Source organism: Lagenorhynchus albirostris, chromosome 5, assembly GCF_949774975.1.
Source record: "Lagenorhynchus albirostris chromosome 5, mLagAlb1.1, whole genome shotgun sequence".
Taxonomy (NCBI): domain Eukaryota; kingdom Metazoa; phylum Chordata; class Mammalia; order Artiodactyla; family Delphinidae; genus Lagenorhynchus; species Lagenorhynchus albirostris.
The window spans coordinates 114,245,728-114,389,906 of record NC_083099.1 but is presented as its reverse complement, the minus strand read 5'-3'; the positions used below and the strand labels follow the sequence as shown (position 1 = coordinate 114,389,906).

The 144,179-nt window shown below is 36.1% G+C and overlaps 1 pseudogene; it reads right to left on the bottom strand.

The window, feature by feature from the left end:
- Positions 1-45,528: 45,528 nt before the first annotated feature.
- LOC132520291 (uncharacterized) lies at positions 45,529-84,710 on the bottom strand (annotated as a pseudogene).
- Positions 84,711-144,179: the final 59,469 nt, after the last annotated feature.

Sequence of the window (144,179 nt, the reverse complement as noted above, 5' to 3'; positions counted from 1 at the left end):
AAACAAAGAAAAAAAACAGCTAATTCGATCCTGAATTATCTAACATGAATATTCTCATGTTGATGGGATTATCCTGCCTCCCATTCTCATAGCCTAAAAGAAAAAAAAAAAAACTGATGATAAATTATAAGTGAAAAATGCTATTTTCTAAAGCATAACTATTAGAGACATAATACAATTCCTGCATCATTTTTAAAGTTGTAAGCCTAAATTTGATAATTCCATCAACATACACTTAAATTACCAGTAGAATATCTAGATCCCATTGGGGAAAAAAACACTTTTTCATATGGTAATTATTAGTGTATGCTTGATAATTATTTTTCAAAAGCTTGTTTAAAGGAACTGGGATCTCCACTGCTTAAAACAAGGGCTCTTCTAAAGTGAATACCTGTTTCCAGATTATCCTTCCTGGCCATTCAGCAACTTGTGCTTTCTAGTAACATCCTCTGACTTCTCTGAGTTATTAAAGAAGATTTTCCTTGTCTTGGTATTTGAAGAAAGGAGTCTTCCCTCTTCCTAATGCCTTCAATATGTGTGTTGGCATCAACAATTTGGACTCCTAAGAGAAGTGTTTAATATCCTGTAAGGGCAGCATTTAAGGGGAAGCAGCAAAAATGGAGATTACTCTAGGAGAAAATCACATTTTTTATTAGTCTTAATTAACAAGGTTCATAACAACAACAAAAATATACATGTAATTGCTTTCTTCTCTGGATTAGTAAGGGTTTCCTTCTTGGGACACTTAAATTATACTTTAATCTTAAAAATAATTTTGTTCATTGATTTTGATTTAATCACCTTTCCCTGTGAGCACTGACTGTTGAGCACTTTGTGTTATGAAAGTTCAAAATGACTATTACTGTTGCATGATTACATCAACCTGAAAATATTTACAATTTAGTAAATTGTTGCCCAGAACAGCTGTCCTGAACCACCAAAATATCTACAGGACAAAGTATATTTTTCTTATCAACAATAGTTCAGTTCATCCCTTTTTAGTATTTACTATATTTTATTATTATTATTAGCAAGCCATTTTTATAATCAATTGCTGACAGAAGGATTTTTTTCAAGTTGACAGTTATTACTTTTTGAAACCGATTTCTTTGTTGCCAGTGTTTTGAAAAATATGCTAAATAAATGTGAGAGCAATTTCAGCATAAATATATGAAGCTAACTGACAGAAGCTGTAGCTGCAAATAAATTGCTGAATCATATTTTTTACCTACTTACTGGGATCCTAAACACTGCTGACTAATATTTTCAGTCTTCTCTTAGTATAAGTGTTTTTCTACAATTAGTAAAAGACATTTATTCTGCATTTCACATTTAGTAACACCTCAAATATTTATTTGTGCATCAGAAGGAGTTTTTCTAAAATAAAATGAACATAATCCCCACTGAGCTTACAAATCACATGTATTACATGTGTATTGTTAAAACATATAAAAGGATTCCAACTGCTGAGAAGATCTTGTACATTCTGTGATTATCTATATAAAATGCATTTGACTTTAATGTTAAAAATAATTTTAAAGAACTCTTACTTTTGTCCACTGTTTATTTAATTAACTGAACAGTTACACTCATTCTAGTCTATAATTTCTAACAATATAGTGAAAAGTTACTACATCTCAAAGCTATTCGGATCTGAAATTAATTTTGTTTCTCTGCTAGATCATTTAATACTAATTCTTTTATATCTCCCCACCCTGTTTCAGATTATTTGTTTCATTTACCGTTAATAAACTTATTAGCCTAAAAAAGTTATTGTTTAAATTGTGTTTTCATGTGATGATAAAAATCTGCAAAATCGTTTGTTCATTGCCATGCCCCAAATTCAGTCATCAGCATTGAGGTAATCACTCTACCTTTAATTATGCTGCCTACAAAGGCTTACAATAGCTTCGATACTGAACAGAACATTCCTTAAAGCAATTCACCTCAAACTGTTAAACTAAGAAATTAATGGCTCTACTGTGGCTCTTTCTGGCAGATTACTTGAATAAGCTAAAGTTTTGTGTAAAGCACATTCTTTTTCCTTGGTCCTTGGTTGGCAACCTATCATGAAGTTTGATGACTTTCCTCCAATTCGTCATTCTAATCAAACTTTCTGACTGGTACCAGCCACTTCCTGTGGTGCACATTTTAGTTGTTGAGTGTGAGCGTGTGTGTGTGTGTCTATATGTTTAGGGCAGAGAGGTTGTTACATGAAGAACAGTGCCTTAAGGAGTCATATGACAAAACTAAAGAGTATAAATATTAGTGGAAGAAAAATAAGATGGCTTTTATCCCATGGCTTTTAACTTTGTCTTTCTGACCAAGAACTTACCTAGCTCTCCTTGCCTGATACAACCCATAAGAACTTCCTTTTAGAAAGGAATTTTATGAATTCATTCATACTGAGATGTAAATGATGAAGGGTCGAAATATTTCTAAGGGACAGGGCTTTTATGTTTACAAAGAAATAGCACTATAATTATAAAAATTCATGCTTAGTTAAATAGTAGATTAGTACTATTCTTCAAAAATAATAACAATGATGATCACAATATATAGTTTATATTAAGAAATACATGGGCAAGACACATTCTGTGAGTTTTACAAACATTATCTCTTTTATTTAACAACAATTCTTTGAGGTGGGTAATATTATCCCTGTTTTGCATACATGCATCCTTAGAAAAGTCTCCCTGAAATCACATTGCTGAGGCAATTAGTAACATTTTAAATCACCTAATCATTGGAAGGGGTGGTGGTGGGGAGTCTTTGCCTTCATAGTTCAAACTAAGTTAAAAATAAAAAAAATATTACATATTCTGCCCCTGGAGAAAGGCATAGGGCAGGTCTAGCAGATCTGTAATTGACCTCCCAAAAGGAGAGAAGATAAATAATGGGGGAAAAAGGGAAAATTAAGAATAATGGCAAAAATCTCCCCAAAGCTGGTGAAAATCAAATTGCTGAAAACTAAATATGAGAGAAAAGTTTGAAATTAGCTAGAGAAAAAAAATGACACATTAAGAATAGGGGACTCAAAACACATATTACTGGAGACTCTTCATGAGAAATAATGAAGTCCCTAAGACAGTGGAAAGACACTTAAAAGTGCTGAGACAAAAAGTTGTCAACTCTATACCTGTTGAAAATAGTGTTGAAGAAGGAAAATGAGATACAGACTTTTACAGATAAAGCATAAAGAAAATAATTCATCATCAGAACAACTACACTACAGAAATGCTATAGGAAATTCTTTAGTTTACAGGGAAATGATACTATATTGAAACCCAGGTCTTCAGGAGCAAATGAAATTACTGGAAAAAATAAATATGAGAATAAATATTATGTATACATTTTTCTTTTAATTAAAAAATATATAATTTTGTTATAAAGTATAAACTTGTATTATGTGTTGTATGTAATACACAGGACAACTGTAACAGAAAGGAGGGAGGAGATGAGGTAAGTGGGCCTACATGGTTGTGAGTTTCTTAAATTTTACATGTAGTACAATTTTAACACTGAGTAAACTGTGAAATGTTAAAGATATATTTTGATATTCCTAGATAAACCACTAAACATATTGCAAAGAGAGTTAGCCAAAATCAAATAGTTAAATAAAAATGGAATTCTAATAAATGCAAATAACACAAATTATGGAAGAAAATTTTAGATGAAATGAACAAATTCTGTGAAGAACATACCAAACTTTTATACATCATTAGTAGAAAACTTTACTATTCCTACATACATTAAAGAAACTAAGTTTATTATCAAAAACTTATTCACAAAGAAAGCTGCTGGTAGATTCACTGGTGAATTCTAGCAAATATTTGAGGGAAACATAATACAAACCTCACAGAGACTGTTTCAGAAAATTAAGTATGAAACACTTCCAATTTAATATTAATTTCCCTGATAATGAAATTAGACAAAGTCATTTAAAGGAAAAAAAAAACTACAGACAAATATCTTTCATGAAAATAGAAAGATATTCTCTACAAAATATCAGCTAATAAAATTCAGCAATACATGTCAAATTGACATAATGATCAAGAGGATAATAATACCGGAATGCTAAGTTGTTTTAACATTTTAAAAATTCAATGGAGAACTAAAACCCATTCCTCTCTTACCACCTCCAACTTTCATTTCATGGGTTACCCGTGGGAGAAGATGGTATCTTTAACCCGGGGTTGCACATGCACTTGGCCTGGAATTCAGAATAGCTGAAGAAGGAGATCCTCTGAGAAGTGGAGAAGCTACAGGCCCCATTGTTTGCCCCACACTTACAAAGTAAACTAGTAGATTAATAAAAGTCAAGGCAACACCCTATTAACTGAATAAGAGAAAAATCATATAATCATTTCAATAAGTTAAGAAAAAGCCTTTGAGATTATTCAATGTCCGTTCATTATAAAAGCTCTCAGCAAATAAGAATAGAACACCTTCAATTTGATGAAAAGAATATACAAATTCCTTCAACTAACATGACAAAGGTCAAAGACTAACCACTTTTCCCATAAGATCAGGAATGAGATAAGCCTGTCTGCCTGCACCACTTATATTCAATATTGTGTTGGAAATCCTTCCCAATGCAATAAGGCAAGACAATGAACTATAAGACAAATAGATCATAAAGGAGGTAGTAAAACATTCTTTATTCACAAACGACATAATATTTCTTTTTTAAATGTAGACTATGTTAAGGTATCTATAAAACATACTACAACAAATAAGCGAATTTAGCAGTCACTGGATACAAGGTCAGTATAAATAATAATAGTATTTGTATATAATAGCAATAAACAATCAGAAAATAAAGCTGACAATTAAAAATTGCATTTAGAATTAGAAAAGCAAAAACAGAATCGAAAAACAAAATATTAAGGATAAAATAACAAAGGAAGTACAATGTTTCTACACTGAATACTATAAAATATTGCTGACAAAAATTAAAGGACATCTAAATAAAAGAAGAGATATACAATGTTCATGGATCAGAAGGCTCAATATTTTTAAGGTGTCACTTCTCCCCAAGTTATAGATTCAATGCAATCCCAATCCTGATTATATCAGGCTTTTTTTTTTTTTTTGGTAGAAATTTGCAAGCTGATTCCAAAACTTAGGTAGAAATAAAAAGACCTAGAATATTCTAAATATTCTTTTAAAAGAAGAGCTAAGTTGGATGACTTACACTAGCTGACTTTAAGATTTTCTATAAACCTACAGTAGTCAATAAAGTGTGGTACTGGTCTAAAGATAAACAAGATCAACTTGGACAGAATAAAGAACTCAGAAATAGACCTATTTAATTAATTTTTATTTAATTCCATCAATTTTTGACAGAGGGGCTAAAACAATCTAATGGGGAAAGAATATCCATAAAGAAAAAAAAACAAACAAAAACAATTCAAATTTAAACTCATACCATAGAAATTTAGGATGAATCACAGACTTGATTGTAAAAGTGAAAACTATAAAACTAAATCCATACAATATAGGGAGAAAATTTTTGTGACTTAAGTGTAGAGTAAGGTGTATTATAGAAGGCACAGAAAGTAATAATCATAAAAGAAAAATGATAAACTTCATCAAGAAGTTCACCAGTTTCACCAAATGTAAAAACGTTGGTCCATTAAAAGATTCTTTTAAGGAAAGGCATAAGACTGTCATACAGAGTGAAGTAAGTCAGAAAGAGAAAAACAAATATTGTATAATATCACTTATATGTGGAATCTAGAAAAATGGTGCAGATGAACTTATTTGCAAAGCAGAAATAGACACACAGATGTAGAGAACAAACTTATGGATACCAAGGGGGAAAGAGGGGGTGGGATGAATTGGGAGATTGGGATTGACATATATACACTACTATGTATAAAATAGATAACTAACGAGAACCTACTGTATAGCACAGGGTACTCTACTCAGTGCTCTGTGGTGACCTAAATGGGAAGGAAATCTAGAAAAGAGGGGATATATGTATATGTATAACTGATTCACTTTGCTGTACAGTAGAAACTAACACAACATTGGAAAGCAACTATACTCCAATAAAAGTTAAAATAAAAAAAAGAAAAAGGATAAACTACAGACTGGGAACAAATATTCACAAACATATTATCTGTCAAAGGATTGGTATTGTAGGGGTCCAAAATGAGCCTCCCCAAAATGTCACTTTTGCATGATGATCATTCTGAGCCAAGGATAATCGAGACCCTGTGGATTCAAGAGAAACTATTACCCCTCCATTAACTACCTAGAAGAGTTTAAATTGGGGATTTTTCCCAGAAGAGAGTTATTATTGGAGATAAATCGTACCCAAATGGCCCCATCCATGTAACAGGGCAAACATCTGATTATCAAACATCTGCTTTTCTTATCATCCTGTGAATGACCCTCCTGTTCTGTCCCCAGGACTCTATCCCATTCCTTACCTCAGGATGGCATATATACCTTATTTTACCTTTCTCTTTTGGAACCATTCACATATGTGAGGTTCCAGTATGCATAAATTTGATTTTCTCCTGTTAATCTGTCTCATGTCAATTTAATTCTTAGGCCAGCCAGAAGAATCTAGAAGGGCAGAGGAACGTTCTCCTCCTTCCTGACAGTATCTAGAATTCATAATGAAATATTACAATTCAATAATGAAATATCAAACAACTCAATATAATTGGGCAAAATATTTGAACAGACATTACATAAAGGTACATAAATGACCATAAGCACATGAAAAAGTGCTCAAGATCAAGTCATCAGGGAAATGCAAATTAAAACCACAATGGCATATCATTATACAGCCACTGAAATAATTAAAATTCAAAAGAATAAAATCACCAAATTTTGACAGGGCTGATGAGCAACTAGAATTTTAGTACATTGTTTGTGGTATTACAAAACGGTACAACTACCCTTGGTATTATAAAACGATACAACTACCTTTGGCAATTTCTTATAAAACTAAACGCACAGTAAAACTCTTATTTTTCATTGCTGCTTTGGACTACTCTTTCATTACTGCTGTTGCTTCCTCTTCTGAAGTCCATTATATTCTCCATATTCCTTCATTTCTAAATCCTGTGGCTAATGTTTACTGTTGTCCAGATGTATCTTGATGATTTTACTGACAAGTTTTCTTCCTTAGATTGTTTTATGCCTTTCTACTTAGTGCTTTTATTGACTGCTTTGATAACCTATATGGCACAACAGTTCTTTGACCTCAACTGCACTGACTTACAATTAAAGAGTTGCCATCTGGCAAATCCCCATCTCAGACTTTTCCTGCAGTTGGAACTTGAATGATTTTTCTTTGACTTATAGCTTTTAATTCTCTCCATTTTCCAGTTTTACATCTGCTCTAAGGCCTTTTGACTCTTGGCTCCCATTGTGACCTCTGATCCTTCATCGCCTGCTCATTTTCCTTGTTTTGTTCTTTCTTCACTATTGGGACCTAGCATTGGCCTTGAAACTGGAGACCTTCCATAAATGCTAAACTGAATTGAATCCACTCACCTCTCTGCTTTGGCTGCACACTGTGATCTGTCATCTCAATATCCCCTTTAAGGCACCCTAGAATCACTCATCCCCTTGGCCTGTACTGCATTCCTGAACCCTTAATCACTCTTACCTGTGGTTTCCTCTGTTCTCTCTTCCACCTTGTTGAAAGTTGATGTAAGAAGTCTATACAAATGTCTGATTACATATAATAATTACTATCGCTATCTCAGAGAGACCTAGCTGTACCTCAACAGGCCTTATATTCATCTCGTGTTCTATTCCTATTCTACCCTCTACAGTAGCTAGTCTAATATTTTTAAATTTCTTCAAATATTTTGTTCCCAATCTTTTTCCTTTTCTGAGGAAAATAATGACTCTCCGGTTTTCCAGAAATAATAATTCAATGTTTGATTCCTTTTCATCCTGGTTTCTACAAAAGAGCAAGTTTTATCAATAATTGCCACCCTCCCCTACCCATTGCATTTTTGATATTGTTTGCATTACCCTCCTTTCCCTCTTTCTGTAAAGTTACTCAGATCTCCTCTCTCAAAAAATAAATACATATTTGCCACTCAAAAATTTTTTCCATGGTACCCCTCCCCCACAACACTATGAACTCAAATAAGTTAAAGACAAGCTTCCACTCATTATTTCTATTTCTTCAATTGTAAATTCTTAGCCCCCGGCCCCTTAACCACTTAAACCCTCCATTTGTGGAAGCTGCTTTCAGAAAGGCCACCTCTGACTTTTTCACCAAAAATCAATGTTTTTTTCTGTTTTCTTCATCTTTGAACTGTCAAGTCATGTGACATTCTTACTCTGTGTTTCAAAATTTTATCCTTGACTTGGATTCTGTAGTTGAATTCCACTGAATCTTGTATTTTGTTCTTGAATATCTTCTTCACTGATTCATTTCCTTCTCCACTTCCTTCTCAAAGTTCTGTTCCACCTTGCCCTTCTTTTTGAAAGGGTTAATGGCTAACAATAGCAATTGGGCTCACCTAGTTCAAATACCTCTTCCTAAAAATAAATGAAGTTCTTCTTTTAATGAAGCTATTTAAAAATGCTAGGAGAGGGCTTCCCTGGTGGCACAGTGGTTAAGAATCCACCTGCCAATGCAGGGGACACGGGTGCAAGCCCTAGTCCGGGAAGATCCCACATGCCGCTGAGCAACTAAACCCATGCGCCACAACCACTGAGCCTGCTCTCTAGAGCCCATGTACCACAACTACTGAGTCCGTGTGCTGCAACTACTGAAGCCCATGCGCCTAGAGCCCATGCTCCGCAACAAGAGAAGCCACCGCAATGAGAAGGCTGTGCACCGCAACAGAGTAGCCCCCTCTCGCCGCAACTAGAGAAAGCCTGCGTGCGGCAACGAAGACCTAACACAGCCAAAAATAAATAAAATAAATAAATTTTAAAAAAATTCTAGGAGAAATTCATGATTTAAAATAAATTATATTCTGGTTGCTGATGGTTTATACCTCTTTTTCTTTCTCTCTCTCTCCCTCTCCACACACACACACACACACACACACACACAGACACATACACACACACACTCATGTGACAATAGGAACTGAGTAAATTATACATTATGCTTGGCCATGACAACCAAGTAGTTCAATTGTTAACAATATATTTGTCCCACATTGGTACTGGTAAGGTCCTTCGTAACTAGTATCTGGGTCCCAGTTCTTCTGTATCTCCATCTTCATTTACCCTGTTTCCTATGACAGTTCCACTTTGTCCTCTTCTGGGACACATATGGTCTAACTCATTTGGAGCACACTCTCTGAAATTTCTAGAAATTCATTCCAAAAAATAAAAAGTCTTTTCTCTGTTGCCTCATAAAACCCAGCAACTATACTTCTGGTAGTACAACCATTTCTGTTTGTAATTGCTATTGCACAAGTCCAAGGAGTGTCTTCACTACGGTTCTCCATCTCTCACTTCCAAATCCTCCCTGGCAGCAGAAGCTAACATTAAAGCTGTCTACTCTAAGTAAATGCTGGCTCACTTTCTATTTGCCAACAATATAGGGATTAAATTCTAATCAAGTTACTTTCTGCTCAGTGAATCAAATTTTCTCCCATCAATATACCACACCAACTCTAAATTCTTCATTAAAGCTTTCAAAATCCTTCATAAACTTGACCAAACTTATGTGTCAATTTTATTTGTATTCCAACACATGGTTCTCCTTTCATCACACAGATTGCATAGTGCCTGACACAGCATGATGATGCGTGTCAGCACAGCTTCTTAAATCGGGTTTGCTTCACTTCACCTCGATGTCTCTTCCCTCTTGCTTGTACCATTATTAATTCTACATATTATTCATGGCCGAACTCAAGTCCCATTTCATCAAGGAATCATTCCCCAATTATTATACCTTTCTTGTCTTCCCTTTCTCTGGTAACATTTACACTGTACCATCACTGAGTATTTGGTCACAAGTATTATTATTTATTTTTAAACTACATTGTGAAAGTCCTGCTGTCAGGTGCTTTATTAAATAAAAATATTTATTGCCAGAAGGAAAGTACACTTATATTTCAATTGCACATTTACAGTGCCTGAATATTATATATTCAGAGAGTTTGCTGGGTGCCAGATGCTACCCTAAATTCATTTAATTCTCACCACCACACTCGGCAGTTGTCATTATCAAAGCCATTAAATAAATGAGAACTGAGGTTCAGAGAGGTTACATCTCCAAGGTCAGAGAGCTAATCAAAACCAGTTATGTTTGATTGCAAAACCCATAATCCTTCCATTATACCTGGAAGATTCCAAATACTTGTGAAATGATTGTTTTAAATGAAAAGACTGTATTGGTTTAATATGATATCCAGTATTTGTTTATAAATATTCTGCCTAACTTTGAGTCTACACTCTGAAAAGAATTCTCCTTCTGCTATTTTGTTGCTGTTCCCCTTGGCAGTGAATGTCCTTCTGGCCTGCCCCAAAATGCCATTTCAACCTGTGAAGTTCCATATAATAGAAGTCCAGGTTTGTATTATCCAGTAAAAAACCCCTAAAGATCAAATGATTGAGATAAGAAACCGTCAAGAAGTACAGGAAGAAATTTTATCTCATAATGACAAGCAACAGAGTAATAAAACTAGAACATCTTGAAAATCTGATAATATTGTTTAGATGACCTGAATAAATTATGGGTGATTTTTAAAGGGATTTTTAAAGGTCTTTTTAAAGGGAACGTTACAATATTTATCTCATAGAAAATGAAAAAGATAGAAAATGGAAAAAAGATTAAAATAAGTCATATAAAAGCTTCCAATTTTACTTTGTGCAAATAAAATATATTTTCACCCTTAGGGTGGAGGAAAAAAAATTGAGCAAACCTCACAATACAAAAAAGTATCATGTAAGTAGAAAAACTGGGTCAGCAAGGTAGTATTTATTTTACTGCATCAGCTATAACTATTTCTGAGAAATATATATGAAAAAAAACCCATGTAGAATAGAAATAGTTTGACCATGGAGTTATTAGGTTGAAAATCTTCAAAGTTAATCAGATTATGTCAGTATATCTGAATGACATTTTAACTCCAGAATGTTAAAGGAAAGTGCAATGGATAAGCAAAGGAATTTAGAACTTTTTGGAGTCTGTGTTCAGCTGAGAAACCCCAGGAATCTGTCATTTTCTAAGAAAGGTTGATGTCATTATGCAAGACCATCAGAACTGTTAGAGAGAATAAATTCTCTTTCCCTTAACTGCTTATCACTTGTGTTATTAGTGAGTCAACTTGAATTTTCTTTTCCTAGCCCCGAATAAGGATCTTAAAATTGTTCGTTTGATTTGGAAACATCCCAGATATGAGGGCCTATGAGGTCTTCCAACACCTGGAACATCTGCCTCGAGCTCGTGGCACCAGGGCACATCACCAGATCCCCTACCATGTTTTGTTTCCAATGACTTTCATGGCAATCCATACAGGAGAAGCTGTTTATATCCATCATCCTTTATTATCTACATCATTTTGTTGGCTACAGAGGACATTTAAAAAAAAAAAAGAAAGAAAGGAGAGCGTCTCAATTTAGAAAAGTAAAAGAAAAGTAACTTAGCTGCTATCAAGGGACTTTGAGGAAAATAAAAACTTTTATATGAGAATAAGGAAAGAAATCTGACAGAGATGACAAAAAGACATCTCTTTCTGTGAACAGTATTAGTTTAGTTCCGCTGAGATCCATTAGCAGCTGTGAAGTGTGAAAATTAGGAGCTAAAGCACAGATGATATTTTAAGGCTGAGAACGCACTACGCTTTCACATTTCCTTATCACGTCCCCCTTTATTCTATCCAACATATTATTCGTGCTATTTTTTAACGATTTCTCAACAGACTCAAATATTGCCTCAGAACTCTGATGAGGGAACAAGCTGGTCTGGAGTGATAGCATCGGGGACCTATTTCCCAAGAGAAACTTTCAAGGGCATGGGGAAGAAAGCAGATGTTTTCCATCAACAACTGATGCTGGAGAGCTACCACATGCTCTAGGCCGTAATCATGTACTCCTCTCTTCTGCTTTCATAGACACAGCAGCATGTCATAATTCAAACCCTGTCTTGTTGACACAGCTTCCTTCAGCTGTTCACATAGCAAATTGTTTGTTCACTGAAACTGAAGACATGGCAGCTCTTTGTGGAATGACGAAAAGGAGCTGCAGATTTCTGGATGATGTTTGCAGTCAAGTTTGCTGCTGTGTGAGGGTCCAGAAACATTACACAAATATGTTTACACTCTTTCATTCCCAGCTACATAGGGGGCATTTCCATCACTGCTATTCACATAACACACATTAGCTAAAACAGTGCCTGGACATCGTTTGGTGAGCCTCACACTACTACCAAAGCGACTTGATCAAATTTCTCTCTCTACCAAAACTGTAATCTTTATAAATGAGGGAACAAATGTGAAGGGGCAAAGGCGATAGGGATTATTATATGGGAGATAAAATCAATCTCTTATTAGGGCACTGTCAATCATACTATACCACTGGCCTCATCTTTCTATATCATATATGTTTCCTTATTATTAGGGCCAACCTACTGGTAATTTACCGCAATGGATTATTTTATTTAGGGTATTTGTCTCATCAAATGTGGTTGGCATTAGCTCGTGGCAGCAAGCCTTAGTGGACAGAGAACTGATGTAGAAGTTCATACGGCTGGGCTTTTCCCAGCTGTACACAAATTATGTAACCAGAACAAATTCACTTTAAGACTCAGTTTCCTTATCTACAAAGTGAGAACTAAGATAACCCAAAAACTCATTTAAGTTTTTAAATGCCATTTTCTCCAAATTAATGCTTAGTTATCAAAGCCGCAAATCAGCACAATTGCAATCTAATCATCTTTCCAAATAATTACAAATACTTCTCAAAGTCAAAGTTCATATGACTAATTTTCTCTGCTCTTCTAAAGGTTATATGTTCACAGAGAAAATTTTCCTGTGAAAAATGAGCAATTTTGCATAATCAGAGCACTTCTGTTTTTCATTCCACTTTGATTGTTCAAGTCCAGGGCTCTATACACTTTTTTTTTTTTTTTTCTGGTACGCGGGCCTCTCACTGTTGTGGTCTCTCCCGTTGCGGAGCACAGGCTCTGGACGCGCAGGCTCAGCGGCCATGGCTCATGGGCCCAGCTGCTCCGCAGCATGTGGGATCTTCCCGGACCGGGGCACGAACCCGTGTCCCCTGCATCAGCAGGCAGACTCTCAACCACTGCGCCACCAGGGAAACCCCTCTATACATTTTCTGGTTGGTATTTTTGGTCTTTAAGTCTACTTGCCCTTGCCCCCTGCCCTCCCTCATCCAACTCCTTTACATCACAGCAAGAATCATCTTTAAAAAACTATTTCATTATTTCCTTCCCCTTTTCCAGGGTGTGAAATACTTCTCTGTTACCTGTGAAATCAAGTCCAAATTATTTGGTCTAGCTTTCAAGATCCTCATTTTTTATGATTAAATTTTATAAATGCCCCAGAATTATCCACCCTTGCCAGGTCAGTTTCCTTACTGACTGAGATACATCACCTTTATTTCTCAGTGATCCCTTCTCCTGTCATTTACATGCCTGGAATCTCTTTTCTCCTATACTTGATTTAACTGGGTTCTGCTCATCCTTCAAACCTAGTATAAACTCCTTTAGGCTGCTTCTTCCCAGGATCTCATAGGGCTCCCCAGTTTCTCTTTTCTTTGCATTAGGTTAAAGTGACATTTTGGGGAGATACATATTAGTGCTTCTCCTTCCTGAGTTCGAAACCAAATGAGAAAAATGGAGCTTGAAATGTGATCTCTGTGATAAGGAAAGGCTGAATTGGAAGTTGTGACTTACCTAGAGCTAAGGCTGCAGGGAGTTTGACATCCATTATTTCAGCCCAAATTTGAACAACCCCACCCTAGGGTCTGGCAGATCACTGCCTGGAGCCCGTGCTGCCTGCCAGCAGGCAAATTGGACAAGACAAGACAAGACAAGTAAGAGGAGGCTAAGCTCCTTCTCCTAAATTCCCCAACCAGATGAGCCTCTCCCCTTCCTCGTGGGTCAGAGAGAAGCCAGAAGCTATAAATATAATCTACATGAAGTTACTCCATGTGGAAACTTGATGCCTCTATTTCTTGATCAAAACAAGAGATCAAACACATATTGACCTTGTTAGTGCTTTACACACATTAAACGTGTGTTTCCAGTTATATTCTAAGCCTTAAGAGGACATGAAACATTACCTGTATTTCTTTCATTCTTCACAGTGCTAATCACACAATATTGGTCAAAAATTAATCATTGCTTGATTGCTTAAGACATTCAGCTCTTCTTTGTTTTTACAATTAAAACGTACCTTTTGAATTTGTGTGCATGTTGAATATGAACAAAAATAAATATTTGCAGATGACAATAATCTTGAGAACAGTTATCATGTGACCTTCTAAGAGAAGTGCATTTAACAGTCATATAGAGAGAATACTTTTTGTTGAAGTAGATGGTTTTATGAAGAGATATAACTACTGAATCTTGTTTTATTTCTGATGGAGTATAAACAAACAGAGCTATTAAGTGCAACAGAAACAAACAGACAAAACCTGCCATCTTTTGTTAGCTCTTCTTGTTAGGGAGGGAAGTCAAAGTGTTTATTATTTTGCCTTAATGGGATGCTGTTAGTCATACATTTTACTGATATTATTGAGGGAAAGGGTCATTTTTGTAACCATAACATGGGAGACCTTCTTGGTGTCACAAACTTGGAATGAACTTGGGGGGAGAATAGAAATGTTTAAAGTATTACACTGAAATTTTAAGAAATAGTAAAATGGGTAAAACCACTGTGACAATAATCACAGTTAATTCATCTTAAAATAGTAAACTAGATGTCTTTGAAGGACTAATTGCTCTTGGCTATCTTTATAACATTATAGATATTTTTTCTAAAATTTCTATTATAAAATTTTAGTCCCTTTCCACTTGTATTTTGCTGTATTTTTCTGATATTTGTGGAATACCTAGTAAGGGAGAGACAGAGAAGCTATTAAAAATTTATACGTGATATGATTTATATAATATATATTATACATTTAAAATTTACATATTATGATATACATTTTGTATGAATGTTGTATATGTTTATTACATAGTATAATAAAATATAATATTACATATTACATATAATTTTTCCTTGGTGACATTCTTTTATCTTGGGAAGAGGTAACATTGTGTTTTGCCTTGAATGTTGTTTTTGTCTATTTCCTCAGGGACATTATAACCAATTAAGTCTGAGCTGCCTGTTGGTAAGACATACAGGAAGTGGCTGGATATTGCATTCCAACAGGCAATTCTCCAGATGAAACTTGGGGGTCTTATGCCCTTAGGCTTTTCTCATACATAATAAAGGGGTCTCTAGTGTGTTGATCTTCTGGCAAGAGTAACTTAGTTTTAGGCTGTCTTAGTGAAGAAGACAATATGAAATTCATGATTTATTAGTAATTGGGCATAAATTGAGTTATATATTATACAGGTTGATGGGGCAATGTGTGCCAGGGGGGTAGAATGCTGGCTATGATAGTCTGATAACTCTCTCTCTTCTTTCCACCCTCACCCAATGATATTCATATCCTAATCCCAGGAACCAGTCAATATGTTACCTTACATGGCAAAAGGGACTTTGCAGATATAATTAAATTAAGGACATTGAGGTAAGAGATTATCCTGGACTAACTGGGTGGACCCAATGTAATCACAAGGGTCAGTATAAGAGGGAGACAGAATGGTCAGACTTGGAAGGAGATGTGACAATGGAAGTAGAGGGTCAGAGTCAGAGAGTGATTCGAAGTTGCTATGCTGACTTTGAAGATGAAGGAAGAGACCACCAGCCAAAGAATGCACCGAAGAATGCAGGTGGATTCGAGAAGCTAGAAAATGCAAGGGCATACATTCTCTCATAGAGCCTCTGGAGGGAGCACAGCCCTGCTAATACATTGATCTCAGCCCAACAGAACCCACTTCAGACTTCTGATCTCCAACAGTATAAGATAATAAATGTGGATTGTGTTAAGTCACTAAGTTTGTGGTAATCTGTAACAGCAGCAATAAGAAAACAATACACTAACACCTGTTAAGAAACGGGGGAAGACTCAAGTATAAGCTAACTTTACATTTATTAGAACATTTTGCTATGTTAAAGAAATTTATCAATCTTCACAAAGGTCTTAAGGCCTTGTTGAAACAAAGGATTGTAAAACTTTCCTAGAACTTCTGTTTTTACCTTTTAGAAGGTCCATAAAAACTTTCAAAGCCAACTTGAATATACGATATCCCTGATTTGGATGATCCCTAAAGATTTAGGTCTATGTCAAAAGAAGCCTTGTAACCCTGGGTTGGAATACTTCCTGATACTGATCAATAGAACTTGGAATCACTTGTGATCTCATCGGCACTCAGTTAAATTTAATACTTCACCAATATTTGGTCAAGTATGTTCCGAAGCATTGTAGACTTTGAAAAGTTTTACTTTTTAATTTACCTGAAACAAAAGCTACTCTTCAATTTTGAGAATTGCATATATCTGTGTGTTCACCACCAGAATCAAGATATAGACTGTTGGGCTTCCCTGGTGGCGCAGTGGTTGAGAGTCCGCCTACCAATGCAGGGGACGCGGGTTCGTGCCCGGTCCGGGAGGATCCCACATGCAGCGGAGCGGCTGGGCCCGTGAGCCATGGCCGCTGAGCCTGCGCGTCCGGAGCCGGAGCCTGCGCGTCCGGAGCCTGTGCTCCGCAATGGGAGAGGCCCGCGTACCGCAAAAAAAAAAAAAAAAAAAAGATATAGAATGTTTCCAAAAGCCCCCAGATTCCCTCATGCTCTCCTTTTGTAGTCAAGCATCCACCCCAGCCCCATTCTTTGGCAACCACCTTTCTGTCTTTTATTCCTACAGTTTTATGTTTTCCATAATGCCATATAAGTGGAATCATACAATAATTTGTATAATCACCTTTCGGATATGAGTTCTTTTACTTAGTAAAATGCAGCTGAGGTTTAAACACACAGTGAAGTATATCAATAGTTCATTCATTTTTATTGAGTAGTTTTCCATGGCATGGATGTACCACAGTTCATTTATCCATTCACAGTTAAGAGAGGTTAGGGTAGGTTCTAAATTTTTATCACAAATAAAGCTACTATAAATATTTATGTGCAAGTTTTTGATGATCCTGTTTTCATTTCTTTCTACGAGTGGGAATGATAGGTCATACATTGAATTTTAAAATAAATGGCCAAACTGTCTTTTCTAAAGTGGCTGCATCATTTCTGCTTTACTGCGAGCTATGTGTGTCAGTTCCATCTTCTCTATGACTTGCCAGCACTTGCTATTGTATTTTTTTATTTGTCTTTTAAAAAAAGTCATTCAAATAGGTATGACAATGTTGACTTAATTTCAATTTCTCTAAATATTATGTTGAGCATCTTTGCACATTATATACAACCTATTTATCTTCCATGGTAAAATATCATTTCAAATCTTTCGCCCATTTTAAAAATTGTTTCCCTACTTTTGTGTTATGTGCTCTGGATGTAATTCCTTTCAGATATATCATCTGCAAAAATTTCTCACAGTCTGTGGTTGTGTTCTCATTCTTTTAATAGTGTCTTTCACAGAGCAAACTTTTTAATTTTGATAAAGTCCACTTTTTAATCAATGGCTTCTTTTATCAATTATGCCTTTTGGGGGTCATATTTAAGAACTCTTTGCCTAACCAAATGCTACAATGATATTTTTATATGTGTTCAGGAAGTTTTCTAGTTTTAGGTTTTATATTTAAGGCTATGATGCATCTTGAATTAATTTTTGCATAAGGTGTGAGATATGGGTTAATTTTTTGTTCTGTTTTGTTTGCATATAAATGTCCACTTGTTCCAGCATCACTGATAAAAAGACTATCCTTTCTCCATTCAATTACCTTTGCAACTTTATCAAAAATCAGTTTACTATATTTGTGTGGGTCTATTCTTGACTCTCTATTCTACTCAACTGATATGTTTCTTTTTGGTCAATACCACACTTTTTTGTTGTTGTTGTTATAGATTTAAAGCAAAGCTTGAAATCAAGTAATGTGAATTATCCAACTTTGTTTTTCTTTTATAAAATTGTTTCAGCTATCCTAATTCCTTTGCCTTTCTATATGAATTTTAGAATACACTTATTAATTTCATGAATGTCATGGTGGGATTTTTATTGAGATGAAAAATCCAAATTTAAGAATAATTAACATCTTAACACTATTGAGTCTTCTAATCCATAATCACTGTATAAATTTCTATTAATTTTGGTTTTCTTTGATTTTTTTATAGTGTTCATTATAATGACTGCAAATATCTTGTAATATTTATATCTAAGTATTTCTTTTTCTTTGGTGCTATTGTAAATTGTAGCTTTTCTTTTACATTTTGAATTTCAATTGTTCACTGCTACTATAGAGAAATATAATTGATGTTTTAAAATATATTGATCTTGTATACTGCAACTTTGAATGGGGTTAAATTCACTTAACTTTAGAACTTTTTGTAGAATTTTCATGAATATATATGTGTGTGTATATATATATATATATATATATATATACAGTTACATTGTCTGTGAATAGAGAATGTTTTGATCATTCTTTTCCAATCTGGATGCCTTTATTTTCTTTTGTTGTTTTATTGCATTGTCTGTGACTTTCAGCATGTTGTTGACTAGGAATTGTGAGAGGAAACGTCCCTGCCTTGTTCCCCATGTTGAGAGGGAGAAATAAGTCATAAGTATGACATTGGCTGCAGGTCTTTTGTAGAAGCCCTTTATCAGGTGAGGAGGTTCTTTCTATTCCTATTTGTCTGAGAGTTTTATCATCAATGGAATGTGGAATTTTGTCAATGCTTTTTCTGCATTTTTTGAAATAATCATGGTTTTTCTTATTTAGTCTACTAACATGATAATGTACATGGATTGATACTCAGTTATTATACCAGTCTTGCATTCATATAATAAATCTTGCTTGTTTGTGATGTGTTATGCTTTACTTATATGTTTGTGGAATTGGTTTCATTATAATATTGAAGATTTTGCTATCCATACTTATGAAAGCCATTGGTCTGTAATTTTTGTTTCTTCTAATGTTTCTAGTTTTGATATAAATGTAACTATGGCTTCATAAAATAACTTGAGATGTTTCCCTCTTCTTCTATTTTATAAAAAGAATTTGAATTATTTCTTCCTTGAATGTTTGATAGATGTCACCAGTGAAATTATCTGTATCTGGAATTTTCTGTCATTAGAAAATTTATAACTGTTAGTCCAAATTTTTAATCATTGTAGGTACCTTCAGATTGTTTCTTCTTGGGAAAGGTTTGGTAGTTCGTGTGTTTCAAAAAATTGGTCCATGCCAGTGTTTTTCATGCTGTTCCTATGTTAACAGTTTATTGTCCATGAATTCTGTATGATAACTCATATTTCATTCCTAATATTGGTATATTATGATTTTTCTCTTTTTTTGGTTAATTAGTCTAGAAGTTTATTAATGTTATTAATTTTTTTAAAGAAGAAGACTTTGGATCAGTTGACTTTTTCTATTTTGACTCTGCTCTTATTTTTATTGGGATCTTCCCGGACCGGGGCACGAACCCGCGTCCCCTGCATCGGCAGGCAGACTCCCAATCACTGTGCCACCAGGGAAGCCCGATTCCATTCATTTTGATATGCTGTACTTTTTATTTTCACTTAATTCATAATACTTTTAAAATTCATTTAAATTTATTTAAATTTTTGAGACATCCTCTTTGACCCACAGAAGTGTGATTTGTTTTGTTTTGTTTTGTTTTGCGGTACGCGGGCCTCTCACTGTTGTGGCCTCTCCCGTTGCGGAGCACAGGCTCCGGATGCGCAGGCTCAGCGGCCATGGCTCACGGGCCCAGCCACTCCGCGGCATGTGGGATCTTCCCAGACCGGGGCACGAACCCGTGTCTCCTGCATCGGCAGGCGGACTCTCAACCACTGCGCCACCAGGGAAGCCCAGAAGTGTGATTTTTTAAAAATTCCAAAATTTTGAAAATTTCCAGACAGTTTTCTATCATTGATTACTAGTTTAACATTTCGTGATCAGTTTAGTTCTATTATGGCCTAAAAACATACTTTGTATGATATTTATATTTTTAATATTTATTAGAGTATGCTTTATGGCACATATTTACATAGATTTTGGTAAATATTCCAAGTGCATTAAAAATGTGTATTTTACCATTGTTGGGTAAAGTATTCTAAAAATGTTAAGGTGATGGATATTGTTGTTTGGGTCTCCTATATGCTTGTTGATTTTATGTCTGCTTATTCTATCAATTATTGAAAGAGGAGTATTGAAGTCTTCAACTATATTTGTAGATTTGATAAATTTCTCTTTCAGTTCTATCGGTTTTGTTTTCTGTACTTTGAAATTATGTTACCAGGTGAATACACATTTAGGACTGTTATATTTTTAAGAAGATTGGCCACTTTATCATTATGTAATGTCACTCTTCGTACCTTCTTAATTTTCTTATTTCTAAAGTCACCTTGCCTGATATTAATATAGTCACTTTGGCTTGATTTTGAATTGCGTTTGCATGGTATATCTTTTTCCATACTTTTACTTTCTTTTTTCTTTTTTTGTGGTACGCAGGCCTCTCACTGTTGTGGCCTCTCCCCTTGCGGAGCACAGGCTCCGGACGCGCAGGCTCAGCGGTCATGGCTCACGGGCCTAGCTGCTCTGCAGCATGTGGGATCTTCCTGGACCGGGGCACGAACCCATGTCCCCTGCATTGGCAGGCAGACTCTCAACCACTGCGCCACCAGGGAAGCCCCATAATTTTACTTTTAAGCTATCTATATGTTTATATTTAAAGTGTATTTCCTGTAGATAGCATATGTGTGTGTCTATCTTGTTAATCTAATCTGACAACCTCTTTCCTTTAATTGATGTGTTTCAACCACTTACACTTAATGTAATTATAGCTATAGTTAGAATAAAATCTACCAGTTGCTAGCTATTTTCTGTTTTTTGATCTGTTCTTTGTTTCACTTTTTCTCTTTTCTGCCTTCCTTGGGGGTAATTTAGCAGTTTTTATGATTCTGTCTCATCTCCATCACTGGCCTATTAGACCTATTATTTATGTCTCTTTTTCTAAAAATGGAATTTTCCTAGTGTATACAGTACACATAGAGTACACTTTCAAATAATTTTACAATATATTTCTAATTCCTCTCTCTTATTTTTGTGCTACTGCTTTAATACATTTTAATTTTGTATATGATATAAGCAGAATGTATTGCTAAGTATTCCTACTTTTGGACAGCTATCTTTCAGAGCCAATAATGTAAGAAAAATAGATTTTAATTTTGCCTTCATTTATTTTAGTTCCAGTCCCATTTGTTTCTTGTGTAGATTCAAGTTACTGTCTGGTATTATGTTTCTTCTGCTGAAAAATTACCTTTAACATTTTGTTGTAGTGCAGAATGATTGGCAATGACTTTTCTCAGTTTTGGTTTGCCTCAGAAAGTCTTTATTTCTCCTTCATTTGTGAGAAATATTCTCACTGAGTATAGTTTGTTTTTGCTTCTCAGTTTTTTCTTTTAGCACTTAAAAGACAAGAGGTCGTCTTTGATTCTCATATTAAATATATGATTTGATATTATTAACTTTGGAGAATTCTTAGCCATTGTTTCTTTACCTGTTTCTCTGTTCTGTTCTTTCTCTTTGGCCTCTGCAAGTCCAAATACATGTAGGTTAGATCACATGCAATTGCCTCACAACTCTTGGTTGTTCTATTCTGTGGGGTTTTTCCCCCCTTTTCAATTTGGTAATTTCTACAAACCTATTTCACTGACCTATTCCTTAGCTGTTTTGAGTCTACTAATGAGCATGTTGAAGGCATTCCTCATCTTTTACTGTATTTTTCATTTCTATTATTTCCACTTGTTTCCCATAGTTTCATCACTCTACTGAAAATATCTACCTGACTTTCCATGTTTTCCATCTTTTCCACTGCAATGTTTAACTATGATAGTAATCACAGTTGTTCTCAACTCACTGTCTAATATTTCCAACCTCCGTGTCATTTCTGAATTTGGTCCATAGATTTCTGTTTTCCTTAACAGTGGTACATTGTCTTTTTTTGCTATTTCATGTTGGTTAATCACTCTGCAAACTCAGCTTTCTGATGGGCTTAGGAAAAGTTGTGAATTTGAAGTTTGTCAGTTTTGTTGTTATTTTAATAGTGGAAGTTTTACTCTTTCCTGCTTTATATATCCCAAGTGGAAATCAAAACCAGTACTGTATACTTTTAATAAATAAGTAAAATCATCTCTGTTTTGAGGCAGCATACAGATCTAGGTGGATATATGTAGCAGGAGTGAGGTAGGGGGATCAGAAAGGAACTGATACTCAAAAGCTATAAAATGATTCATTAATTTTATTTAAGACATATTTATCATGTATCTACATTGCCAGATCTAACAAAAGTTTAAGCAAATTAATCAATGTGAAATCAGAGGCTTTTTATAATTATTAGTAGTTTTACATGTTATAATAGCTTATAATACAGGTGTTATTATTTGTGTCAGTATTGAAGATACAATGGAATAAATAATTTCCCCAATGTCATATATATGGTACTTATTGAAGCCAGGATTCAGACCTCTGTCTTACATGCCAAAACTCATGTACCCATCAAATTTTACATTCAGTTGGAGGCTGGTGGCAAAATGAGAAAAAGTCTTATTAAGGATACATTATTTGTGGTAGATTGAGAAATATTAAGAACAGATAAGGTCTACTGAAATAATTCAGATTAAAGATTAATTAGGGATGTGGCTATGGAATTAAAAGAGACAAATGAATGTTAGAGTTGTTCGGAGATCAAGTCTAGAAAACTTGGATGTGGAGTTAAATAGAACTCGATCAGTGACTAGAAATGGTGATGTCAAAAGATAGATGTTTCAAACAAGGGGAGGATTAATAAAGGGGCAGATGAGGGAGGTGATGAGGTAGGTTTAAATATAGTATCTTGAATTGCCAAAAGCACATATATGGCCTCATGTCTAGTAGAGAGTTAGGAAGTACTAATTTGTGAGAGGATTGAAATAGAGAAATAGGCTTGGTATGCATCTATAAAGGAAAAGCATTAAACTTGTGGAAGCAAATGATATTCTAGAATTATTAGGGTGCTTATAGGGAAGAAAATAAAATCAAAAACAAGTCTTAATGGATACCTATATTTAGAAAATGGGAAGAGAAATGAAGTCCAAAGGAGATAGTCAAAGACTCAGTGTGTAATGAGTCAAAAAGGACAAACATTTGTCATAAAAGCCAAGGGAAGAGAGAGAGCTTAAAGGAAAAAAAAAAGAAAACAAAAGCAAGTTTAACCATGTCAAATGTTCATCTTGAACTGAGTAGGGGAAAGTAATATGTGAAAAGGTTACTGAACTTCTAGATGAAGACATTGTTAGTGAACAATCGTTCAAGAGGTCTTGTGGGGCAGAAGCCATAAAGCAGGAAATTGTATTCTCATATCGATTTTTATTAAATTTGCATGTTCAATTTATGAGAATTTACCCAAGCATCCTTTAATTCAACAACACATGCATTACTTTGGAAAAGGTTTACATTATATGCAAATGGAGAATAATTTGAAAATTGATATGCAAAGTTAAAACACATGTATTATATAGACCCACAGACATAGAAAACAAACTTATGGTTACCAAAGGGGAAAGAGTGGGAGGGATAAATTAGGAGTTTAGGATTAACATATATGCACCACTATATATAAAATAGATAACCAACAAATACCCACTATATAGCACAGAGAACTATACTCAATATTTTGTAATAACCTATAAGGGAAAAGAATCTGAAAAATAATATACATATATATGTGTGTGTGTGTGTACATATATATATATATATATGTAAAATTAATCACTTTGCTGTACACCTAAAATTAACACAACATTGTAAACCAACTACACAGCAATAAAAAAATAAAATGAACTAGATCTTAAACAATAAAAAACAAAGAAAAAATACATTTTATTTTTGCCTTTTGCCCCCAAAATTTTAGTTAAATTTATGCAAAAATGAATTTCATGATGTTTTTTGGATTATCTTTTTTTCTTCCCTATTAATATTTTCCTAGGATTCATCAAAATATGGGCATGATTTTACTATCCATTTTTAAATTTCTTCTGAGCATGAGGTAAATACCTGTTTTAAAATTCTTAGTTTAGATTGACTAGCTTGGTGTTTTAATTACACAGGCTCATTTCACTTTCTTTGGTTAGCCATGCACATCTCTAATTTCAGTTGGAATATTGGCCACTCAGGATCACATTACTTTTCAGTGTCATTTGTATCAATTCTTTTTTGTTACAGAATTGTTTATACTAAATTCACTAGAAGCAGTGAAATCTTCAGCAAAGTGGCACCGGAAAGAGTTAATTTTCAAGGCTGAACTGTTCCCATAGTTCCTACTATAATTGCTGCTAATTATTTTTATGTTGTAATGAAGCAATAATGATCAAAGCACAGGGTATTTCTTAGGGATTCATGACTGGATGGCTTTGCTTCAGGCCATTAGCCCCAGTCATTAATTCCCCTGGAAATACTTTGTGCTGAGGTCATTATTGTTAATAACAGAGCTGTATGAAAACATTTGCACACTCTCTATAGTAAAACTGTTGATTATTTTCTGCCTGTAAAGTTTTGTGATTGAGAAAACTAAGACTGATGAAGTTTGACCAAGAGAGAAAAATATTGTTCAGTGGAGAGGAATATGACATATATTTGACATATATGTAATATGATACCGTGTGTATGTATATATTTATTTAAACACTTAATGTGGACAGATGAGCAAGCACTGCATCTTATTTTTTGTCCTTGGACCGTATAAACATACTTAATTTGTGAATATATTTAAAAAATTTTATTTTATAATTTGTGAATATATTACATATCAGTTGAAGATTTTAAGGACTGCCATTCCTAATTATAGTTACATTCTCCATTATGAGAAACAAATATTGAGCAAATTTGCTTTCTCCTACTATACATCTGTTCCTCCTTTATACCACTTGGAGAATGAACATGAATAAAAATTTCTTTGAAAATTAATTCTCTATTCAGTAATAAACCAAAAATACACTTTTGTTTTCCCCATTATAATTTCCTTAAAATAATGACAGGTGGTGGGACTATAATTATCACACTGGAAATGTTTTATTTTATTGTTTTTAATATCCTGTATGCACATCAATGTAGTTCTCACCAAAAGAGTAGCTACAATGTGAGATTTAAGACCGGGGAAAATTAAATGGCCAAACAACTTAAACTCTGTCTTAAAGTTCACAGACCATTCCTAATCAAAGGACTATAATTGAATCTTCTCTTTAAGCTTCAAGTTAAGCTTCCTTAAGGGCAAGTGGTTGCCCTCAGAAAAAGGTTAGAGAAAAGGAGACACCAAATCGTTAAACTGGAATTGAGCAAAACTCAATATATTCTGTCCTCCCTTTACTCCCTTGTAAATGAAGTTGTTTCTGTGATAGACCTCAGTCAGTCACTATTGAAGTTTAACTTCTGAAGAAAGATAGTTTCTAATATTTATTAAAGTTTTTAATTTGTACTTTTAAGACCATTACAGATAATTGCTATTTAGTTATCTTTCATATTCTCCTATATTTAAAACTTATATAGTGAGGAAAATAAACAAAAGGGAGAGGGATATAGCTAGGGAGGATTTCAGATATTTTCCCTATATAATTAACTCTACCCAATATAACTGAAAACATTAGGTACCATACAAATGTAAATTTTTAAAAATTAACAAGCAAAAAAAAACCCAACTTGGATAAAATTTTTTTAGACTTAAATATGGCAGAAAGAAATATGGCAGAAAGCTGGTGATTCAATCTGTATTTCTCAAATAGGTGCAAATCAATGAAATGTGAATTAGTGGAAAGATCTATCCTCATTTTACAGATGAAAAAGCATGGTTCAAGTAACTAATTTAATTGAGGTAAATCACCTACAGAACAGCAGAACTAGGGCTTAAATTACTCACAAGGCATATTTTTCTCCCTTGTTCCCCTTGGTTTTATCACAGAGAAACATTCACTAGTCTGTCGTTTTTAAACACTTTCTATAGATACACAGATGTCAATAGTGAGACAACTTTTTTCAGTAGTTGGTGTGATGGTTAATCTTATGTGTCAACTTAGTTGGATCATGGTGCCCAGAGATTTAGTAAAACATAATTCTGGATATTTCTGTGAAGGTGTGTTTTGGATGGAGTTAAACTTTATGTCAGTGGATGTTGAGTAAAGCAGGTTATTCAGCATAAAATGGGTAAGCCTCATTCAATCAGGTGAAGGCATCACTAGTCTCTACAATCTCATGAACCAATTCCTTAAAAAAAAATTTTCTCTCTCTAGCCCTATGTGTATCTACGTAGATACACAACCTGAAGAATCTTGACTAATACAGATAGGAAAAAAAAAAGAAATAGGAAATATTGTGATGAACCAAATGTATATGGACAGATATGGAGGACATAGTATGAATTTGAAAATATCTTTGAGTGGCGTTTCAAAGGGATCTCTACCCTTTCCCTACCCCCAGAAACAAACAAACAAATAAAACACCATTGCAAAAACTTCTGGGTAGAGTGTGGGTTGATATGATGATCTAGTGATTCTTTTTTTTTGTGTGTGGTACGCGGGCCTACTCACTGTTGTGGCCTCTCCCGTTGCGGAGCACAGGCTCCGGACACGCAGGCTCAGCAGCCATGGCTCACGGGCCCAGTCGCTCCGCGGCATGTGGGATCTTCCCGGACCGGGGCACGAACCCGTGTCCCCTGCATCGGCAGGTGGACTCTCAACCACTGCGCCACCAGGGAAGCCCTAGTGATATTTTATTTATGCTTTCTTGCACTGTGAAATGCTGAAACCATTTATATTTGATATACCTAAACTCTGATTTCCCTTAGAAAATCTAGGTTCATATGTAGTTTAAAACTAAAAAATACTTAGGAAACTCTCTTTCCAAACTAATTTCTTTTTAAATTTTTATTGGAGTATAGTTGATTTATAATGTTGTGTTAGTTTCAGGTGTACAGCAAAGTGAATCCATTATACATATACATATATCCAGTCTTTTTCAGATTCTTTTCCCTTATAGGTTATTACAAATTATTGAGTATAGTTCTCTGTTCTATATAGTAGGTGTTTGTTGATTATCTATTTTGTATATAGTGGTGTGTATATGTTAATCCTAAACTCCTAATTTATCCCTCCCCTGCTTCCCCCTTTGGTAACCATAAGTTTGTTTTATACATCTGTAACTCTATTTCTCTTTTGTAGATAAGTCAGTCAGAGAAAGACAAATATCATACGATATTGCTTATGTGTGGAATCTAAAAAAGGTACAAATGAACTTATCTGCAAAACAGAAATAGAGTTACAGATGCAGTATAATTTTTGAGCAGGATATATATAAATGAATTTATGTGTATGTGTATATATGGAAATAATAATTAGCTAAACAGATAAATGTGGAGGTTGGGAAAAATATATCCTTTGTGATATGTATTTCACAAAGACTCCTATTTTCTATAAAATTAATTTGCTGTAGAAAGAAAAAATCCCTGAAAACATCTCAATAACATATCATCTCTCCCAGAGGCTTCGTATTATTTCAATTACATGTAATTATATACACAGGTATATGTGTATATATACATTTTTTATATATATATATATATATAATTTCACGTTTATATGCAGGGTGGCCTATTTGCAATGAGATTCATTTCATACCTTACCGTTTTAACAGACCACCCACACATGCTTTAGAAGTACTCATGCCTACATAGCCGCTTAAGGTTCTTTCTCCTGTAACAGTCTCAATGGCGGGAGGTGGTTTCCTCAAAAACAGAGCATCATGGGCAAGGGGGTTTGTCTAGAATGGCAGCATGTAGAAGAGAGTCAGTGTCCCCTATCCCTGGACTCAGCAAGGAGTAAAGATGATTCCTTCTTTTGGAGAGAAATGATACTTGTTATTCCTTGTATTTAATCTGTTATATTGCTAAACTGTATCTCTATAATATCATTTCCAGCAGTGGCAAGGAGGGAGATAAATGGAAAAGAAGGCAAGAACTCAGGAGGAATGATAGCGTATTCTTTTTGCCATAGCTGTTTACCGCTAATTTTGCCGGCACAGAACGTTTCATGTATTTAAGGGGAGATACCTTCACACCCACATCTGTGGGACAGAGATAGGGAAACGGTGCCCATTTTTAGACAGTTACTTTGGATGCTGCCTCCTGGCCTTCCTTCTCTGAAATCTCTCCTGCATTATAGCATTTTCAGGATGAAAGGTAGGAAAGAACCTTCTCCTTAGGAATAAATACAAATGAACACTAAAAGTCTGCAGATAGATTCCTCCTCTACAATTATTTCACAGAATAGAAACGTGGCAGGGCTCATCTTCATTATTTTATTTTGTGTAGTGCCTTTCACAAGAAGAGCTCAAGTTGATAATTTGATGATGAGTTATGATGATGATCAATTAAAAGTGAAGTATTATTCATGATAATTGAGGGCTTAAAATGAAAAGTTTTCATTTCAGAGTGGTGCCAAAAGCAAAATTTTACATAAATAGTATTATCCATCATTAGCTTAACATGCAGGCATTCTTTCCTGTGAGAACAATTTTTAAGTAATATTTGTTGATTGCTATTCCATTTCCAAATGTAACAAAACCATCCATAATTCTACCACCCCAAAATAAAATGCTTTTTTCTTTTTTCCAAATTTACATATTTGTACATAATAAAAATGGTACTGTGAAATCATACAACTCTTTTAGACTTTATTTAGTGGAATAATACTATTCAATACAGAATATGAAAACCCTTCTACTAACGTATTTGCAAAGATGCTACAGTGAGGGAAATTCTGTTATCCTATTAATGCCTAAATTATCATTATAGAATATAGTCTAACAGATATATACTTACTTCTTTAGAGAGATCTCTGCCTCCCTTCATCCAACTTTCCCTAGTACTACATTCCTGCAAAATTCTTGCTGAAATTCTAAGAATATCTTACATTTATGTTTTATAATGTTTGTAGTACTTTCACACTTATTATCTCATTTTTCTATGTTTCTGTGTGCCATTAAGGTAACAACAGACAATTATCTCCTATTTTACAGATGTATAAATTAAGCCTCATACAGATTTGCTGAAATTTTCACAAGTAAAATGGTAGTAGTTGAGCCAGGACTAAAACCTAAATTTCTGGTTTGCAAAAAGGTCGTATGTTGTATCACAGAGTCCTAAAAATATTCATATTAACAATCATCATCAGTGGCTTAAAAATTGGAGCAGAATTTTAAAATGGCCCATTATTTTGGGCCACTGTTACCTCCCTCTGGTTCATCTGTTTCATTGCCCACTATGGGACTTTCTTTAGTTCCAGGACACTTGATCAATGCCCACCATGTATGTGTCACCATTTTAGTGCCCCAAATGAGTATTACAGTATGAGTAACTTCTCTCTTGCAAGTTAAATACAGTCATTTATTTTCTTACACATCCATTTATTCAGTGCAGCAAAGGTTCCAGCAGTAGGTCCTAAGCTGAATAACCATTGGAAATGCAAACAAGTCAGAGAATGAATGGGCTAAGTTTATAGGAAGTAGGTGGACACCAAGGGTCAGAAGGAGAGAAAAAAGAGTATATGTTGGGAAGGGCAATTTGATTGTCACATTAATCCAAAACCATATGCTTCTTAACTCCTTTGGACAAGGTCTAGATATAAATTCCCAATTCAAGGAACCAAATCCTGCTCACTGTAATACCTGGTTATCCTCAGATTGTCCTTTGGCCCGTTTCTTTTAGAACAATGCAAGAGCCTTGGTGGTGGAGACCATAATAAAAGTGAATCAAATAAAATGCTTCATCAGTAGGGTTCCCGTTTAAAATTAAGATTACAAGTTTTGTGTCTAGGCAACAGGGTGTAATCCCAGAAGAGAAAGTTATTTCTCATCATCAACTTCAACATCTGGATTCCAGAAAGTAAAGACAAGTGGGGATAGATAAGGCACAAAAGTCAATAAAATGTCCTGCTAGCAGTTCTCGACAAAGAAATTTCGAGTAGTTGATCTACCCTCTGGGTGCTGGTTATAGGACTAAAAGTGAACCCATCTTGAGAGTGAATGAGGAAAAACACTGTAGCCTAATCAGAGAGGGAACTTTTATTTATTTATTTTTTAATTTTTTTAAAAATTTTTCTTATTGGAGTATAATTGCTTTACAATGGTGTGTTAGTTTCTGCTTTATAACAAAGTCAATCAGTTATACATATACATATGTTCCCATATCTCTCCCCTATTGTGACTCCCTCCCTCCCACCCTCCCTATCCCACCCCTCCAGGTGATCACAAAGCACCAAGCTGATCTCCCTGTGCTATACGGCTGCTTCCCACTAGCTATCTATTTTACGTTTGGTAGTGTATATATGTCCATGCCTCTCTCTCGCTTTGTCACAGCTTACCCTTCCCCCTCCCCACATCCTCAAGTCCACTCTCTAGTAGGTCTGTGTCTTTATTCCTGTCTTACCCCTAGGTTCTTCATGACATTTTTTTTTTCTTAAATTCCATATATATGTGTTAGCATACGGTATTTGTCTTTTTCTTTCTGACTTACTTCACTCTGTATGACAGACTCCAGGTCCATCCACCTCATTACAAATAGCTCAATTTCGTTTCTTTTTATGGCTGAGTAATATTCCATTGTATATATGTGCCACATCTTCTTTATCCATTCATCTGATGATGGACACTTAGGTTGTTTCCATCTCTGGGCTATTGTAAATAGAGCTGCAATGAACATTTTGGTACATGACTCTTTTTGAAGAGAGGGAAGTTTTAAAAGACTATTGAAGTACAGTTGACTTATTATATTACTTTCAGGTGTACAACATAGTGGTTCAAAATTTTTATAGATTATACATAAAATAATGTATAGATTATACATACAAAGTGGTTATAAATATTGATTATATTCCCTGTGCTGTATATTATATACAGTAACTTATTTTATAGTTGGTAGTTTGTAGCTCTTAATCCCCTTCATCTATTTTGCCCCTACCCCTGTCCCTCTCCCTGTGGTAATCACTAGTTGTTCTCTGTTATCTGTGAGTCTGTTTTATTTGTTCAGTTGTTTTGTTTTTTAGACTCCACATATATGTGAAAACATACAGTATTTGACTTTCTCTGACTTATTTCACTAAGCATAATACCCTCCAGGTCCACCCATGTTGCTGCAAATAGCAAGATTTCATTCTTTTTATGGCTCAGTAATATTCCATTATATATATATATATATATATATATATATATAATATATATATATATATATATATATATACACACCACATCTTCTTTATCCATTCATCTGCTGATGGGCACTTAGGTTGCTTCCATATCTTGCCTACTGTTAATAATGCTTCTGTGAACACTGGGGTGCGTGTATCTTTTTGAACTAGTGTTTTTGTTTTCTTCAAATAAATACCCAGGAGGGTAATTTTTGGATCATATGGTAGTTCTATTTTTAATTTTTTGAGGAACCTCCATACAGTTTTCCAGAATGGCTGTGTCAATTTACATTCCCACCAACTGGGTGCTAAGGTTGCTTTTTCTCCACATCCTTGCCAAGACTTGTTATTTCTTGTCTTTTTGATGATAGCCAATCTGACATGTGTGAGGTGATATTTCATTGTGGCTTTGATTTGCATTTCCCTGATGATTAGTAATGTTGAGCATCTTTTCATGTACCTGTTGGCCATCTGTATGTCTTCTTTGGAAAAATGCCTATTCAGTCCTGAGAAGGAGAATTTTATGTTTTAGAGCAAAGGTAAGTTATGGGAGTAAGTGATTTTACTCACTGTCTCTATTCTAGTGTGGTCTGAGAATTTTCTGTTCAATGGGAGTTAGGTGTTTAACTCTGGGCAAGATACTGTGCCAAGTTTCTGGGGAATATAAATAGGAATAAGGCAAATTCCTTGAATTTAAATATACGTGCTTAGACCCTATTAAATGCCAAAAAATGTTTAAATAGAGAATCAAAACAGGAAAATACATATGGAGAATTGAGGGGACAACAAACATGAAAATGGTAAACTTTAAGCTGGCCACTCAAGGGAGGATCAACTTTATCAGCTAGATTTCTGGGTTGCGGCACACTGACCCCCCGCATTAATTATTTTTACTATACTGAGATTTGATTAAAACTCTCAAATTATATGAAAGGCAACTATAAATATAACTCTATGAAATATGACATTGAGTCTATTGTAGAGAGTGGCCAATGATTTTGTTCTTTATAACATAGGATCCTGAGAGAAACTGTTGTCTAGACTTAGTTCCAGAAATATTTCTGCTTAATAATTGGTTTTGTTGTATGGACTCTCTAAATTGTGCAACTGACCAGATTTTAATTTTAATACAGTTTGTTAAAAAGGAAATGTGTGGCCCAGGCATAGTTCTGCTTCATTTGATAGTCCTGTTCTTGTTCTTCTTTATTCTTTTGCCTGTGCTTCAGTCTGCTTATTACATTTCATGTATCTTGCCTTTAATCTTTTCTAGATGAAGTAGGGTCAACATGGCTTCAGGAAAAATGAAAATGAAAATGGTGAAAATATAGTTTCAAAGTATAGTTTTAGCAGAGAGATAACCAGGATTCTGAACACAGATGTTGTTTGTAAGAGTCTGTAATACCCTTTGAAACACAACATGTTTGAAGAAGCACTGTTCTTACGGTAGTGGATCTGGAAAAGAGTAGATTCAGATTTGGGGTTTGGAGGATACTACTGAACCAAAGAAATGTTGAATCCCTTGAGGATTTTCAACCCAGTGTCTTCATGCAGATTAAAAGAAAGATATTTCTTAGTGTCTCAGGTTGCAGTAAGAGAGCCAAGGTGATACCAGTATGTACTAGTTTCCTAGAGCTTCCATAACAAAGTGTCACAAGTTGGGTAGCTTAAGACAGCAGAAGTACATCAGTTCCAAGTTCTGGAGGCTAGATGTCTGAAATCAAGATGTCTCTGGCGAACCATGCTCCAATTGAAGGCTCTAAGAAGGATCCTTCCCTGACTCTTCCCAGCCTCTGGTGGTTGGCATTCCTTGGTTTGTAAACACATCACTCAAATACCTGTCTCCATCTTCATGTCGCATTCTTCCCTATGAATGTGTCCAAATTTTCCTCTGATTTCCAGATCCACTACTGTGAGGATAGTACTTCTCCAGAAGCAAGCAAAAATTTTATGCTTTAAAGGTTGTTTACAGAATTTTACAAACAACATCTGAATTCAGAATTTTGGTTATCTCTATGTTAAGATCTTCCCTACTTTTTTTTTTTAAGGCCCACTGTAATTCCCTATGATCTCATCTTAACTTGAGTCTACAAAGACTCTATCTCCAAATAAGGTCACATTTAATTCAACCCACAATAAGTAGTAACAGCAGTAATGATACAGCAAAAATTATACTACAAACCAGGTTTTGGCCTCCTTCTCCAATAAGTCTTGTTACAGTTCCCTACTACTCAGCTCAAGTAGTTGTACAAGTTTATTTTTCCACTTTCAGTGATACCTGCTCTGTCGCTGTACTTGTACCTGAATTCTCCCTCACTGTATAGCTCCTTCAGATGAATGATTCATTGGCTGAGACAATCAGATGATTATTTCAGCTGCTAAAAATCTTGCTCCTTTCAGATGACCCACCCTGGACTCCAGTGAAGAAGTGATACTACATTTCCTCATAGACTCAAGCTCCTGTAGACAGAGGATCCCATACAAGCCACCTGGCTTAAGGAAAGTAAGGAGTCTTCGTTGACCCCTGTTCGAGTATGAAACATTTATCAACTTAACATGCATGGAATTCGGAGATGAGTTCAAACTCTGATTTTGCAAATACTGGGGCAGACTATTCTATCTGGGCTTGGAAGAGGCACAACCATGTGTAAAACTGAGTCCCAGTTTTCCTGACACTCCAAAACTTGAAGTAAAAAACAGTGAGCTCTATGACTCTCCTAGGAAACACCAGTTCATCAAAAGAAATAAATCTTATTTACATACAACTCTAGAGTAATTCAACAAAATATACATCCTGGTTTTGCCACTCTTGAGATGTGTGAACTCACACATTAATTCAACGCCTAAAATAAAATTCCTTTATGTATAATATGAAGGAGAAAACAGCAGTTGTTAAGAATCCGCCTGCCAATGCAGGGGACATGGGTTTGAGCCCTGGACCGGGAAGATGCCACATGCCACGGAGAAACTAAACCTGTGCGCCACAGCTACTGAGCCTGCACTCTAGAGCCCGTGAGCCACAACTGCTGAGCCCACATGCCACAACTACTGAAGCCCGAGAGCCACAACTATTGAGCCCACGTGCCATAACTACTGAAGCCCGTGCGCCTATAGTCTGTGCTCTGCAACAAGAGAGGCCACCGCAGTGAGAAGGCCATGCACCACAGCGAAGAGTAGCCCCCGCTCGCCTCAACTAGAGAAAGCCCGCATGCAGTAACAAAGACCCAATGCAGCCAAAAATAAATAAATTTATGAAAAAACAAACAAACAAAAACAACATATTCAAGTGATGATCAATATGCCTTGTTTGTAATTTATAAATAATGATAACATACTTGCAATGGTTTGGTTTTTTGTTTGTTTGTTTTTAATTTTAATTTAAATAAGACTTTAAATAAGACTAAATATCTATTCATTCACACTTGAAAGTAGATGATCTACCAGAACTCATTTTGGGACTGGGGGAGGAAGGTGGGAAGAAGAAAGCAAACCTTTCAGAATAGGGACCATTTAAACATCACTGCACTGTTTGGATAAAATATGACAATAAAAGGAAAATGACATACTAGTGAATGTTTATCTCCTTATAATTTCCCCTTTCTAATGGATATCAATCTTCAACTACCATAAGCTGAATTTAGTACCCAATAAGAATGCTACAACCCTTTTCATATTATCACCAACACAAGTGGACTGCAGAGTTTATATATCTTGAAGTTTAGAATGTTTCCTGCTTTGTGAAATCAGGATAAATTCTGCTTTCATTGGTAAATTTAGGGGATTAGGGTCAAGGCAAGTGGAGACTCAGAATGACAGCTTCTGAAGAGTTAAACATATATTTCTTTAAAATAACTAATCTAGGCATGTGTGCTTGGGAAACATTGGAAAATGTCATGGTAATATTGATGTACACTTCCCTAACGTGGAATTCTTACATTTTTAGTAAACTCCTCAAAAATATTTTCCTTCTGTAATTGGCATTATTTCTATTTTCTGTCCTGTGCTTTATCCAAATAAATATCAGCCTAGTTTCATCTTTTATGAAAGTGTGCTACATTTTGAGCACATGAGATCTGTCTATCTGCACATTTTTTTTTTACCCTTTTACTCTTAAATGCTTCAGGGTATATTTCCTAAGAATAATAATATTCTTTCATAACCACTGTACAGTTTAAATTTTTAGGGGATTTAATATTGACTCACTCTCCATGTTTTCTTGTCTACATATTCCAATTTTGTCAATGACATTCTTTATGGCAGCTTTTTCCCCTCCAATCTAAGATCCAGTCCAAAATCACAGGTTGCATGTAGTTTCCTTTAATCTGGAACATTCCTCAGCTGTTGTCTTTCATGACAGTAACATTTTGGAAGACTTCAGACCCTCTCTTTTCTTTTTTTTTTTTTAATTTTAACATCTTGATTGGAGTATAATTGCTTTACAATGGTGTGTTAGTTTCTGCTCTATAACAAAGTGAATCAGTTATGTATATACATATGTTCCCATATCTCTTGCCTCTTGTGTCTCCCTCCCTCCCACCCTCACTATCCCACCCCTCTAGGTGGTCACAAAGCACCAAGCTGATCTCCCTGTGCTATACGGCTGCTTCCCACTAGCTATCTATTTTACGTTTTGTAGTGTATATATGTCCATGCCACTCTCTCACTTTGTCATAGCTTACCCTTCCCCCTCCCCATATCCTCAAGTCCATTCTCTAGTAGGTCTGTGTCTTTATTCCCATCTTGCCCCTAGGTTCTTCATGACCCTTTTTTTTTTCTTAGATTCCATATATATGTGTTAGCATACAGTATTTGTTTTTCTCTTTCTGACTTACTTCACTCTGTATGACAGACTCTAGGTCCATCCACCTCACTACAAATAACTCAACTTCGTTTCTTTTTATGGCTGAGTAATATTCCATTGTATATATGTGCCACATCTTCTTTATCCATTCATCTGTTGATGGACACTTAGGTTGCTTCCATGTCCTGGCTATTGTAAATAGAGCTGCAATGAACATTTTGGTACATGACTCTTTTTGAATTATGGTTTTCTCAGGGTATATGCCCAGTAGTGGGATTGCTGGGTCATATGGTAGTTCTATTTTTAGTTTTTTAAGGAACCTCCATACTGTTCTCCACAGTGACTGTATCAATTTACATTCCCACCAACAGTGCAACAGGGTTCCCTTTCTTTTCATTTTAATAATGTGTCTTAATGGGTTTGTCAGAACTTTCTTCACATTTAGTTTCACATTTAGATGTGTATCCTGGCTTTAAATTCTATGTAAAAGTTTGTGCACTATTCAAGGTGTCATATTAGGAAGTGCACCTATGTCTCTCTATCTCTCAATGGTGATGGCAATTTGGATCAACATAGCAAATACTGTCTTGTTTCTCCACTGTAAAGTTACCATATTTCCCTTTGCATCTTAAAAGCAATCTGTAGGGAGACCCTCTAAGACCATGGAAATTCTGCTCTTCATCAAAAAATCCCCCTCCCTACTTAACTGAAAAAAATACTTTTTATGATGAGTGCAAAATGATGATTTTCTAACTCCTGTACTTTCTCTACATTTATTGATCAGCATTCTATTTTAAAGAAGAGCCCTCCCTTCTTTTTCCTTATCTACTTACTTATTGATTATCAGTATGGATACATTTGTTTCTATTTATAATTCATTACTCTCCCTGCTTAATTACCTTGTTCCAGGCTTGGTTAGTGGGATCACCTTCAAGCTGGTGATGGTGTCCTTTTAATAGGTCATCATTTCTTTTTGCACATTTTTACTTTCTTGCATAGTAAATTATTCCAGACTCAACCTACCCTGTTCTAGACCATAAATTGGTAAGTTATCTGAAGATTCCTGTTTAATTTTTCATGGGGAGTGGTATAGAGGTGTGTGGGTTCTACATGTGCTTGTTGCCACTGGAGTTTCTCTGTTGGCTTTGCAACAGACAGAAGTAGTATTTATACCATAAATTCATACTGATACTTCTAACTGCAATCCACCTCAACATTATTCTTCCTTCCCTCCTTGCCCCCTTGCCATATTTATGTTTTCCTTCATCTACAGTAGGGATCCTGGCTCTCAGCAATAACAATACACTTATTCATTTGCTCAAACCTACAAATCCTGTGTAATAATCTGAGAATCATTTCATTCATACTAGTACAAAAGGAATTCTACTAAAAAAGTTCAATATTTCTTTGCATTTCCACCCAAATCCCAATATCCCACCCCTGGGCTGAGGGTACATAGTCACATACTGTGTTCTAAAGTTACTTTGATTAAATTTTTTGCTTGGTTTATCTTTATCTCTCTGATGTGATATTGAAATACAGTTGAGTTCATCTGTTTTAATTTTAGTTTTTTAAATTCTCATTGACTTATTTTAAATTTTTGAATATGTAAAACATTAACATGCTCCCAAGAGTCAAATCCATATAAAAAGGTACACTCAGAAAAGTGTAGCTCCCTCTTTTTTTCTTCTTTCCACTCACACCTCGCCTGTAATAATTTCATAGTTTTCTGGTTTCATAGTTTCATAGTTTATCTTTCTTATATTTTTTCTTCGAAGAGCAGATATATGCATGCTTATTTACATATATATTTTTTCTCTTGCCTTTTGCTTTTTAAAAAATTTAACAATATATTTTTAGGGGGGGAAGTTATCATTTTTTAAAGACGACAATATCAGCTACATGGAATATGTATGTAATAGTATAGAATAATATACAAAAAGGAGAATGAGTCCACAGAGGAGAAGCATTGCATTCTCATGTTGAGGACAGTAAGGTAACTCCTGTCATTCCATCAGGTACAGACTGTGCCAGGCCACATTAAACTACATGCTTCCCTCAACTTCCCACTGCAAGACTAAAAATTCATCTTTTCACTTTTGCCTCCTATTCTCTGTGGAAAGATTGTCCCTTCTCTTAAAACTAGTCTTTAAGAATTTGTTTCTTCCATTTCATTCTGGCTTTCCTTCTTGTCAATATGTTTTTTTTCCATTAGATTATTTTCCTCATAATAGAAGTGTTTCTCACCATATTCCATGTCTTAATTACCTCCACTATCCTCTATCTCCTTCTGGACATCTCAGCATTTCACTCTCACACTTTATTGTAAAACTTCTCAGACAAAAGGTTTAAGGTTCATAGACTCTTCCCTATCTTTCATTCACTCTGTAATTCATTTCAGTATTAATTCTTCCCCACCACTCAAATCATTTTTCAATTTTCCTTTCTAAGTCATTGATGATGACACTGATGACCATTACCTCTTTCCTACTCAAAGTATGGTCAAAGCACCAGAATAAACAGCATTACTTAGGAGTTTATTAGAAATGTAGCATGGATACAAGGGAAGGATAAATAGAGCTTGGTGGAAGAACTGTCAATGTATTTGGCAGTCTTTAACCAGCCAATGTCCAATTTAGAAGGAGAGAAATAAAGGAATCAGAAGAGCACATTCCTTCTATTTAAGATAGTTCCCAGGGGCTTCTCTGGTGGCGCAGTGGTTGGGGGTCCGCCTGCCAATGCAGGGGACGCGGGTTCGTGCCCTGGTCCGGGAGGATCCCACATGCCGCGGAGCGGCTGGGCCCGTGAGCCATGGCTGCTGAGCCTGCGCGTCTGGAGCCTGTGCTCCGCAGCTGGAGAGGCCACAACAGTGAGAGGCCCGCGTACTGCAAAAAAAAAAAAAAACAAAGTTCCCAAAGTTGAGCACTCCAGCTTATGCCTACATTCCAAGTCACCTATATTGGAGAGTTTGGGAAATGTAGTTTTTCTTCCAGGTGGCCACATGCATAGCTAAAAATTGAGATTCTATTAATTTTAAAAAAGAAAAAAAGGGGTGAGAGAATCAAAATTCAGGACAACTAACAATATCAATGTTAAACTGTCCAAAATGGAAAGCTTTAATTTCCTTCTTCACACATTTCAAAACAAAATTTTTCCTATCCCAATCTTTCCCATCTCAGAAATTTGCATTGTTACTCAAGCCTGTTATTCATCCTTGATTATTTCCCTTCTCTCACCTCTCCCAATTTATCATGAAGTCCTACTCATATTTTATATATTTCTATGTTTATGTCATTGCGTCTCCACAGCTGCCTTCTCACTCCAAGCCAGTGTCATCTCTCTTTGGTTCTCTGTAATTCTCTTCTACTTGGTCTCACTGTCTACACATTTGTTTACCTACCATTCATTCTCCATAGAAATGTCAGAGTGATCTTTTAAACATGGGAATCATATCATTCCTTCATTTAAAAATCCCATTTCAGGCAGGATAAAATCCAAAAACCTCCGATTTGAGTTTTCTGATTTGTTTCCTTTCCCACCTCATCTTGTGTATTATTGTCCTTCTTATTGGCCAGACTTCAGCCCTGTAGGCTTTTTGTTGTTGTTGTTCTGTTTCTCAGAGATACAGGACACTTTTATTTGAGTTTATTATTCTCTGTGCTTAATAAAGTGATTTTTATTTGTTTCTTTTTCTTTTTCTCTTTTTAGCACTCTGCATGATGAGATCCTTCTCATCTTATTGGTGCTTCATCTTAAAGGACCTCAAATGAACTTCTCAGAAATGCCTTTCTGGACCAACATCTCTAAAACAGTTTACTCTAGAATTAGTCTATATCATAGCAGCCTTTGGCTATCTTTTGGACATTTATCTGATCTATAATTATTTCATGTATTGATTTATTATTTTACTGTTCATCTCATCCTATCTATAAGGCAGAGTCCTTATCTGTCTTGTTTCCACTTTATCTACAACACTTAGCACAGTGCTTAGCATATAGAGAGGCTCAATAAATATTTTCTGAGTGAATAAATAAATGATTGAAGGCATGTTCTTCTAAAAGAACTCCCAGTTAAGACAACTATTGTGTGGCTTTAGTCAAAACTTATTCTGGAGTAGCTGGACATTTGCAAGCTGACGAAGATAGGCTTCAGTCACTCATAATCCTTTTCTTTAATTAATTAATTTATTAATTAAAGATTGCACAGAGGGCCCTAATATTAATATTACTATTAGGTCCCTCTTTGCAATATTAATATTAATAAATATTAACATGAAGTCTATAGGCATTTCTGAAAATTGTTTCCAGCTGATAGCATCTCTTCTCATTTTTCTATCACACCTGTAATACTTTCCTTCTTCTACAATCCTACCCCCTTCTCCTCCTTCTCTTTATAATCATCATCACCCACACCCTCACATATCTTCTCTGTTATTCCCTGGATTTCTATCACTAAAAGCAAAATTTAATATTTTGTTTCAAACTTTAGTTGAACAGCTTTGAGAAAAAAATTTTAAGAGAGAATGGAAGATCTTTGGGGGTTCAAATCCTGAAACATACATTCAGAACTCAATGTCTTCATTGCTTTGGTTACAGAAATGACCAACTTTGCCCTTTTATGCATGGAAACTTTCTAAAGTCTGGTTTTGACAATTTGTGGAAACATAAACTAAGGAATACATTTTGTTGCCACTTCTAATCCAACTTGGGTTCTCTAGTGGACCCTGATTTTCAGAATGTAAAATTTTTATATGAGCAAACAATGCAGTAAATTACTGCTCTTAAATATTTGTTTCAAGGCCCATATATCTAGGAATAATTCCTCAATCTTGGCAGATGAATTATTCCTATGGTTGCAATATGAATTATATTCCTAGTAGAACAACAAGCCACTCAGGAAGCACATTTTTACTCAACACTACTGCTTCTGGATGAACTGTAAAAATGTCATTGCAACATTTTCCAGATTATCTCAACTTTACAAAAAGAGAAAAAAAATGGTTTTTAAATAAATATTAAAAATTATATTTTTTTCTTGAGGTTTCTTGACACTTATTTCCTAAATGTCCTGTCAAAAATTTAAAACTGAAAATGCCATCTAGTGAGGGTTATATTACATTAAATAATAAAAACCTTTACCATAGTTCTTACCTTATAAAACAATGATTTTTATAATTAAAGACATGTGTTGTTTCCTTCTTTAAAGATAGATTGTTAGATGATAGTTGATTTAGGATATCTGCCAAGGTTATTTGAAACTGTATAGTTTAAGCTAAAGAAATTTGCCAAGCAGAATATGGTTTATCAGAAGTTAAATTAGGGAAAAAATTCACAAATCAAGTTTTCTTTCACTTAAGCTTTCAGACCTAGCTAAGAAACATCCAAGTCTTGACAGTTCAGGATGAGGGTTTTCATACCAACAGTACTGCTTTTCTGTGCCTTGTAATAAATTTTTTTAAAAGGAGGTAAAGACAGTGCTCTATCATCAAACTCTCCTATTCTATATAAAAACTTAGTCAAATATATTTTCTTCTCTCTTTTGAGAAAAATAATACATTTTTGCTGAGTCATTTCAAACTAAGCATTAGTTTTGTTTATAGACATACTTTTAATTACAACATATTAATGACAATCTCAGCTCTACAAAACTATGTAAAGGTGTATGATCAAGACCTGACACTGCTTTGTTAATTAATTTTCTGTGATAAGCTTACAAATGGATATATTTCTCCATGGCATGTTGATTCTACATAGTAGGCCATCCTTCCATCATACCTGTACAACTTTTAACCAAGCTTTTTCATGCTCCCTAAGTTTCTACTATTAAATTTTTTAATTTAACCATTTATTGACAACACATTCTAATTCTGAGCTGGATCAAATTATGATACTATTCCTAAATAAGCAGCAGACTGGTTATGAAATCATATCTATTTCAGTCATTATGTAAGAATTAAATGGTAGAGATTATGATTCTGCTATTAAAAATATACTTTAATTACTTTTTTTTCCATTATGGACTAGAATACTGTTATATATTTGAATGAGAAACAGGTAAACCAAAATCAAAGACCAATAATTTTTTCTCTTATGATGAAAGTGAACTTGAGTAAGGAGTTTTGTTCTGAGCATTTTCTTACTTTTCAATCATATATACATATATATACAGCATACTTAAATGGACATACATCAAATTAAGTCTCTCATTTCTTTAAGAAATAGCCTAAAGCATATATCAGGTTAAATTACAGCATAGACCTCTAAAGAAATGTGAGCATTAACATTACGGTTTGTCATGGAGCTACCTGATAGGAAATATAAAATATATTGGATTGGCCAATAAGTGCCTTCGGTTTTTAAGTAAAAATAAAAGACACATTTTTCATTTTCACCAAGAACTTTATTGAACAACGTATTCACCCTTTTGTTCCAGGACCTTCTGCCATTTTTCAGACAATTTCATAACTCCATCTTCTGAAAACTTTATTTTTTTGAGCAAAGAACTCTTCCTGGTGCCTTTTACAGTTTTCCAGGGAATTGAAATTTTTTCCATTAAGAGAATTTTTTTAAAGACATAAGTAAATAGAAATTTGAAGGTACAACGTCTGGTGAATATGGATGAATCAGAACTTCCCAGCCAAGCTGTAACAGTTTTTGCCTGGTCATCAAAAAAACACTTGGTCTTATGGTACCCTAATGGAAGATTATGAGTTTTCTGTTGGCTAATTCTGGATGCTTTTCATCGAGTGCTGCTTTCATTTGGTCTAACTGGGAGCAGTACTTGTTGGAATTAATCGTTTGCTATCCCAGAAAGAGCTCATAATAGAGGACTCCCTTATCCCACCATATACACAACATCACTTTCTTTGGATGAAGACTGGCCTTTGGTGTGGTTGGTGGTGGTTCCTTTCACTTGCCCCATGATCTCGTCTGTTCCACGTTATTGTACAGTATCCACTTTTCATAACCCATCACAATGTGTTTTAAAAATGGAATGTTTTCATTACTTTTAAGTAGAGAATCGCATGCGGAAATACGGTCAAGGTTTTTTTCGCTTAACTTATGTGGAACCTGAACATCAAAGCAATTAACATAACCAAGCTGGTGCAAATGATTTTCAACCCTTGATTTGGATATTTTGAGTATATTGGCTATCTCCCACATGGTATAACATTGATTGTTCTGAATTAATGTCTCGATTTTATCGCTATCAACTTCAACTGGTCTACCAGACCATGGAGCATCGTCCAGTGAGAAATCTCCAGCACGAAACTTCGCAAACCAGTTTTTACATGTTTGATCAGTCACAGCACCTTCTCCGTACACTGCAGAAATCTTTTCTTGCATTTCAGTTGCATTTTTACCTTTCTAGAAATAATAAAGCATAATGTGCCAAAAATGTTGCTTCTTTTCTTCCATCTTCAACATTAAAATGGCTACACAAAAATTCACCAATTTTGATGTCTTTTTTTAAATGCACACTGATATGACAGCTGTCACATACAATCTAACAAAATTGTTTCAAATGAAATTAAAGACAACTAAGTGCTACTAGAACCATCTTACAGGAAAAAAATGAATGAACGTTTTGGCTGAACCAATAGCATTTTTAATTGTAACGACATTTTAAAAAATGGAGTTGGTACTCTTATGGAGGTTGAGAAGTCCCAGTGAGCAAGTTCAGAATCAGGAGAGCTGATGGTACAGTCTGAGTTCAAGTCCAAGGCAGAAGAAGAGCAATGTCCTAGACTGACAACACTAAGGCAGAGAGAAAGCAACTTCTCCCTTAGTCTGCCTTTTTGTTCTATTTATGCCTTGAATGGTTGTATGAGGCCCAACCATACAACCTATATTGGGCAGGGCAATCTGCTTTACTTGGTCTACCAATTCGAATGTTAAACTCTTCTAGAAATACCCTCATAGACATACCCCGAATAATGTTTAATGAAATTTCAGGGTATCTTGTGACCCAGTCAAGTTACACATAAAATTAACCATTACAAGCCCACCTTGTAAATTTGGCACCCATATGCATCTCTTTAAACCATATTTAATCTCCAAATAAAGATAATAGCAGGATCATAATTCCACCTAACATGATACAACTATCATACATAGAACTGAAAACACAGTAACTCCTTCCCCAGAAGAGAAGGTAAAGTCCTTGAGTGATGTTTACCCTTCTCCATGATATCCCATAATTAAAATGCAATGGCGTTATACCCTGAGAAAACCATAATTCACAAAGAGTCATGTACCACAATGTTCATTGCAACTCTATTTACAATAACCAGGACATGGAAGCAACCTAAGTGTCCATCGACAGATGAATGGATAAAGGAGATGTGGCACATATATACAATGGAATATTACTCAGCCATAAAAAGAAACAAAATTGAGTTATTTGTAGTGAGGTGGATGGATCTAGAGTCTGTCATACAGAGTGAAGTCAGAAAGAGAAAAAAAAAAAAAACGCATGCTAACACATATATATGGAATCCAAAAAAAAAAAAAAAGAGGTTCTGAAGAACTAGGGGCAGGACCGGAATAAAGATGCAGGTGTAGAGAATGGACTTGAGGACACGGGGAGGTGGAAGGGTAAGCTGTGACAAAGTGAGAGAGTGGCATGGACATATATACACTACCAAATGTAAAATAGACAGCTAGTGGGAAGCAGCTGCATAGCACAGGGAGATCAGCTCGGTGCTTTGTGACCACCTAGAGGGGTGGGAAAGGGAGGGTGGGAGGGAGTCGCAAGAGGGAGGAGATATGGGGATATATGTATATGTATATATGTATATGTATATATACATATTTGTTATAAAGCAGAAACTAACACACCATTGTAATGCAATTATACCCCAATAAATATGTTAAAAAAAAGAGTTATACAATGGTATAAAAAAAATGCAATGATATAAAATTAACAATACTTAAATACTATGATATAAGTTCAATGTAACTTATGTTACATGATAAGGGAATAAGAGAGAGAAGAAAATAAAGATATTTTCTTAGTGTATATATATTTATGTGTATATACATATTTAGGTATATACACATATGTATATATACACATTCATAACAAAATAAGGAGAAAATATTCATTAACATTACAGTCCTTATTTCTGTAACCAGTTACATGGTTGTATTGAATAGCTGCTATTTTTAACTATCTTCTTCCACTACTCAGTGTATTCTGTTTGCACTCAGCAAGCAACTCAGCTGGTATTAGTTCTTTACCTGGTGGAGCAGTCTAAACCTGGAATGAAGTCTAATCCTTCATTCTTGAAGGATCTTGACCACTAATATTCCTGCCTGGATAGGGTTGTTGTAATTTTCCATTGACCGTAATCACAGAGCATGGTAATACTAGGACAAGCCCTAAGGGATCTCCTGTATTCCAGACATACTCTTCCCTACCTTCACTGGAGAGTAGCAGTCCAGTTTCCACTTAGTAGTCAGTATCAGTCACCATGGCCAGCACAGTAACTCCCTTCTTTTCCTACTGATTCAGTGGTTTCAGAGTCCAAAGTGGCCAGCTGGAAGTCAACTTCCAGTTCAATGGAATCATTGTTGTGTCTCCTTATGGTGGTACTTCTCCCTTGGAACTAAGACCTCCAGGCCAACAGGGTATAAGACTGCAGAATCGGAAAGTAAAAATTTTGCTAATGGGTCACTAGGGGTAATAATGAGTGATGTGACTCCTATTTCCACTCCTTGATTCCTGCACCAGTGAATCCTGGCTATAGGAGAAACATGACCATATATTGGATGCTGATTCAGAACATATACAGCCTTCTGGAGAACCTTGCCCACGACTCGCAAGGTATTACCACCTAATTGGTGCTGTAACTTCGTTTTCACAAGGCCATTCCACCATTTTATCAAGCCAGCTTCTTCAGGATGGTGAGGAACATAGTAAGACCAGTCAATTTCATATGTATCTGCCCATTGCCACACTTCTTTTGCTATAAAGTGAGTTTCTTGTTCAGAAGCAATGCTGTCTGTAATATTATGACAGTGGATAAGGCATTCTATAAGTCCACAGATGGTAGTTTTAGCACAAAAACTGAGTACAGGGAAGACAAATCCATATCCAAAGTGTCTATTCCATTAAGAACAAAAATCTACTCCTTCTACGATGGAAGGGATCCAGTGTAATCAGTCTACCACTAGGTAGCTAGTTGATCACCTTGGGAAAGGTTCCATACTGGGGACTCAGTGTTGGTCTCTGCTGCTGCCGACAGTGGCTATAGCTGCTCAACAGTGGCTATAGCCAGATCATCCTTGGTTAGTGAAAGTCTGTGTTGCTGAGCCCATGCATAAATTTTATCCCTGCCACCATGGCCACTTTTCATGAGCCCATAGGGTAATGACTGGAAAGAGAGGTTGACTTATACCCACAGAATGGGTCATTCTATCTACTTGATTATTCCTTTGCTGAGGTTACCCTTTGTGAAGTTCATATAGATGCAACTAGCTTCATTTTTTCCCCCCTACAGAGATATCTATTGACATACCTCATTCCCAAATTTAATTGTCACCAGTTTTCTATTTGTGTTCCTTCCAAGTCCCTGACCATCTAGCCAAACACAGCCCATCAACTGGTATATAATTGCACATCTGACCAATTCTCTTTGCAAGCAAGGTGAGCAAACCAGTGCACTGCTTGAAGTTCTGTCCACTGGGCAGATTTCCCTTCACCACTGCCCTTCAGGGATATCCCCAAAAGGGGCTATAATGGTACAGCTGTCCTCTTTCAGGTGGTACCTGCATTTGGTGCAGAATCATCTGTAAATCAGGCCTGAGTCTTCCCTTTCTTTGTCGTTTGATTATAGGGAACTCCCCATGAGGCCAAATGTGTAGGCTGGGAGAGAGAAGGCAGTGTAGCAGGAGTTGGAACCATGGGCATTAGGGCCACTTCTTCCTGTAGCTAACTTGTGCCTTCAGGGCCTATTCAGCCCAATCATGTATATACCACTTCCATATCTTGATGGAGTGTAGCTGTGCACACATGACTTTATCTAGCTTGGTGGGTCAGATAACACCCAGTTCTGCTAGGCATCTCAGGTCACATGGTAACTTAACGGCCCACGGTTAAGCGTTCGTTCTCTCCTAAGGCCCAGTAGCAGGCCAAGAGCTATTTCTCAAAAGGGAGTAGTTATCCACAGAGATGGCAGGTTCTGCTCTAAAATCCTTAGGGCCTGCACTGTGGTTCATATACAGGGGCTTACCAAAGGCTCCAATCAGCATCCTTATCGGACACTACAAGCACCATTGAATCTGTTGGATCCTATGGCCCAAATGGCAGAATCACCCACATGGCAGCCTGAACCTTTTGCAGAGCCTTCTTTTATTCTGGGCCCCACTCAAAATGAGCAGCTTTTTGTGTCACTTGGTAAATGAGTTCCAACTCCATAACACACCCAAAGGAGGAGTATGTTGCCTCCAAAATCCAAAGAGGCCCAATAGGCATTGTGATTCTTTTTTCAGTTGTAGGAAGGACGAAATGCAACAACTTATCCTTCATCTTAGAAGGGATGAAGTGACATGTCTCGCACCACTGGACCCCTAGAAATTTTACTGAGATAGAAGATCCCTGAGATTACATGGGATTTATTTCCCACAGTCTGATAGGCAAATTTCTTACCAGTAAGCCTAGAGTAGTTGCTATTTCTTCTCACAAGGAGTAATAAGCATAATGTCATCAATGTCAAAAGCCACTGTGATATCTTGTAGACGGAAAAGGCAATCAAGACCTCTATGAGCTAAATTATGACATAGGGCTGGAGAGCTGATATATCACTGAGACAGGATAACAAAGGTAAATTGCTGGCCTCGGCAGCTGAGGGCAAACTGCTTCTGGTGAGCTTTATTGACAGGGATGGAGAAAAATGCATTTGCTGGGGCATAGTACCTGGGAGCACACCACTGGATATGATTATGTGTATAAAAACACTTAGAACTTCATCCTGAAGGGAAAGAAAGGGAGTATAGCAGGAAAGTTCTTATCTTTTGAGAAAATAAGTGTGAATCTACCAAAGAAAAAATAGATTTGTCCCCTTCCTACACCTTCCCTCCCCTCTCCACCCAAATTTGTAGAGAACATCATTCAAGAACATCAATTTCAATTAAACAATTAATGAGCAGCTACTACATCTTAGATCACTCTTGAAGCCATGTGGAGAGTAAATCTGTGAGGGGGACGGCCAGCAATAAAGGCTGATCAGTAGGCAATAACCTAGGCGAGATGTGCTGAGAGTATGATATAAGAAAGGGGCAAAGGGAACAGGAAGAGAAGAACTTAGGGTGGTTATTTTTGATCAAGCAATGGAGGCAGAAACCAGATTGCTATGAGAATTGAGAACTTAATATGTTTAAAATGACTAAACCACAAGAGAGACTGTAAGCAGCTCAAGTTTGAAAGACATTCCTTTGCAGTTCATCAGTGCTCATACAGCTGAAGTTGGCAGAGATCTCACTATTCCAGTCCAGAGGTCTTTCTGTTACATTACCTGCCTTGGCTTCTGCCTATATAAGGAAAATGTTCTCTTTGAAGGAGAAAAAAAAGTGAATTATGTAATGGTTTCTTTTACAACCGGATACTTCTGTGATTAGAGGCTATACGTAAGAATGCTATTTGAGATGGTGTTTTCATTCTCAGCAAGAGATTTTCAGTTAATCATATGTTGGTCTACTTGACTGCTGATACACATCTGCTTTTGAATTCACATTTCTGTTTTGACCAGGTCATCGACAGGTTATCATTTATTACCACCCAAGTAAATAATTTCCTTCTTGTCTTGTGGCTCTGGGTTAACCAAACCCTTAGGTTCCCTGCCATTGCCTCTTTTTGCTGGAAAAAAAAAAAAAGAGTATCTGTGTTTTGTTTTGTTATTCTTAGTTATTTCCTTGCAACATCTTCTCATTCTTTTAATTGACAAATATTTTTAATGGCCTATGTGATACTTGTTACGACTCTTCAAAAATATTCTGATATTCTTCTCCTACTAGGTGTGACAGAATTGCACTCCACTGACCATTTTGAAGTTAGGTGAGGCCATGTGATTTGCTTTGGCTAACTAAATGTGAGCAAAAGTGATTCATCTCATTTCCAGGAAGACACTCTAGGAATCAAGCAGCAAGCCCCTCTATCCCCATTCTCCTTCCTGCCATACCGATCACAGAAGCCCATGCAAAGATAGAGACTAATTCTGCCTAGATTAAGTGAGACTTGTGTTGGATTTGTGGTCTAAATAAACAATATACCTGAGACTCTGGAGCTATTTATTATTAAAACTTGGGGCTTCCCTGGTGGTGCAGTGGTTGAGAATCTGCCTGCTAATGCAGGGGACATGGGTTCGAGCCCTGGTCTGGGAAGATCCCACATGCCGCGGAGCAACTAGGTCCGTGAGCCACAACTACTAAGCCTGCGCGTCTGGAGCCTGTGCTCCGCAACAAGAGAGGCCGCGATAGTGAGAGGCCCACGCACCGCGATGAAGAGTGGCCCCCGCTTGCCACAACTAGAGAAAGCCCTCGCACTGAAACGAAGACCCAACACAGCCAAAAATAAATTAATTAATAAATTAAATTTTTTAAAAAACTACTGAAATTTGTACTTTGAGATGCAGTGCTAATGTAACAAAAATCTAAACTATGTGGCATTGGTCATAATGGTCAATTGGTGAGAAAAAAATATATATATATATAGCTTGGAAGGTGGAAAACAGAAGTTCAATGTTTTGAAATAAAAGATTTGGTAAAGCTGTCTTGTCTTGTAACTTAGAAAGAAGATCAGTGGACGAAAGCAGTTCAGGAGCTTGTAGTTCTAGAAGAAGTCTGAAAACAGAATACCTGCATTTCACAATATGTTCAAAGAAAGAGAGGCTGAGAAAAAATCGGATCAGCTTGAGAAGAAATTAAAGAAATTGGGAGAGTACATAAAATCAGGACTTTCAGAGTTGAAGGAGGCTATTACTTCTCACCCCAACAAAAATGAGAAGAATATTGACCAATGGAAGACTGTTAAAATTCACCTTGCACTGGAATTAAATCAAGGAAAATGCCAATATACTTACATACTGGTAAATCTTCTGTTTTGGTTATGGTATCCCAGAGAAAGAATGCAGGCTGTGATCTGCAGCAAATACTTTCCATTAGAAAAGAAAAAAATGCCCTACGAACATTAACGAAGTATTTGCTTTCTTTCCTCTGAAAAACACGAGGCTCAAAGTACACATTACTAAGTCTAGAGAGAAAGGATAGGCTTAAGAAAGCAAAGAAAAATCACCAATTAAGAATACTATCTAGAAAAGAATGCTGTTCTTAAAAGGACTGTAAGCATGGATTTTGACACATGGAGGTCACTGGAATCAACTAGGTAAAACCATTAGAAAGTTTTTGAGAGAGTTGTCTTGCTAAGAGAACCAGCAGCTGGACAAAAAGAAACTGTGATTGTTTACAAGTTAAAGTGACCTGTGGGGCTCCATCCAACTACCGGCTAATAGTTGGAAACTAATCTGAGAAAGAGCTCAGGGCCAGGATGAACACATTCTTCAATGTCGCCTAGTTCAGTTAGAGCAAGGAAGATAATGGAAAAGACAGTGTCCCATAGGCAGAGCAAAGTGCTGTGTTGGGCCCTGGACAAAGCAAGCATGACCAGGATGGACTCGGGGTTGACTCAAGACATTCTCCATCCAGAGGATGGGGTCCCTCACTACGTCTAACTCCTCAGGACATCAAAATTGCTACTGCCACTGTCTGCAGTGCATCTGCCTTTCTTCCCCTTTCTGAGTGAGAATGTTTACTTTGGTTATTTCTTCTATCATATGTTTCTATCAAGTACAATCTTGATTAGGCTATTAAAATCTATCTGTCTACTCCATGTCTCTACCTAAACACTTAATATCAGTGAGAAAAAAAAAAAACAGATTTGCTGACTGATCTAACTTTAAAATTCAAAACTAGAAATTTCAATAGGATTAAAATCATCAGTGCCTGAAAAATATACCATTCATCCTTTATATGCTCAATTTTGCACTCTATATAAAACCATCACAAGAATTGTTTCCGTCATTTCAAACTTGTGAGAAAAATAAGATCTGATTCCCAGTCATTTTCAAGTGTTACCTTTATTTTCACTTATGCAGTTAATGAGAGAGAAAAGCAAGAAGGAAAAGGAAGGAATGACTTTAGGAAAAAAGCAAAATAAAAAAAAAGTTCAGAAAAAACAATTTAAAAATTTGAAAAAATTATTAAAATGAGTTTGTTTTAAATCATATATTGTGTTTTATATATAGTTCTTTTCTGTCAATGTTTCTGAACTCTAGATTATTATTCTTTTATCTCCATGAAGTCAAGAATTTAAAAAATATATTTTTAATTCTGTTTTCATGATTAAAATATGTAAGTATATGAAAATGTATAAGCATAAAAGCATATGAAGAAATTCCTTAAACATGACTGTTTAAAAACAATACATCCACAAGATAATTGCATGAACATCATATACCTTTAATTTCCAAACATACAGATATTTAGCCAGGCCTGTGTTTACATCAGGAAAATATTTGTAATAGTGTGGTTAATCTTATTGTTTTAGTCATGTTTTTTTCCCATCCACCCAGTCAACAAGGTGCTATAGTGGGACTAGATGTAGTTACACTGTAAATATATCTTCATCTAAAAGTACCTTTAGGATACATGTTATGCATGTTTTGAATTAAACTGGTATCATTGTTTTTATGTCTGAAGCAAACTGCTTCTATACTAGCCTTGTAAGCAATATAAAGACTCCAGTACGACGGTTAAGTTAGCCTCAGGACTGCTTATTTGAAAAAAATATTTTCATTAAATGCTCTATTTTTGACAACAAATGGGCACCAGCTTATTTCCTTACGGAGCATCTATCCTTTTCACATCTCTTTTGGTTCCTTGACCAAATCAAGGACATCTTGGCCCGGAGCAGCAGCACACAGCTGTGTTTATAGGTGTTGTTGACAAGAGAACATGCATCCCATGCACCAGGAACATGAGACAGAGTTGTTATATAGAGAGAATAGGACATGTGATGAGTTCCACTACTAAGAAATTCCATTTAACTTTTCCCTACTTCAGTTTTTTTTCTAAGATATTAGAAAAGTAGTCTTACTATATTAAAGGTAATTATTTAGAAAGTACTTTTCAAATGTAATTTGGATAATGTTACTGAAAAAAATAGTCAATATTGTCTGAAATATTGTCTGAAAAGCATGGAAGGCACCAAGAATTTAATTCCAAAAGTAAGTATAAGGAATAAAATAAAATCAGGGTGTGATATTAAAGAAACTATTGGTCTATTGAAAATAATTATGCCAATATTTTGTAAAAAAAAATAGATTATATATATATATATATATGTATATATAGTAAATGTTTCAGGTAATTAATTATACCAGGTAGATATAAGGAAATGAAGGTACAAATGAGATATCATATATTTTTTCCAAAGGATTAGTTATAATTTTCACAGATTTAAGAAAGAACAATTTATTAAACATCAAAAAAATTGAAAAAAGGAACATCAAGCTTATAGCTGAAATAAAAATGGTGACAGAAATCATATAATGTTGAACATAGTAGTTCATCTTGAAATTGAGGTAGAGGAGTGAGGGAGAGCAAGCTGAGATTAACAAAAATGAAAGTGGATTTTTAAATGCTGTTTAAAGAAAGTTATGTGTTATTTTGATACACAGTTAATGGAAAACGTACACTGGTACATTTTTGGAGGATAACTGGGCAACAGTTATCTAGAGATGTAAAACTGAACATTTCTTAATTTGCAAAAAAGAAAACCATCAAAAATATTTTCACAAAGTAATTTTCTCCTCAATACAATACTTTCATCTTTGAGATGACAAGTATGACAGCAGTCATGATTCATCTAGAGTATTAAAGATATCACCAAGTTTCCTAGCTGCCCAAGAGGGATGCAGAGAAAAACAAGCATTCCTTTAAAATTTCCCTCTTTCACTACAATGCATCTTTCCTTTTAAAAACTACAGAAAACCATTACCACACAGAATGTATTTTGTCTTTCACGAACAAAAGAGAGAGTTAAGAGAAGGACTAGTTTGCCACAGGCTATTGGGAAGAGTGAATAAAGAGACATGCCTCCCTTCTGTCTTCTTTCTGAACTCTATTTTCTTTTTAAGTATATTGTCCCCTGGCCTCCGCTGAACTGGCTGGCCCAAATCTAAATTGGACTGAATTTCTGTGGTAGAAATATATGCTTAGTCAATGGTCCTGATAAATGATATATCCCATGCTTTCTCTGCTCTGTCCACAGAAAAGCACTAAACCAGTGCATTTGCCACTATCTTCTTGGATAAAAAACAGGACAAGATAAGACCTGAAAAGGAATAAATTCTTAACGTCAACGCCACATTTCCTGATTTTGGAACTCACTTTGTATTTATTCCTTCTCTCTCCTCTATCAAAACCATGGTATCATATAGAAACTAGCAAGCATTCTCAATTTTTATCCTTCCAAAATATATTCCTCATCATAAAGGAGGAATTTTATGGAATAAAAGTGGTTGATAAGGAAGTTTTAGAACAGGTAATATTTAAATTAAGAGAAAAAAAAGTAAGGAAACATACTGAAGAAACAAGTTTTCTAGAGTGGAAAGCCCATATTGTTTATTTTTTAAATTAATTATTGATTGTTTTAGAAACAAATACTTATTGAGTAACTACTAAGTGCTACAACTAGGTGCTAGGAGCTATAACGGGAAAATATGCTTTTTTGTGGTTGAATAGGTTTGGAAGGTCAAGAAACCAGTAGTAGAAATAAGGACTTAAATAAATAGGCAAAATGAAGCCTTTAAAATTTTTTGAGAGAAAATAACAAAAGTATTAGATTTGACATTATAAGTGAGTTCCTCAAACTACTGTTTATGGGCCTAAACTGGCCCTCTCAAGTAAGAAATTTCTATACATTTTTAAATAGTTATTAAAAAGAAAAAGAATATTTAGTGATATAAAAATTATATGAAATTCAAATTTCAGTGTTCATAAAGGTTTTTTTGAAACACAGCCACGATTATTTTATTGCATTGTCTATGGCTGTGCCTGTGCTACAATGGTGGACTTGAGTAGGTAAGTAGTTGTGTTTTGAGGTGTTTACCAATAAGTAGGACCAACTTTTTTCCTCAAGTTCTAGGTAAGTTAAAAAATGAAAGAGTATATTAAATGACACAAAAATATAGCTCTACTAACTAATAAAGCTCATTTTTTAAAAAGTTTTATATCAGTGGGCTAGGGGACCTCCTAATAGTGATTCTCATTTTGGAGAGATTCACCTATTAATTTAAAAGAAGTTCTGGGCTCCTATATGGGGGGGAAGGCTTCTTCTACCATATGATATAGGACAGGACAGGAGACAGAGGAGAAGTCATCAGAGAGATAGAGAAAAGCCACTTGTGTTTTCTTATCATGGAAATTAAAGGACTGGGAGATATATATTCCATCCCAGCATTTTGTTTTCTTCACCCTCTGGCCTTAAGCAACAAGTCAATCAGAGCTATGATGATCCTCTTCAGGGAAGCCATCAGCACATGGACAATCTTGCTCCACCTTCCTTGAACACAAGCCACTGGTCTGTTGTGGTTCCTCCTGGGATCACTGGTATGGCCCATAGATTTTTCACCTACAAGGCCCTAAAATATCTCAGAACAGTATACAAACAAAACATACTCCAAATCCACTGTGTCACCAAAGCTATACATTCAGTACAAAGTTGTCTGTTATAGTCTATCTGAGCTTCTATAAACAATGAAATTATAGGACACCATTATAGTATTGCCATAATAAAATGAATACCAGAACTTCAAAAATAAATTGCCAGTAATACAAAGGTATGCCAAACTTGTGTGCAAATCTTCTCCTCCCACTATCAAATTCCCAGTAATAAAAAGGTATGCCAAACTTGTGTGCAAATCTTCTCCTCCCACTATCAAATTCCCAGAATCTTAGGGAGAACCTGAATTCTGAACTTACCATGCCTCACAAGTTAAAGTCTAAAGAAATCGAAGTGCCTGTTTTTCAAATTCCCCAAATCAATATCCCTACCTTCTGCTGCCTTTTCTTCCTGGGTTCCATATTTCAGTTACTACTGCCACTTACACTCTGGTCTCTCACACTAGAAACCTGAAAGTGATCTCCGTCAACTATTACACATCCTAAAAACATGTGATTGTCAAGTCCAGGTGATTCTCTCTCCTAAATCACCCTTACATGTGTCCAGTTCTTCTATTTCAGTTTACATTTGCCAAGAACAAACTTTTATCACCTTTCAAGTGGATTACTGTAAAAGCATCTTACAGGTCTCCTGCCACCAGGCACCCTCTCCTCCACCCATCATCCCATCCACACCAGGCAGGAACTAACCTAGATTCAATCATAACTGCCAACATAGAATATAAAGCATTTATATGCAAAGAAAAATATATCAGCCCATTCACATAAATAATAAAAAAGGGAATGATCTATATGTAGGCGTGCATGCATACAAATGGATAAAAGAACCTTACAAGTATTTGGAAATACCAAATGTTTAACAGTGGTTACCTCTGGGAAAAAAAGACAGGAAGACTAATTTGGGTAAGTGAATGTGAAGGTAGAATGTTACCTTTTATGCCACATAATTCTATATTATTTATTCTAATAAATAGAATATCACTGCTTATTATGTGTGCTATTAGAAAAAAGTAAAACCATGTCTGGAAATATATACAGCAACAACAGTATAATAAAAAATATGGCATCTACCTGACACAATATAAGAGCCTGGTCACAGATACTAGTCAGTGGGCTTTCTACTGGCCTGTGTCTGAGGTGATAAACTTCTGGATAGGGAGGCATCAATGGATAAGGGAGCAGGATAGCAGAGAAAAGGGGGCAAAACAAAAACACATTTGGAATGGAGAAAATCCAAATAAGTCACCCAGCCTAGCAGATAAAAGAGAATGAAATATCAAAGGTAGAAACTTCCCTGGTGGTGCAGTGGTTATGAATCCGCTTGCCAATGCAGGGGACACGGGTCCAAGCCCTGGTCTGGGAAGATCCCAAATGCCGCAGAGCAACTAAGCCCGTCTGCCACAACTACTGAGCCCACAAGCCACAACTACTGAGCTTGTGTGCCACAGCTACTGAAGCCCACGCCTACAGACCGTGCTCTGTAACAAGAGAAGCCACCACAACGAAAAGCCCGCGCACTGCAACATAAGAGTAGCCCCCGCTCACCGCAACTAGAGAAAGCCACACGCAGCAATGAAGACCCAATGCAACCCAAAATAAATAAATACATTTATAAAAAAAGGTAACTTCAAGGTTTCCATCTTGACAGCTGTGGTGATTTACAACTGAAATAATAGCTTATACGTGAGGTGACATATTTTTCAGGTGATATTTTTACTGCCATCTTAACGGGTTAAGTTTGGGGTCATGATAAGACAATCAGGTGGAGATGTACATATAATCAGAGTTGCAGGCTTAAATGCAAAACTTAAGGTGGAAGATTTGATTGTTTCATTATTATGAGTATATAGGTAATAGTTGGATCCATGAGTTCTTGTGGGGAAGGAATGGAATGAGAAGGGACCAAAAGGCTGAACACAAACCTTTAAACAGAGTCATGAAAAGAACAGAAAGGTAACAATGAGAATAGAATATATAAATAATATTGATCTCAAAGGGAGAAAACATTCCAAGCAACACTGGGGGATCAGCAATCCCAGATTTTACAGTGCTATCAAGGATGAATGTGTATGAGAAAAGTCCTTTACATTTGACAAGAAATAATTATTAGTGACCTTGCAAAGAAAATTTTCTGCAAATATACCTTTCCCCTTTCAGGAAAAAAGGATACATATTAAAATAAGCTATCTGTATTGTATGAGTAAATATACTATACCATATTAAACATACATTCTGTGAGTAGAAGCTAATATGGGCAAATGATATGAACAGATGATAAACAGACAGTTAAACACAAATAGCTATCAAGTATATGAAGAGATCCTCGAGCTCATTTGTAATCAGAGAAATGCAAATTAAAGTCAAATAATTTACCACTTTACAACCATCTGATTGGCAGAAACTAGGAAGTTGAATGGTGGTAATTATTAGTGGGGATGTGGAGAAAGCAGATGAGCTTAATCTCATCAAGAGCACTCCAGCAATACTTACTCAGATTTAAAGTGCATATACCCTATGTCCCAATATTCCTATTTCTGGTTACATGGCCCCAAGATATTCTCACACAGGTCTAGAAAGGGGTTTATATGATGATTATATCAGTCAGGGGATATGAGATTATGCTGTGGTAACCTCCAAACCCCAAACCCCTTACTTGGAATACCGTAGGTTTCTTTTTCGTTCACACTGCAGGTCCATCACAAGATTGGCAGGTTAAATCTGCTCAGTGTACTCACTCAGACTGAGGATGTAGCCACGCATCTCAAACACTTTCAGCCACCATGAAGGGGGAAAGATGAACTCTGGAGATTTCAAGCCAGCAATGAAATGTTCTAGGCCGGAAGTGATACATGTCACATCTGTCCACACTCATTGGCCAGAATTATATATAAAAGTGATCAGACAATACAAAATGCCTCCCATGTATTCATACACTGCAAGAACCAGAAATACCTGTGAACAATGCCAATGACTTTCAAAACACAGTCAATGGTTTCGTGGGGTAGCAGATAGTCAATTTAGGTGTCCATTTCAAGAGGATTTTTGGAGATGTAAAATATTCTATAGGTTTTGTGTGGAATACTATGCAGCACTTAGAAGCAAGGATCTAGAATATGCACAGAAAGGTGGATGGATAATTAGATTCTGAGTGGAAAAAGAAATAAGATAACAAGGTTTTCGGCACAATAACATTTACATTAATTAAACATATATGCCTACACTAGAAAACAATGCAAGGATACACACAAACTTGAGTATATATATCAGACACATTTAATTTAGTTGACTATGGGGGAGAGGAAGGTGGCCGACAGTAGGAAAAGAGTGAAGAAAGTCGTAAATTAAATAAATAAAGCAAAAGGGCATTCCATACTGACCACTGATGATAGGTTCCATGAATGGAGTAATATGATTAATTTGTTGCTTCATATGAGGGTGTACACAGGCGTAAGCAACTTACATATGATAGAAGTCATGATAAGACTAGAGAGTGTCTCTGAAAGAGACTGGGGAAATTCAAAACCCAGTGGAGAAGTTGAAACCCATTCTATAAAGTACCACTTGACTACTGAAGTGAGGCAACATTTTGAGAATTAAAGGGAACATGTGGAATGTTGTGGAAATAGATATAGGCGACCAAGGTGTGGTAAAGTGGACCCATCAAGTATTGTTAGTTCATTAAAGAAAGAAAAACGTAGAGTTGAAAAAGGGACAAATCAACTTATGTTTGAGGAAACATGTGCCTTTTTGTCACCTTTTATGGAGGCTGCTTAGAATTACAATGACAGGAAAAAATGCTAAGAATGATAGCTCAGGATAAAGCAAATTATTAGCAGCTGCTTATTAGAAATTTTAAATCAATAAAGAATACTGAATTACTGTCCTCATTTTTAAGAGAAACTATACTTGGGGACAGATGTGAAAGCTTCCCATACATCATGCATGTTCTCTATCATGTGACAATAACTTCTACTTTCGGACCCCATCTTTGCTTACTGTTGAGCTTCTTTGCCTTCTTAGATTTCTGCTATTTCTCCTCCAAACAAGTCAACTTTGTCTCTGATTTGATTCATGTCAGAATTGGCCCATCTACTTAGCTTTCCCACTAGAAGTGAACATCATATGGTGTTTGATGAGTTTTAGCCTGACCTTAGGCTGGAAATTCCCGCCTTGGAAGGATTTCATAACTATCACTGCCCCTTAACCATCTAATGCTTCAACACACACAAACAGCATACATTTAAAAAAAAAAAAAAAAGTGCCCAGAGATCTTGTTTCTCCTCTTCCTCTTGTTACATGTCCAGGCCAGAAGCTGAGGGGAATGTGGATATTAGGCTGGTGGACTGCCAGAAATCCATAACCACATCTTTAGAGAACCTACTGGTAAAGATCATGCCTCTATCACTTTACTTTTATATAATACTGAGTCATTTTCCAAGTAGTACTCTTGCATTTGCATGTGTGATCTTCCTGAATTTCCTGATCATATGAAAGAAAGCTAAAATTAGAGAGTTGACAAAAATTGTAGTGTTGAAAAGGCTAGAAGTGATTTTTTGTGGTTAGTCAAATTTCACAGTTCTCTTTTGGGAAAAACATGACCTCTATTTTATAGATCCAGAAATTGATCCCACATTAGAAATATATTCAGACAGAGGGGAGAAATAGTAATGAAAGGAAGAAAGGCAAAAGGACAGAATTAAAATTATGGGCTTCTTGTAAAACAGTTTATTATTTCCTTGAATTTGCAATAATTCCACATTGTACTAAGTGTTTGAAATAAAACTTAGCTGCATTAATTCTAATATGCATGTAACCTTAAATGATAATTTGTTAACGATTCTATTCAGAACTCAAAATAATATTGGCATCAAAAACTACGTTATTAGCTGGAGATGCATACGGCTTACAGAGATTATAGTAAACAAACATTGATTTTTGCTGAGGTGAAGATCAATGTAAAAATCAATCAATGTTTTTCCATTTCAACAAAATCTTAGAATTACCAGCATCAAAACCTCTCACTCTTTCCACTGGAAAGCTTATATGAAATTGCAGCACCCCCTAAAGAAGTAAGAAAATTTTTTTCTCCAGAACCTTCTTGTATCCCTTCTGGGCCATCTTCCTGCCTCCAGATGTATATAGACTTGTCCAATCCCTCAGTCAGGAATTAAATGACTAGGTGACAACAGAGGGATGCCTCTTCTTTAAATGCTCCCTGCTCCAAATTAGGATTAACTACCCTCTTCTTCAATAATTTTTTTAAGAAAAGAGAAAAAAGAAAACAAAATGGAAACAAAGAACTATTGAATGAGTAATAGTCAGTCATATTTTCATATACTTCATTCAAATCCTACAGAATTTTTAACAAACCCTTCATGTACGTTCTTGTCTAAAAATACTTAAGAATAAACTATACAAAAATTGATAAATTTTATTTCCACTATCAGTATGGCAACAATATTTACTTTTTAAAACTTTAAATTTTTATTGATTTTTTTTATATATCTTTGAGTTATAGATTGAGGATTGCTTCCACATCCCCATTAGATAACCACCTTAAAAATCAAAACAAATTTTTCCTGTTGTTTAATTTTTTGTCCTTAATATTCACATCCATAAAATCACTCAAATTTCCCAGAAAAAATATGAAATTGAAAATGCACACACACACACACACACACACACACACACACACACACACACACACACATGAATACACCCACAGCCTAAACAAAAGACATTGCAGGGAAAAGACTAAGATGCCCTACCATGTGAAGTCTGTTTTTCCTTCCTCACCCTTCCCTTCTCACCTCATTTTGAAAAAAAAAGACAGATCAAACAATTGATTGTGAACGCATATGCTGTGACCAGGTGTTTCCTGCTTTACTAACATAAGAGATGAATCAAATCACAATATGCCAGAGCTGGATTTTTCCTTATATACCAGTCCCACCTGCTCATTTTATAGATAAGGAAATCATTCAGAAAGGTTGCTACAACCACAGAGAAGACGGCAGAGCTGAGAAAAGAAAGCAGGTCTCTGGTATGTAGCTTATACAAATAAAGTCTCCAGGTTTTATTCTCTATACTTTTCCAAACATGAGATTGAACACTGAGAAAGATCTATGTTTCTATTAAAGGGAGGTTTGAAAATGTGGAGAAACTTTAAGAAAGGAGGAAGAAGAAAGAAGGAAAAGAGTTGCTAAATCTTGATTAGAATTGAACTTTCTAAAATAGAAAAACCTTGTTTGTAGTTTAATGTACACTGGTCCTATTGCTCAGTCCCCTTCTCCATCTTTTCTCCAGATTCTTACCAAACACCCCTTGTTCTTAAAATTTACCTTTCCTCTATGCTGCTTCTGTCTCTCTCTCTCTCTCTCTCTCTCTCTCTCTCTCTCTCTCTCTCTTTTTAATTTTGGCAAAATTTTTATTTTTAAAATGTATTTATTTTACTTATTTTTTTGGTTGTGTCGGCCCTTAGTTGCGGCACATGAGACCTTCATTGAGGCATGCGGGATCTTTCGCTGTGGCGCACCATGCGGCCTCTTCGTTGTGGCCCGCGGGCTTCTCTCTAGTTGTGGTGTGCGGGTTTTCTCTCTCTAGCTGTGGCACATGGGCTCCAGGGCACGCGGGCTCTGTAGCTGTGGTGCGCGGGCTTCAGAGCTCGTGGGCTCTGTAGTTTTCAGCACGCAGGCTCTCTCGTCGAGATACGTGAGCTTAATAGTTGTGGCACACAGGCTCAATACTTGTGGTGGGCGGGCTTGTTTGACCTGCGGCATGTGAGATCTTAGTTCCCAGACCAGGGATCCAGCCCACAGCTGCCTACATTGGAAGGCAGATTCTTTATCACTGGACCACCAGGGAAGTCCCTAAATTTTGACAAAGGATTTGAAGTGGCTGATACATCTGGGATGCCATTAACCTCAGGCAGCCTTTGTTAATAAGTAGAAAACTGGAAATTCCCTCCTCAGTATTTACTTTGGCTCCAGGAAGCTATTATAACATGAAACTGCTGTGAAAAAAACAAGTTCAAACCACACACTCTCCCGAACTGCCTTTCAAGCTCAGTCTAGTTCAATTAGGAAACAAGGCCCCAAATCAAACTAGCGTTTGATTCACATTGAAATGAACATACACAGGTCTTTCCTGGCAGAAGTGGTAGCAACACCAGTTGCTGATTCATATGACTTACTCTTAAAGTTCCCATTTATATAATTCTGCATTTTGGGATACGGCACTTTTCTCTCCTTTAGATGGCTAATTTTGTTATGCTCTCTTCCCACTTATACCTATTAGAATTCTAAAGAAGCCATTAAACACAAGACACCATCATTCATATTAAGGCACCGTTTACTGGATGTATTTTTCTATATGCTATTTTCCAGACATTTAATTATTAATAGCAACTATTATTCCCACTTTATAAAAGATGGAATGAAGATAGAGAACATTATTAAGATACTTGTCTAAAGTTACATCACTGGTAAGTGTATTTGTTGGAATCTGAAACCAAGTTTGGCCAACAGTATCTCCACACTGATGCCTTTCTCACTGTGTCTCTCCAACCCAGGATCTGCCCTGATTTCCACACTCATGTATTCACTGCCTACTTGGCATCTTTGTTTGGATGTCTGCTGGGAATCTCAAAATTAATCTATCTACAAGAATGAGTCTTTTAATACCATACTCTTTCTCTGACCCCTATTTCTACTTTATTAGTAAATGGTACCACTACCTACTTAGCTGCTTAACCTAGAACCTTACAGATCCCTCTATGAATCTTCCCTTTCCTTTAGTCTCACTAAGCATAACCAACTAATGAGGAAATCTAATCAGTTTTACCTCCAAAATACATATCTCATATATAATTCTTTCCATTTTCACATTTCTCCCTAGATACCAAGACACCATGATATCTGTCCAGAACTATTTCATTCTAACTGTGTCTCTCTGCTTTTACTCTTTTCTTACAATAAGCAATTTTTTGCAAAATGGTTAAAAATATAAATCAATTGATATCATTTCTTTGTCCACAGTGATTTTTGCCATTCCTCTTAAAAATCCAAATTCTTTAATTAAGCCTGAAGTCTGCATGATCTAGCTCCCACATTCATCACAAACTCTGTTCTCTTTTACTGTGCTGTATTTACATGAACATCCTTTCGATTTTTTTAACACCTAAAATTCTTTTTCAACTCTGGGTCTTTATGCATACCTCTTTCAGATATCTCCCCTTATTATTCTCATTTCCCAAGACTGGGTACCAAAATCATCTTCTCAAGGAGGTCTTCCCTAATTATCCTACATAAAGTAACACAGCTTATTATACTTTACCAAAATTACCCTGTTCTATTTCCTTCCTTGCATCACAATCTATCAATTTATCTGTTACATATTTGCTGTTTCCCTCCTCTGGAACATAAGTTTCATATAGTCAAAACTTCTTCAGTCTTGTTGGTTGATGTATTAATAATGCTTAGTTTAGTATCTAGAACTTAATTGTCATTCACTAAGCAGTTACTAATTGAATGACTAGAAAACTCACAATCATTCCCTAGCTCTGCTCCTGCATCATTAGGAGTAGAGGAAGCAGAAAACTGGATGGCTGCCATCCCAGGAAGCAAGTACACTTTAAGGGCAAGAGTATATAAGCTACTGGACTAAACCTTACTTCTGCTCCTTTTTGGATGTATCAGTCTAATTTCTGAACTACTCATAAAGGTAGTGAATGGAGATGTAATTATTTAGTGTCATGGTTTGCCTATAATCTATGAAAAAGTTTTGTCACCTGCAATTCTAAAGCAGATAACTTTCACTAATGAGCTTCATTTTTCTTGATGAAGATGGGCAATTAGATGGATAGACACAGACAGAAAAAAATAAAGCATGGAAAAGATAAGGAAGATCAGGGAACAAAACTTGGGAGTACATCAACAAAGGATATGAAATGCTAAACGAGGCTCTGAAAACATGACCCTAATGATCACCCGATCCTTTTCTAATTTGTTTTCTAAGGTGACTGTTACGATTGTCTTCCTTTTTCTTTTTTTAAAAACTTCCTCCTTCATCATTCCATTCACTAAATAAACAATGGCACTGTACTAACTTCAATTTCCATTGTGCAGTAAGATTGAGTTTAAAAACATCCACCGCTACAGCAATACTGAAGTTTTCAGTTGCTGACTTTTTAGTGGACTACATTAAATTTTTCAACAAGGAGTGCTTCACTGAACAACCATCTGTTGCATACCTATCATATATCAGGACCTGCTAGATCCTGAAATTATAGCAACATATGGGACATACAATACTCAGAAGTTTTTGGTCTGGAGTGTGTGGCGTAGATGTAAAAGTACTAGCAGATACGTTACAGTACAATATTAACATTACTGAAAGTAAATAAATCCTGTGACTACTTTGGGGAGAAAAAAATAAACACTGCTTAGAGATATTGTAACATATACAAAGGGGAAGACATTTTGCAGATATATTTAAAGTCCCAAATCAGTAGGGTTTGAATTATTCAAAAGGGAGAATATCCTGGGTGGGCCTGATTTTATCAGGTAGAAGACTTTTAAGGAGGGCCAGAGAGTCCCTTGGTAGTTTTGAAGAAGCTAGCTGCCATGTGTAGAGAGGGCCTATATAGTGAAGCAAGGAACTGTGGGCAGCACCTAGGAGCTAAGAACAAACCCCAGCTGATAGGCAAAAAGGAAACGGGGACTTCCATAGTACATTGGGACTTCCATAGTACATTGACTTACGCCAAAGCCTGAAGGAGTGTGGGGTATTGATAGAGTGTTTCATGGACAAACCTCTGATGAGACCACAGCCTCGGCCAGCATCTGATTGCAGCTTTGTGAGGCTGAGCGTAGAACCCAGCTGAGTTGTGATGAGACTTATCTGTGGAAATTGCGAGATGATAAATGTGTGCTCTGCGAAGATGTGAGATTTGTGGTAATTTGTACACAGTAGAAGAAAACTGACGCAGAAGGATTTACCTTGAGCTCCACTTGGAAGGATAAGTTGCAGTTGCTCACACAAAGAAAAGAGATAAGTAGATATCATGTGAAGGCACAATATGAGTACATTGAGAAAGGACATGGCATAGTTGAAGAAGGGTGAAAATTTCATTCTGGTAAGAATTTAGGATGTTGACTTACTTTTCAAAGAAATATTATTTTTTAATATTTTTCTACACCCTCTTGTCGTATTTCTTAGATTTATTAGACAGACATAACGTCCAACTGTTTATTTACAATTTGGAAACTTGAGACCTACAAAAAAGATTACTAACTTGTCCAAAGGTAGAGTAAGGTCTTGTGGTATCTGAGGCTTAAACAAGGGGAAATTTCTTTAATAAGAAGAATATACAATTATGAATACAAAATTAAATACATATTAAGAACGAGGAAAACTATGAGAAATTGGAAATTTTAAATAGCGCAAATATTGGAAAAATCAAAAAAGTAAAATAATGTTATTTAGTTAACTGGCTGACACACTGTGCTATCATCTTGGATATGTCAACACATGGTAGGAAGGGTATTTCCAAAACTCATCCCACACTGGGCTATCTACCTAACTATTCACAAAAATGAATGCAAACCACATAAATATATCCCATATAACCTAAATTCAATCTGCCCTCAACTCAACCTCCTCATGCCGGATGCAAAAACCATCTAAGGTGACCAGAATGCCACCTAATAAGAGGGAAAGTCTCACAGAAGGAAATTTAGAGTGGAAAGAAGCTGTAATCTTAATCATTTATAATTAAAATATCTACTTCTCCAAATTTTTACAAAGGCATACAGTCACGTGACCACATTTATAAGGTCTCTTACAGTAGCATGAAAGAAGCCTATACAAGTGATGGGTGTGAACTAATGAACTAACATTCATTAGTTCCATAGTACTCTGCCCTGGATTTGTCCACAGTCATACAATGAGTGGCAGGACCTTGACTAAAACCGCATCTTCTTAATACTCAGTCTCACGTGCACACGAAAATCATAGAGTGAAAAAGCTAGTGGTACAGGTGTATACGTTTGTGTGTGTCTTTCCAGATATGTAATGAAGAGTCGATTGACAGAGCCTGCCTAATGTGTTTTAATCCTAAAAAAAATTGTGGCACTTAGCTAAAGTGTGCAAAGGCAGTTTATATTCATTAGAAAAAGTACTCAATGGATTTTGAATAAATAAAGCTGTAATCGGAGATTATATTAGGATTATATTAAGAAAGTAGGTTGGAACTTGTTTTTTGTAAATTAATTTGGCAGGGATATGCTCCTTGGGAAATCAGACATGTTTTGAAACAGTGCTGAGGCTATGAATCATAGTCTGTTGACAAAATATCCAAAATGTGGAATCAGCTTGTTAATAAAGTCATGTACAGACAAGTATAGATGTTCTTTTGTCTCTCTAACTCCCCTCTCCTTACACTCCTGCTGCCCTAAATAAAAGAATATCTCATTACGGACAATTGGTTATATGGCAATGATAAGAGTCTATGAAAAGAGGCTAGGAGAAACCATGGGGAGTAGGTTGGATCTTGAAATAGGGGTAAGAACAGGAGACCAGGGAGGAGAATAAACCCTTTAGCCATACGTAATGGCCTGGAAAGGCTAAAGCAGCATCTTTAGTGTTCTGAAGAATAGGAATGGAAAGAAAAAGAGTAATCTGGATAATCCTCTAACACAAAAACTTCCACCTAAAATCATACGAGTGGCCAATCAAAGGCTCTCTTCCTGGACTAGATGGTGAACATTACAGAAATGGAAACTGATGAACTTATTTGCTCCAAATATGTTATAGTATTGTGAAAGAATATAGACTCTCCAAGTGAATCACTAGTTTTAGAAATTTTATTGTAATTAAAGATATAATGTTATATCTTTTCTGGGAATTTGAATACTGTTACAATCAGTCTCATTCTGAATTTTTATAATGTTAAATTGATATCTGAAAAACACTTTAATGGAAACGCAGGAGGGTGACTTGGACGTCTGAGTTTTATTAAGTATGAAAATTCTATATTTTCAAGGATAATCAGAGCCTGTTGATTGTTATAATTTTCTATTTATTCCTTCTTGACAATATTCAGAGTATTTTTTTGTTATACCACTACAAATACACAGTCAATTCTGGGTGTATCCAAAAAGGTCTGATTAAGTGTTTGGTGTATTTCCCATGTCTTATGGCGGTTCTTTTTCTTCCTGTTACCTGCATATAGATAGGTTTTCAGTCAAAAAGTAGAAAGTATTCTAATATAAATAAATTATATTAGTGATTGTTAAAGACTCTCATACTTTAAAAGAGATTAGCCTGTAGATTTTATCTTTTAAAATTTCTGTCACCCAACAAAGTAGATCACGTAGATTCATTTCCATAGGAATTTTAATGTTATTTCTATTACTAATTTCTAGAGTGCTTATTTTAAAATGATCTACAACGGAATCGCTTCATTTAATCAATTATATAATTTATAGTTAAGTAAATTAACTATAATAAAGACATTTTTTCTTCTAGTATTTCATATCAGTAAGTTAAATCATAATTGGATTTTTGTTACTTGTTTTCTGGTAGTTTTAAAACAAAAAGAAAAGAGAAGTAAAATTAAATTCAACCCACAGACAAGAGGGAATTTGTTGTAGGGGAAAGACTACTGGTTTGTGTGTCAGTCAGATCTGCATGCTGTATTGACAGCAAAGAAGGTTTGGAAGTGGCTTCTGCATTTTCTTATTTGCTTTTAGTGTATTTTGACTTATTGGTATTTAAATGACCATATTCTTTATTTTCAAGGCTGCTAAGTATGTAAAAGAGAGGTGATGAGGGCATGAATCCATAAGAGTATTAGAAATAGGCGAGTGCTTAAAAGTCTCAGCCCTGAGTGTTGGATTCACAAACAGTGGTAAAAGTACACAAGTGTTTAATAGTTGCCTGCAGAGCAACCAGGTCAGGTGATATGCGAGCAAACACAAGTGAGTGAGAAAATAACAAAGTTGCCATATTTGTATTCCTGGTATGGACTCCTAGTCAGCCATGTTCTGGACTAAGAAATAAAGAAGATCTAGTCATATCTGAAACAAATCTGGCCAAAATAATAAAAATGAACAGCAATTCGCACAAATGGAAACACCTCCTTCTCCCTAACCAGCTGTGCTCTCCAAAGCCTGTGGAACTACATGAAAACCAGAGCTTAAAGTCTGTCCCTAATTCTCCTTAATGAGAATGGCTCTCATTTCAGGAACATAACTGCTGGGGGCAAAAAAGCAGGAATGAGGAGAAAATAGTTCTGTTATTATGCTTCCAGTGCAGTTTGAGTTTATGATCATGACAAAGTGGCTAACGCTACATGAGATATTGATGGTGATGTATGCAAAAATAGGAGCAGACATGAAATGAGAGCTAAAGTTGTGGATTACTGGTTAATAGACTATTAAGAGTCAGGAAAAATGATCTATATAAAGATCATCTTTGGCATCTATGCATAACTCCTTCAGTTTACAAGACATTTTGATGGTTGATAAGGAGTTAGGGAAATGAGGTCCTAGGAAACTATCCAAGGACAGTTTGAGACCTAGAAGGATGAAATAGTTTAGAAATCTCAGTGACGAAACTATAAAAAAGTACAGATCAGTGATCTGGGAAGGCAGGTGTCAATTAAGATTCCAGTTTTGGAACAGTCAGATCTCTGGATTATATACAGACACTAGAGGGTACATTGGAGGGATGTATGGGTAGACATCGGGGCTCATGTATGGGTAGCTTCTTATTCACTGATTTTTATCAGTAAAGAGCTCTGGTCTATTTGGGGGTTAAATTATATGTTCATAATCTACCTTCTTACCTCTAAATTAAATAAGTAGAAAGAATTTTATCCCATCCCATGTTTTTTCCCAACCCCAATAAAGTGATGTGTCTGATTTTATTTGACTACCATGGAGAAATCCCAGCTAGTATTTAAAACTGTATTAGTCTCCAGGCTTCCTGTGAGTTTCCATTATTTGAACAAATACATAATTTCTCTCTTGTGTTATCAATCCCACACAATTCTTTTAAAATGCTGAGATTTTAAGTAAATCTACATGATTATTGTTTTGAGATTTGAATTAAAGCTATAATTTTTTGGCAATTATGTTTCTGTTTTCATTATGTAAAAACGTGTCAGCTTTGTTAAATAGAAGTGGTTTGTAAAGCCTGCATTCTCTAGACTTCTATTTTTATTCATACTTCCTGCCACTAATTTCTCTGATTAATAAAAAGCAATGCTTATAAAACCCAGAAGAGAATAATTCTGTTAAGTCTTAAAAAACTGTCCACTTTCTCCCAAATGTCCTAGTAAGTCTGAACCATTTTGCACCTTACTTTACATTGATATGTTTCCCTGATTCTCAAATCACTTGGGACATTTTGTTTAAAATAAAGATTTCGAGCCCACCATAGATCACTTCCCCATGTAATTCTCAGGATGAGCCAACTTTGGGAAACACTACTTCATATATCATTGTCTTACCATGTACACGGAGACAAAATAAATTAGGAGTATACCTTTTACATATGCAGACGGTCTTTGCAGAATCAATTTCATCAACAGTGGCATTTGGGGACTTGATTTATCTAGAAAATTCACTGCAGTGATAGACCTTATTGAGAATGAGTTTCAATGGAATCCATGATATTACTCTACTATCCACTGGGAACATTTTAATTCAAAATCTTTAGCAACTAGAAGTCTCCAGGATGGTGAGTGATTACAACTGTGAATTATAGTTGCAGCAGCTCAATATTGAGACAAGAACTGCATGACAATATGCAGGAAAACTTTTGACAACTGTCATTCAAAGAGATTAATTAGAGGGACTTCTCTGGTGGTTCAGTGGTTAAGAATCCACCTGCCAATGCAGGGGACATGGGTTCCAGCCCTAGTCTGGGAAGATCCCAGATGCCATGGAGCAACTAAGCCCGTGAGCCACAACTACTGAGCCCATGTGCTGCAACAACTTTAGTCCGCGTGCCTAGAGCCTGTGCTCTGCAACAAGAGAAGGCACCGCGATGAGCAGCCCACGTACCACAATGAAGAGTAGCCTCCACTCACTGCAACTAGAGAAAGCTCGCACACAGCAATGAAGACCCAACGCAGCCAAAAATGAAGAAATTAATTAATTATTTTTTTTTAAAAAAAAGAGAGATTAATTAGACAGTTTTGCTGAAAAATGAACTGGTGTCTTTTGGGTCAAATTAGATTAAGAGATTTAGAAGTGATATATGCATATTTTAACTCAAGAGGTGTAAGATGAAAGAATAAGACATGGTATCCCTGTTTATTTGTATATCTTGATGTTTAGGAGGAAAGTGTTTCTTCTGAATTTAAAGAATATATTAAAGGCTGTCTCTTGAATTGGAGTCAGATTATATCACCACCCTTGTACACCCACACTCCCAAGATAATCTTAAGGCAATACATGTTTGAAATGTCCAAGATTTCCTCAGCTGAATCAGAATTCAGGCAAATTGATAAGCTCCCCAAAGCCCATATTCCTACCATTAGTGTCTTTTCTTTCTCTAGCACTTTCCTACTCCTTACTGCAAACACATCCCAGACCCCAACAACTTGAACTAAAATATTTCCCAATGCACAAAGTTTTGAGTGATGTCTCTCAAACATGTCTTGCTCTTGTCAATTGCTCTAGTGGCCGGGACCACACAGGTGAGACCTGAGGCCTCTTTCCTCACATCTAAACCAAATCAGCAAGCAGTAGAGCCATTAAAATACTTAATGGAGGGCAGTGGTATAAGGCAATCAAATCAATAGAAAATATGACTCCCAACAATTTTTTTTAATTTCAGTATATTCCCACAGTAGAACATTAATGCAATCATTAGAGAAAATGCTTTGTATAGTTTCTATTAAGGTGGGGAAATGCTTTTATTTCTTTCTTTTAAATTGAAGTATAGTTCATTTACAATATTGTGTTAGTTTCAAGTATACAGCAAAGTGATTCAGTTATACATACATATATCTATTTTTTTTCAGATTCTTTTCCCTCATGGGTTATTACAGAGTACTGAGTATAGTTCCCAACTCTCAGCAATTTAGATATTACCTGTCTATCAACATGGACTTTTATAACTTGATTTTATTTTTTTAAACAGTGTTTAGACATTCTTCTACGTACTTAACAAATAATAACATTTAATTCTAAGAACTAGCCCATGCAGTAAGTAGGTAATATTAGTACCATCCTTATTTTACAAATGAGGCAGACAGGATTAAGAAAGCTGCCCAGAGTAACAGAGCATCTAAGTGAGAGGGCCAGGATTTGAACCCAGGAAAAACTGCTCCAAGTCTGAGCTTTGACAACTATTGAGATTATTCAATACCTCACAAAGTTAATGGCACCGCTCTGCCGCCTATATATAAAGGTGACACTCCACTAGGACTGTGTGTCCTTCTTAAAAGCTCAAGGCATCCTCAGGATATCAGGTTACTAGGTATAACATAATGCCCACCCTCATCCATCCTCTACACAGCGTGAAAGCCACAGCACGCACTGCTTATCATGTTATAAATGTCCTCCTTTCTTGTCGTGATCTTTCCCCACAAACTCTTTGAGAAAAATCACATGCTGGAATAAAAGACTTTCCAAGTCACAAATCAACACGCTAACCTTTAAGGAAACTGTCATAGGGACTTTATGGCTGCTTGTGGCACACTGAAAAATGACTCACGATCAATCTTGTGGGGCTTTGAAAGAAAATTAGAACAGAGGCTCACCAGTAGTCATCTAGTTCCAACTGGAAGAGGCTATGGACTGCTACTTCTGTCATTTGGTCCCTTCCTATAGATTTAAGTTGACACATACTCGAGAATAGGGTTTCTTGCCATTTTATGGTCTATCTGAGAAACAGATTAAAAGTATAGACCCTCTCTCCAAAAAGATGCATAATGTATATACAGAGCAAAAGTTGTCACAAAATTTATAGAGACTACCCCTACTTCTCACCATGCCCAGTGATGGAACCTTGGAGAGCCACGAACTTGCAGTTAAACGTCATCACTCAGAGGAATTGGGTAATGACCCTTTAAGTTGTGACTGCAATTTGAAGAATCTTTTTTGATAACCTTAACTTTTTTTGTAAAGTGGTTATTGATCACTGGTGACCCTGCTCTCAATATAATTGTTTTTGTGCTTTCTTGGGAAAGTTAACTTTAAACTAATTTCTCTCTATATATTTCTCTATATGTCTACCTCATGATCTATATAAAGTGATAGAATACTATATATAAAGAGAAAATTACTTAACATTGGGTGTGAAATGGCAAAACAATTAAATGTTTAAGTTGCTTACCTAGAGAGTATAATTATGTTTTAAAAATAGTTGTCAAAGTGTATAGAGTCTTGCCCAATGGGATGTCAGTTTTCAACTCTAACTCAAAATGAAAGGCCCTTTAATCTCTGAAAAGATTGGAAACTATTTGGAAATCGGAGAGCTCAGATTAAACCATTTCTTCAATTAAAAATATATATCTATATATAGAGAGAGAGACAGAGAATTTAAATTTTGTGCGTACAGAGCTTTAGTACAAAAAGAAAAGTAGCCACTAGGTTGGATATTTTGCTCCTGTTAATGTATTTTCAACAAAACCTATACTTGGTCTATCACAATATTTATTAACCTTTACTGGCTTTGTTGTTTAATTAGCTGACTTTCCTGCTAAACCATAAGTTTCAAGGGGGTAAGGATCACATATATCATTGTAATGTATGCCTCATTCCATTTATAATATTTATTAGGGAACACATATATTTATTAGTAATAATAAAAAATAGAATTATAAGTATGTGCCAAGCACTGTACTAAGTACATTCTCACTTATATTTCCTTTCATTGCAATAGGCACAAGAATGTTTTGGTAATCTGAAGTAAATATAATAGCACATAGAGGATCTATGCATTAATATATATTTGTTAACAATATAAATGTATTTATGCACTTTACAAAATTTATAACAATTTTACTTAGTGATGTTATAGTAATTTGAATAAATTTCAAGCATTTTTTTTGCAATTAGTAATTGGGATACATGTATGGACACTATGTAATTAAGCCTGTTGCTGTTGCAATAAGACAAACATGAAAGGTACACTAAGTCAAATAGAATATAAGAAAAGAAATCCAGATCTGATTAATCAAAGGCAGAGATTATTCACTTGGTCATGTCTTGCTAAGTATTATCACCATTTTATTGATGAGGAGAAGTTGAAAGATTATATCAAATCCTCAGAATATCATTTATAGTTTTGACAAGGAACTTTTTGCTTTGGTTAACTCTACCATAAATTACACCCATTTCTCAGTCTAAGTGTGGGTACATTTGTTCATAACCAATCTCCCCATTGTCTTCATGAAACCTCAAGTTAAGAAATGCTCTGTGTGTCATTACAAATGGATGTTGAAATGGGATAGACTCCTTGATAATTGCATTCAGTTTCTGGGCTCCAAATGAATAGAGGTGAGCACCACTTCCAAGAAGGCTATCTTAGGTATGCTTATTTCAGCTTTTCTGTGCCATATAGTCCAAGGCCTAGAAGATACATAGAATATCTCTGTATCTAGAAGAAGCCATCAAATAGCCTTAAGTTGTTTTAATCATCATGGAGATACACATCTGCTAACTTGCTTTATTTCCTCTTCTCACATCAGAAACCACTGAGAGACATGTCTTTTGCTTGCAGACCTACCATTTCTTTCACTTTGGACTTTAAAGCCTGTAAATACAAGATAAATCTGACTAAGTACGTACCCTCCAAATAATTCTATTTAAAAATCATGTGAAATATGAGTGTCACAGTGAGGCCTTTCTGCCTGCAGCACTCAGTCTTAATTCAAACTAAACTCTCCAACTACAACGAGATTTTGTTCACTTGCTCCGCCTGACCTGCCTCTACAACTTTGACTACATTTTTGTCTTTGGAAAAGCCGGATACATGATGGAAGTATAGGATTCTCTCCATCCACTGAGAACAGAGCATCACAATTCCAAAACCCCACCGTGACGTTGAGCTAGGGAAGAGAAAGGAGACAGCCATCTGTATTACAGGGACAAAATTAACTTCAGAGATCAATAGAAATTATAATTAAGCTGTGATATTTATCTCTCTCAAAGCCTTCCATTTCTCAAATATTTAAATGATGACTTTGCAGTACGACTTTCACTTCGTCAGCGTCTCCACGGAAATTGGAAATTACTGTATGTGATACAATTAAAATGTATATCCACAACCACTCAGAATAATCATGGCTAATTAGAAATTATGAATCATTAAAATGACATGGTTTTCTGTCAGTATGTGTGTACAGCACACTCATGTCTTCGAACTTCCCAATCCAATCTCAGTAAATCTAAGGAGGTACATTTGTTTCAATATTTCTATTAAGACCCTCCATTAAGTAAATTACCATTACAGCCAAAGTTTAAAGGTTATCTGGGCTAGCAAACTACTCAACAGAGCTAATACATATAATTAGCTGTGGTGAGATTTCACATTAAACTTTTCCACTGCTATTTAGTGAATTTTCAAAAACAAATCATTTATGCAGGCTTATCAAGATTGCTACAGTCCTCCTAAAGGAATTCAGGACATCTTTATCATAATAAAATCCTAATTTCTATTTTTTCTTATATCTATCATTAGTTTTAAGGTTGACTAAAAAAATCAACTAAATACTTTAGTATTTCTAGAACAATGTTTGGGATGTTCTATGAGGAGAGTAGAAGTATAAGAAAATTTAAAAAAAGGAAAACAAAGAGAACTGAATTAAAACTGATTTTTTTTGAAAATTCAAAGACTTTGGTTTTCTTTTTTAAGTTCAGAATAAATTTAAAGGAAAAAGTACCTACCTAAAAATTGTTTCTGTTCAAATAGGCTGCATGCAAGCAATATTCTCAGCTGACAGTTCTGAATTCATAATCCAAAGAAAAGCTTCAGATACCTCCTTCCCTGAAAGGGTGATTAAACACACTCCAAGGTCTGAGTAGATTATGATTCCAAAACTCTCCAACTAGAGAAGAAAGAACTTGATGCAAGACTTCAAAGTTTTAAGTACCTAGTGGGTCATGAGACTGGACTGAGTCCCAGGAGATGTCTGGTGGTAACTTGCACTTAGGTGTGTATGTTTCTAATTATTAGTGTAGCCATAGATAGATGAAGCCCCATTGCTAGTCCATAAATATTCTCCAGCTGATGCAGAATTGATGCTGCCACCATTGATGTGCTAGTTATTAAGTTGTTGTCCCTTAGCTTTAAATCTGCCCTTCTAGCCTCTTCTTTGTCATGCTGAGGCTGGGACTCTATGAAATACATTTATGCTTTGCCAGCAGGAACCGTGTTACGCTTTGCCAACAGGGGCCACTAGAAGGAGACGAGAAGTCTGGAGGATGAAGAAAGGATTTGCTCCTCCTTGTTTTCCATTCTTTTCCTTTCATTGTCCCTTCAGCAAATGTTCTTCACCCTCAGAGTGGCATCTAGCACCTGTTTCCAGTTTGCATTTTCACATCCAGGAATGAACCTCATCATGGTCCCTCACAGACACCAGCTCTAGTGGGCCAATACTCTCTCCTCAGAGGTCTGGCTCCCAGAACTGCAGGTACACCCCTCCAACCTTCTAGGTTCTAATAATTTCACCCTCTTTTTTGGGGGTAAGTGTCCCCCAGACATGGAGGTTCTAGCTGCTTCTTACAGTTACCAGCTCTGAAATAGCTCTGTGTTACCTTTGTCTTTTACATCTTCCAGTACCTGTTTAACTAATTCTCTACATTCAAAAGTAACCGGTGTTATTTTCTGACTGAACCCTGACTAATATGGTAAGTAAACAACTGTTTTAATATTGACATATGTAGGCTTGCTCTGCATTTCATGATTCTGGCTAGGTGTACACCATGGTGGACTTAAACTGCTTGTCTAGCATCCTTTCCTTTTGAAGACCACACTGTCCTTAATGCTTTGGTCCTGGTGGGAGTAGTGGTGCTGTCATCCCATCCCATGACAGGTGTGGGCTCAGGATCTAGGTTGACTAATCAGATCTCACCCATCTTCTGCTACACAGATTTACGGGGAAGGTATGAGATGTAGGTGGGCCAATCACAGTCTCCCCTGGGACTTTTCTATTCGAGTTGGTGACATGGTCACATGAGGGACAGAAGTTGTGGGAACTAGTTTCAACTTACCCTCTTGCATGGAATTTTTATCTACAGTAGAAGGAAATGAGAGAAGGAAAATATATTTTGAGAGAGAGAGAGAGAGAGAAGACAGAGACAAAAACAGAGAGAGAACAAACTTCATCTGAACCCTCAGATCCAGTTATTATGCCACAGGGACCTACCTACCCAGGCATTTCTATAACTAGAAAACAAAAGTTGCCTAACTAACGTGCACCAGCAAGAATCATGTGAAGGACTAAATAAACATTAGTAATGGAAGAAGAAGAAAAATACTTTTGCTTAAATGGCCAAAAAATATACATTTCAGATTTACAGAGATGGTAATCAAGCTACTTTCACATTTTTTATTTAAAAGGGAAGCAAAACATACTACTAGTGTTTAGGAGGCTAGTGTAGTCTTTTTGCTCACAATTGAAATCAGCAGAAAACACTCTCTGCTGGTTATTTATTTTGCATGTTTTAGAAGTACATTATTAATTAGTATATGAAAAGCTAATTATAAGTCAAAATCCAATCTTGCTTAAGGGCATATCTAAGAGTAACAAATCCTTGGTAATCTAGGAGTAACAATCTTTAGTTTTACATACCTCATATGATACATTACAAAACCATGAGAGAGTCATATCTTTTCATGGCGGCAGTGTTACAAGAGATAGTAAACAAATTAGAACAGCTAAATCAAATGTATAAAGCACCAAGCTTTAGAAGTCCCCCCCAGTACTTGAACTTTTAATATACACTCTGGTCTAGTAAACAGTTATTTCCTGTATACCACTCTTTCTAAAAGCTGATGGCTTGTTTCCTTTCATTTGGCCTAGAGCATCAAAGAGAGTAAGAGAAGTTCAGGATGACTTATGATTTCTCTCCTGGGGTAATGATGTCTTTTCCTAGTCTCAGAAAGAAACCTGCTCCAATCGTGAGAGAGGCTTCTCCTTCTTAGGGGTATGCAGCCTGACAAGATTTCTACATCATCTCAAAGTGAAAGATTCCAAGAAGTTGGACCTCAATTCTGCTTGTTGGAAACACAGCATCCACAAAGGGATTTTTCATCTCATTCTGTCAGCATCTGAAAGTTGCCACTCCAAGATCTTCCCAGGAGGGAGGAGGGATTCTAGCAACCCACACACTTTGTGTGACCTATTATATCCAAATGTCCATTCCAATTCAGTCTCGTTGCTATTGTTTCCAAGCTTATTTACGTAAACCTTGCAGTCCAATAGATGAAAGTGATGACACATTTCTCAATCTTGGGTTAGAAATGTGAAGATCAGATCCCTGTTTTAGAATGATTTTATAGTCCTCCCCAACATATTGGCTCTCTCAAATGCTTTTCTTCTTTGAGCATTCACTAAATGTTGGTCCTGCAATTTATTTTTTAATCTCAACTTAATGAATATTTACATATGAAAGTAGACATCTATTTTTATCCATACTACTGTGTCATGATCAGGAGGATTTGAAAGCTGCACTCCTGTGCTTATATCTTCTGTCTCTGCTGTCCGTGCCTTCATTCCTCACCCCCTCCCCCAATACCCACAGACCATAAACAAAAAAACCTAAGATAACTGCACTGAGCTAGCGTGACTGAATCTTATATTTTCAGTTTATGCCATGGTCATAAAAAATAGGACTTTTCTCTAATCTTAAAGGTATTCATGCCAATTGTCTGTTCTCTAGCTGGACCATGAATATATGAAATTACTCATAACAGCTGTTTGACTTTAGCTCTTACTCTTTATACTTTTTTCTATCATTGCAGGAGAGTTGCATCATAGCTTGAACTTACTCTATTGTCACAACAAACCAGCATTTTCCAATGATTTTGCAATTGACTGAGTGCTTAAATATTTTTTTGGTTTTTATTAAAAAATGTTAGAAGCCCCAAGGAGAAAGAGTTAACCATCTGTACATGCACAATCAATTAAATAGGCTATATATTACAGTTATATAAATTTTCCAAGTATCTGAAAATTTGTGAGTCAGCTTTTCTATGCACTAGAATATTTAGCTATCGTTGTTGGGTAGACACAACCATAATCAATTAAATTGAATAGTTCATGCAAAGTGCTTGTTGATACTTGACACATAATGTCTATTAATGTCAATTATTAGTATTATTTACATTGTTAGTCTTTAGGCTATCTTTAAAATGATTAAAAAATAGAAAAACTTACTTACAAATAACAAGAAGGGATTTTTTTTCATTTCATAATGAACATTTTATACATGAACTGCAGTTTAACTTTCCCACGATACCTTCATAAAGTTAGCATAAACCATTCTTAGCACTATACCAGAACAACTCATTCCGTATAAAAAACAGGAGACACAGCTCAAATAAACCTTCAATTTTTATAGAACTGATTTTCCATTTTCAAAAGAAGAGTATTTCTTAAGCATTCCGCATTATTTTGCTTATTAAATTGTCTCCTTAATGTAGCAAAATTGCCTTTCTGAAATCCATGCTTAAACATCTGTTATAAAGATTAAAGAAGTTTATGTTCTCTCTGAATAACAAAGCATCCACTTACCTGTAACGTTTATGCACACAATATAGTGAGATTATGCAGTTTACTTAGTAGTTTACTTAGTAGCAGTGATGCTAGATACACATCTCTAGGCATCATTTCTGTGACTGATGCACTAGAAATATATTTAATGTGTAAAATTTTATTGAAATTAATTTATTTTTACTTGTTTATTACCTCTTTTTAATATTTAAAGATAACATTAAAGATTTAACAGTATATAATAAAAATATATAAATAAAGATATAAAGGGGATTTGTATATAGCCAAAAAATGGAATGTTATATTGATTTTGCCAATAACCTTAAAAATTGATTAAACCTATATGTAATGGGGTAGTTACATAAATTTTGAATAAAGAAAAAGGAATAACTTTAGTGACAGATTTAGCAGTACTAACAACCTATATTACAAGGAAATTGACACTTTATTATAGTTCAATTGTATTACAAATATCATGATGTTAAAATATGTGAGTATAAATATTGTCCTATCAGATGTGAAAACGATGTACCTGGGAACTAAGAGAAAAGAACATAGACATAAGTTATATCAAAGATGAAAATCATTTTTATAAATTATATTCATTTGTTTACTCTGCAATTGGTAAGACGTGTTGAGTCTGAAATATATAAGAATATTTTAAAATGCCATACTTTATAAACCTGTAGTTTATTTACACCAGAACATTTTATGTTACAGCAGAACAAAAAGATATTTTAGAGAATAAGCACAATTGATTTCTATTAATAATACTGTTCTCAGAAAATAAGAATGCCCTACTAAAATTGTATACTTCCCTTGTTTAACCTATTATATAATGATGGATTTATTCAAACTATACTTGAACATGCTTTTATTTTGCAAGACTTTCTGTTATAGTATTGTGCATTTTGATCACATTTGATTGCCACATTCATAAAATACATGAGTGAGCAATCTCCCAGTATATTAATACAAATTTAGATGAGATGTTTGTTCATCTGTATTAGTAATATGCATTAATTTTCCTTTTTATCCTATGTAGCTGTCTACCTTAAGCTAGGATAGCTGTTTCCTCACTTACATGAAAATTGAATTCAGATGGGAATTATGTTGGAAAAATAAGCCATAAAAGAAAAATCCATTTTTATGAAATACATAATTCAGTACTTAGAAGTCACGCAAAGCTTTGGGTGGATATAAGCAGATGCCTTTGCTTTTTATTTATTCAAAGCAAAAGAGATCAATAGAACAGACCTATTCATCTAGTTAATGGGATATTTTCTAACTCAAAATTACAATAAATTTTGGGGCTTCAAATATTTTTTAATTAAGTAAGGATTTTAAATATTCCATAAGAAGGAGAAAAGTTAGGATAATTGTATTTACTGTTTACATTTGGATTATTTTGTCATCAAATTTGTGAAAATAATTAACAGCATTTTAGTGGAAAACCACTTATATCTTTGGTTGCATGTTGGGTGTGCTGTGGAGACAATAAAAAAATATGACTTTAATAACTACAGATACACTGACCTAACAGAAATATTTTAGAATTTAATAAGGATCATTTTGAATCACTGCTGTAAAATACTATTTTTTTCTAAAGGGTAAACCAATCTAATTCTAGAGGGTACGAAGGGACTAAATATAAATGCTATAGCCAGTTGCCCAGAAGTGATTAACTTAGAAGAAAATATTTTTTTAAGAAACTATAAGTATTAGTTTCATCAAAAGTTATTATATCAAAAATGTTATAATTTTAATCCCTTTTTATAAACCTCTGAGTAGTATAGGAAGGCAGTAGGTCATAATTTAGGATGAAAAAGAATTCGAATTGGGGTTCTACTTCTGTTTCTACCCTATGGAGAACTGGTAGCAAATACTTGGTTCTTCGAATGCAGGAAGGTAAGGATAGGCTATTAAAGAAAAAAATGAATAGAAAATACTACGGCAAACATTTCTATTTCTATAGTGTAGTGTCAGTAACATTACCATTAACACAAATTTTTTTCATAAAATGATGTAAAGACTATAGATAGTGTATAATAACTGTCTTTACTGGGAATTTCATTTCAAAGAAAATAAATCAGAAAGTTAAAGCCCCAAATTATTTTAATTATTCTGTCGATGGACAAAAACTGGTCTAGAGAAACAAATCATTTCCACTCATGACAGCCAGCAGTTTACATTTACTCATCAGTATCTCAACAAAAATAACATTGGAATATGCATATAAATATATTTATTTTATGATAACATTTTAGCAAATATATTTTTGTGGAATCCTTAGATGTAGTTTTAAATGTTAAATAGTTATCCTTCATGATTCTTCTAGAGAGAAAAATATTTTTAAAACTTTAGCTGGTTCTACCAATATTTTATAGATATTGATAACTGAACGTGTTCTTGTTTTTTAATGTTATTTTCAAACTTTAGCTGTGTTTTATAATATTTAGATATTCATAACTAACATTTTTAGTGCTTTTTCTTTTTTTAACCTCCAATTTATTGACTTACTAATAGGGTGGACAAGGTTTTAGCTCTCATTCACGGTCCACATTTTATGCACAAACACACATACACAAATGTGCAGACACATAAGCGCATAAAATCCCACAGGTCCCACATCTTACCAAATGTATTGCATCATTATTTTTTCTGACTAATAATTGGGATTTGTATTATTTCATCTTTGTAAATGTTATTTACAGATATCTATATAGTATATTTATTTTATAATTCCTTTGTTGGAGTTGATAACTGCATTAATTTTCACATACTTAGTCTTCTTATTCATTCTCTAAATCTTTGTCAGAAGTTTAAATGCCTTCAGTTCCCCCATGAATTGATCCATTGGTTTTTTTCTTGGAGATATTATTTCTTAAAACCTCCATCCTTCTACTCCTATTTGGATTGGTTGATTTTCTGCCCTGATGCAGCCTGGTAGTTCAACCCTGTCTTGGGTTGAACTACCATTTCTTATCTTTCTTTTTCTTTAGGAGAAAATCCAACAGGATTATGTTGGAAAAAACAAATGAATCATTAACTCAAATTATGCATAACCGTTTGTCTGGAAAATAGGAAAGGGACACCGTATTACACAGAGTGGCAGTTTAATATACTGGTGATGTTTTCTTTTTTAATTTGATGGCTAAGAATTTGAGGATTATTTAATTATTGATTGTTAAACTGTACACATACATGTATATGTTTACTCATCTCTTTTATATATATTTCACAATTTTTAAACAAAGTTTGTCAAGCATTCTATCCAGATTACGTCAGAGAAACTGAAACATTAGGGGTTTGGGTAACCTGCACTATATGTACTTTTTTCAGAAATGGAGTGGTTCTCAAACCCTCATCCTATATCTGGAGTCCATATCTTCTGGAAATTTACCCAGACAACTTTGGGGAGATAATCTTAAACTTATTAAAATTCTTAACATAAAGTTATTTACTTTGAAAATAAAGTATTTTGCAATTTAAATATTTTTTCAAGATTTTTAAAAAATTAATTAAAATATAGAATCATAGAAAAAAATGAAGATCAAGATTTAAAAACGCCTTTCATCTTTGGGTTACAGAGATTTAGACATTTATAATATTTTAAAGGTTATCTTAGTTTGAGGATATAAAAAGAATGCAAAAGAAACTGAAGTAATACTATTTAAAATATGTAAACCACTTAGAAAATAGTTGGATTCAAAAGAGTATGAATAATAAGCCATACTAATGTAATACAATAAAAAGTAACCAAGCAGCATGAAACTTCAGCTGGAATAAACCTTCATGATTTTAACAGAAATATAACTTTGCAAATAATAAGGGATTAAATGTGAAGTGTTACCAACCTTTTTGCCCCGCATAAAAACTAACGGTGATTTTGTTAAAAATCATTAATTTATAACAGAAGTTTAGTAAACATTGTCTCTAAAATCTCATTCTTGAAGAGATGATATAGGAAATAATTGTGTTGTATATAACTGGGGTACTATTGGCTTATAGAAAATATTTTTGTAAGTATAGTTAGGAGAAAAATAACAAGGTAACTTGAAATTATCAAATGATCTCTTCTATATACTAATGTGTACATGAATTTTATTATATGCTCATACTTGGAAACATGCCATACTATGTATAGAAGCTATAAACTAATACAATTAGGAAAATAATTTACCAATTCTTTTATACAAACATTTTCTAAGTTCATATTATGGACAAATAATAGACTAGTTAATTATTCTAACCTCAATGATTTCATGGAAGCCAAAGGAAGAAACTTTCGAAGTTGAAAAAGGCAGCAGTGTCAAATGTAGTAGAAGAACAACAAAAAGAGGATTTTTTAAAAATGACGATTGAATTTGGCAAGTAGATCAGTGATGTCATTTGCCTAAAAGTATCACTGGGGTAGTGAGATAGGAAGCCTGATTTCAGCCTCCTCCTGTTGATGGGAGGAGAGGAAATGAAGACATTGCATGATGACAAATAGAGCTTGAAGGAGCTTAGTCCTGAAGAGATGTAAGCATTAGGAGTCATGAGGGAAGTATGAGTGTTTTGTTTGTGTGTATGTATGTATATGTTTTTCAAGTTAGAGAATATTGTAGCTTGTATTATGGACTGAATTGTGCCCCCCTACTACCAAATTCATGTGTTGAAACCCTAACCCCCAATGTGACTTTGTCTGGAGATTGGGTCTTTAGGAAGTAGTTAAATGAAAACTTATTTAAAGTTAAATGAGGTCATAGGGTGGAGACCTAACCCAATAGGACCATGGCCTTATAAGAAGAGAGACAAAAAGAGATCTCTCCCTCTCTCTCTACCATGTGAGGACACAGCAAGAAGGTGGCCATCTGCAACCTAAGGAGAGAGTACTTATCAAATACCAGCCCTGCTGGCATGTCAATGAACTTCCAGTTTCTAGAACTTTGAGAAAATAAATTTTGGTTTTTTAAGCCTCCATTCTGTGGCATTTTACTATGGCAGCCCAAGTAGACTAATATAGCATTTTTTCCCTGGATCTAAATCATAGAAATACACAGCTTTTAAAAAAGCATTTTTATTACTGTTAATAATGTTTGATGAAGAATTTTCTTCATTTGTAAAATTGTTATCTGATATATATATATTTCTAGCTGTACCATTTATATAACAAATCCATTTACTATTGAGTGGTAACAACTTGAGATTAGGCACTGGATCTCTCTGATTTGTACACCAACCTTTTTCACTACTCAGATGCACGTATCTTAGATGCTATGTGCTTAATTATGGGTTGTTGGATTGAGTTTAATGATAAAATTAAAGACCTGTGGCCATTCTGCAGAGTCTCTCAATAAACCTAATAGAAGTATTTTGGTGAGAAGTCAGAAGGTAACAGTTGCTTAAGTAAAATGGTGTGTGTTGTAGAAGAACACGGATATCAGGTTACTGAGAACAAGAGTCTCTAACAAAAATTTTCGTTTACCTCAGTGTGTTGCAGTAATGTTTTTATCCTAGCATTTTCTCTCTAGATCTTGGGAAGATCTAATTCTACTTGTAGAGTTAAGAAAAATTTGCACTATGACAAGACTTTTTTCCTCCTTATAAAAACAAGTGATGTGGTCACTCAAGTTTTCTAAGTATATTTAGTATCAGTATAATTAATTTTCATTATCCAGGAATGAAATTCAAAAGTTGAAGTTGAGAATGTGTATGAAAAGGCATAGCTCTTTCCTCAAACAATATCCCCAATTTCAAATCAAAGGCCAGCAAGGCAGGAAAGACCAGGAAGTGTATATGAGTTTCCCATGGCTGCTATAACAAATTACCACAAACTTGATGGCTTCAAGTAACAGAAATATATTCTTCCACAGTTCTGCAGGCTAGAAGTCCTAAATCTAACGGGGCTACTCTCCCTCACAGGGTTCTAGGGGAGAATCTGTTATTTACCTCCCAGCTGCTGGTGGTTCCAGGCATTCCTTGGCTGTGGCCATCGTCACTCTAGTCTCTGCCTCCATGGACATATATTGCCACCTCCTCTTCTCTGTATCCCTTAAAATTCCCTTTGCTTTTCTCTTATAAGGTATATATTTAGGTCCCACTGGGGTAATACAGGGGAATCTTCTCATCTCAAAATTTTTAATGTAGTTACATTTGCAAAGACCCTTTTTCCAAATAATGTAACACTTGCAAGTTCCAGTGATTAGTACTTGCTATCTTTGTGTGGCCATTGTTCAACCTATTACCAAGGGGACTTTTTTTTTTTTTTAAATCTTAAAAGGTAAGAACTCTCAAAGAAGGCATACACGTAGATGTTCATAGTAGTAAAAACAAACTGGAAATAATCCAATGCCCATTAGCAGGAGAATGGATAAACTATTATGGTATAGTCATATAATAGACTACTACTCAGCAAAAAAAGAGAGTGAACAATTGGTATACCTGGATGAACCTCATCAGATTATGCTGAGCAAAAGTAGACAGACAACATAAGCACATACTGTATACTTCCATTGATATGAAGTTCAGAAAAAGGCAAAGTAAGTCAATAGATATAGAAATAAGAACAGTAATTAAGTTTGAATGGGGGAGCAGAGTAGGGGTTTTATAGGAAGTGAGTTTGAGAGAACATTCTAGAATGATAGAAATGTTCTATATTTTGATGGGAGTGTAGATTAAATGGGAATATTCATTTGTCAAAATGTATAAACTGTACTTTTAAGATCTGTGCATTTATCATATGTAATTACACCTCAATAAAAGTAGGGCAAGAGCCAAACTGAGTAGATCTATGAAGAGAAAAAGAACCCATCATCCTACTTCCACTGGCAAAGGAATCTCAGACTCTGTGCCTTTATGGACAACCCCATAGTCCAAACCCCAGACTGTGTTCCCTGGCATATGATTAAAAACAAGATTACTCTAACTATTACAAAACACAACTGAATTTCTCTTATTCAACATTTCACTCTTTTGTTTTTGTCTAAAATTGCCATATCTCCAAAATATTTCAAGAAGGCATGTTCTGTCATTTTTATTGCTAGCTGTTACTAGCAATACTGGTTAGCCAGTTACTGGTTAGCAGTTACTGGTTAGCCAGTATATGCCGAGTTAGCAGTTACTGGTTAGCTAGTATATGCCGAGAGCTTAGCTGGTCTATTTACAATTGATTTCAGGCAAACCACAACCTCACCCCCCATAATACCTTGGTAAATTGAGAGTTGACTGTGGTTGTCTCATTTCATCCCTCTCCTCATATTTCCTACAGAATTTACATAAAAATCCTATAGACTTCCACTTCATAAAATTATGCTTTCACAACTTTGTACACAAATTTATACCTCCACTTCCTTCCAGGTCACCTTAGTCCAATGACCCAGAATATGTCTTTCATTTTCTTTCATTTATTTTGGTCATATGATTTTCAATCTGGATTTAACATGTTGTCAAGTGGGCTTTACTTATTTTCCCCTGGCACTGGTTGAATCAAATTCCTTTGTGTGTACAGGTGCCCTTTTTTGGGGATCTCATTGAAATTGTTATGATTATTTATCTATATTGGACAAATCAAGGCCTAGAGTCTCTTTTTAAGAAAAAATATGAAGAGGAGATCTATGCTGTTTTGTAAGGAAAAGAGGAAACATCACCAATAACAAAAGAATATTAAAAAACAGAGTATACTGGGTTTTAAAGAAACCATATACAGTGGTAAAATTCAGATAAATATTAGGGAACACAGTTCCAGAAACAGCAAGAGATTGAAAATTATTCCTTTAAATGTGTGGAGGGGGTGGGAGATTGGGAGTGAATAGCTGGTAGAAATTGGGTTTGAGTTGCTTACAATAAATGTTTCAGGGAGGATTTGAAGATCCACCACCCCTTTACTTGTAGCAACGTAAAATCTGTGTGAGCTCTGAATTATACACAGAGGAGAATCTACGGGGATTTAGCTTGGGTTAATAAGTGTCAACTTCCTGGGACTATGAAATAAGCTGGAAATAATTTGCTAAGAAGTTTCCTGAATATGAAGTGGCTTTAATAAGATAGTTTGATGAGTAAATGAATCAGAAAATTGAGGGCTAAATTCTCCTTACATTTCATACATATTTGCAGTGATGGTAAGGTCAAAACATTTGGATTATAATTTGAGAACCATCAACTCTTGAGGTAAAGATTATTAAACCAAGTCATTGTCAGGCACTAAAATAAAATCATGAATCCCACTAATTCAAATGCAATTCATGGGTCTAGAGCTCACATTTGAGAAAGGAAAGCTAAGCCGCACTGTTATACATATTATGCAAATGTATAGCTCAGCTGCAACATTCTGAGATTGTGAAGTGTGCAGAAAATCATGTCTACTAATAATCAAGGATGCAAATTATTTTTAAGTAAAATCGAATGAATTTAAAGTTATTTTTATAAAACATCACATACATTTTTTATTGAATAAAATAGGGTTACAAGGAGCACTAGATATTTATACATAATTGGAAGGCTCTCTTATCTTTGCCAAGACACTGTGCTGTTAATGATTCCTGTGATCACACATTATTGTAGTGTTTTACTTTCCTGAACATATTTTTTGAATGACAATATAAGCATATATCCACAGCAAGGTAGTGCCCTTGTGAATGTCATCCATAATAGGTATTATAACAGAAAAAGATTTGACATCATCACATATACTACTTTTATATTATATTTATTCACACATCCAAGTATATGGAGTATTTACTCTGTCCCATGCACTTTTCTAGGCACCAGGCATACAGTAGTGAACATGAGAGATAAGGCATGGGCCCTAAATTTTCCACCTGAGCAACCCACCCTCACACACACAAATGTACAAAATATATGAAGAAATGGTTTTCATGAGGATGTTGAAAACCCCACAAATAACATCCTCCTTCTTCCTTTTTAAAAACTATTTTTTGATTTACTTCCATCTGATTATGCTGTGATGATTTAGCCCATCACCCAGACTAGATACCTCAGAATCATCTTTGATTGCTCATTGTACTGTAATCCAGAAATAATTTTTGTTTGTCACATGAATCTGCGTATTATTATCTTCTGTTTTCCTTCCAGATGGCCCTTTGAGTGTGTGAAACTAATCTCTTCACCATGTGTGTCTTTTTCATGTTCTAGCAAAGAATAAGATTTAGAGGTTGCTCACCTAAAATCCAAGTTTATTATCAGATAACCTTACCAGGTACTTACTCTCTAAATACAGTCCCTGCTCTGACATAGAGTCCTGCCGAAACTCTGGCCCATTTGCCTTCATTCCTGAATGCAAATTTCTACTGGAGGAGCATCAAGCTGAATATTTCCTGGGTGGAAATGCAAGGTTATGAAAAGGAAAGTACGTGTTCTAATGTTCGTTTTTACATATTTGAAGATTTTATTTGACTCTCCACATGATATATCTACTGCATAAAAGGAACAACCAAGCAAAGAATGTTTTACATTTTACAAAATAAAATGTTCAGGCCAAGGCATTTTGTAACTTTGAATTTTATTTTGCAAAATGTGAAACATTTACTCAGTCATTCCTTATTGGTGACAATCAATTTGACCTTATCAGAGTTCTCTTTTTTTCATATTTTATAGTAAAAATTAACAACAGGGGATATTGAGAAGCCTGATAATTTTAAAATCACTGATTATCATGCTATTAACAGTAATTAAAAATTCAAACGTGTTCTCTCAAACCCTTAGATTTTATAAATTCAAAGCAGTTGCACATACATTAAAATAAATTTTTCCACCAAGTTAATTTTCCAACAAATTAATTGACTATTAAAAAATTCATTAATACATTGCACAATATCAGAGAGTTTCAATTTATCAAAAGTCTATATTACAGTCAAATTTCATTGAGATAGAAGAGAGTACAGTCTTTCAAATCTGTTCACATTAACATTTAGGTTTTATTTTACTTTCAAACCATAACGTTTAAGTAGAGGAAAAGGAGAGGAGCGGAAGATGTTGGTAGTTTTGCAAAAAAGTATCTGTTACTAATACAAATGCAAGCATGTCTGGGAAGAAAACTAATATTACCCTGTGCACTAAAAATTATGCACACCAGAAAGTACGTATTGAAATAGCAGTAAATAAAGGCTTCCAGGTGAAAATACTGTAATAATTATCAAAACTTTCTTATTTAATTATTAACTGTTATATCAGTTGGGATGCTTTCAACTGTAACTAACAGAAAGTCCAACTAAAAATGTTTTCAAAGTTATTAGCTCCCATAACAGAAAGTGAAGAGGAAGGTAGATGTCATGGATTGTTGATTCAGTAGCTTAATGATATCATCAGGAACTCAGTTCTCTCCATCCCTTTGCTCTGCTGTTCACATTTTTGGCTTCCAGGGATATAGCTCAGGGCAAGAGCATTTGACTGCATATTGTTTGCTTCATCTTAAGATGTTTCCCTTGGGATCATAGAAAGGCTCTCAGCAGCACATGAAAATATGTTTCCTTACTAACATCTAATGGAAGGGAGCCTCTCCTTCACTCGGGAAGTGTGGTCCTTTCCCTAAGTGTGAACAGCTAGGATTTCAATAACCAGGAGAATGGCCCGTATGTGTCGATTTATTTTTAAATCATGATTTTTTTTTTTTTTAAAGATCATGAAACAGCATTTGAACTGAGGATGGATCCAGTTTCTCCAAAAATGCAATGGGATGAGTAGTTTGTCATCAACATCTGAACAAATCAAGGTTTGGTTATGAACGAGAAAGTGGGGAATAGATTCAAGCTGGGCAAATAGCCATGCTTTCTGCAACCGTGGGTCTGTCTCCACTGAGTGCTCTTAAGTACATTCCTCATAGTCTCCCGTTGCAACACCAGCACGAGAGCTTACACGTGGTTGGTGCTCCACAGATGTTTCATTGTCCTGCCTGATGGGGAATTTGAAGGAAGCATCCCTACTGTAGATAAGAAACGAGGAACAACTGAGGAGTGAAGAGTAAATATTAAAATGCTGGCAAAAAATGGACTTGTTATCTTGGATTTAATAATGGCCATTCTGGGCACAATCAAAATGGGTGTGAGAAGCTTAAAAAATGGTGTGGTTCAGTCTCATAGAGGTGCTGTGGACCATAAAACATAATCCATGCAATCAAAAATAATTTCAACATGCATCAAATCCTTTACTTGTCAAATACCGAGAAGGAATCATAATCCCTAGAAATACCTCTTAGCTTCCCCCTTGTTTTTCTCTGCCATCCTCAGACTTTATGTACTTTTCCACTCTTTATCTCTGTCATCAAACTAACTGTGCACTCTGCTCCTTCCTCTAGCCTATGGCACTTTTACTCCATTTCTTCCTATATGGGCCTTTACACAGGAAATTCCTATTCATTGTCTAAGAGGTGGGAAGGGCTACCCATTCTTTTACATTAAATATTTTTTGTCCTTATAATTAAAGAATTTAAGGGGAATTGAATTGCAAGAATGTGAATCGCCAAAAAATTAGTTCAATCGTCTCAGATCACTAAAACTTTTATCCTGAAACAATGAAAACAGATGAATTTTCTGAAACACTATAAGTACTATGGGATAAAATTATGCAGAATGGACATGATGTCATACGAGTGGAAATTATCTAATTAGCATCCAGATATACATATTCTTATAACTGCAGATTTCGTTGTGCTTTTCCTTTTCAATAACACAATGCTGGCGATGGTGATGTGAGAGCAAGCAGCAAGACAGGTATTCTCATACACAGCAGCTGATGAGAGGATGACTGTTTCTAGGCTAGACCTTTAATTTGCTCATATCTTTTGATTCCGTACTTCCACTTCTCTGAGTTAAATTTAAAGAAAAAAATATACACTGCAGAGAAGGCCAGTCTGCATTTTTCTCAGTGTCATTCATAAGTATAAATTATTTGAACAATCTAAATACATAATACTGGTGAAATAAAAATTTATATTACTCAGCCATAAAAAGAAACAAAATTGAGTTATTTGTAGTGAGGTGGATGGACCTAGAGTCTGTCATACAGAGTAAAGTTAAGTTAGAAAGAGAAAAACAAATACCCTATGCTAACACATATATATGGAATCTAAGTAGAAAAAAAAAATGGTCATGAAGAACCTAGGGGCAAGACAGGAATAAAGACACAGACCTACTACAGAATGGACTTGAGGATACGGGGAGGGGGAAGGGTAAGCTGTGACAAAGTGAGAGAGTACATATACACTATCAAACATAAAATAGATAGCTAGTGGGAAGCAGCCGCATAGCACAGGGAGACCAGCTCGCTGCTTTGTGACCACCTAGAGGGGTGGGATAGGGAGGGTGGGAGGGAGATGCAAGAGGGAAGAGATATGGGAACATATGTATATGTATAACTAATACACTTTGTTATAAAGCAGAAACTAACACACCATTACAATGCTTTACAAAGCAATTATACTCCAATAAAGATGTTAAAATTTTTTTTTAAATAAATAATAAAAAAAACCCAAAAAACAACAAAAAAAATTTATATTCTAAGGCAAGTTGAGGAAAATTTAAACATAAAAATTTTGTCTTCCTTTTGGCCTCCTCTCCTCCCTCTACTGTGCATTGTGTATCTGTACTATGGATCCACCAAACCCCCCCTTCAACAGAAATACCTGCTCAACCATAAAAAGCAACATTCTCCTAGCGTCAAGATAACTCCTTGGGAAATAACCATTCTTCTTAATCTTGTAAGAGCCATGGTGGCCCATTACCCACTACTTGCTTTGTATGTATAGATCTGGATTGTGTAAACAATCAATAATACATCATTTAATGTATGGCCCTCTGCCTCAAAAACTTATATCTGTGCTTTGACCTCTAATGGGTGGAAAAGTTCTCAGAGCTATCTGACAGTCTGTTCTCGGGTTATAACCTTCAATTTGTCTCAAATAAAATTTTCCATTTCTTTCTTGGATCAACTGATTAATTTTTTCATCGATAATACAAAGCTAATGATTCAATAAATTCTAGTTCATTTATGAACTAGAATAGAATTTGGCTCTTAAAAATGGTACCTAGGGCTTCCCTGGTGGCGCAGTGGTTGGGAGTCTGCCTGCCGATGCAGGGGACACGGGTTCGTGCCCCGGTCCGGGAAGATCCCACATGCCGCGGAGTGGCTGGGCCCGTGAGCCATGGCCGCTGGGCCTGTGCGTCCGGAGCCTGTGCTCCGCAATGGGAGAGGCCACAACAGTGAGAGGCCCGGGTACCGCAAAAAAAAAAAAAAAAAAAAAAAAAAAAGGATTGAAAAAAACTGAAAAGATATATCCTGGAAAGGGAAGGATCAACAGTGTAAGGATATCACTTTTCCCAAAATTAACTTTTAAATTAAATGTCTTCCCAATTAAAATCCTTGTCGGAAACTGAAACACTTAATTCTAAAGGTCATCTACTAAAAGATGCAAAAATGCAAAAACAGTTGGGGCTTTTTTGAAAAAAGTAATTTTTTTTTTTTTTTGTTACGGTACGCGGGCCTCTCACCGCTGTGGCCTCTCCCGCCACGGAGCACAGGCTCCGGACGCGCAGGCCCAGCGGCTATGGCTCACGGGCCCAGCCGCTCCGCGGCACGTGGGATCCTCCCAGACCGGGCACGAACCCGCATCCCCTGAATCGGCAGGCGGACTCCCAACCACTGCGCCACCAGGGAAGCCCTGAAAAAAGTAAATATTAATTGTGTTAAACATCAAAAGTAATAGAAGAGAAATATGTCACCATGTTAAAAGTAATAATCACGAGTAGCAGGAGGATAAAGGAGCCTCTTTTTTTTTTCTTAAACAGATTTAGATTTTCTCTAGTAGAAAACTTCTATTTTCTATTAAACTTCTATTTTCATTTAAAATACTGATAAGTGGGCTTCCCTGGTGGCGCAGTGGTTGGGAGTCCGCCTGCCTTTGCAGGGGACACTGGTTCGTGCCCCGGTCTGGGGGGATCCCACGTGCCGCAGAGCGGCTGGGCCCGTGAGCCATGGCCGCTGGGCCTGCGTGTCTGGGCCCTGTGCTCCGCAATGGGAGGGGCCCCAACAGTGAGGGGCTCGCATACTGAAAAAAAAAAAAAAAAAAAAATTAATAAGTATCTTTATTTTGTGAAATAAAAAGATACAGATTCAACAAATTGACAAAAGGGCTTAATATAATCACAAAACAATTTTACAATGAATTGTTATTGTAAAAGATTATGAAGCATTAAAACTAGGTACTATATTTAGAGCACCTACTCTGTGTCAGACATGTCCTTATATTGATACAGTGCTTCCACTGACATTACAATGTTGGTAGTAACTTTTTTCATATGGAAGAAAATTATAGATTTTCCTTTTGAGTGATTAAGTTTATTGGAAGTTATATCAAAATCCATCCACATTAGTGAATAATAAGTGCTCTCTTTGAAGGTGCAGCTTTACATAAAGAATTATTTAGAATTTATTCACATCTGTCTTGAACTCTACAAGCACTTCATATTTGGACAATTTGTATAAATCAAAATAAATCAAGAAATTAATTCAGAATGATGTCATACTTCATGAGAAAGTTTACTCATTATTTAAATGCTCCCTCTGTTTTCTATTACTGTGAAACCTTCAAATATCTTTGTTCACTAAACACTTTTGGACCATGTTTTATTACTAAGAATTTCAAAATAAGTTGTATTATGGAGACATAAATAAAAGTAAGAAATCATTTTTTCATCTTTACCACAAAATTTTATAGAAACAAATGAGTAAAGAAAGACATTTTATCATATGGAGATAAGAAATGAGACTTTTTTTTAAGGAGGCAAAGCTATAAAGCAAAGAGTTATAAAATCTGCAGGTTTTAAAGATGTAATATGTTAACAGAATAAACATAAGACTAAAGCTAGAATAAACAGAGACAAGGAGATATGAATAATAAGCAGGGGACATTGAACTATTCAGATAATTAGGGCTAATCTATTTATTTTTTCCTAATTATATCTCAATCTGACCTCAGGGTCTGGTCAGATTCCCTTGACAAGATATTATATTTGTTTTCAGATATTCCAAAGGGCATCAGGGGTTTCTAAAATCACTGGAGAACAATTTCAATATCAAGTACCAACAGAATCTATCATAGCTGAGTCATGTCACAAGATTTAGGAAACAAGATGCTGAAAAGAATGTTGATGTAGGCAGCAAGTAGGATCAAATGCTCAGACTGAATAATCCCTAATTTCACCCAAAGGTCCCAAGTGAAGACGAGTATATCCCGGGTAGAACCAACAGTCTCCTAAAACCTGATCCGGAACCAAAGTTGTATAAGGCAGAAACCTCAAATATATTTATCTCAAGACATGAAACTAAATAACAGGAACGTAAACCCGGGTCTAGAGAATCTCTCGCTCTCATTTTTTTAATACTTTTGGGGATTACATGTTGACCTATGGTTAAAAATACCTCTTTTTCCTTTCCATAGTTCCATCAGGGAAAAAAAATAAATCAGGTGAGAACCCACATATATTTCAGCCACCAATTATGAGGGCTTCTCTGAGAAACTGTGAATAAATCATTTGTTGTGATTATATAGTTCCTAATTGACAAAGTTTTAACAGAATACTGTTGTGGGGTAGATACCGTAAAATACCTACATCTGTTCATTTAGTCAAACATTCAGTCATTCATTTCCTCATTAGCTCAACGAGTAGTTTTCAGGCACTTCAGGTACCATGCTTGGTTCCGGGAATACAGCTGAGAACAAGAAAGTATTGATAATATTGCTCCTCAGAGAGAATCTAGTGGCAGTTTCCAAGAGTAAGGAAGCAATAAGAATCAAATGATGATAACTGTAATGACCTGAGACCACCAACCTCAGACCTAGTCTCTTTCTAGAACAGTTGACGAGTGATGTAAAACCTGTGGTCTGAAAGTTAACGACCCTCTGCCAGGTGAACTGTGTTTTCACGTGTGATGGGGGTTAGAGCAGACAAAAGGGAATGTCATCAGAGGTATTCGGAGGCAGAATAAAGGTCATGTCTAAAGTTCGAGAGGTAAAAGAGCGTGTGGCTTGTTTGCGGGACTGAAATCCTTCACTCTGGCTGGATCTCAGAGTTTGATATGCGTGGATAGAATTTAATCTGAAGAGAGACTTGCCTGGCAGTCCGGTGGTTAACACTCCCAGCTTCCACTGTAGGGGGTGTGGATTCGATCCCAGGTTGGGGAGCTAAGATCACGCATGACACGTGGTACGGCCAAACAATTTTTAAAAATAAATAAAAATAAATAAAAAAGAATTTAATCTGAAAAGGAAAATAAAGGTCAGATGCAAAGGGTTTGTACAGCCCTTTTGTACACCTTGCGCACCTCAAGAGTTTGGACTTTTGAGATCAGTGGGAAGCCATGGAAAAGTCTACAGTCAGGGAGTGCTACGGTCCATTTCACATTTTAGAGCAATTGCTCTGGCTGCAGCATCGTAGATCATCTTCAGGCAGACAAGGTTGGAGTCAGAAGTCCAATGGGAGGGCAGTAGTAATACAGTAAGTGCAGTAGTAATGTAGAGAATGTAGTCATTGTAGTAATGTGGAGGGCAGTGGGTGCTCAGTCCCTATTATAGTTGCTACAACTGGCCGTGAATGTGGCCAGCAATAGGAAATAATTATTGTACTTTCTTCTTTCAGTGGATTATTCCCTGTTTGATCAGTTATCAGCCATTAAATGGTCTTCTAACTGGTTTCCCACATTCATCTACTCTGGCCACCACTTCATTAACACTGAAGTCAGAGTTACATTTAAAAATGTAAAGATTGCTTTACTCCTTTATTTACTGCCATCCCATTACTCTTGGGGTAAACACAATTCTTAACATGCCCTTCTGTCTGCTGGACCACATCTAGCTCTAGCATTATCATTTATAATCTGCCCTCAATACACCAACCACATTAACTTTCCTACAGCCATTCTTACCCACTGGATTAGTTCCTCTCCCTTAAACAGTCTCATATCATTTGTCTTTCCTTCTTTTTACCAAATGGCGTTATGAGTAATGATTGGCACTTCAAAATGTAGCAGAAATATATGGAAATACATATAGAAAAATAACGGACTGAACTGATAGGAACCCCCCCTTTTTTTTTTACAAACACACCAAAATGGTGGATAAACACATCAAAAAATGTTTAATTTCATAAACAACCTCAAAAGAAGGAAAGGTACATCCTTAGGTATCAACGCTAAAGAAGAAAACCTTAAAGCCAGAGCAATAAGCAGAAACTCACACTGTTGTAGCTACTGTGATTTTTTTTACTCAAGTTTAGTCTTTCACACCCGTAAGTGGATGCCATCAGAAGACAATCATAGCCAAAAATTATTTTTGTACATAAAGACTAAAATTGCAAAAAAGTTGCTCCACTTCTGAAAAGAAAACCAGAAAAAGACTGAAAAGTTAATTGAAAAACTTTTATTTCTTCCTAGGGTCTAAGTAGGGGGAAAAAAGTCACCTATGGAAAATAAAAACAAAACACCTAACTCCTTCTAAGCATAAGTATTGAAACTGAATTTTCATTTGTATCATGGTGCTGTAATCCCAAACCAAGAAATTAACACAAAAACTAGTTTAGGACCTCTTAGGCCACCGCAGAAATCCATACAAAAACCTCCTTTGGGGACATTTGCAGAATCTAGGACACATGGGACTCTTATGAAATAAACACACACTTATTACCGATTTAGTCTATGTATATCCCACATTCAGTTTGGCCTCTCTGCTACTCAGGACTCAGTTGATTGCCTCAGTTCCTGGACGAATAACCCTAATGATGACTTATACTGTTATAGTCAAAAATCCCTGCCACCTGCTAAAGATGTCATGCACACCACATAGACCAAAGATGACATGCACGCAACACCAATGAAAAAGGAAAGCCTATCGCAGCAGCACATGGACTGAACGGACCTGTGGAAACTCTGCCTATGTGCAAAGAACATCTTCCCCTGGGAGAAGACCTTTGATCAGTTAGAGAGAGGAGACAGGAAGAAGACATCAAGTAAATTGTTCTCTCTTAATCATTTCACCAGTGTCCTCTTCCAAATGCATTGTTCCGTAAAGGCTTTCTTGAGAGATTATGTGTGACTAAGCACCAGCTCTGTCTTGTTTGCAACGCTGTGGACAGCTCAGTAATGCCTTATCTAGCATTTGCTCCCATTCCCTTCTTGGCTCACTTTAATCTTTTCTTCACTCCTCCTTCCCCAGATTTTTATCCTCCAATATAATGTTAACATTATAGAGGTAAAGAAATAAAAAACAAAGGAGAACAAGTAAAAGATATTGAGAACAGAACAAGAAGTCTCAAAAATAAATCTACAGGTATTTTGGAATAAGAAATTAGAGAAAGAGAGAAAAGGCAAAATTTGAAGTGATAAAGGTTGAGCGTTTTTCGCAATTGAAGGAAGTCATTGCTCTTCAGGTAGAGAAAGCACACTAAGACTCACCACCATAGTAAATTACGATGAAACTGAAGAAGCTAAAAGACAAAGAGGAAATACTGAAAGCAGCAAGAAAAACAAAAAAGACAAATTGCAGACAAAGGAATAACTATTCAATGTACAGAAGACTTCACGTTAGCAAGACTGACATCAGAAAACAATAGAATAATATCTTATCAAGTTGAGAGAAAATAAATGTCATCCATGAATAATACAGCCAAACTATTGTTTAAGAGTCATATTCAGACAGATTTTTAAAATTTATCATCCATAACCCTTGCCGAAAGAACTTCTGTAATACTAAGATAGGCTAATAAGAAAGAAGGAAACAACCCGGAGTTGAAAAGTTGTTGGAAAAAGCAATAGCATGCAAGGAAATTAGTGTGTTGTTATGGTTTTAGAAGACATCAATTATAAATAACAATAATAACTGTAAATAATAAAGGTAATAGTAGGTTGGGGGGATTTTAAAATGTAGAATAGAAAATAATAATAAAAGCGTAGAGGTAAGAAAATTTGAGATAATAAATTCTGGCAACAATTGATAAAATAAATTAGGCAAGCTATAAATTTAAAGTAAACAGGAATAACAGAAGTATAATGAATATATAGTCTAAGATAATAAAAAAGTAAAAAGAATTTAAAAAACCCTATCAATATACTAGAAGGCAAAAAGATCAGAAAAAAGATATTAAAGGAAAAGCACAGTACATTTTTAAAATATAAGTATAATGTCAAAAATATCAGTATCACAATTAATGTAAAAAACTTAGATATACCCATTAAGACATAGAGTTTCTACAAATAGATATAACCAAAGTCTGGGTATAGGTTATTTGCACATACCTGTTGATACATCTACATATAGATTTACACCTAAGCATCATAATAAGAGAGAAAATAATTGAAAGTAAAAATTTTGTACAAATATAGTAAGTAATCATTAATCAAGTAAGGATGGTATTAATATAAAATATTAATATCAGACAAAATACTTTGGGGCAAAATGCATCATTAATAATAAAGCATAATTTCCAATTAATTTAGGTATCAATCCACTAAGACAATTTTATACTTCTGAATGTGTATTTACCTAACATTATTGTCTCAACCTATATGGGTGTTTATATATAGTATAAATACATATACTATGTTTATATATAATATACATATAACATAGTTCATAAATATAGAGTGTAAAAATAAATGTACACAGAGCTATATGAGCCTACACAAGGCTTGAGTTGAGACATATCTAGAAAACTCAGTCCAAGAATTCATGAACATTCTTTAAATACATGCCTGAAATATTTATAAATTATGACAAGATAGCCACTCAAAGGAGAATAGCTATTTCCACGGATATGATAGACGTGAGCTGAAAGGAGAGGAAAATAGGGGATCGATGAACCAAAAGATGCTGTGCAAAGTGTTATGGAGAAAATAAACTGGAAGACAGAAGGATGAGCCATATGTATTCTTTTTTGTTAGAATTTGATTATTCATTTAGAATTCATATTAATTATAAAAATAATAAAATGCGTTGTATAAATTGTCAAGGAACTATACTATTATTATCAAAGTTAATTTACTTTGAAATGAGTTGCGAAAATAATAAGGTGAAATTTGTATAAGCACTGTGTGGTTATTTTCTGTTCTGTGTACTTCCTGAAGTACAACGTACAAAAAAAGAACACCCAAGTCATCTCGGTGTGTCTTTTAAAAGTTAGCTTTATAGTTCAGAAAACACAAACACACACAGGAAAAAAGTAATTGTTCTAAAATAACACGTTTGAATGTTTCCAACAATTCTATGAATTGATTTTCAATTTCATGGTGTTTTTATTTGTAATACACCTTCAAAAATGCAATCATGTGCATATATTTTATTGAGCAGGTATGTAACACAGGTTAAAGCACCCAGATATATTCAACTGAGTATCTGTCCTATTAGAACACATGTTTCCTGTCTGCCCCTCTTAAATCCTACTGATGTATCATACATTAAAAATTATGGAGCAACACTGCTATATTTAAAATAGATAACCATCAAGGAGCTACTGTAAAAAAAAAATTATGGCGCAAATTAAGGCATTCACCTGAATCATTCTCACAAAAAAGTTAGTTTTTTCCTGGAATACTGGGTGGGCCAATAAAATATCATTAATTTCTATAAGTTCTGAATATTTGAGAAAGTTCTATTCATATTTGCCCCTAGATAGTCAATTAGGAAAATGAGCCTGTACACAAATTAATACTGTAAATTAATGGAATGTGGCCTGCCTGAGTTAAGGGCAAATAACAGCTCTCATATATTTGTAAACTCAACTGAGACAGAATATTTTTGTAGACTTAAGGAAAATATCATAATATATATTAATACATTATATTATTAATATATTACTTATACAATATTAAAGAACATTTAGATTCACCAAGAACTATCTCCATTCATTTACTCTATCTTTAATACTTTCTTTTATTTGTATGTATTAGTATTTCATAGACTATAATAAAATGTCAGTGCCCTGAAAATAAATTGTAGGCATTATTATTCATCTTTTAATTTTTAATGTCAGAAGGTTTATTGTCAAATTGGTTGGTAACCCAATAAACGAATAAATAATTTCTTCTGAAATTAATTAATTTAAATGGAACTAACTAGCTCATATAATCCAAGTTGAATTGTATATGCCTACTGCATGAAGTTCTAAATCCCTAAGGCAGCTATCTAAAGGCCCTGTTTTCTCTCTCCAGACCTCCTTTTACTGTCCTTCTATGTATCTTATATCTCTCAGCTATCTAACTTTTTACTAATCTACTTACCTAGTTATATCCCACTGACTATAAAGCAGTTCTATCACTAGTCCCAGTCCACTTGTGACAAAAGTCCAATTCAGAGATGTTAAGTAACTTGATTATCATGTCACACAGCTAACAAGTAGGAAAGCCAAGAGTGGATCTCAGAAATGTCCAACTCCAAATCCATAATTTCAGTCCCTGCACTGTACTGCTACTGCGTGTCCTCTGACACAGAAGTCATACAAATATTTCAGATTCTCTGGCAAATTTCCACATTCTATTCTTGCTCAGCCTGTTCTACATGCTCAGAAAAGACACCGGTCTTTTGAATTTTACAGATTCTTCATATCTTGTTAAAATGAGTTAATGTTCACAAAGCTTTTCCCAATTCTCCTTATTACAACATGCTGAAGAAATGAAAACACAAAGAATAGACTATGGATTTTGTTCAGTTTGAATACTAATTTTGACTATATTTTTGAAGATTAAAATTTCCTTTTCCTAACAATTTTAAAATTTAAAAATGTATTGACACTGTGAATATTTTTTATAATTTAAAAAGTAATTTATATAGTATCTAGATCAGAATGCAAATATCTTTACTACAGGTGTAGAACTGGAGAGCAGGGAAGGAAGAGAATCTGCATATACCCTGTGGTAACTGCAGGAGCAGAGTGGAGGCAAGGGTTATATTTGCAAAGAAGTTGGGGGTGGAGGGAGGTTTGGAGGGAAAATAGGAAAGAGATTTAGACATGGTTCTCAGATCCCAGGACACCAGGTTTAGACTATCATGAAGGAGGGGGTAGAAGCTCCTTTATCGTCTCAGATGAAAACTGAATTCACTGGAGCAGAAAAGACTCAGTGGGCATGAGTTGATTTTTGAATAAGAAGAATAATTTTAGGTTGAAACTTATTTTATCTTTCTATCCACGTCTGAGGCAACTGGACACGGCATTCTCAAAAACAAGAGGTATGAGAAACTGAAAAAAAATTGATAAATATAAATGCTGTAACATTTGAAATATTATTTAAAAAATCAAGAACTTCTATTTCCATTATAGGGAGCCCAAGCATTATTCTATCACAGGTGGAAATAAACCTCTCTTTTGTTTTAGTGAGAGAAACACAGTCAGTGACAAAGGTAGGCAGATCACTACCAGTACTTATGAAAGGGTCACACCACTGTAACAGCAAAACATCCCAAGATGGGGCAACAAAGTGGGGCGTGGCAGCAAAGCAGCAGAGCTTGGTGGTGACGTAGCGGAAGAAATTGATCCCACAGGGTTACAGAAGCAAACAACCAAGGCTGCTAAGGAGAGTCAACCACTAACCCAACTCCCTGCCAGGAAATGGGAGGATCTATGGGAAGAACTTGGAATCCTAACAATTCTGCTTGGCAAAACAGAGACAGCGTATGTCTCGTGTTGTTATTCTTGTTGTGATCATGCCTTCTTCATTGTCCTCTTGGCTAATGCAAAAGCATGTGCTATGCAACACAAGAAAAACATTAAACATTTAACATCACCTTCTAAGTGGCATTTAAAAATAGAGCACCAGCTGCCTCTGTTTCCAGAGCTGGTCTCATTGGGTAGGGAGAGGTCATAATTAAATTTTCATCTTGGGTGAAATATTGTGCCCTAGATGTTTGCAAGCAGGTCTAATGGGATTGTGAAGAACTTCAGGTGCATGTGTCAATCTTTAGAAGAGCTGATTCATTTCAGACTGCACACTAGGATCCACCCCTTGCCTGTGTATCTGTTTGGTTAATTATTTCTCTCCGTTACACTATAAATCCCACAAAGTAACCCTGCAGCATTTTCTTTGCAAAATAAAGCATTATCCTTTGTCAAAAGAGTGCATAATTGCAACAGAACAACAGTTCAAAACTGCTTACAATTGGTTTTTTACATTTGACAAACACAGAAGAGAATAATTGCCTAAAGACAGTGTGTAACCTTGATTTAAATGACTTATTATGCACACTTCGCATATATGCAGCGAAAATAAACTTCTTCGTTCAAAACAAGCTTCACCTGCTGACAAATGAATTTGTTTAGGTTGAAAAGAGTATACATTTATAATTCCCTTGTCTGTTTTATAACTTCGTGGATCTTCCATCCACTCCCTTTTTACCTCACTGTCCTCTTTTTAATCCAAGAGATTGTTGTTCACCTATGTTAACTTTTAAAAATAAAACTCAGTGCAAGTCTGAGGAAAATAAAGAATTCAGTCATACAAATAGGGCAGATAAAATTAAGGTAAGAGTAGTATTCCTGTCTCTCCCTCCCACTCAATATATACACCACTAATGCTGTAACGATGCCTGTAGAGAGAGGTAGGTAATAGCATAAACTGCTACAAATAGTATTTAATGTCCTGCAGACCCTCAGATTATATATATCCCAGTTAAGCAAACTCCAGTTTTGTCTTTTTCCTTTTACAACAGGCAGTGATAATTCTCTGAATGTTTTGAGAGTTTTGTAAAGGTATTTTTGCGATTTACAGGTAGTTTGGAGGGTTAGTCTTCATATACTTTCAAGTCTCCCACCTTAAATGTTGTCAGATTACTGATCAAAATCAATGTGAAACCAGATGAGGTTTCCTTTTTGGTTTTTTTTTTGTTTGTTTGGTTGGTTTTTTTTTTTGCGGTACGCGGGCCTCTCACTGTTGTGGCCTCTCCCGTTGCAGAGCACAGGCTCCGGACGCGCAGGCTCAGCGGCCACGGCTCACGGGCCCAGCCGCTCCGCAGCATGTGAGATCTTCCCGAACCGGGGCACGAACCCGCGTCCCCTGCATCGGCAGGTGGACTCTCAACCACTGCGCCACCAGGGAAGCCCCAGATGAGGTTTTAAGAGCAGGATGTCTTATTCCGCTTGAATAAGAACACCATTAAACAGGAAAGGAAAATGCAAATAAGAAAGAGGACAGATCAAAAAGACCTCAAAATATTTGAGAATGCCTATCATGTGTTTTGATATTATTGGCTGCCTTTTCTTTAGTAAAATTCGGACTCTAGCCATTAAGTTGTACTTAAAGCTTTGCAGCAGATGGTGGTCAGTATTAATAGATGCTTACTTGTATCAAGCTGTTGGAAAGTCGAAAGTAAAAATTGCTCAGTGATGGCATGTAAGTAGAGAGGAGGGTTCCAAAGGGTCTGAAAAATTTAACATATGCAGAAGAAAAAAGCCAAGTAATTAAGGATCAGAAACAGAGGGCAAAAGCAGCTGCCCCACAGGCAGTGCATATGGGCCCTTTTTGGGAAAAGACACACTGATATAAATATCATCTGAGCCTTGCAGCACGTCTCTTCGTGATCAGTGTTTTTCAAACAGAAATCAGTGAAGGAATACCTAGCAATCTCCAATCTCCTCTGAATAAGAGGTTTTTGAAAACATATTAATTTTAAAAATTAGATAACAGAGGTATATACTGGATGATTTTAAATCATTTAACCATAAAATGAAGTACAGTGAGGTAATTAAAGCTGGCATTTCAATGTCACTGGATACAATCAGATCCAAATGTCCATTCGTCATTCATTTATTCAATCATACACACACACACACACACACACACACACACACACACACACACACACAGAGTCTCTGCTATATGCCAGGCATTAATCTAAGACTGAATATATACAGCAGTAATAGGACAGACAAAACTCTTGTTCCCATGAGAATATATGAGACACTCGTGGGATCTGGATAGCAAGTACTATCCAGAAAATTAAACAGGGTGATGTGATAATAACATGCCTGGGTACTGAGTTCAGCAAAACCCTCTAAGATGAGATGGTACTTAAAGTGAATCATGCATGATGAGGAAGAGAACATCAAGGAGAAAAATAAATAAATGAAGTGGAGAGAAATCCAGGCAGACTAGTTAGTGCAAAGACCATCAACACCTATTTTTGTGTGTTAGAGGAACAGAGAAAAACACTGTGACTGACCCTTGGTACTGAGACAGGAACCAGATGATGGAGGGCTCTGTGGTCCAGGACAAAGAGTTTTTGAATTATTGTAATTGCAATAAAAAGGAATCCACATTTTTAAGCTCCAATATTTCTATTAAAAAGATTGCTCTGGCTCCTAAATGAATAATGGTTTATGGTGAGTTTAAAAAAAAGGATTCAATTAGGTGGCTTGTAGGAATCCATTCAAGAAATGAGTATAGCTTATACTCTGATGCTAATACAGATATGGAAAGAAGTAGATGGATTCACTGGGTGAATGTGGGAGATGAGAGGGATGAAACAAAATGGGAGAAGGGTGATGGATCCCTGGTAAATCTCTGATCACATGGATAGGCAATAGTCATATTTTCTGAGTGGCGAAGACTCAGCATTAAGCAGTTTGATGGGAGAAGGGTACTAGGAATACGGAGTTGTGGTTTGGACATTTACAGTTTGAAATGCTTATTGGTCATCTAAGTGGAAAAGTCAAGTAGGCAAGAGAAAAAGGTCTAAAGTTTCAGGGGAAGGTTCAGGGCAAATCAATGACAGAGAAAAATGATAATGCTGTGGATGCTTTAGAATTGTTTAAGAGATTGAGAAATGCTCTTAGAAAAGTAAATGATCTACTTTATGATCATATTGCTAACATCCAATGTCAAGTGAAGGGTACAGTATCATCCCTTTAAATAGCTAACTCAGAGTAAAAATAAAAAAGCCCCAAACCAAAAAGGCACGCTTGAATAATTTCTTATTCAATGTAATAATTTTCACATATTTGCATTAATAATTAAATGTTATAAAATATAACAAATAATTTAAAATTTTTACTTTTTCTTCATGATATTTCCAGTCAATATTTTAAAAAATAATCTCTTTTGACACTTTAGTACCCATTATACAGATTCAGGTGAAACCCTACCAGAAAGATAGTCCTTCTTTTATTAAATATCTTTTGTTTTATGAATATTAATTGTATCAAAATATTATTCATTCTCCCTACCCCCCCAAAAGAAATTGTAGTTAACAAACTTTCACCAGCTACTTTGCAGTTAAACTGTTTCTTGCAGCTTATAAATGGGTTAGATTTATAGTGCTGATTTATTTAAATAAATTCCTTGTAGTTTTTTTCTTCTTCAATGTAAAATATGGTTTTATTTAGCTTTTTGGCTCTTAAATAAAGATGTTTGAAATGTAATTTACTTTTAAGAGTTGAACACTTTGAACAAATCACAATGCATTATATTTTTCTTCAGAGGATATAAGGAAAGATGGAAAGGAGACTTTTGCTACTATTTTTAAAACGTGTTTTTTTATAAAAAGTCAAACATACAGTTGAATCTGGGAAAAATAAATATTTTAAGATAAAAAAGATGACATTCTTTATGGATTTTCTTTGATGATGCTAAAACATGAGTTAATGATAGTTTCCAGTAGGAAAAACATCTCTTTTATTAAATTAAATTTTCTAAGGTTTTTTATTTTATTTTATTTAACATAAAACCCAACTCTCTAAAAGGGTCTCTAAGGTCTCATACATTTTGTCCCAGTTCCCTTCCCAATCTCGTCTCCCACCAGATTTCCCCCAGGTTACTAAAGCTCTGGACACAGGAGCCTTCTTTCTATTAATTCAAAATAAATAGACCAGACCCTGCCTTGAACTTGCTGTCCCTTCTGCTTGGAACACTTGACCCCTGGTTGTCTGTGTCAGACTTCTTCTCATCATTTAATTCTCCATTTAACTGTCATCTCCTGTGTCAGAGACATAATCCCTGACTGCCATAACCAAAGCAGACCCATTATCTTCCACCATTTCTAAAAATGACATTTATCCTTTTCCCAGGTTTATATGCTTCACTTATCACTACCTAAAATGATTTTGTTTTGAATTTTATATTCACTTCTACTTGAAATTATTATTTATTTACCTGTCTATTGTCAAAGCATACTTTCAAGTAACTGGTGCCAAAAGCAGTGCCTGCCACATAGAAGAGAGTCAGTACATATTTATTAAATCAATTACTGATGGATAGCTTGAGGGACATTTTAAAACTTTAAAATCTAGTAAATCTGGAAAATGAGCTCCCGTCACCTTTAGCTCCCAAAAGCTAATGAAATTCCCCTGTGGCACCTTTTTAAAAACTGTCATTTAAAATGCTTATTTATTGCTATTTGATTTATTGCTCTGAGGTAGATGATGTTTTCTGATCACCTAGCTAGTTACCAAGAAAATCCTGGAATAATTATTATAGGAAAGGGAGCCAAACTAGAATGTATCTAAAAATCCATTATGTTCTGGAATTTTGAAAAGTTTAGTTTATCAATTAGACATTGTTCATTAAATAGATGTAACTACACTGTGAACTGTGGGCAGCTCCTCCTGGACCCCATCCGACACCTTGGGATGGTCTGGCATGCCGTCAGTGTCCTCCAAGAAGAAGCAAACTGCACTAGAGAGGCATGTCTTAGAATGAGGCATGTCTCTGAGGCTGACACTATTTCTCTCTACAGATAAAGAAACCTGAGGTTCAGAGGGGCCAGTAACTTTTCTAAGGTTCAGGGGTGTGATTGCCAGAACAAGAATTCACCTCTCTTCAGACATGTTTTCCTCACTGTGCCAGGCTTTGCTATCTCCTGAAACCCTCCTTGCTCTTTTTTCTGGAATGTCCTATAGACAAAACAAAAACAACATGGCTAAAAACAAACTTATCATCAGTGCTCCTTTTCTTATTTTCTCTATTTCAGAAAATGAAGCTGGTATTCATATTTTATGAGTTATCCCCCATCTAAATATCCAACCAGTTATCAAATCCTATGTATCCTGCTTCCTAAATATCCCTTGTTTCTCTCACAATTTTCCCTAGGGCCAGCCTTCATTCCCCTTACTGCTGCCATAGTTCAGTCTTTCATCTTTTTTTCCAGATTCCAACATAGAATTAGAACTGTAACTCCCTCTAAGTTCTACTCTCATGACTGACACTGACCTTACTAAGGGAAACATTACTAATCATTTTTAAGCCTTAAAATACTATTAGAGCTTCTAACAGTCTTTAGGATAAAGTCCAAATGCTGTGGCTTATCCTTTAAAGTTCTTCACTTTCAGGGATCTATCTTTTGCTCAAGTACTCCATAACCACCATTGTCTCCAGTCAAGTTGCATTACTTGCAGCTCCTAATAGACTTAATACATTCTAAATTTTCATTCTTTCCCACTTATTGCCCCTAGGTGTAGAGACTCCATCTTCCTGTTCAAGTTCTACTCTTCTTTCAGTTGCCAACTCAAATGTCCCATCTTCTAAGACTGTCCCCTGGACCTCTGTATTTTAATTCGAGGTTTCTTTTCTGTTCCTTTTCACCTTTGAATGCCTATTTCTCAGCATTTACATACTGCACTAAAATAAAGCAGTTGATTAAACTGTGAACTCTTGAGGGCAGTGAATTTCGATTGAGCATCCCAAGATCCCAAGTACTTAGCACAATGTCTAGGATAGAGGCTCTTAATACATATTGCTTGAAAGCATTAAAAAAATGTGTGAATGGAAAAAAAATGTACTTTTCTATAATTCACAATTTTGTCTGTTTATCAACCTCACTAAGTATCTAGGAAAAGAAAAGCCACTAGATGAGATAATCACTCTATTTCTGCGAAATCCAGTTATCCTTGCAGTTTCTTCCTGGTTGAAATTCAATTAGCTTCTGGGTGGCCTATCTGCTTCTTTTTTTTTTTTTTTTTTTTTTTTTTTTTTTTTTTTTTTTTTGCAGTACGTGGGCCTCTCAGTGTTGTGGCCTCTCCCACTGCGGAGCACAGGCTCTGGACGCGCAGGCTCAGCGGCCATGGCTCACGGGCCCAGCCGCTCCGCGGCAATGTGGGATCCTCCCGGACCGGGGCACGAACCCGCATCCCCTGCATCGGCAGGCAGACTCTCAACCACTGCGCCACCAGGGAAGCCCCTGCTGCTTCTTTTTAGTTCCTGTTATGTTCTTCCTTAGGAATGAAGCTTAGTCTAAGCTTCATGTCTGCATTGTCACAGAATCTCAGAAAAGTTGGGTATGAAGGCATAATGAGGTTACCTAGTCCAATCTTCAAAGGAGCCCAAATCATCTATTTTGACAGGTGTTCAATGATAATTCATTACCTATCTGTAAATGTGCTGTGACAAATTTTATGGAAGTAATGAAATTTCAGTAATCCAAGACAGCTCCACTATGATCTCTGCTACTGACTATGTTTCCTTGGTGATAAGAAACCCAGGGAGAAGAGATTAAAACTGCTATTTGAATGAGATTAAGGAGGGGGGCTGTTCAGATTTATGATATGATAATAAATTGGCTGCAAGTGAAAAAAAAACAGGAAGAGTATATGAAATTTATCGTTATAAAACGGCACCATAACAAAAGATCCACTAATGGTTTTATGATTAAGGATTTGTATCAAGGGCTTTCTTTTCACTTAGAGTGTGTTATGATCAAAATAAATAAAAGTGTTGCTATTCATGCAAAAGGAGAAAAAAGGTAAATAACACATTTAAATAATTGAAAGTCCTTAGCAAAACTTAAGGGGAGCAAAGTTTGTAATCTTCTCTTAATGAGTTTCTTTCTTCAGTTCAAGACCCAGAGAGAGAAATGTGATAATTCTATCCAACTATATGAACATATCCTAAACTTTGCTCACCTTTAACATTCTTCTTTGCTTTCTTAACTCACCAAATTTTTCTTCTTTCTAAATCCCATATGAAAACTATTGACTAGTGTTGTTAATATACTTTAGCAATTTCTTTTAATTTAGTGAATACTGGGTTAGAAATAAAGATTATTCACAACTTATTAAAAAGGGCATTGAGTTCTATGGTTAAAGAGCTTTAAAAAACAGTATAAATATTTTCATTCTGATTGCAAAATATTAGCTCCAATTCCATAGCCTTATATCCTAGAACTTATACTTGAATAAAGGAGATAATAAGAGTAATTCTAAAAGTCAACATTAAAAAAATTATTCCAATTACCTAATTTTCTCATAATCTTTCTTTACCGCCATTGTTGAAGCTCAGACTCTCATCTTTTATCTGTACAAATACAATGTGATATCTCACATCCAGTGCATATATAAATATGTTAAAAAATACCTTTTGCCATAGCAATATTTTCCCATTTTCTTATCTCATTAACTCAACACTTAATATTGAATAGCAACTGGTAAAAGCATTTTCAGGAAAGATTCAAAGAGAATCAAGTTTGCAAATACACTTTTAGTCCTGATTCTGGAAGGCTGTCCCCCTGGGATTGGATCTGATTTTACTTTATTGTGGGCTTTAGACAACTTCTCTCATATAGAGAAATCTTAGGTGGATTTGGTGCTCCCTGTATCATGAGAACAAGGATATCACTTTCATTCATTCCTGCTTTCACGTAGGCTAGCATTAATACATGATTTGGTTATCAAAATAATACAAATCCTACATGTGAACTAGGAAAAGATGAACGAAGATATTTTTATAATTAAGGGAAAACAAACTATCACTAATTTTGCTGTTCGTCTCATAGTAAAACATAAAATGGTGGAGGACAGTATAACAGAGATGAGGGGGATTTGTCCAGGATAGATTTCACTTACGGCCCCACACCTTCTTCTGATAATCAATTTCACTTACCTCAATTATAAGTGCCTCTGGTTTTTTTTTGTTTGTTTTGTTTTTGTTTTTGCGGTACGCGGGCCTCTCACTGTTGTGGCCTCTCCCATTGCGGAGCACAGGCTCCGGACGCGCAGGCTCAGCGGCCATGGCTCATGGGCCCAGCCGCTCCGCGGCACGTGGGATCTTCCCAGACCGGGGCACGAACCCGTGTCCCCTGCATCGGCAGGCGGACTCTCAACCACTGCGCCACCAGGGAAGCCCCAGTGCCTCTGTTTTTAAGTCTCCCCAATAATGTAATTTCTTTAACAGATACTAAAAAGATCTCTGGCTTTTCTCATGGAATAAATTTCTTTGCTGTCCCTACTGAGCTATAATCCAAAAGGAAAAAACAAGAATCAATTACTAAATACTTTAGAAGAAACAGCAATTTTGTTCATATCTCTTTCTTCTTTCTTCATTTATCTATCAAGTAAATAAAACTAGTGAGAAAGGATGTCAGATGGCTCCGTGACAACATGTCCTTACAAGTCAAAGACCTGGGCACATACTGGTGACTTGAAAAAAAATGTTTGCAGAAATACCTGGTCATCTCGAGAGACTGTTTAGTTGCTCTTGCTTTTCTCATTAAAACTTTCAAGGTGAATGAATATGCGCTCCTAAAATATCACCATTTTAAATCCTGCTTGATTTCAGAGTCAGCCCATTGATACCATCTTAGCAGATACACAGCTGGAACTTTTCTCATATGAGTCTAATGACCTTTTCCTTTAATACCCTACCTCCTTCAGTTCTGCCTTTCTAGACAGCACAACATACTGAGTGTTATTTCATACCAGGATACAGGCTGTTCTTGCCTTCCCTTTGTCCAGATTGTATGAGGGTCACAGTGAACAACAGCTTCTCTCATGTACTTATGCAATATTACAAAAGTCAGGGCTTCTTTCAGCTTTGAGCTTATTATTTGGAGATTTGAGTCCTGACTTCATTAACTGCTTGATTTATTTTTTGCCTTCCCCTAAATTCAAACTAGCACCGGTGCCTACATATTTCACTGTGCATTTTCATCAAGTTTTTAAGTTCTATTTGCTTTTTGACATTGCCTCTCCCATGATACTAAGAGGAATGTAAATTTCAGGGGTGTCTTTATCATATTAAATAAATACTACCATCTTTCTATTAAAAACAACTCTGGTTCTTCAGCCATTGAGTTTCTTTTATCCTTCTCTTTAAGAAACATGGAAGTTCAGGATTGGAAAGGAGCTAGAGATAGCAACCTCAGCCTCCATTTAGTGCTTGAACTTCTGGAGTTTGGCTCCAATATGTCCTGTTATATAGAACTCATTTCCTAAGAAACATCATTTCGTTTCCCAAAGGCTCTAATTGTTAAAAGGTCTATCTTTTTATCAGAACTGAATCTGTTACTTTCTTTCACTGTTCTTTGTAACTTCTGAGTAACACAGAACTTCTGAATTCTCTTCCCTAGGACACCGCTTGCTGACAGTTCCTGTACTTTCCTCTGCCTGCTCCAAACACTTCCTCACCTCTTACACAAGATGACCAAGCAGCCCTCCCAGTGGTAAAACCTTGTCTTCTTAATTTGCTCCAGGCTGTCAGCCTTCCTGACATACAAAACCAAGAAATTATACTGTTATATGTAGAATAAAACATAATAGTACCATCATTTCTTGCATTCCGTATATTGTTCTGTAATTAGTGTAACTTAAGCTTAGAATTACCTTTTTGGGGAAGTCATATCACGTTGTAATTTCTTGCTAATTAAAATCACTAAAGTCAGATTACATAACTTACATCTTATAGAATCTAAGTAAGGTTCTGTACCCAAACTAGAATGTTACATCCATTTTTATTATATTTCATTTCCCCTTGTTAGGTTTGACCTACTCTTTCCCAGAGAACCCCACCAAAGCACCTGATCAAGAAATAGTGTGAACCTGAGTGAGAAAACTAAATCAAGTTGTGGTGCAGCTGAGAAGCCTTTAAAAATAACCTGTGAGAGGCCCTATTTTTCACCTACTGATGGCAAATCCGAGAAAAGAATGAAATAAATGAAAAGAGGAAGAAAATTCTTTCCCAGTCTTTAGACTAAAAAAAATGTGTGTTCTTCTGCATATAGTAGAAAACAGGTAAATATAGTGTGAGACACTGCAATTTAATTAACTATGGGCTAGTTACTGATAAGCTGATAAAAACTGAATACTGACCCTCACAATAAACAGTTTTTATGACCCAGCAGTACAGTTACTAAAAATAAAATAAAATAAATTTAGTCACAGAGTTTGTTATTTCTATGTGTTGAATATAAGTTAGCTCAGAGAGGGCAGATGACATAATTCACACAGCATTTAGATAATGGAGCCCATATACGAACTTAGGTCTTTCTGTACCCTTAATACCAAGAAAGTAAAACTGGCATGACAATATTGTTGTAAATAAATAAAGGAATGCAAAATTTCTATTTGAATGAGAGGTAGGACAAAGTAGACATGAGCCCAATTCTTTTACTGGGAGAAAAGAAATAGGAATTTTTATTCAAAAACAATTTCTTGATCACCTACCATGGAATGTGCTTAGTCTCTAGGCAAACAGAACAAATAGGAACTCCTCAGAAAAGAGAAACAGAAAAATTAAATAGTTAACTGATGTTGAAAGTTAGAGGGGGAAAAAAAAGAAATCAGGGAATGTGGATCAAGAAAGCCAGGTAGACAGGATATTCAGTTTTTTAAATAGGGTCATACAACAGAGTCAGAACAAATATTTGGGTACCATTTGAAAAAGATGATGGAACATGCTAAGCAAATATCTGGAAGGAGAGCATTCCAAGCAGAATGAGCAGCCAGTGCAACGACTGGAACATTACTGGGGTGTCCAGGGAACCGCAAGAAAGGGATTGTCTATTGAACATGACGATCAAGAGGCAAAATAATAAGGATCTGTCAGAGACAGGATGGTAGGCACAATCATAAGGCTTTGTAGGCTTTTGAAAGACTTTGGCTTACACTTTGAGTGAGGTGAGAAGGCACTGAAGCGTTTTGAAAGAGAAGTGATATAATTTGACTTACATTTTAAGAGGATCACCCTGGCTGCTCTTTGAGTTTAGATTGTAGGGGGATGGCATGAGAGTGGAATCAGCAAGAAGAATGAGATTGCAAAAGTCTATATGAGCAGTAGTGGTGTCTTAAAACAAGGTAGTAGTAATAGAGCTGGTGAGGAATTGTCAAAATTCTGAAAATATTTGGAAGGTAGAACACATATTAATACAAATTACACTGGAAAGCTTTAGTGAAAGAGAATAAAATCCAAGTGGGTCTTTACTCCCTTAACCTTATCCCCAGGTTAAATCCAAAGAAATCAATATATAAACTAGTAAGAGCTCCAAAGAAAATTGCAGAGTCGGCAATTCAGCTGTATTTTTCATAATATCAGTGAAACCATCTTTGATCAAGCTAAGAGCAAACAGTCTCTAGTTTTATCCTATGCATTATTTATAATATGCTAAATATTGCCCTGGTGCTATACTTATGTGATGGGGAAACTAAATCAACCCCCAAATCTCAGGTAACATTAAAGAGAGGAAAAAACCCTGTAATGCTTATAAAATTGCATACATGTCTCTTAAAAATAAAATTTCAGAGTTTTGTCCTTCTATGGGAATCACAAGGCTGAAAAACAACCCCTACCTTTTTTTCTTTTCCTCTTGTTTTCAGTGCAGTAACATGTTTGTGCCTATTTGCTCAAATAAAAGAAACATTTACTAATTGCTTTTTGTTGGTGGTGACTGACATTATAAGCTTTAGTTACAGTCTGAAATTAAGAAAGAAGAGGAAAAATGCAAAAAATGAAATCAAGTTCTGTTTTCATGGAAGTTATAAACATATTGCAATCTTCTCAAATGGCTCCCAGTGACCCTCATCTGCTTGGTGGTACACACACACTTGTGTCATTCCCTCACCTGGAGTGTAAGCTGAACCTAGCGACTTGCTTGTAAGAAATGGAATGTGGGGCTTCCCTGGTGGCGCAGTGGTTAAGAGTCCGCCTGCCGATGCAGGGGACACGGGTTCGTGCCCCGGTCCGGGAAGACCCCACGTGCCGCGGAGCGGCTGGGCCCGTGAGCCATGGCCGCTGAGCCTGCGCGTCCGGAACCTGTGCTCCGCAACGGGAGAGGCCACAACAGTGAGAGGCCCGCGTACCGCAAAAAAAAAAAAAAAAAAAAAAAGAAATGGAATGTGGCAAAATTAATGGGATGATACTTCTGTGATTAGGTTACAAAAGGCTGTGACTTCCATCTTGCTGGCATTAGCTCTTCATAGAACTTTTTCTTGCCTTCTTGCTAACTTGCTGGTATACTGTAGGAGGCTCTATGGGAAAGCTCACATGACAGGAACTGAGGTGGGCCTCTAGCCAACAGCTTATGAGGAACTGAGGCCTCAGCCCAACAGCTCCATGAAAGACTGAATTTTCCAATGACCATCAACTAACAGCCTTTAGAGAAGAGCCTTGAGAGGACTACATCCTGTGATATTTCCGGAACAAGAGGACCCAGCTAAAAAGCACCTGGATTCCTGACCCAGGAATCTGTGAGGTATTGTGAGATAATGTATGTGTATTGTTTTAAGCTGCTGTTATTCAGTGAGAGATGACTAACACACAGCTCTTTTAGTTCATATTTAGGAGAACTGTCAAAACAACACTGAATAAACACTTTTAAGTAGGTCACCTATTACTTTAATGTCCTGGTTTTTTATGCCATTTTCGGGAAATAATGGTCAACTGTAAATTTTGCAGCAGCAAAAGTAGGCTTTTGAGAATAATAAATCCAAGTTCCTCAAGTTGAGACAATGATTCAGCCAGAATGAGACCATACTCAACAGCTGAAATGTCAGCTACAACTTTCAATTTTACATAATAGCTGTAGTTCTGTAATAAAATTAGGGCAGCAAGTGTGAATTCATCATGATTCTGCACTGTTAATATGTTTCATGATCACAAGACTCATTAAAGTCAGAAGTATGTTATATCCCTCAAGAATCTGAGGGATGGGAAGAAGTTTTCTGTTTAATATATCTTTTATCTCCCTCCCCATCCTCACCCCCATTTCTAGCCATCAGTGGCTAAAATTTAACTGGTCATATGCTTAAATTCTATTGAACAAAAAGCATCATTCTAAGAGGCTGTAGCTTTCTGTATGGCAGGTAAAATACTTTTCAGTATTATATTTTAAAGTTAGCCAGAGAATATTTCATAAGAGAAATTTAATATAAGTACTGAGTAAACATATTCATAACATATCCTATGAAAAGCCTGGCCCATGCCTAGTTATACCCAATGGCAGGATTATAAAGATGGATTTCTCCTAAGGATTTGATTTCTACAATTCAGTGAAATATTCTTGCTTTATATACAATTCCCTCAAATGGTAAGTTCTTGTGTAAGTTTAAAATAGAATGCTATTCTCAACGTAACTAGTTAGCATTTATTAACAGTGAAAAATGGGATAACTTACTAGCTGCTTCTCATGTCTGTTTTTGAAAGTCTTTCACAAGACATTTGCTCAATACGACTTCATTCTCCCACATAGGCCCTTCCAGCTCAAAATTTAGAAGCCTTCTTTACACTACAAACTGTGGTGATTACTTAGAAACCTGCTACTACCGCTTGTTACCAATGTGATCTTATGGAAGTTACCTGATACTTCTGAACTTTAATTTCCTTATCTCTAAAATGGGGGTCATAAACTACAGAACATATGGTTTTATTTTTTTCATGATCATGTAAAATAATTTAAAAAATGAGATTTAAACCCAAATCTTAATTTAAAAGCATGGAAGTATTAGTGCTATCTTATATCTTGCATCACACTGCAATGGAGTAGGAATGGATATGTGAATATTTCCCCTCTCCTGAACTTTGAGGAAAGAGAGATTGTTATTATCAGTCTGCAGTAGAGTTAGTAATAGAAAGATCATTGTAAAATTTATCTTCTGCTAATATGTTATTAAAGCACATCATAGAAATTTAACTTATTCTAATAAAACTACTGATACCAACATCAAGGAATGTAAGTTAATGTCCCCTACAAATGAAGAGTTAACAGTAAGTGGTCCAAATAAGTCGAATTAAAATAGCACTTTGTATTCGTTGTATTTGTGTCTTTAAATTCAATCTCAAAAGAAATTATTTGAAATAGAAATATTTGCAGTTTTCTCAAGGAGCTCACTAAACCCTTAGCCCTGGGTTAACTATTGTCATACAGCCTAGAGAGACATTTTCTCTGCATTTTATCATCCTTTCACTGGAGATAAAAGACCAGGTAAGCATATTCAAAACATGATTTTTCTTGAGTGAATAGAGAGGAGAGACCTCTGAGATCCTCGTACTTTGCTCTTCAGATCACCAAGAATAGGTATATATGGTCAAGAACTGAATGTGCTTAAGAATAGTAGCGAAGTAAAAATGACTACAACATGAATGATTCAAGGGTCAGCCAGTTTCTGGCACTGCGGGCTCATCGGAAATATTAAACCCATCATTCACTGCAGATAGTTTGTGCAAACCAGGGCCTTCCAGACTGCCCACTGAGTCTTCTTAATATTTTCTAAACAATACTAGCCTTTATGATGTCAATAAGAGGGCCATAAAAATAAAAAAGACATTTTAGGTAAGAATTTTTTTCAAAAATTTAGTTGTTCTTGTTTTTTGTTTTAATATATGTGCAAGACATTGTTGGAGCTCCCAGAGTAAAGGCATTTCTATCTGACTCTTCTCTGAAATCTATAAAAACTACAAAATGCATGAAACTCAAATAAAAATTTTCTGTCTTCAATGAAAACGTGAAAAGCCAACTCAACTTCAAACCCTATTCTGTAAATAAGCTGTCAAGAATATTGGCATCACAACCAATTCGTGGCAGGATGCCTAGACTAGATCTCCCTCTATATCTATGTCTGTATCTATGTCTGCAATTTCATCTATGTATGTTAATAACCAGACAGCACAGATCTGAAATGCCTGTGACCTACACAATTGATGGTTGATGCTTATTTGAAATAAGTTTAAGGAACTGAATGAGTTATGGGAAAATATGTGAGCCTCATTCCAATGCTGCAGAGTCAGAGAGTGAGGCTAAACAAGGAACTGACATCCTCAAGAACAAGGCTATAAGTGGGAGGGAGTGAAGGAAACAATCACAACAGCTGCTCATTATCAACTGAAGAGATTTGCAAAAATACAAGATCATCAAAAACAAAAGCTATGAGAGAATGACTCACTCTGGTCCAAGCATTTTTCCTTTTTGCCCCAAATGCTCCGAGCACTGAGTGGATGATGGTGTATACATGTGCTCAGAGTAGATGGTGTAAGAAAGTCTCCTGAGAAATATTTCTTTCCCATCTTATTTTTTTCAGCAAATTGCTAATACTGACAGAATAGACCCCATTAAAAATGAATTAAGATCAAAAGAACTTTGTACACAAACTAGATAAAGATATCATAACAGAAAAGGAACAAAGTAACACAACAAATGAAGAGCAAATGAAGAGTAGCTATTAGAATAAGAACTAGTGAGAAAAAATTTAAAACATTCCATATAAATACTATCAAAGATATCTTTAAAAACTTGGCCTAAGACAAAGTATCAAAGAGAAAAAAATAAATTAAAAATAATAAGACAAAAGGAGATTAAAAAGCTGAAAAAAACCCAAGGAAACAGAAAAGAGAAAGAAAACAAACACGGAAATAATCATCTTATGAACAGCAAGAATTATAATGGACATATCTGAAAACACAGGCTTGGACATAGAAGAACTGAGAAAAGTGAGCCAAATAAAAGTGTATTCAAATACCCAGTAGCAGCAGGGAGATTTCAAATGTCTTGGTCTTGCCTTGCATAAGGCTTGGCCTTGCCTAAGAACTCTGGCATAGCCCAGGTCCTGGGAAATATTCAAGAATGGCTAAGGATGAAATTACCAACCACATGGCAAGTTGTAAGCTCTGAGTCAAAGGTTGATAGAGTGAGATTGAAGTATTTATTCATACTATATCAAAAAGGTAAATAAAATGTTTTCAATTTTGCATAGCTGATGTGATTTTCCTTGTGTGTTTACCAAGCTATGGGGTGAGGGAGAAACTTTAACTTACCAATTCATCTTGTCACTGTCTCTTCTGGTAAATGCAGATACTTTTTAGTTTTAAATAGTCCCTTTCAGGTAAATACTGACTCTTCCACTTTGCTGCTTCCTCCCATCATGTCCTTCTCAAGATGCCATCTTGCTATATGAAAGAGCTTGCATTTTACCTTCAAGGAGGTGGTACAAAGGGCCTTGCATTCACTTGAGAATCCCTCTGCTGCTCTCTGAGTCTTAGCTGTTCTCTTCAGTGATGGTGGTCCTTGTCCTCCTGGTTATATCTCACTCTAGGGCAGTGATATCACACATGGCCCAAGGGTAATTTGGTCAAAGTTATGGCCAATACTAATATTAGACTCAGAAAGAATAGACCTCAGGAGAGAAAGGTCTCTGTCTTGGGTCCTACACCTTAAAGCATTCCACTCTGGCCTTATTCTGACTGCATCTCTCCCCTGGGAGCATGACAGCCTGGAGCACAGGTGCCATCTTCTAAAACATAGGCCAAGTACACAGGATCCCAGTATTGCTTGCCCAAATGGGCTCTGAACCCATTTCCCAGCAGGCCCAACCCTCCTCTCCTGGTCCATCTTGTGAGGACAGTCCATACCACTGCAGACAGACTTTAAAGTGGTCCCCACGATCAGTTCCTTCTGATGTTATTGCTTTCTGTTATCCCCAATTCTCACCCTTGAATGTAAGCAGAACCTATGAGTGTTTCTAAACAATAGAAGATGGCAAAGGTAATGGGATGTCACTCCTATGTGACTACATTATGTTACATGGAAAAAGCAATAGTATATGGACCCCAAGACTATGTTATGTAAGACTTGGTTTTGCTAGACGACTCATGGTAGAGTCTTAATGTCCTGTCACCTTTGACGAAGCAAACCATGAATTCTACACCCTTAAGGAAATGAACTTCTCAAATATGCTGAGGGAACATAGAAGCAGATCCTTCCTCACTCGAGTCTCCAAATGAGAATGGTGCTAGACTGACACCCTCATTGTAAGACCCTCCTCAGAGGATCCAGCTAAACTGTGGCTTGACTACTAACTCAAAGAAACTATGAGATGATAAATGTAGCTGTTTTGAGCCAAGTTTGTGCTGCATAAAAAACTAACACAACATCTCTAGGTCAAAAGGTGGCCAAGGCGGGGGTGGCTGGGAGGACTGAATGCTATTTGGATATGTGGGATGGGGTGTCCTCAAGCATTGAAAGGGGCTCCTTGTAGACTGTGAAGGAGCCAGGGTGGTGTGCAGAAGAGAGTGAGAGGAGAGGCTAGCTGGGACTGCCTTCTCCTGTATTGCTATGATCTGATATGGATCTCCAAGGAGTCCTGCAACTATAAATCTAAATGTGACCTTCTTGGTTGTAGTGAAGGTGGAGCAATAGAACACATCTCATCTGATAATTTGTTAGCGTTATTTATAGCTCTTAAATATGAACATGGTGTGTGGATCTCCATTTGTACTTGTGTCCTGGGCCTGTTTAATCTGTTCTCTCTCATATCCCCTAGAGTCATCCTGCTAACTCAGCCCCATTTTGGAAATGATAGGCTTAGCCTCTTTAAATTCCCAGTTGAGTACCTTGCTTTGCTACCCTTGGCCCAAATCATTTCAACCATGCATGGCAACCCAGCCAACCCCTCTGCCCGTGCATAGCTTGAAGGAAGCATATCCTACTGAAGGGCAGGTGGGAATTTCTAAGTACCTCCAACTCCAGAGGGGAGATAAGGAAATTAGACAGACTTCCTTTTTCTCTCTCTTCCTAACCAGGGATAATTCATGTTTTACTGTCAAGCAGCTTCCCCAAGTTGGGGTTGGAAATGGAAGGAGGTAGGCTTTCTGCAATATAGTTTCTTCCAAGAGTCTTCAAAAGTCTGCAAGGCAAAAGTTCTCCCTTTTTATTAGGTTTTCTCATCAATCAAGCTAACTTGGTTTCTCCCTCTACCACTTATAGTTCAGAAAAGGGGGATGAGGACACATGTGACCGCTCCCTTCCATTCCTTTTCTCATGTTCTCTCTAGACAGAAGGGCTGGGCTTTCCATCATCTCTATGTGAGGTCATGAGTTATCCAGGTCTACAGTAAAGCTCCGTGTGCTTGTTTGATGGGATTGGTTTTTGATATGGTATATCAGTTATGGATAGTATTGTTTTTCTATAACTCACAAAAGTCAGCTGTAAAACAAAGCTAAAACATTACCTCTTTGTTGTAGGAAGGATTCTCCACTACTGGGGCTATCAAACTTATAGCTAAACTTTGAAGGTGTAAGTCTAGAAAGAGAAGAAAAACTGCTTAATCCACTCAAATGAAACAAGAATTAGACTCATAACACCAAAATATTTTCTTGTCACTTAATAGAAACCTTATTTAAACCGCAAGTTGGTATGCTAAGTGTAGTATTGCTAGATGCGATCATTATAGCTCACAATCTCAGCCAGCATTCCACCAAAATGTTACGATTTCGAAACTGCTGCACAGATAAATAACTTTGGGAAATGCCATGTTAGATTACCATGAAAGCAAAGACATCCTGGGGCTGCGTGTACAACAGTAACAATAAAATATGTCTAGCTATTGCCAAAAAAATGTCAGAGTTAGGCTAAGTGGTCTGAATGGCATGAGAAGAAACATCTAGTGACTACACAAGATTTAACCAAAGGTAGGAAGTGAAGTGGGGAGCAGTGGCCAAAGCTACTGTGGACTGCTCTTTTCTTCCCTTTTTTCAAATAGTACCAGGTTAGGAAACACGAGAGGGAAAGGAAAAAGGCTGAGACATAGGTTGAAAGAAGGGCATTTGTATATGAAACTTACAAATTAAGAAATTTAGTTTTAACATAAATTGTATTTATTTCAAGTGTCAAAGAAGCCTAGATATGTCTAGTGGCCTGATGAGGCAGAGCTTGCTTGCATATAGAGCTTGTTTGTGTGTGGGGGGTCCATATACCCCTCTCCTACATCCTTCCTCCACAGCCCTCCTCCTAAGGGGAAAGAGAATCAAACACATAGGTGATGCCTAACAGTGATGCTCTACATATGTAGGTCTCTTCTAAAGGAACCCCAAGCGCTGTGATTAGTGCTTAGTGGTTGACTAAATCTAAAGGGAGGCTGGGTGGTTATCAAAGAGAGCCCATGAGAAACCAAATGGAGAATCAGTGCCTCTTCAGTTCTGTGGGAAACACTGCACATAGTTTGACTGTGTTGAAAGTTTCAGAGAATTAGCTTTGCTCCGGAAGAGCAGTAATGCCCAAGAGCTGTGTTTAGCAGCAGCCGAGTTCCTTATTACCAACTTGCTGGAGTGGGGAAATGGAGTGACCTAATTGGGAGCAACAGATGAAATATCCAAATGCCTCACTCAGCTTCTCTGAGAGTTCGCTTAAGTCTGCAGACTTTAAGTTGACAAAGAGAAGACTTGTATGTGAACACAGGTTGAGACATCACATATGGACTCCAAAAGATACGTGGAATAGATGTAAAGGGAACTAAAAGCACTGAAGTTTAGACTGAAGCAAAACTCCACAGAATAAGGTAATACATGAATCTGAATGTGTCCCTAATTGTACATCCAAGATTAATGTGTCCCAGGAGCATGGGCTAAATGGTCAAATGTGAGTCAGAGTTCAAATCTGGCTTATTAATGGAAATTAATTTTTATGTAAAAAATCCTACAGTTCTTTCATTTTCATTGGTTAGAATTTTATACACAGTGCAATACCATGTGTGTAAAGAGTTTTTTTGTGTATATGTTTGTTTATGCATAAAATATTTCTGGACAAAGACACCAGTGGCTGATAACAGTGACTGCCTCTGGGGAACCTAGGAAGTAGTTCGGGAAGATGAAGTTGACTTATTTTGAACTTTTTACATAAGTATGACTTGAACGTTTCTACCATGAACATATTTCCTACTCACAAACCCCATAAAATATGATTATAAATAGAACAAAATAAATATTAGTGTTCTTAAAACCCATTTTTCATCAAACTAAAAGACTTTATACATAATGTCAATAAATGATTTAGAGCAGCTGCTTCCGAGCTTTTTTTAGATAGTGGTAGAGATGGCACTATTGGGTAAACTTGTTATTTCTAAATAGACAATAGGATTGTAAAGATTCCAAAAGTCTTATAGGCCAAAATCTATTTTTTTTTCCCATTAGCCTTCAGGAATCATAAAAAAAAAAAAAATGTTCTGATCTGATTATGAGAAAACGACTTCTTAATGCCTTATTTTTCTTTTATTTTTCCCTACCTGCCAGGAAACTCAGGTAGGCAATGTTCAATTATAGCTCCTGGCAGTATTTCCCATTTCCTTTCTACAAATTCTTATCTGTTTTGATCTTTATGTTTATGCAACTATGTTCCATAGTGGTTTTTATTATTAACAATCTCAAATACGTTTTGGCAGTAGGAATTGCTTAAATTTAATCTAAACCAAGTAGAATAATGGATTGGGCAATGAATACACAGTCAATATTTTCAAAAACTCTTAGGTAAAATTGTATGTGTTTCTGGAGTGAAATATGGCAATGCATATCAATTCTCTTAAGAAAAAAAAGTGCACAGTCCTCTGTAATCCAACTTCAGTGATTAGAGAAAAATTGCTTGGAAAGGCATTGCGGATCAGTCTTAGGAGAAAGCAAAAGACTTTCTGGGCAGGATAAATAACAGGCGTATCTTGAACACATATTCAGAGCTGACCCACGTTAGAAGCTTGCCCGCCTGGGAAGTTATATAGCCTTCAAGAATTCCTGAGAGACACTGAATCAGGCTCACTGTTCCAGCAGCATGAGAATAGGAAGCTTGTATTGGGACTGTCCGATCCGCCTGGTCCTAAGTGGTCATCTGTGGTTCTCAACTGAGGCTACTTCAGCTCCTCCACTCCCCTCCAGGGACATTTGGCAACTCTGGACTTATTTTTGGTTGTCACAGCTGGGCAGGAGGGTAATAATGGCATCTATCAAATAGAGGTGAGGATGGCTGCTGAACAGCCCACACTGCGCAAGACAGCTTCCCACCCATTCCAAAATCTCCATAGCACCAGATAGAGAAATCCCGGTATAGATCTATTCTTCTTGGGTTTTGCTGCCACTCTTGGGCTAGTGCCAGACAATGGGGCACAGATCCTCATCTTTGCTCAGCTTGATGGTAAGGAGAGAGTGGTGGGCCAAGAGTGAAAATGATTCTTATTTTCACAATGCACCCTCTGTATGTTCAGGAACATTCTGAGGCTGAACTATTAGAATGAGAAGAAAAAATAAACCTTTCTATATTTAATCCTTCCAAATTCCTCCTCTGAGGCAAGAAGGTCACAGTAAATCACTTGCTTGAACAGGGGTAAGGATAGAGCAAAATGCAGGGGGATACAGAAATAGATGAACAAATACTGGTAAAGTATTTCCCTCCTATATTACAGAGATGTTAAAAGTATTTAGTGAGAAAAGGTGTGAAGCAGTCTGGTTTCATCTAGCACACAAAGAGGCTGAAAATTTTATAATAGGATAAATGCAGGACAAAGGTATTAGTATGGGGGGCAAGTTGGGGTGATCATGAAGTTATTGAATAAGATATGGAAAACCCCAAATCGAGATAATTAAAACCATGGATTTGTTTTGCAAACCAAAGTTTTGCTTCAGATATTATCTCCTTATTCAGATGTTTTTAAAAGTGGGGGAGGGGTAGCATTGACAGTAATCTTCTTCTTTTTCCTGCTCTATACTTTTCTAGAGATAAGTACTGAAATATGCAAGGAATAATAAAGTAAAGAAGTAGGTATATGGGCTTGGCTAATTCCCACATTTGTTGACGTGTTCTCTAAATAATTGCACAGTAGAAATACATATCATCTGTTTCCAAAGACCAGGTAAAAATAGATACAAAACAGAACATGAACAGATGTTGAAATTCTAAAATATTAGCAGTATACTTTCACTAACCTTTATGTATTTCATCTCTTTTTAAATTTAAAATGATAGACAAATATTTAGGAACACTTCAACATTTGCTTTTTATACAACATACATCTTATTATAAGCAATGATAAACAATCTTTTCGTGCTATGTGTTAGAAAATGAAATTCTTTGATGTGATAAATGGTAGACTCTTGAAGGGTAGCTGAATATGCTACCGTAAAATATGCCTTTTTTGCCCTAAGGATTATTTTGAAAAACAGCAGACACAGGAGAAGCTCTGAAAACAGAGTAGAAGTTACCCTTTTGAAAGAGAAATTTACATTTTTGTTTGTTTGTTTGTTTGTTTTTGGTGGTACGCGGGCCTCTCACTGTTGTGGCCTCTCCCTTTGCGGAGCACAGGCTCCAACGCGCAGGCTCATCAGCCATGGCTCACAGGCCCAGCCGCTCCGCGGCATGTGGGATCTTCCCGGACCGGGGCACGAACCCATGTCCCCTGCATCGGCAGGCGTACTCTCAACCACTGCGCCACCAGGGAAGCCTGAGAAATTTACATTTTTAAAGGAAATCTCCATTTGTAAAGGAGAAATCTCCTCCTATGGATAGAGAAGGACAACTCTTAAATCACAAGAAGCTCTTACAGAGTTTCAATGGAGAAGGCATCCATTTAAACCTGCATAACAAGCCTTACCTTTGCTTTTCCTGGTAACCTCCTGTAGCTGGCCTCCCTGCTCCCCGCCTCCCACACACATGCCCTTCTTTCCTTAGTCTTTAGCTGAAGATGGAATTTAAGCTGGTGACTTAGGCCACCTCAAGGAGTTACTAATTTTTCCCTGGGTACTTCCCATGTATACATGAGGTGTATATTTTAATAAACTTCTGTTTTTCTCTTTCTAATCTGTCTTTCATTACAGGGGTCTCAGCTAAGACTTCAGAAGAGTAGAGGGAAAATTACTGAATACTTTTCTTCCCCTCCACTCTAAAAAACAACAACAATAAGGAAACAACACACCACAGAGTTGATGGCTTTTAACATTTTCTCCTTCTATGGAAGACTTTTTGCAACAAAAAGTATATATTCCAGATAATGGTATTGATGCTGAAAGCTCAGCCTCTCTGCACTGGTGCTGAATCAAACCTCAGAGACAGAGTTTTGGATGAAGTAGAAAAGAATAGCTTTATTGCTTTGCCAGGCAAAGGCTCATGCCCCAAAAACTAACTATGTGTCCCAACCTGGGAGGATTTGATGAAGAGTTTTATAGCAAGAGTTCAAGGGTGGGGCTGCTGACAAGATTAGGATATGTGCAGGGCCTGCACTCCCTTAATCTCGTCTCCTAATCTTGGTGAGCTTCTCCAGTCCCTTTAATCTGGCCTCAGGTGGTTTCTTAGCTGCTCTTCCCTTGATTAGCAACTGTTTGAATCTGCCTTTTGGAACTCAGGGAGGGTCATGGAGGCTGGAGTCTTGCCTACAAGAAACAGGGGACGAAAGGGCTTCCATGCCCAGGAGGTCCACAGGGTCCTTCTCGGTTTCAGTATAAGTAGAGATGGTCATTAATGTAGAAAGACAAGGAGAGAATACCATGGGTTATGATACTTACAAATATCTCATCATAATTTTCTTTAGTTCAATTACATAGACATGAGGTTTACAACATGTGCTAACCTGTTGGACATGGCACCATTGGCTTCCCAGAAAACCAAGGCGACATGGCTAGCTCATATTACTGTATTCAAGTTCTTCCTCTTCTATGTCCTACCCACCCCCACCAAAAAGGGGACGTTGCTTTCTTTTAAGAGAAGACTTTCAAGGCAACTGTGTAGGTATACATTTCTTGGACCTATGTATTTTTTTCTGACACAGTGTAGGGACATAATAAAAATCTGATCTCAAATTTTATTATCTTCAGAAACAGTATTTTTCTCCTGCTTTCTGAAACAGATTCTTCTAAAAACTGTTGACGATAAAATGAATCAGTTGATCTAAGAAATGGAAAATTTTATGCAAGCCAAATTGAGGATTATAACCTGGGAACAGCCTCTCAGAAAGCTCCAAGAACTGACCTGCTACTTAGAGGTCAAAGCACAGTTATATGAGTTTTTGAGACAAAGGGCTGTACATTAAATGCTATATTATAGACAGTTTACACAGTCCAAGTCTAAGCATACAAAGCAAGTAGTGGATAATGGGTCATCACGGCCCCTTACAAGATTAAGAAGGAATGTTATCTTTAAAGGAGTTTTCTTGTTAGTGCTAGGAGTATGTTGCTCTTTATGGTTGAGCAGGTATTTTTGCCAGTGGAGAGGTTTGGTCAATGCATAGTGCAGATACACAATGCACGGTAGAGGGGAGAGATGAGGCCAAAGAGGAATGTTTTATGTTTAAATTTTCTTGTCTTCCATAAAAGACACATTTTATTTCACAATAGCTTTCTAAATCTCCTCTTCTACTACCTCTTAAATGTTCAAGTTTTTCAGAGATGGATTCTAGGTTCTCATCTCTTTTTAAACATCACACTTTCTCTAGAAGATCTCAACAATCATTATGATCATTATTAACATCGAAATGTCCACAACTTCCAAATTTAGATCTCAAGCTTCATTACAATTTCTATATCCAACTATAAAGTTTCTGATACTTGCACTAGCAATTCATCAAGCCACCTCCAGACAATGGTGACGCTATCAGTTTGTACGGATTGCAGGGAAAGTGTTATTCTCTCTTCCTAATGAAACGTGTCAGCAATTTAAACATAATCTAGGAACTATATTTTTATAATTCTAATAACAAAATCATATTTGGTTTCTATATGAAATGACAAAAGAAATATCCATAGGAGAAAAGCTATAGAAATTCAGCAACCTAGGAACTTACACAGTGCTTAGCCTTGATTAACTTAATAACTTGATGTAAAAGCTGTTTATTTCTACCATCAGTAAATTTAGTGACTTGCAAGAAGCTTTAGGTATTAGAGTTCAGCACAAAGCTGGAAGCATAGGTTTGTCCAGCTCTTATACTCGCAGTTCAATCTCCCTGTAGGCTTGTTATTTTCATCTTTATATTGACGAGAAAAACATTACTTTTCTGTTATTGTTTCATACCAACCCTACATAGCATGCATAAATCTAACAGGACTATTGAGTTCACTCCAGAAAGCACTCTAAAATCTTGATAGTAGGAAGAGAGTGATGGGCCAAGAATGGAACTAATTCTTTCAAACTCCATGCTCACGGACACATCATCTCCTCCTGCTAGCTGAATTGGGGTTTATAGTATTTAAGAGGACACATGGCATAAGGATTAAAAATAGAATCTGAAATCAAAAGAACTACGTTTTCTCTAGAAGACAGAAAGCCTTTGTCCCAATTTTGCCATATACACAAGATCTGTACTAGGGATGACTCATTCACTATTAACTCTTCTCAGCACCAGGATACCATCCCTAGAACCTAGAACAGTAACTTAGAATGAGTAGGTGCTTACAAATACTGCTAACTAAACTTTCGAAAACTGACTTGCTATCACCATACCACAGTTTCATCATATCATAAAAGGGGGAAAAAAAGTAGCATCTAATCCAAAGAGTTAGTATGAGGATCAAAGGAGATAATATGTTTTTTTCATAGTTTTAAATTCTCAAATATTACACCACATTAGGTGATGTTATTATTATTGTTATTAATTAAAGTGAGATTCAAAAACAATAAAATTCTAGAGCTAAAAGTTTTGTAACTAATTATACTTTGTTTTCTGTCCTTCTCAATCCTCCCCTAGCATGTACCAACCCTGAATAAACTTAGCCATCAGGAGCTGTGCCTCCTCCTGCAAACTAACAAAGAAAACCAAACGACTCAGCTGACAAATGTCCTGGTTTCTAACTCTATCTGGTACAGCAGATAGGATAGGCTATGTTAGGCCGAAATAATAAATAACCTCAAAAATTTCAATAGCTTAAGGAAAAGGTATACTACTTTTTCACACTGCACATTCATCAGTGATGGGCTGGGGGTTCTCCTCCATGTCAAACATGAGACCCAGCAGGACAAAGTATCCACTCCTTGGGATATTAGTTTATTGCTGTGACAGAGGAAAAGGTTTCTGGAGGATTTTCCATAGGCAATTAAACCTTCCTTCCAGCAGTAACACTTGGCTCTTCTGTTAATTTGTCAGCTGGAAATGGAGACAGCAGATGAATGTCAGCCATGGGTCCAGAGGGTGAAGAGCTGGAAATACATGACGAACACTAATAGTAACTATATCTGGACCCTCTAATGGTCCCAGAAATCCTACTTGTCCCAATTTTTTTCTCTTTTACTCTCCCACAACAGCCATTTCCAACCTTCTCTATATTTTTCAAACTTCTTACTAACCACCCCCAGGTTGTAAAGATGTTCCCTCCACCTACTTGGTGGAGAAGTGGAAGCCATCAGCTTCTCTAGGGTGGTCAGCTCTGGGAGGACAGGGACAATTTACAGTCTTGTTTGCAGTCACATCGCTTCTGTCTACCATAGTGCTAACACACAGTAGTTGTCAAGTAAATACTATTACACAAATCTTTTCCAGTTAATATCAGGTCTCTCCTGTTGATGTCTGTGGTAGGCTAAAAAATAGCTCCCTAAAAGGTATCCATGTTCGAATGCCTGGAACTACATGGGGGAAAAGATGTGTTTGCGGATGTGATTAAGTTAAAGACTTTGAGTTGGGAAGATTATCCTGGATTACTTGGCTGGACCCTAAATGCCATTATATTTATCTTTACAATAAGGAGGCAAAGGAAATTTGACTCTCACAGAACAGGAGACTATGTGAAGATAGAGCAGAGAGAGATCTGAAGATTCTGGCTTTGAAGATTAGTGTTGTGGCTATAAGCCAAGGAATGCCAGCAGCCAGCAGAAGCTAAAAGAGGTAAGGAATGGATTCTTTCCTAGAGCCTCCAGAGGGGCACACTCTTCCAACACCTTGGATTCAGTCCAGTAATACTTTAGCCTCCAGAATTGTGAGAGAATAAACACCACTAAGTTTGTGGTGATTCATTACAGGAAACTAGCATGCATCAGATTTAACTAGGATTTATATTTTCTAGAATGTAATGTATGCTTTGGGCAAAATATTCCTATATTTGAAAATGCTTAACATTAACACAGAAATGTTTAAAAAAGTTAGTTGTGATTTTTATCAACCTGTGCTTGCTACATTTTGAGACGTTACAGTACTTGCAGTATTGTTTTACTTCCTTGAAATGAACGGATTTATAAACTATAGGGTAGAGACTTCAAAATATCAAATATATATAGCAAAATATACTCTGTCTGCATGTAGCTGACTGTCTCCCAAATGTGGATGGTTTAAAATACATTCATTATAACTTCTGTGGTTTGTGGAGGTAAAATTGTATACAGTTAAATTTCAGTAGTTGTGGTAGCATTGAGGCTTCCCAAAATTACGTGTTTATTTATTGGGTTTGCTGCCATCTCTCTGTTCTCTTCTTCTCTTTTTACATGTTAGTAATGTTCTCTGCTTACTTTGCTTCTGCATCAGTTCCTAATTTACTTTTCTTCAAAATACCCCAAATCTAATAGCCTTTACTTACATATATTGGCATTGCTACAATAAAATAGAAATCCAATCCTCTGCGAAATATAAGGAATTAATATAACGCTACAGAAATCTTTCAGCTGTTCTTTAGAACTCAGGCTACAAGCACAGAACATGTCTTTTTTGGATATGAAAGTAAATGAGATTTTCACATTAAAATGACAGACTACATACGGAATCCCATTAAAGCTAACATACCCAAGTACAATTTAGAAAAGTGTTGAAAATGGGCTAGGGAAGGAAATTAAAACTCCTTCTCACACATCTTCATACTTGCTTAGATACCTGAGCACTCATTTTAAATTCTCAAGGACAAGCATAAAGTAATGTTTACCTCCTAGGAAACTTACATAATTTAAAATTCTAGTATATTTCCATTTATGCTTTTTTATTACAATAGGATTTTATTTTTATAAAATAAAGCTCTACCATGACAGATTTCTAAAATTGGGGTATTTATTTTTTTAACAACTGCAATGCCTCTTTGTAATAACTGGGTACAGTTGTAAGCGATTTCATAAAGCAATAAGAAAATAATTTGCTATGTGATACTTTGTTGGTCTATAAGAGTTTTTTTTGTTTGTTTTGTTTTTTTAAACATCTTTATTGGAGTATAATTGCTTTACAACGCTGTGTTAGTTTCTGCTTTATAACAAAGTGAATCAGCTATACATATACATATATCCCCATATCTCCTCCCTCTTGCATCTCCCTCTCACCCTCCCTATCCCACCCCTCCAGGTGGTCACAAAGCACCAAGCTGACCTCCCTGTGCTATGTGACTGCTTATCTATTTTACATTTGGTAGTGTATATATGTCCATGTCTATAAGAGTTTTATTGCTGCTTTTGGAATGGTCTTGTTTACATTCCGAGAGTCACCAAAGCAGTGGGAGTTTACAGCTAATTCTCCACTTTCTGTCTGGTCCCAAAACCAACAGCAGAGAGATCATGCTTTTGTTTCCATTTAGATTGTGAATCCCTTGTGCATTCCAAATATTAATCAGTGTTTATTTCACCTCTGGATCCACCCTTTTCTTCCCCATCCTGCCCTCTACAGTCTTCACAGACTGGATAATGAGACACAGCTGATGCTGTTTGTTTATTCCTGTTGGGATATTTTTAACATCAGACTTTTTTTCTCTGTTACATTCAGCTTCACCCACTCTCACTAGAATCTAAACCTTATTTCTCTTTGGCCCCTCAGGGAGTCTCACATATACACAAAACACCCTTTGAAGTGAAAGGGAGCTTACCCTTCAATGGTCTTTCTTATCCATGATACCAAAAAGAATACACCCTCCCCAAACAACGAATATAGGGCTTTGTCTCCTTTGTGTTTGACAGGACCCCCATCTCTTCATTTCTTCCAGAATATAAAGTTATGCCAACACCCCCAATACCCCTTGGGTGTTCCTGAAATGTTAAATGAATGGATGAATGAAACCTAATGTGAGGCTATAAGAAAAAATCTAAAAGTTAAGCACAAGCATTCACATTTTCCAGTTTTATCAAAAGCAGGCTGTTTCTGATTCAATACTCAGGCATTTAGCAAAAAGAAGTAACTACAGATGGAACCAGTAAGTGATCCCAGAAGAGCAACAGACATCAAACAAAAGGGATCCATCTCATTCTTACTGGGTCTCATTTCCCGAGAGAGAAAGACCCTTGCTTTACGTGGAAATGTATTTTATTCTCCTGGAATCTTTAGTGCGGTAGAAATCAGCAAAAAGTTGTATCACAGAAAAGCTACAGCGGACTGGGAAAGAAAAGGTGAGAGTGGGTGGCTTGTAAAATAAAATGCTGAAGGACTATTTAGCACAAATTGGTAACTGCTGCTTAGAAGTTTTTTCCACGTTTTTGCTGATAGTATTGCAACACTTTTTAAATGTCTATGAAGCAAGTATATTAAGAAATGGGTTCTAGACATCATAAACATTTCAAAAACTATTGAGAAAATTAAAGGCTAAAAATATGAGAGAGTACAGAAATAAAGCGAGAAACAAAAGAAAAAAACAAAGAAACAGAATATCTGAAGATATCACTTGAAGAATGAAGCTTCATTGCTCCAAACTGAAAAATTCTGAAAGGAAAAAAAAGAACATCATTTGTGACATTCATCTGCATCTTTCAGTGCCTACACAGGGAAACCGGTATAACGGAGACAATCGAATACTCGCCATTGTCACAAGGAGGAATGTGATCAGCAAATCAAAATGCTCAACTTTTATTACAAGAACACTGATGTAAAAATAAAAAGAAGTTTGCGAAAACCATACGCAGCAAATCTATCAGTAAAGCAGGGGATGAAATCTGGAGGTGGTGGTGAGTACGTGGAACACAGGAAAAAAGCATTCGGATTCTAGAATCCTCTTCTCCTATAAGTCTCTGTGGCAGTTACCCTAACGGATCATGTTAGGAAATCTCATGTAGTTCCTCCCAAGGTGAATTAACTTAATAGGGTGGGAGGTGCATTAATAGAAGACAACTGTAAGACATGACGACTCTGCCCCTGCCTGTCTGCAGTCTTTACTTCTCAGGCTGTCCAAAGCCAAACCAAGAGAGGTAGTGAGTCACTCCCCTGCCCCAACAGTTGGACAAGAGGATGAAAACAACCACAATTGAAAGAGTAAGCTTCTTTTTGGCTGTAGCAAAACTGCCTCCTATTTCCAGGTGGGAATCTCATTCAACTTGATTCAGGTGTGTTCTTCCAGGAACATACTCTTTTCCGCAACCCTACCGCATATATTGGGTTGGCCAAAAAGTTCGTTCGGCGTTTTCCATAAGATGTTACAGAGAAATCTGAACGAATTTTTTTTGGCCAACCCAATATATGTTTTTCTATGTCTTCCCCTGGTGATGATCCCTATCTTTTGAGTGTAATCCCTATTTACTGACACTTTTCAAGGAACTCCCTACTCTGGCAAGAGTTTATCTTTACATATGTACAGCTGACCCTTGAGTAATGCAGGTTTGAACTGTGCAAGTCCACTTATACCTGGATGCTTTTCAATGGTAAATACTACAGTACTACACGGTCTGTGGTTGGTTGAATTTGTGGATGCAGAGAAACCACAGATACAGGGAGCCCTCCATAAATTATAGGCAGATTGATGCCAGTGTTGTCCAAGGGTCAACTGTATAATGTTCCTCTTTAATAGCCTTCCTGTCACATTACACCCACTATATGCCAGACTAAAAAGCCATTCTGTGTCACCTCTGAATGTCCTAGCACTACCCATCCATTAAGTCCTAACTCAACTAGCACTTCCTCCAGGGACCTTTCCTATCGTCCAACTGCCCCTCCAACCATCGCCACCACTGAGCTTCCTTAAGATTTAGCAACTCTAGCCTATCTCCACCTATGCCTTGTACAACTCTGTGACTTAGACAAGAGATACTGACGTTAAGAATTATTTTCCTCAGTAACTCATAAGTTTAAAAGAGGACCAATGAGTGATTCACTTTTACATATAATTTATCAAAAAAAGAATGAATGAGGAAGTGCTTATCATTCCCCTCACTGTATAGTCAGTGACATTGTACCAATGCCTCCGTAGTAAATACTAGGTCCATTGAAGACACACCTGCCTTCAGCTTGGTCTAGTCAACTGTTTCATTAATGTCTCCATCATACTGTTCCATAATGTTTCATTGTGGACTATCTGATCCCCCTTATATGGAAATACCTAAATTTTTGCATGGCCTACAAGGGCCTGCAAGTTCAGCTCCAGGTTTACTTGCCCTCCCTCTGTGTCTTCTAACATTCTTCCCTTTACTCTACGACTTCTATATCCACTGGTGTTTTTTATCCCCAAATATATCGAAGGACTCTTGCAAATGTTGTTCTTTCTTCCTGAAAAATACCCCCCCACACATTGATTTCTTGTTTTTTAGCTATGTAACTCTTCCTCATCCTTCAGATATCAATTATCACTACCTCGGGAAAGCCCTCCTTGACCCCTTAATCTCAGTTCCTTTTTAAATACACTTTTATACAATTGTATTCCATTCCTTTAAAGTACTTTTTATATTCAGTAATTACATATTACATATAGTCAGTATCATTATTTGCTGAAAGTCTGACACCCAACTACCATAAGCTCCCAAACAAAGACTATTTCTGGTTTTTGCTTACCTATTCTACCTCTAGCATCTTGCAGAATACCTAGCAGACAATTGACACTCAATAAATATTTGTTGAAAGAAAAAAAATGGATGCATGAACACTTTCAATAAATGTTGACTGTACCTCTAGGTTGATGCATTTCAATATCATGGGCTTTGGCTCTTCAGACTTACGTAATGTTTGAATTCATGCTCTTCTACTCATCAGCTTTGCTAACTTGAAAAATCACTTAATTACTCTGACTCCCAGTTGGCCCAACTGAAAAATAAAAATGATAATGCCTACCCTCACAGGGTTGATGTATACACAAGGGTGTCTGGTATTTATTAAGAACGGTAGATGCTTAATAAAAACCAATTCCCTTTTCCTTCCCTCAGTAAATTCTGGGCTATGTGGCTATGCTTATTTGACTCCATATAGTCAAATACCAGATTGAAAAGAAGATCTTTAAGTACACAGAATTCATAGTCAAAAGACCTTGTGTTTGTTTGCTTTCATTCATTCAACTGAGAAGTAGGTACGGGTTAGACCACGTAAAGCTTTGCAGGTGATGAAAATGAGTTTTGCTTTTTTTTTTCTGAGCATAATGGGAAGATATTGAAGAATTTTCCTTAGAGATAACAAGGAAGCTTTCTTACTACTAGCTCTAGTTCTACAACCTGGGAAAGGCAATGAGATACACAGAGCTTTTATGGCATTAGATTTCTTAGGACAGAATGAAAGAATATAGAATGTTTTACTCAGGTCAACCATTGCTAGATTAAATCTTTAAGAGTAAAGAATAGTAAAGTTTGGCTAAAAAGATACCATTTGGAAAACGAATGGCAAAAATTTCCTGAAACTTCCCCAAGCAGTTGGGACAAGGCTAGATCAGTGGTGTAACAGTTAAGTACGTCCAATTTGCAGGCTTCCAAAGATGGATGGGCCTACAGATTTTCATGATGATCTAAAGGATTCCCTTTTCTTGCTGTCTTGTTTCCTCCTTTTCTACCTGCAAACTGTGGAACTCCAGAACAGGCTTGCAAATATAGCAGAAATGGCAATTTTAAACTATACAGTGAAGGAATAGCAATAATTTAGGCACAAGACGCATGTGTTGTGGGATTTGAGGAATGCCATGAAAAGCTATTTGCCTAAATTCTCTCCTCTTGGGCTGATTAAATATACTGTCTGAATGGATCCAATTCTTTGGATAAGAATTTTTCTCTCGATTCCAAGAAAAGACAAAACAGACAAAAACAAATTACAACATAAGAAAATGACTAGATTGAATTGACCAGAAGCCACCTAAGTCAATTGTCCAATGCTAGGTTTTCTCCACCCTCAAATCTGTCTGAGAAATGAATATATTGTAGGGGAGGAAAAAGTTTTCCTTGTCCCTATTAGGGTTTCTGGCTGGGTCTGAAAAGTAAACTGACAAAGACAGACTAACAGGAGAAAAGCATCCAAATGTATTTAATGTAAGTTTTATGTGACACATGAGACTTCGTAAGGAAATGAAGACCCAAAGAAACAAATCGATGTAAGTTTATGCCAGAATTGATAAAGAGTGAATAGTGGTGGAGGAATGTGATAAGTTAAGAAGTACGAGGTAATTGTAATACACTAGAGAAAATTTAACAAGCCCTGCTGGTTAGGATTCTTTTTGGCACCCCTTGGTCTTCAGAGATAAGATTGCTCCTTTCCACTGGGTATAGGGAGTGCACCTCTCTCACAAGAAGGTTTTATGGCCTCTTTGAGGGGAGAAAGACAAGGTGAGGAGGGCGAGAAGGCAAGCAGAGTGGCCTTCTGCTCCTGCTGTTTTCTCAAGCTCCTTCAACTTAAAATTTTCAGGGCTTCCCTGGTGGCACAGTGGTTAAGAGTTCGCCTGCCGATGCAGGGGACATGGGTTCGTGCCCCGGTCCGGGAAGATCCCACATGCCGTGGAGCAGCTGGGCCTGTGACCTGTGGCCGCTGAGCCTGCGCGTCCGGAGCCTGTGCTCCGCAACGGGAGAGGCCACAACAGTGAGAGGCCCGCGTACCACACACACACAAAAAAATTTCAGTATAGCAAGGTACCATATTTTGGGGCAGCATGTCAAGAAACCCATAAAAATTGGTTGATGAAACCAAAAATGAGCAAGGAATATATCTATTACTTATTCTTTAACCATCTCTGAAGTCAATTGAATGACCTCTCTCTGCAAATTTTAACTTATTTCCCTGGGTTCACATTTGAATAACATTTAGTTTCCTTAAGTTCTCAAACCGGTAGTTCATATTCAAACACCTTTCCCATTGAAATAAAATTAAGACTAATTAATTTATAAGGAAAGATCAAAAGTAATTAATAGGCAAAGTAGAGCTAAGTACCAAACAAGGTGCAGCATATTGATTGTCTACAAGTATGTGAAGGTGTAAACACCACAATGACTAAAAATTATTAGGCAGAGAACAGGATTTTGATAAAATTAAGAGACTAGCATAATATTTACAGGATCTGGACCATGAATAAGATTTCACGGAGTATAACTACTTTTGGAAATAAAATTGTAAACTTTCCTCCCCTTAAAAGATATGACACAAAAAGTCTTTTTGCAGGCAGAAAACCCTAAGAAAACTGAGTTCGATGAGTATTCCTTAATAGTGACCCATGATTTGGCAACAAGCGATCCGTTTCCTTACGATCAGGGATTCTACTCACTATTGTTATTCTTAATAGCTCATGAATCTTCTTATAGCCAGGCTTGTGAGGTAAAAGAAAATCACATCAAAAAACAGTCCTATACTGTGCACTTGTCTCACTGGGAATGCACTTTGATGCCAATTTTCCATCACGAATGGAAAAGACTTAGCCACACCAAAAATGTTTGACCTTCACCCAACACCATAATTTTGTAAAAATATAGTCAGGAGTAGGACTTGGAACTTCTCCATGTCTGAATAGCTAATTTTTAAAAGAGCAATTACATTTCTTATAGCTCTACAATGTCAAAGTACTTAGTAAGCTTTAAAAAAAATTTACTGTATTTTTTTATAGCAGTTACACTTTTATTATACCAAAATCCCTTCTGATGATAATGGATGATAAAGTTTGAGTTTAAAACAAGATCTCATTTTTTAATAATGCATAGCTTTATGGATTGGTGCACCTTACCATTCATCTTATAGACTACATGTCCACAAGGTTATTCCCACAAAATATTAGAGTATCCAAGCATGACCTGTTTTAACTAAGGTCATCCTGGTGTTCTCTGCTTCCTTTTCTCAGGGATTACAAATAATCTGAGGTAAATTTTACTTATACTTACCATGCAAGCAATATATGAATGCACAGAGATAGGTGAATAAAGCTGACTTGTCTTAGAGCTCTAGCGTTTTCCCCAAAGGGTAAAGGCGTTATGTGGTTCTCCCTACTTTTGAATAAATGTGAAAATAAAGATATATTTCTTAAAAGGTTTTTAAAACCCCAAATGAGATACCCGTATTTCTTGAGGACCAGTAAGGTAAGATCAAGTGTTGATCAAACCTGTGTAGAAATGAAGGTGAAATGAAAAGTGGAATCACTTAATCCCAGGTTAAGGAACTGCCCTCCCTCAACCCCACACAATAGCTTAATTCCCACCAGAAAATTTTCTGCAGCTCGGTAATTGTTTCAGTTTAGTCATAGAAATAGAAATAGAGAGCCCTGGAAATATTCTGAACAATTTTCATTGAAAAAAAAAATCTCAACACTTGAAGCAAATGATTTCTTTATATTTTAAAAATAGTATGTACAGCTGCCTCATTTATCCATTTTACTCTATATGTACTTATATGGCCTTCAAAAAACTTTTGCAACCATAAGTCTCAGTTCTATCCCTCATGAATTTTTTTTATATTGGCTTCAGTTGCATAAGGATGGAGGTTTGAAACAGTTTTCTTAAGTAAAGATACAAATCTAAAATCTAAGTTTATATCATTTCCCCTTCTTGCTTCTTTAGAAAATAAATGTGATGTTCATTCCATTGAGAACTTAGCAAATATTCTAAGAGGCCACCTAAAAATAAATTCAATATGCAACTGTAATTGTTTTGAAGACTTTGTTAAATGTCAGGGCAGGCAAAAATGTGATTATGTTAGTCCCCCCTTACCCATAGAAGATACGTTCCAGGACGCCCAGTAGATGCCTAAAACCATAAGGAGCCCTATATATATTATATTTTTTCCTATACATACATACCTGTGATAAAGTTTAATTTATAAATTAGACACAGTAAGAGATTAAAAACAGTAACTAATAATGAAATAGAACAATTAAAACAATACACTATAATAAAAGTTATGTGAATGCGGTTCCTCTCTCTCTCTCTCTCTCTCTCTCTCTCTCAAAGTATTTTTTGTACTGTACTCACCCTTCTTCTTGTGATGATATGAGATGGTAAAATACCTATGTGATGAGATGAAATGAGGTGAATGATGTAGGCATTGTGCCCTAACATTAGGCTACTATTGACCTACTGATGACTACATTAGAAGGAGGATCATCTCCTTGGGTTATCCTGGATCATCAAGCCAGGGCAATGTCGATGGTTAGATATCAGCAGCAGACCAAGTTGATGGTTGAGGATCCATGTTGAGGGACGGGGTGGAACAGAACAGGACAGTGAGAGATTTCATCATGCTACTCAGAAGAGCTCAGATTTAAAACTCATGAACTGTTTATTTCTGGAAATTTTTGTTTAATATTTTGGACTGTGGTTGACCATTGGTCACGGAACCCACAGAAAGCAAAACCATGGATAAGGAATACTACTGTATTTCTGGGTACATATAATATTTTTCAGGAGCAGTCTCAAGACCAATTTGATTGATAGGTAAAAATCTATCTAAAAGAACTGATGTAAAATCATATTGACACTTCATTAGTCAATCAGAGTTATGTAATAGCCCTTGTTTCTGAAATTAGTGATAAATACTATTAAGATCGTCCTACAGGTTTGGTGGAAAACTCTTTTGAAGAACACAGATCCTATCCTTTCTCTAAAGTTCTTCAGTATTTTGATCCATGATTATTCCTTTTCTGAAAGGTCTTACAAGTTCATAAGAATCAAGACATCTCAAGGTTTTAGTTGAAAAGTGTCACTACCTATTCTGGGCTCAAGTATTTTCTCTTGCGGTTTTACAGGTTTTTTGAAGCAATGAAGTGTAAGCTCTACATTTCCACTGAGCTCATGATCCCTTTTAGCTCCATAGAGTTCAGCCACATGACCTATGGTCTGCAACAGATAGGAAACGTTTCCCCTGTCTTGCTAGAGTTGTGTTTTCAATGATTGTTCTCAAAAATAAGTACAATTTCTAAGCCACAGTTTTTATTTGGTAAATTTTGATGATTTTTAAAACTCATTTCTTTCTCAACAATCTTGGTTACCGGGGGGAAAGGAAGAAGGGATAAATTGGGAGATTGGGATTGACATATATACACTACTATATATAAAATAGATAACTAATAAGGACCTACTGCATAGCACAGGGAACTCTACTCAATACTCTGTAATGACCTAGATGGGAAAAGAATCTAAAAAAGAGTGGATATATGTATATGTATAACTGATTCACTGTGCTGTATACCTATAACTAACAGAACATTGTAAATCAACTATACTCCAATAATTTTTTTTCAATCATTTGTTTCTCTGGATACCATGTTTTTTGTTTTTTTTCTCTCGGTACGCAGGCCTCTCACTGTTGTGGCCTCTCCCGTTGCGGAGCACAGGTTCCGGACGCGCAGGCTCAGCGGCCATGGCTCACGGGTCCAGCCGCTTCGCGGCATGCGGGATCCTCCCGGACCAGGGCACGAACCCGTGTACACTGCATCGGCAGGTGGACTCTCAATCACTGAGCCACCAGGGAAGCCCTGGATACCATCTTATATGCCCACTTAATTCTACTGCTTATTAAAAAAAAAACCTTCTTGTAAAAGGCCACAGAGAATTTGAGGGCTTACAATTCCCATACGGTTGGGACTCACATGCCGCCTTTGTTCAACAGACTCCCCAACTCACAGAGGCTGCTGGTTCAGTCACGCTTCCCTTTCTCTTCTCCTCTCCCTCCACCTGCTGTATTTGGGAGCGGAGCATTGTACAGGTTCTCAAGTCTATGGGCACATGCAAAGAGCTCTTACCTAAGCACTGATGGCTTTAAACTGAGATAACTTTCTTATTGGACTGTTAAGAGTTGTCTTTATACTCTTAAAGCTGCAAATACTAATTTTAGAGCATCTGTCTCTATGCTCAAGACCGCTGAGTAGAAATGTATTGGCTCTGGAGCTTATACTTTACACTATAGAAATATTTATATGGAAGCAAAAGGAAGCAAAATTAAAGATCAGAAGTTTCCTTAAGAGTAAAGAGGAGGGGCTTCCCTGGTGGTGCAGTGGTTGAGAGGCCGCCTGCCGATGCAGGGGACACGGGTTCATGCCCCAGTCCGGGAAGATCCCACATGCCGCGGAGCGGCTGGGCCCATGAGCCATGGCCGCTGAGCCTGTGCGTCCGGAGCCTGTGCTCCACAGAAGGAGAGGCCACAGCAGTGAGAGGCCCGCGTACCACAAAAAAAAAAAAAAAAGAGAGTAAAGAGAAGTAGAAAGAATATGCACAGATCAGAGAAGGAGGAACAGAACTTCAAGAGAAGGTGGAGAATAGGTAAGAAATGGAAAGGACAGACTCAGTTCAGAGACAGTTGGGGTGAGTATTGATGCAATTTGAATACATTTCCATCTAAGTTACTTGTTGGGACCCTGGAAAGAAACACTTTCCTCGGAATGGGAAGGCCGGTAGTTTATATAAACTAGCAAAACCCCCAAAAGAGTAATTAACTTATCATTGATAGTCTAATAGACTAACAGACTGTATGCTGCAGGATTTGGTTGCTAAATACAACAGTATCTCAATGTGTTGGCTATTATCTGTAGACTTGAATAAGTCAGAGCAACGAAGAGACCAAACGCTCTTTTATACAATTCAAATAAAACCGAAAGAGAAAAGCAGAGTGATTACTCTCAGACTAGAGAGGGTCAGATCAATAAGCTAATCATGCATTCTCCCGTGTGGAGGTAGAGAGAAATGGATAGTTTTGATACCTCCTTTGAAACAGATGTTAATGAACTCTGTGTGTGGGAGATGGAAAATCCAGGACAACTCCTTGGTGTTTGGCTTAAGCTACTGTGTGGATGCTACTACCATGTGCTGACATAGGGATAAGGCAGTAAAACGAAGAGCTCCATTTTGAACATTCTAAATATGAAATGCCAAAGACATATTTATTGGAGATGTCAAGTAACATGATATCTGTAGCTCTAAGGAGAGGTAAAAGTGACAGAGAGGCTTGAGAGTCATCAACAAATAGATTTAAAGTAATGGGGATGAATGAGGACACAGAGGAAGAGTTTAAAGAATAGTGACGTTGGTCCTTTAGCATCTAAAGATGAGATATGAAATAAAGAGCCATTGAAGAAGAGGTAGGCATGAAGTGTGGCAGGCAGAAAGAGGACACCATGATGGCATAAAAGCAAATAACAGGAGGGTTTTTTGTTTATGTTTTTGGGTTTTTTTTCCAGGAGGGAATGATCAATTGTATTAAACACTGCTGGGAGACTGATTATGATGAAACAAGACATGAAGATCACCGCTGGCCTAGATGCATCAGTGCAGTTTTAGGGAGGGGAGCCAGATTTGAAGGATGTGAAAAATAAATTTATTGGTTATAAAGTAGGGCAATAAGGGTAAAAAACTCACTTAAGGAGTTTTACTGTGAAAGATGCAAAAAAAAATGCAGCAGTAATCAGAGGTGATATAGAATAAAGATTGTTTTAAGTGGAGAGATATTAAAGATATGTAGTAGTAGAAATGTAATAAAAATAAGATGGAATCACCCTGATACGATTGAGCTATTTTTATGAAGATATAGCATCAGATAAGTGTGAATTCAGCAGCTGTAGCTGACTGAAAAAGAAATGGCTACCTTTCCAAGCTGGGCCTGTCAGATTGTCACTCCTAAAAGTTGGAAGTAAGATTCTAAAATACCCACATGTGGATCTCTGTGGGGCCTTAGTGACTTCCTATCCTTATATTACAATGCTGGTACTCTTCTTCCAAATGATTCTTTTTTGTTTAAATGAATTTGAATGGACTTCTCTATAACACTGAAAGATCACTAGGAACACTGAGTTGAACTTTCCTGAAATTCTCCAGATCTACAGTAATGCCTTTTCACGCTGTGAATCTTCAAAGAGCAGACAAAACTACAATGTTTTCCAATATAGCTGACCCTATAAAAATTTTGTGAAGAATACTTCAGGGGACTAATGATCATATAAAAACAATTCACAGTATTACCTAGTTTATGCTTTTAACTCAAATTGCTTGGAGGTTCATCTTCATATTTTGCTTCTGAGTTTACTTCATTCTGGGTTTACTTCTGTATTCATCTCTTCACCTCCTACCTATTTCACCCAAATTCCATAGGTCAAACCTAGACTTTTCTTGCTAATTTTATCCCTGAGTCCCTCTGAAACTTTGAGAGACTCCAAAATCACTCAGATTTGCCATTTGAAATGAGAATTTCATTGTCTCTCACAAACTCTTATTTATGTTCTGAGAAGTATCTCCTCAAAATACTTATACCAATTTTTGAGTATCTGAGTACTCACAACGTTTATATTTTCTTTACTAAAAAAGAGATAGCAGAAAATACATCAACTTTCTAAATCAATACTACCGTTTTCAGTTTTCTTGAAGCAGAGACTTCAGATCTTATGGAACCTCAAAGTGCTCTATTTTCATAGCTTCCAGAAGCTTGGAATGCTCATAAACACAGTACATGCCAAACGCATATTTCTTTTAACTATGAGGTGCTGTTTGGCTTTGTACTACATAGTGACATGTTTCCATTTTAATTATGTTTGAATTTAGCATAGCAATTGGATTCCCTTTTAAATCTGCTACATTGAAATTCCACCTGCTTATCCACATCTCTTACTAAAAATTAAAATCTTAATGGTCACGGTGAGGGAATAACAATTAAGAACTTCCTAGAATGTACTTTTCAGTACTAATATTTATATCACACACGTGTTGCAATGACACGTGTTTTGCATTTCAAGTCAGAAACCCTGGCTTATATACACTTCCACACATTTATAGCCTTAATCAAGACAGAAACCATTTGCTTTTCACATACCAATTAAGGCACAGAAACAATTAAGTTTTTTGCTAAATAGCCTCCTATACTTTATTACAGTTTATCTTGTGTTTTTGTGAGGAGCTATTATTTCTGCTCCAAGCTCTTGATCTCCCCAGGGAGTGGAAATGAGCGTCTGTTGCGGAACAGAGCTGAAAATGAAGTCCCAGGGAATGAGGATGTGGGGAGAAGGGAAATGGGAAACCAACTCTGGAAAAAGCAGAAATGCTTTCATGCAGAAAGTTCTGCACTATAATCAGCTATAGCTATCATGCAAGGTGTCCAGAGCTCACTCAGTTGCGTAGAAGTTAGTGCCTTCGGTCTCTACAGAAAAGGGAAAAAGTGGTGAGCAAGGCAAGGAAAATGTACAGGACTTAAGAGAGTGAGATAGGAAATGGAGAGGGGAGGAGAGAATGAGAAACGATGAGAAAGAGAAGAAGGAAAAATGAATGACAGAGAATCATGAGATTTCAGAGCTGAGTCTCACTGTGGACAGCTAGGAAAAATGGTCACCTGATCATAATCTGAATGTTTACCTGATAACAACCTTAATGGAGATTTTAGATTTTATACTGCTAATCTGACTACATTGTTGCCAGATAGGTTAACTGTCTAGACTAGACTGAATAGAAGTATCATATATCAGTGGTCCATCCAGGTTTACATTAAAGTGATGATTTTTCTACTTGAGGAATAATAGAAAATACTTTCACTTGTTTTATAGAACTGTAATTAAGTGTATTTAAAAAATAAGCAGATATTTTATAATTTTATATACAGATGCATATATACACACATGTATATACAGACACACACATGCATATGAAGGTCTCTGAAAGAGCAATACCATATGCAAGCAAAACTCTTTCCCCTTCACAAAACAGTCAGCTACATTAAAATAATATGACAAATATTCTGACACTTGGATTTCATTCATGCAATCCTTATACAAAAGGCTTTGAAGTTAATATTTGCTCTCTTCTTATCTAAAACAGACTGTTTTGGCAAAAGCTATGTCTGCCCTCCTTCATTAATATCCAATTCAGTGAGCAAAAAGGCTGACTTTGATTTATATGAAACAATTTTGAAAGTATTTTAAGGTTTCAAAACTAAAATAGTTTCTTAATTTTTAAAATTATGCTTTATGGAGAAAATAAAGTATTAAAATCAAAAGATAAGACTGACTTTGATCTTCACAGCTAAGCCACATGCTTTGTTACATGAGGTTTGCAGGAAAATACGTGCACCTTCTCAAATCCGCATGGTACATAACTAGTCCTTAATAGCCTTGCAGACTGCTATTTATAACGCACATCAGGCTTTTGGATAAATTGATTGATTGGAGTTAAAATGCGTGGCTTTCACGTTGAGGGTTCACATAGGTGAATAAATGAATATTAGAAAATATGGTAAAATCTGAAAATTAAAACTGGAAAAGAGAACATTGTTTTTATTACGTGTGTTTATACTGTTTGTATGATAGACCCCCCCCCCACACACACACACACATTCTCATACACATGCACGCATGATATAATCACAGTATCTCCAACTCATTTTGCTCTTCAAATATGAGGTTCACCCAACATTTGCCAATAGATCTGTTCATCTAATTTAATTCCTCATTGATATAGCCAGGACTAATTTCTTCAACAA